The sequence below is a fragment of the Balaenoptera physalus genome (assembly GCF_965194825.1).
Source record: "Balaenoptera physalus genome assembly, chromosome: 3".
Taxonomy (NCBI): Eukaryota; Metazoa; Chordata; class Mammalia; order Artiodactyla; family Balaenopteridae; genus Balaenoptera; species Balaenoptera physalus.
The window spans coordinates 177,137,935-177,273,462 of NC_138890.1; the positions used below are offsets into that span (position 1 = coordinate 177,137,935).

Genomic DNA, 135,528 nt, shown 5'->3' on the forward strand with positions numbered 1-135,528 from the left:
GGGCGTCCCAGGGACCCGTACTCGCCGGCTGGAGTCTGGGGCACACGGTGTACCAGGGGAGCCCGCCTTGCCACTCAGAGCTGCACGCCCGCTGGGAAGGAGGGCCCTCCGACCCAGCCCCCCATGTTTTCGTAAACCACCATCTCTCAAATTCCAGAGCATTCCATCACCCCGAAAGAAAACCTGCACCAATTGGCAGCCCCCACCCCCCAGGTCCCCCTCCTCCCGCCCCTGGAAACCACTCTGCTTTCAGTCTCCGCGGACGTCCCTGCCCTGGACTTCGTGTTCAAGGGGAATCATGCGCTCTGCGGCCTTTTGGGTCTGGCTTCTCTCAGCACGGTTTTCAGGGGTCATCCATGTTGTAGCAGGTGTTAGTGGGGCCCTGCGGGTGACCGGCCCTCACCCCAGGCCCTGCCGGGGCTCAGGCTACTCCTGGGGGTGTCGCAGCCGTGAAGCCGGGGGACCTGGGGCCTCCGTGCCAGGCCTTCTGCCTAAGGAAGCCGGCAGGATCCAGCCGAGACCCACAGGCACTCTTGGCCAGAGTAACTGCCCAGGTGGCTGGGGTGGAGGGGGCGACCCTCAGGGCAACACGGGCCAGATGCTGGCTGCAGGCCTCACAGGGGACTGTTGACTCCCCGGAGAGAGAAAACAAAAGGCTGCTTCCGGGAGGCCGCCTGGGCGGACAGTGCGGCACGGCCAGCGTCCGTCCGTCTTACAGCGCTTTTCTGCTGGAAGCTTCCCTCAGAACAAGACCTGTGAGGGGCGCGTGCGTGTGTGCCGGCGGGCACTGTGCCAGCGCCCGCGCCTGCCCCACGCCGACTCCGGCGTGGCCACTCCCCCTCTGCGCCCACCTGGTCCCCCACCTGGGCTGGAGACCCTCCCAGTGAGGGCCGCCTTCCTGGTCCAGGTGCGCACGGGCAGGCTTACAGAGCGCTACTTACCACGAGAGGCGTGAGCGCCCCGAACTCCAGGCCTGTTGATCCGTCCCTCCGTGAAGACCAGGTGGGGAGTCTGGGTCGGGGAGGGGACGACGCAGCAGTTCGGGGACGGGAGCCGGCCGAGGTGGGTGTGATGATCCCGGTTCACACGTTTAGGTGTGGAGAGGCCTGGCTGCCCCGGGCGGGGATCGTGGCTGTGCGTGTTTACGAGAATTTGTAGCAGACCCTGAATTCGTAGCTTTTAATGGTGTTCCGTGGAGCAGCGATGCCCCTGAACGGGGGTCGTTTCTCCAAAGTGTGAGCAGCTGAGTTCTCCGGGCCCCGGGCCAGTCGGGAGCCTTCACGACTGCAGACTCGGGGTGCCCTGGGAGGTGAGTGCCTGCCCCGCAGTCCCCGGTGCCCTCCTTCAGAGTCACGGGCGATGCCCTGGGGCCGGCTGGACTTGGGGGGCACTTGGTGTTGAGGTCATCAGCCCCCCAACCCCCGAGGGTGCGGGCTCCCGTGCACCGGTCACTGCCCTCACACGTGTTTCCGGAGAAGCGTGTTCCGTGCAGGAGGCTGTGGGGACGCTCATCTGCACTTTGAAGAACTGTGAGGACACACTGAGCAGCAGCGTGGGCGACGCCTGCTTCAGGCAGGAGCTGTGGCTGCCCCCGGGCTCCCAGGGCCCGGGCCCTGGGGGAGGGAGTGCACGGAGCAAGGGCCACGCTCTCTGCGGGGCTGAGCTGTGCTTTCAGTCACCAGAGCTCACGGCCCAGACGCTCCCTGCAGCCCGCGGCCTCTGCTGCACGGCGGGCTGGACTCTCGCGGTCACACCCTGCTCGGGCGGCCTGATGGTCTGCCCTGGGGCTCGGGAGGCGTCTGTGGGCCCCTGGCAGTACTGTGGACGGCGGCGGCAGCGTGGCGCCGCCTGGTCCCGTCCTGGGCGCCGGCCTCCCTGGGAAGTGCTTTCTGGGTGGAGGTGCCAGCCCGGGCCTGCTCGCGGTGGGCGCCGCGTGCAGGGGCCCTGCAAGCAGCCCGCAGCCCCTCATTCCCTGGGGCCCGAGGTGGGCGATCCTGGGAGGCCCCTGGGTCCCCACGCCCCTGCCGGCTGTGGTCAGCCGGGATTTCCCGGATGAGCGTCGTCGTGCCGGTGGTGCTTTGCTCCCAGGACCGTGCCGTCGGGCCAAAGGCAGCGCTGCCGTTTGAGGGAACGGACACCAGGTGAGCGGGGAGGGGCCGGTCAGGCTGGGGTGCAGGGCCCAGCAGAGGGGCCCCGACCGCGGAGGAGCCCCCCTCTCCTAACCGGCCCCCAGCCCCACCCAGGGGGCCTCGTAACCTGCCGGCTCCTCCACTCGTGCCTCTGTCCATCTGGGCCAGACCCAGCCGTCCCTGCAGGCGCCGGGAGCAGGGCCGCCACACTGCTTGGAGGAGGCCAGCCTTCCGCCGCCCAGCCTGCCGGCGCCGTGGCTCCCCAGGAAGGTGCGTGGGGCGCGGGCAGCCGGAGCCTGCGAGAGGCCGCCTCTGTGGACGGAGAGGGGACGTGTCCCTGTCCCCCTCCCTGTCCCCCCCGAGGAAGGATCGCGATTGGCGATTGGCCGCACTTGGGGCCTTCAGATAGGAGTCCTTGGACGCCACACTCAGGCACCGGGACTTTCTGGAGCTTAGGAATCGAGACGATGTAGTGAGAGGCGGGGGGGAGGAGGCCCTGAGCCAGTGGGCTGGCCATCCTTGTGGCGCGAGCTGCCCGCTCGGCACTGTGTCCACGTGCCCCGTGCTCCCCTACTCGCCCCTGCCGTGGCCCTTCCGTGGCCTTCAAGGGGGCAACCGGGGCGTCAGGCTGGGGGAGCGCAGCCCAGACAGAGGCACCCACACCCTGGACAGAGCCTGGAGTCTCGGCTCCTGGGTCAAGTGTGAGGACGAGGTTGGTATGGACGCCCTGGCCTCCCCCGGCGTGAGCTGCTGAAGCAGCGGGTCGGGGGCACGAGCCCACCGCCTTTTCACCGAGGGCTGAAGTTCTCCAGGCTCAGGCACGGGTGGTGAGGGTCCCTCCTGAGGGTCTCTTGGGCCCGCCCCTGTGCCACCCTGCCCGTGCGCTAGAACTGGTGATGCGTCCCGGGGGCGGGGCCCGCCTTTGTGACACGTCTTGGGTGTCCATTTATTGTTGCCATGAGACCCGGCTCCCCTCACTTGGGCTTGGGCTGAGCTTGAGGCACCTCGAGACCCAGCTCCCCTCACTTGGGCTTGGGCTGAGCTTGAGGCACCTCGAGACCCGGCTCCCCTCACCTGGGCTTGGGCTGAGCTTGAGGCACCTCGAGACCCGGCTCCCCTCCCTCACCTGGGCTTGGGCTGAGCGAGAGGCGCCTTGCGTTCCCGCGCATCGAGGACCTGGGGTCGTGAGGCGAGTGCGTTCCGGCTGCGCGTCTGGCTGCGGGGAAGGTGCGTGCTCCGCCCCTCGAGTCCAGGACCACGTGAGACACGGGGAGACACGGGTCCAGAAGCTGCCAGGATCTGTGCTGGGGGACGGCCAGAAAACGTGCTCGCAGAGGTCGTGGTTGGCTCAGGACGCAGCGTGCAGCCAGCTCGATGCCCTGTTCCGGGGAGGATGGGGACAGAGTGGGGACGGGGTGGGGACAGTGTGGGTGGGGTGGGAACACATTGGGGACGAGGTGGGGAGGGGCTCTGTCTGTACTGCGGACAAGTTAGTCAGGAGACCTGGGACCCCCCTGCTTCCATGGTGACCACAGCCTGTGAATCTTGACCATGGTCGTGTCGGGGGCCTGGAGGTGACAATGACCTTACGGGTCATCCCAGCACCAAGCACAGACTGGAGCCCCAGGGATGATGGAAAACAAGATGCAGGAACCAAAATGGGGCAAAAAGTGGACCCAGGCACCATCATGCCCCAAACAGGGCTAATTTCCTGAGCCCAACACCAGCGGTCTGCCCCATAGTGAAGTCAGAATGTCCCAGAGGAGGTGGCACCAGGACAGGGCACAGAGGGAGAAAGCGGCTGTTACCAGGGTGGGCAGGGGCAGAAGATGGCGCCAGGGTCCCAGCCCAGGAAATAGCCTGGAAAACACTGAGCAGTGAGAAACGAGCCCAGAAACCTGAGAGTGTGTGCAGCTGTGGTGAGTGGTGTGTGTGCTGTGTGCTGTGTGTGTGTGTCTCTGTGTGGCGTGTGTGGTGTGTGTATGTATGTGTGTTGTACGTGTGTGTGTGTGTGGTGTGTGTGTGTGTGGTGTGTGTGTGTGTGTCATGCGCGTGTGTGTCGTGTGCGTGCGTGTGTGCGTGTCTGTGGCGTGTGCTGTGTGTCCGCGTGCAGCAGCAGTGTGGAGCCGTGTCGCAGGACGGGTGGGGCAGGAGAGCCTGTCACCGCGCCGGTCGCTGGGCCTGGGGGGTTCCAGTTCCGCCGTGCAGCGGTGGCCATGGCGGCAGGGGACCTGGCGCCTGGCGGGGTGCTGAGTGGAGAGGAGCCGGCAGGACGCGAGCCAAGGCCGCGGTGGGAGGTGGAGCCGGATGGCAAGGCGGGGACAGTCCCGTCTCGGGGCAGAAGGCCCGGCCCCGCGCGAACGTTCCACGGCTGCCGAGCGCTCGCGGCCCTGCGTGGCTCTCGTCACCCCGCGTGTCCCCTCGTCCACGCGGGGAGGCGGGGCTCAGGCCGCAGGGCGCGGCTCACGAGGAGAGGCGCGGGATGAGCGTGGGCCGCAGCCCCTCCACCCCGTCTGCTCTCTTCTCCCCCAGGTCCCCTTGGTCGGAACACCCCAGCTGATCCCGACATCCCAGCGCGGGGCCTGGAGAGGAAGGACTTCGGCCACAGTTGCCAGGTCTGCGTGCGGGGGCCCTAGGTCAGGGTTGGGGGGCCCGGGCGCCACCTCTCACCACCACATGGCGGGCCTGCTGACGGGCTGGCGGGTGTCCGCGCGGCCAGCACCGTGGGCTCCGGCTTTCACTGAAGACCCACCCGCTCGGCCCTGCATTCTGAACTTGAAGTGCCCGGGGTATCAGGGTGACTCTCAGATCTGAGGGAGTAAATCTTTTCAGAAGATCTCTGGGAAAAGGTGAGTGGGTGCACTTGAGTCTCCACGCCTCCCGAGGGCGTGCCCTGTGTCCCCTTCAGGGAGAGGCCGGCTGGTCCGTCTCAGCACAGAAGACTCAGCACTTGGACTTTATAAATGCCAGTTACATCGTGTCATAGGTAATCTCACTGTTTCTTCTTCCGGGACACTTGTAAGATTCTGCGTCCTCGAAGTTCGCATTTTCACCACCGTAGATGTATTCTTTTTTCCACTGTCTGGTTCTTGGAGTATAATTTAGGGCTAAAGTCTTAAATCTTCTTGCAGTACGGACATTGCTTCACTTTTTTTCTTTGTTTCTTCTCTTACGCCCTCTTCCTTTTCCTCTTCTGGAAACCCTAACAGACAGACATTGTGTCTGTGTCACTTAAATTTGCTCTCACAATTATCCCTTCCACACGTCTCTGTTTCAAGATCTGCAGTAATCCCTTGATGTGACCTTCCGCGTGACTGGAGTTTGATTTTTGGCAACACCTTTTCTGTTAGTTGGCCCTTCCATCTGAATGCTTTCATCTGGGAATCACGTTTCAATACCAAGCCTGCCTTGCTGGGTTCTGAATCCCTGCTGCCTTGGTCGTGTTGTACAAATGTGCCATTAGATGCTCACGAACCCCACGCAGACTCAGGGCTGCTGCGTCCCGATGCCCACGTGGCGTCACATCCAGAGGACCACAGCAGATGACCAAAAGCTGTGGCCAGCAGCTGAAACCTGCTCTTAGGACAATCCCCAAGGGGAAGTCACAGCTCACAGAAAAAAAGAGTCTTAGAATATTTTTCAATATTTCTGTCTCTTCCCAAAGTAACATATTAATATCAACTATATTTTCTGTGCATTTCTTTCTGAAGAGACAGTGAAGGCTGTGCACAGGGCCTTCTAACCTCAAAGTTCCACCTGTAACAGCTGTTAACATCCTTAACCCCTCCAACACCCTCAAACACCCGACAGCCTTCCTGGCCACGTCCCTCCCTTTCCCAGTGGCCCTGCCCACCTGACTGACCGGAAGGGCCACGGTTCCCTCCTACCCCCGGAGGGCCTGTCCCTGTGGAAGGAAAAACACAGGACTCTGGAAATGTGGCCTCTCCTGCCACAGGGGAAACTTGCAGGATTTCTGGTGGATGAAAGTGTCACATGATCACACCAGCTAAAGTTGGCTTTTCCTGCCCCCCTCTCGGCTTCCCCAGGGATGAGGACCTTTTCCTCACTGGGTCCCCCATATCCCATGAGTCTTCTGATGAGGTGTGTGCATCATAAACCAGCCCCCGGACTCATCGCTGCAAGTGAGGGGCTGGTAGCTGCCCGCCCTGAGGTCATGGTGGGGGGTAGGGGGGTGCCCTTCGTTCCTCACCCACGGGGCCACACCACCCCAAGAGCTGTTTTCCGCAGCTGTGATGTCACCGGGGCCCCGGGCAATGCTGGGCCGTGGGTCCCGCCCCCAGAGCCCCCGCGCCACGAGGGCAGGAGCCCATGGCCTGCCATGCCCCATCCTGTCTTGCAGATGGCGCTCTGTGCCAGGATCTCGAGGCTTATCCTGCCAGGAACCGTGTCCAGGAAGAGGCCGAAGACTGTGCCGCCCAGGCGGCCCAGGGTGAATGGCTGGTCGCAGCCTGTCCACTACTTGCAGGTCGTGGCCTGGGTCACGTTCCTGGTCCTGGCCTTCACCACCTTTGGCATCTTTATTCCCTTCCTGCCACCCGAGTGGAGATACATTGCCTACAGTGTATCCTTTTACTGGGGGCGTTGCTGTCGTCTGAGGGGGGGAGGTGCTCCCGGAGGGGCCTCCAGCAGGCCTGGCTCCGGGCTGCCCGCGGAGGTGGTCAGACCTGCCCTCCGCCCCTGCTACCACTGTCAGTGCTGGAGACCCCACAGCTGTCCTCCAGGCAGCCGCTGGCTCGGGGTCTGGGCTGCAAGTGCCCACCAGTGCTGGGGCAGGGAGAGGGTGCCCAGCTGGCAGCAGGGGTGGGAGGGTCCTGGCTGGACAGAGACCCCAGGAGGGGAGGAGCCGCAGACGGGCCACGCACGTTCCCAACCATGGCTAAGCGGTCGGTCTGTGTTGTCCAAGAGGAATGGTGGGTTTTAATAGGGACTTGAAGAGCTCGCATGCCCCCGCGAGTGTCAAGTATGTGGAGCCGAGGCGCTGACGTCTGTGATAACCCGGCGTGGCTGTGTTCTGGGCGACAGACGTCTGCTCTGAATGCTGGGGTGTGCGTCAGGGTGGGCGTCAGGGTGGGCGTCAGGGTGGCGCGGGACTCCACCAGGAGCCCCGGCCCTCACGCTGAGGGTCGCCGCCCGTTACAGCCAGTGGACCGGCTGGGCTGCTGCAGAGTGGGCATTGGAACCAGCTTCTAAGAGCGGGGTGTTTGCGCCTGCGGCTACACTGCCTGCCTCTTCTCCTAGGCTGCCCCATGCCCCTGGCCAGGTGTGTGTAAGTGGTGGGGCTCGGGCGCGAGGGAGGTGGCAGGACCAAGAAGGGCCCTCTGTCTCTTGGCCCCTCTGTCTCCCGGGGCCTCCCAACCCCTTATCATGGCGTCTTTCAGCTTTGAAGAAGCGGAAAGAACAGTGTGGTGGACCCCAGCTACCAGGTACTCAGCTTCAACAGTTAAGATTTTGCCAGTGTTGTCTCACATCTCACACACATACACTGAGTACCTTTAAAAATCCCAGACATCATGCAATTTCACTGGAATGCCCCAGTTTGCATCTGACAAAGACTTCTGTCTCCACACCACCATTCTTCTTATCTCACCTAAAAAATCCCATGGCAAGTTACCAAGATTGACACTTGTCATTTTGCAGAGGTGGGGCCCCCCCTGAGCCCCAAAGGCCCCCCTGAGCCTCAATCAGTCAGAAAAACCAGGGCATCTGCCTGGAGTGCCTCTCCCTCAGATGAGGCCCATTTTTTCCCCTCGAGGTCACAGGGATAGATTTCTTTGTGATAAGGTTTGCAATGATCAATTTCCTTAATAGGAAAAGAGCTCTTCAGCTTTTCTGTTTCATCTTCTGCCTGTTTTGGCAAGTCATCTTTTTCAAGAAATTTTAGTATTTTGTCTAAATGGTCACATTTCTTGGAATACAATTATTCGCACTATTTCCTGTTATCTGTAGGATCTGTCGTGATGCCACTGCTGATCAGTCTTCGTAGGGTTTATCGCTTTTATCGATTATTCAAAGAATCAGCTTTTGGACTTACTGATTTTCCCTGTTTTCTTCTTTTGAATTTCTGCTTTTATTTTTACTATTTATTTTCAATGTATTGTGGCTTTAGTTTCCTCTTCTTCTACCTTCTTTTTTTCTTTTAAGATTTATTTTTATCTATTTATTTATTTATTTTGGCTGTGCCAGGTCTTTGCTGTGGCACGTGGGATCGTCACTGTGGCACATGGGATCTTTTAGTTGCAACGAGTGAACTCTTAGTTGCGGCATGCGGGATCTAGCTCTCCGACCAGGGATCAAACGCAGAGCCTTACCCACTGGACCACCAGGGAAGTTCTGTTCTTTCTACCTTCTTAAGGTGGAAACTTAGGCCATTGATTTTAGACCTTTTTTCTTTCTGTCGTATCTGAAGCTATAAGTTTCCCCTTAGGTGCAAGCACACACAGACCTACAAACACACAGATACACACACACTAATATACATACAATGCACAAGTCACAAACCAGCCACACATATGGGCACCCGCTCTGTCACACACACGGAGGCACAGAGGCACAAAGATGGTGGCCAGAGGTCCAAGCTGGTTTGGCAGGGCCGTGCTCCCTCTGAAGTTCCCAGGACCTGTCCCAGCTCTGGTGGCCTCAGGCATCCCTTGGCTTTAGATGCCACCACCTCTGCGTCCTCACAGGGTTGTCCCGCTGTGCGTGTCTGAGTCCTGATCTTCTCCTCTTGTAAGGACACCAGTCCTATGAGATCAGGACCCACCATAAGGACCTCATCTTACCTTGATCATCTGCAAAGACCCCATTTTCAAGTAAAATCATTCACAGTTCCTGGGGTTAGGACTTCAACATCTTTTGGGGACACAGTTCAGCCTCACCTGTGGGTCTTTGCTTATGTGCTGGGCTATGATGCTGTACCTTAATTCTCTTTTGACCCAAAACTTAGCTGAGTTTTGGCCGTTGGAGCCTTTTTGAGCGTCCCCGTGTGCTTTGTCCAGTAGCCACTGTGAGCGCTTACCTGCTTTGTGCACAGCAAGGAGCCCCGGGGTCAAGTGCACCCAACCCCACGTGGACGGCCATTTCTTCCCAGAGTCCTGGCCCCCTGGGGGCCCCTGCCTGTGGGGGCCCGGCACCCAGTCTGTGTGGCCCCCGCCTGCCTGTCCCAAGCGGTGGATGCAGGGTGGCGTCCCTGGCTGTTCAGAGCTCAGACGGCCTTCAGGACATGATTTCTGGTCCAGTTTCCTGCCACCCAGACCCGCCACTGCCCCAGCGATGTTCCTCAGGCCCCGGCAGCCGCACTTGGGCGCCATGCTCTGGCCACTAGTGGGCGCCAGCATCACTCGGCGCCTGCAGGGACCCAGGAGCAGGGAGGGCAGGGTCCCGGGTCAGGGCTGCGGGATTTCAGGAAGCCGTGTGGCATTCCGTGGGCCCGGCGGAGACAGGGAAGCGTCAGCAAGGCTGCACGTGCAGTGTGGGGGTCACCGCGCAGGAGCCTGGCCGCCCTCGGCGTGCGGAAGGCACTGGGCGGGGTGGGGCTCCTCTGGGACCCAGGCAGCGGTGGGGCAGCTCCGCGGGGGCCCCGCCCTCCCGCTGCAGGACTGGCGAGGCAGCCGTGTGACAGGGCGGGCATCCTGGGCTGGCGCCCGGTGCTGTTTGTTTACTGAACAAAGATAGTTGCTAGGGGACCGCCGCGTCCTCAGAACAGCTCGGGGCCCTGCTTTGCAGGGGAAGTGAGACGGCAGACCGGGTTCTTTTTATTATTTACTTGAACCTAAGACGCTCCTGAGATAAAATTACTTCGAAAGTGAAAGCGGGCAGCTTGAGGGCGCAACACCCCGCCTGTGGCACCTTCTATTCTGGGGGCTCAGAGACGGCCACTGAGTGTGTGACCGACAGCGGGAATGGCCGGGCCGTCTCTGGCAAACGCAGACGCAGGCAGGCAGGTGGGCAGACGCGTGACGTCTGAGGGGCCGTGGCAGCTTGGCCCAGCGCAGCTGGGTCTCGGGATCCCCCGGGCACCTGCAGGTTTAGGGGCTCTGCAGGGCTGCCCGTCAGGCTAGGGTTGGGCCCCCGGCGTCTGATGGGGACAGTCCTACTCTAGCTCCGCAGAGCAGGGCCGCACCTGGGCTGCAGTGCCACTTCCTGCCACATCTCCTGTCCCGGGCTGTGCCCCCGCCTGTGTCCTGCGCTCAGGACACGCTCCTGTTGCCACAGCAACCACACAAACAGTGCTGCGTCAGCTGTGCCTCAGGCCTCGGGAAGTGGGCGTAGGGGCACCAGCGTGCCCGGACCTTGTTGGCATCTCCAGATGGGACAGTGCTGGCTGGCCGCTGACCACCTGCCCACTGCCCCACACCCTGCACGGGAGCGTGGCTCAGCCTGCTGGACAGCAGGGGCAGGGAGGTCCAGGCCACAGGAAGGGCGTCCCTGTGTGGCACTGAGGGATCCGGTCAGTCCCGTTCCCTGTGTAGGTCCCCTGGCCTGGCTGGTCCTCGGCTCTCTCTCGCCCTCACCGTGGTCTTTGTGCCCCCTGGCTGGGCCGGGCTTCTGTTGCCCCACGCCTGGCACCCAGGGCCCTGGGTCTGCGCTGGAGGCTGGAGGACAAGGGAGGCCAAGCAGCTTTGGCCAGACCAGTCCCCCACTGAGGCTCGCCGTGCACCAGGGGTGCTTGGTCCAGGCAGCACCGTGCCTGTGAGCGCGAGCCCCAGAGCCCCAGGGTGGCTCCACTGAGGCTGAGCAGTACAGGCAGGGCCGGCAGGCCCTGGACCCCGACGGCGGTGCAGCCTGAGAAGAACCCCAGAAGAGGGGCCTCCCTGCTCAGAGTCTGCACTGCCAGTGGGCCTCTGTACAGTCACCGTAGACCCTGTGCACATGCGGCTTTGCCACTAGACCCTGTGGGCGGGCGGAGAGAGGCATTTCCCCACCACGCCCAGGCCACCCTCGCAGGAGCTGGACCTGTGAACCCGAACCCTCCCGGCTCAGAACTGTCCTGGGAAGCAGGGCAGGGCTGATGGGGAGGCCAGGCCGACACTTCCTCCCCTTCTGTTTGGTTTCCATGGGGACAGTGTGTCAGTCCCTGAAGAAGAGGTGGAGAGGGTGGGATGTGAGGAATTGATTTTACCCTGGGAGCCCTGGAGGGAGTGGGAGCTGGAGTGGGCCTGAGGGGTCCTGGGCTGGGAGGAAGACAGCGAGAGACAGAGAGACAGAGACAGATAGACAGAGACAGAGACAAAGACAGAGAGAGACAGACGGTCCCGGCCCACTCACCACAAAGGCTCACTGGGGGTATTTGAACCCTCCCTCCCTCCCTCCCTCCTTCTCCTGTTGACACATGTGCTCAGCGCGGCCTCCCTGCCCCAAGGACCTCCACAACCCGGCTTCGGCGCCAGGCTTGGTGCCCGCGGACGCACACAGGCCTCTCCCGCTGTCCCAGTGAAGCTCAGCTGGGGTTGCAGGGCCACGGCCTCCAGCGGGCCCTGCTGTGTCCCTCAAGGACAAAGGAGTCAGGTGGGTTCTGCTGGGCACGCAGGTGCCAGAGGGGCCGTTCCCATTGCCGGCCAGGCACAGGCTCCCGTGGCTGCCTGGGGCCTGGACCCCTGGCCGCCCGGAGCGGGCCCCTCACACGTGCTGCCCAGGCCGAGATGTTCCTTGACGCCCCCCAGGTGACCTGCGGGATTTGCCTCTTCCACCTCTTAGTCCACTTGATTGTCGTTTCCATCGATCCGGCCGAAGCCAATGTCCGCTTAAAGAAGAACTACGCACGGGTTGTGCAGACCTTCGACCGTTCCAAACACGCGCACGTCATCGAGAGGCAGTACTGTCGCCTGTGCGAGGTCCCCGTGTGAGTGCCCGGCCGCGTGAGGGGCCCCCCCGGAGCCGTCCCGCGGGGGTGGGCTGGGCTCAGGCGCACCTGGTCCCCAGCAGCCGCCAGGCGCCGCCCCTTTTGCAGAGAAGCAGGGGCCCCGACACGCAGCCCCCCGCCCGTCCGGGGCAGGAGCGCCGTAGCCTCGGGTCTCCCACAAGCCTCTGCCCCCGACGGGATCACCGCCCGGGGCTGCTCAGGGCCCCAGGGGTGTCAGTAGGCGGCCAGGAGGGATCTGACTCAGCCTCCGGGCCTCAGGCCCTGGCGCCTTGTGGCCGCCGCGCCCGCCCGGGCAGGCACCCACGGCGTGGGGTTGGCCCTGCAGGCAGACAGGGGCTCTGACAGGCTGCCCTTCCCAACCTTCCTTCCAGGACCATGAAAGCCAAGCACTGTAGCGCCTGCAACAAGTGTGTCGCAGGCTTTGACCATCACTGCAAGTGGCTTAACAACTGCGTGGGGAGCAGGAATTACTGGTGAGGGTTCTGCCCACCCGGGGCTTCGGGCCTGGGACGGCACTCACCCCTCACGCGGCTCGCTCCCCCCTCCTCCGGGACGTGCCTCCTTAAGGGGCCTCCTAACTGGCTGAGCACCTCAAGGTCCACCTGCCGTGGGGACGGGTGAGGGGTGTGGCCCTGCCTCGAAGAGCACCGAGGGGGCCGGGCTCCGCGGGGCCCCTCGGGAGGTACCGACGGCGGCTCCAAGCACAGAGCTGGCTGAGAGGGGTCTCCTGGCGGGCGCCTCCCCGTGTCCACTGGGCAGGGTCGGCAGGACGGGGTTGGGGGGGGGCCTGGCACGCAACGGGGTCGGCCTGTGCGGGGTTATCCGGGCCGTTAGGGGAGGACCTCAGGGCAGGTGTAAGGCGACTTCAGGTGAACTACAGACACTGTTTAACACTGAAAATGTTAAAGGTATAACAGCAGAAAGACTAAAGGAAGGCGTTTTAGTGGAACCGTAGTCCAGGAATTGCCACCCAGGGTTTATTTGTTCTGACGGGGAGACCGTTCTCCGTGTTTTTTGTGCGCGGAGTGCAGCAGTGATTTGGGTCTGAAACCGAAGCACGCAGCCCTGACGGGTGTGCCTTTCGAAGGCAGTGTCGCCCCCGCTCCTCGGCGCCGGCATCAACACCCCGGCCGGCCGTGCCCTTGGTGGTGGCTGGGAGGGAGCCGGGTCTGAACCAGCAGGAGAGGGGGGCCCGGGAGGGGCCGGCTTGGACCAGTCGCACCCCGTGTCTGAGCCTCCGTCTCCCTCCTGTGAGCTGGGGCGGGTAGCGCTAGGGTTCGGGCCCTCCTCGGGCCTCCTGGAGGACCGAGTGAGACCTCAGGTTGCAGGCCGTGGAGCAACAGAAAGTGCAGGGAGGCCCCAGGGCCGTGCGTCTGTGCGGCCACCCCGAGAGCAGGAGAGAGAAGCCCGAAGGTCGGGAGCCAGAGGCGGAAGGGCTGCGGGGCGGCGGCCGGGGCATGCCCTCGGCAGGGACGACCCCGGGTCCCCCACGCTGCCCGGCCCCGGGCTGTGCAGCCGCCCTGAGCAGGCCCTGCCCCCGCAGGTACTTCCTCACCACAGTGGCCTCCGCTTCGGCCGGACTGCTGTACACGATCGTCATCCTGCTGTACACCCTCATCCAGTACTTCATCAACCCCGCCAGCCTGCGCACCGACCCACACTACAGGAGTACGCGCTCCCCGCGCCCGGGCCTGGGCCTCCCCTCGCGCCACCTTCCCTCTGGGGGGCCACGTAGGGCGGCCCGGGGTCGAGCACCTGTCCAGACTGAGTTGTGGGGTGAAGACGCCTGAGCTGGAATTCGGTCTTCACTGGCCAGCACACGACCCTCCTCTGTTTTTCTTCACTTAATTGTTGGAGGCCGCGTGGCTGTGGTGTCAGGTCCCCTTGGGTCACAGAGGACTGTATCCTGGAAATGCCCCAGGTGGTGGCTCTGACCTTCCAGCTCTAGTTAGAGTGGGGAGGGCCCAGCGGGGCAGCACAGTGGACGCCAGGGTCAGGCTCTGTGACCTGGGCACCTAGTTACCGTCTCCCAGCCTTACCCTCCAGATCCGTGAAGTGGGTCATGAGACCCACCGCAGTCAGAAGGGGCTGCAAGGGTACTTAGGTCAGGCAGGGCACACCTGGGCGAGGAGGAAGGGCTCACCTGGGCAGGGAGGAGCTCACCTGGGCAGGGAAGAGCTCACCTGGGCAGGGAGGTGCTCACCTGGGTGAGGAGGAAGGGCTCACCTGGGCAGGGAGGAGCTCACCTGGGCAGGGAAGAGCTCACCTGTGCAGGGAGGAGCTCACCTGGGCAGGGAAGAGCTCACCTGGGCAGGGAGGAGCTCACCTGGGCAGGGAAGAGCTCACCTGGGCAGGGAGGAGCTCACCTGGGCAAGGAGGAAGGGCTCACCTGGGCGAGGAGGAAGGGCTCACCTGGGCAGGGAGGAGCTCACCTGGGCAGGGAGGTGCTCACCTGGGCAGGGAGGAGCTCACCTGGGCAGGGAGGTGCTCACCTGGGCAGGGAAGAGCTCACCTGGGCAGGGAAGAGCTCATCTGGGCAGGGAAGAGCTCACCTGGGCAGGGAGTCGCTCCCTCAGGCTGGTGTTCCCTCCCCCAGTGCCAAGCTCTGTCCCCAGGTACTCACCTGATGAGGGGTGCTGCCTTGTCAGCAGGAGCTGGGTGCATGTGTCTCCGCCTCTCCACAGGTATCTCCGATCAGAACACGTGGCTGCTGTTCCTTCCGCTCTTCCCTGTGAGGACGAGCGCCCCGGTCTTCCTGGGCATCGGGGTGCTGGTGCTGCTGCTTGAGCTCATCAGCCTCCTGCTGCTTGGTCACCTGCTCTTCTTCCACCTCTACTTGAGTACGTGCCCCCTGGGCTGCCCTGTGTTGGCCAGCCTTTGCCCCTATGTTCACGTGGGTCCCCGGGCAGGCAGCCTCCGCCAGAAACAAGCTCAAAGCACAAAGGACAAGTCACGGGAAGAGAAGAAACACCCCATGAGGGGCAGAAAGGCTGAGTTCTATTCCAAGACCTGCAGAAAACATAAAGGAGGTTCAGAAAGTGGTCAGTTAAGGTGTTCAGAGATAGAAAGGAATAGAATCTATGAGGCACGAACAGGACGCTGTGGAAAAGAACAGGGAGATTTAGAAAAGCAACAACCATTAATCCTACCAATGAAGAGCATTGAACTCAGCGATGGGGTCTCCACTAACCAAACTCGCTTGAGGGAGAACCGGTGGTTTTCTCGTGTCCACACGGCAGCTGCCCGGGGCAGGCTCCATCTGCCTTTAAAATGAGGGGAGGAGGCCCGTCCCTCACCCTGTGAAGACTTTGTTTGGAAGTCACAACCGTCACCAACCTCTGCGGCCCCGAAGGGAAGGCGAGGGGCCTGTGGTGGCCGTGCCGGGTGCTCCAGCGCCCACCATCCCCCGCTGAGCCAGAGACGAGCGCAGAACCCGCCCTGGAAGCCCCAGACGGCTCCGCCAGCTCCTGCGTGCACGGCGGGGCCAGCAGGGCCCTGGGCTCGGGGCCGGGGTGCGTGTCGGGGGCCGTCTGCGCCTGTCCAGGCGGAGCGCGCCCAAGCGCTGCTCTCTGCGCTTCTGTAGCTGATAGGGGCGCGGTGAGTCCGCAGGAGTGAGGAGGGGCCTGGAGAAGTCAAGCCCCCAGGACTCGGTGGCCGGCTGGACGTGTAAGGACAGGAGCGTCCAGGGGGTAGTGGTGCCACTGTCACCGAGGGTGAGGACACACAGGAGGCCTGTACAGGGGGAGATGTGCTGGATTCAGGACCGCGTGGGTTTATTTTAGGGTCTTTGAACCTCCAAGAATGGATTTCCAGGAAAACGTTGGGATTTAGCTATTGTTAGTTACAGTAAAAGTACCCTAGAACGTATCTACTTAACATCCTCGCGACCCCTCAGTTTCTGCGGGGTCAGACTCAGCGCAGTGGCGAGCACTGAGCATGCGATCGGAGTGAAACCCTCGGGTCGGAGGCTCAAGGAAGAGCCGGGCACGGCAAGTGGGAGAGAAAGCGCCGTGCAAGATGCCGAGGAAGAAGAGGACCCTCCAGCGGCCCGAGCTGGCGGGTGGACACAGGCGGACCCTCCTCAGTGCGGCCGGGCTCCGGCCACAGCTCCCAGGCCGCGAGGCGTGTGAGGCTCTGCGTCTGTGTCCCCTCCTCTGCTTTATCACTGTGGTCCGATTAGCACACCTCACGCGAGGTGCACTCAGAAGGGGGTGAACGCCGGACTCACGCAGGGGCGGCTCACAGTCTGAATTTGGTGGGGTTTGTGCAAACCCGCACCGAAGAATGAATATTCTCATGAGATATAAACAGGGTCAAGTTTACATCCTCAAACTGTGACACAGGTTCTGAGGGAATGTGTGCAGTTAATCAAGAAAGATAAGGCAAACGAAGCAAAAGCCCTTGTAGGAACCCCCAGGGAAGGGGACGGGGAAGGGGTTCTGAGCCTCGGGCCCCCCGCGGGGAGCAGCCGAGCGGGCCTTGAGCTGTGAGGGCGGGCGGCCCTCCGTCTGCTCCCCAAGCGGCAAACAGGCTTCTGTGGGGGGCCCTTTTCGCTTTTCAGAAATGATGGTCAACCCTCTGTTCTCACGTTTGTTAGTTTTCAGGGAAGGTTCGGCCCCTCCGCGAAGGCACACGACTGAAATGGGCACAGGACGTGCTTTCGTTAATAGTGCTTTTCTATTGACAAACATGTTTGAGAGTTTCTTCTAACAACCTGGGGTCCTTCCGCCACATGTGAGAGCTGGTGTCTCACCTTAATTAAAACGGAGCTGGGATCAGCCCTCCCCCGTCCACCTTGGCTTTACGGGCCTGTGAGGGACGCAGGGCCATGGCTCCCCTGCCTGGGACGGGGCTGGTGGGCCCAGCAGGTGCGGGGAGCTGCTGGCCGCGGCCCGAGGCCAGCCGGGCTTGGAGTGGCCTGGGAACCAACCCCCGACGCCCCAGACCACGGAGGGCGGGCCGCTGTGCAGCTGATGGAGGGCGACTCTGCCCTTTGCCTCCTTCCTCCTTTCTAGGGGCCAAGAAGCTGAGCACATATGATTACATAAGGCAAAACTACCAGCAGCAGAGCTCGAAGCCCCCGGCAGTGAAGAGAGATGTGACCTCAGAAAGAGAAGAGTTGTCACAGGTACCGGACGTCTCTCTGCTTCACCATCCAGGTTCATGCAGGGCTGGGGCGAGACCCAAGGTCACCTTGCAGCTAGGAACACTTAGCCACCATCCTTCGCTTCTGTGTTGGCATGTGTGTGTGGTTGTATGCGTACGTGAGTATGTTTGGCATGTAGCGTGCGTGTGTGTGTGGTTTCATGTCCGAGCTCACTCTCCACAAGATCAAGCCCGCAGGGCTGACTCCTTTCAGGCCCACTCATTTCTGCAGCTGCTCCTCATCAAAGTTAACATTTACTCTTCAAAGGTCACCATTAAGAAAATGAAAATATAAGCCACAGACAAAAATAATTATTTGCAAATCATATACTTGTACCCAGAAAATGTATAGAACGTTCAAAACTCAATTATAAGAAAATCGACCCAACTTTTTAAATGGGCAAAAGATTTGAACACACTGCACCAAAGGGGATCTCTGGGTGGCAGATAGGCACATGAAAAGATGGTCAACATAATTCATCGTTAAGGAAGCACAAATTAAAACCACAATGAGACATCACACATGCCCATTAGAGTGGCCGTAATCAAAGAGACCAGCCCCAAGTGTCGGCGAGGCTGTAGATGGCGGGCTCACACGTTGCTGGTGGGGATGTGAAACTACATCACTTTGCAAAGAGATTTGGCATTTTCTTAAAAAGTGAAATATATACGTCTCAGTGACCCAGTCACCCCACTCCCTGTCTCTTGCCAAAGAGAAGTGGGAACGCGCACACATGTGTGAGGGTGCGGGGAAGGGTGCCCCCTCCCTTCTGTGAGGTCCCTTCCCAGGACCCAGGAGCCTCTGAGGTACCACTGCTCCAAATCAACTGAAAGTGTCAACAACTTGCTTTCATTTTATGACTTTCCTTTGTCTCCCACAGCAGCTGGATAACCACCTGAGACCATCCGTGCAGGGGTAAGTGGTCGTCTGCCTAGAGCAGCTATATTCTCCTCTTAACTGGCTTGCTTTAGAAAGTCTTTCTTAGCCCAAAGAACAGCCTCCATATTCTTTGCTAATATTTTCGTAATTTTTACTTGCTTTCTTTACGTTTGGTTTTTAAACCATCTTCTATTTATTTTTGTATTTACTGAAATAGGAGCCAAGGTTATTTGATTACAGCGTAACTGTTGGTTGCCACCTCATTAATTAAATGGTCCACTTTTCATCATCAAATCGAAAGGCCCTTTTCCTGATACCCCGAGCTTCCGTAGACGCTGGGCTTGTCTGCTTCTGGACACCAGTCTGTCCCTCTGCTGAGTGTACTAAGGACACTGTGCTGTTTTAATGATAGGACTTCATTTAGCTACCTTTTAATATCTAGTAGGTGAATGCCCCTCTTAAGATTTTTGTTTTTCATTACTTTTGACAATTCTTTCCTGTATTTATTTTTCCATATAAACTTGAAGATCATTTTGTGCAGTTCCAAGAAACCTGGAGTTTGAGCTGGAGTTACGTTAGGTGTGCACTTTACGTGGGGGGGGACAAAGGCTGCCTCCCCACCTTCACAGCTCAGCGTCTGTGTGGGGAACAAACCAGGAAGCCAGTCTCCGGGTGGGGAGGTGGGGAATCGAGGGGCTGGAAGTGCCGGGCACACCCTAGTGGGCTCCTTCTTCCCGGAAACCTACAGGGGAAGCTCCAGTGTTCCTGGCAGGGAAGACTGGCCCAGGGGTCCTGGAGGGCTTCACGTCTCCCGTGCCACAGCTCAACTGGCAGAGAGACTCAGAAAAGGAGAGGTGCACCATTAGTCAATTCCCCAAAAGCTGAGAATTGCTACAGATTTTTGCTTAGTTTAATAATCAGGGCATTTAGTGTGAAAGAGCATTCCTTTTCAAATAACCCACTATTTTTTTTCTTCTAAATTTATTAGAAACCTGATTGGCACTAGTATTGTGAAAATCTAAGTCATTTTGAATTTCACTTTCAAGTGTCTATGGTCCTTTAAATAAAATCTAAGAATATTTTTTCCTTTATCGCTTTCTGGCAAGAATGGTAGAAACCTAACTGGAATCAGCATGGTAAGTTTAACCCTAAAACCAAGCCTAAACAAGACAAAAACCTAGTTTTTTTCAGATTGCCTAATCAATGCATATTCATTATAGAACATTTGGAAACTGCAAAACTTCCCAGTGTAAATACAAACATCCCTTCTTGCCCCCCTCCACCAAGTGCCACTGCTGGCATTTTGATTAGTATCTTTTAGGTCTTCCTTTTAAATATTTTTTGTGTGCATTATATACATGATGGGTTTTTTTGTTTTGTTTTTTTTTTATCTATGGCTGTGTTGGGTCTTCGTTTCTGTGCGAGGGCTTTCTCTAGTTGTGGCAAGCGGGGGCCACTCTTCATCGCGGTGCGCGGGCCTCTCACTATCGCGGCCTCTCTTGTTGCGGAGCACAGGCTCCAGACGCGCAAGCTCAGTAATCGTGGCTCACGGGCCCAGTTGCTCCACGGCATGTGGGATCTTCCCAAACCAGGGCTCGAACCCGTGTCCCCTGCATTGGCAGGCAGATTCTCAACCACTGCGCCAGCAGGGAAGCCCATGATGGGTTTTTTTTCTAAAATTATAATCATATTGTAGAACTCTTTAGAAGTCTTTTTTAAAAACTCCATATATTGTGAACATTGTTAACAGAAAAAATAATGATTTTTGTGAATATAAATCATTCCATCTTTGGAATGTACCGTATTCCTCATTTTTGGAATACTATTCTTTATTTTCAATCTAGTTTTTACTTTTGCATCCCTTTATTGAAAAGGTTGATTGCGTGAGAAGTGTGATACAACAAAATACAAGTTTACAAGCCCTCCAGACCCAATGGGCAATAAAACACCAATGGCCTTTTCTTGCTGCAGAAATGTTCCTGGGGCGACCTGGGAGTCAACCTAACAGTTGATGAGTAGACACAGCCCGATTTGGGGGAAAGTTTGCTGGAGTAGGTCCTAGAAACCTGGGAATATGTTTAAATCACAGGACACTGAAGTGTCTCACAGGCGTGTTTTGGTGGAAAACACTGTGGGACTTTGTAAAAAGTGTGTCTCTAGTAGCGGTTATCAGACCAGTTTACTGGGAGTGTTTCTTCTGTTCTGGACTGTTTGCCTGCCGTGGAACAGTAAACAGAATGGATTATGTCGATAGAAATTGACCAGCTAGGATGAAAATACAAGTGGGGGGAGGACCACACACAGGCAGACACTTCCTGTCTGATTTTAGAGGCGTGGCCTGTGCCAGTTCCCATTGCTACACAGCAAATCCCCACAGACTTAGTGACAAAGACGACGCGTGGACTCTCGGTTCCCGCGGGCACACGCCTGCGGGCGCATCGGGCTCTGCCGGGCACTTCATACAGAGCCGTCAGGGCTCCTGGGGCGGCGCCCTCGGCAGACGGTGGGTGTGGAGTGTTGGCAGAGCCCGTCCCGTCCTCACGCTCCATCTCTAAGTCGGTAGCGGAGGGCCGAGTCCTCCTTGTGCTTTAAACCTCCCCGACTTCCCTCTTCCACGTTCCTCGGTTTGTGGAGGTCCGTGTGATGACACTGACATACCTGGGCATCAAAGACAAGCCCCCCGTATTCGTTTCCTGGAGCCTCTGCGGGAAAGTGCCACAAAGTGGCAATGTTGTGGCCCCGGGGCACGTCACTGTGCGCTTGTAAGGAGCCCCTGCGCCGCTGCTGCTCGCAAACTGGCAAGTGCAGTTGTCCGGGGGGGCTCAGTGGGGCGAAGCCCGTCTTCCTGGCGTCCCACTGGCAAGCAGTCATGGTCCTTTACATGCACAGCCCCTGTGGGCTGTTTCACATCGAGCGTTCAAACGGCCTCCCAGGGCTGCTGCTCTAAGGGGGAAACGGCAGCATTGGCGCTGGTGTGAGGCTTTGCAGCCTTACCAGCCCCGCATGCGCTCCTGCCCCCAGCCAGCTCCCTCCTCGCTGACCTCAGTCTTCCCTCCCCCCGCCCCATCCTAGCAGAAAGAAGCTGAAGGAGTTCCTGCCAACTTCCATGAACCTGAGGCTGTGCTCCACCACCGTAAAACCAGAGGACACCTCGCCATCGAAGGTAAGCCCACGGCCACCAGCATGAGACTCACCACGGGGGTCAGAGCCAAAGGTGGGTCTGAGGCCCTCCAAGAATGAGGGCAGAGCAGTATTTGGAATTGCTTGTTTGATGAATGGGAGCATTTATGTGGTTCCCAGGGATGCCCCTCACATGGGAACAAAGGTAGGTGGGGAATAGAAGAGAAAGTGAGGGACAGAACTGTTCTTAACTGTGGGGCTTGTATTGTGTGTGTGTGTGTGAGTGTGTGTGTGTGATGCATGTGTGTTCTGTGTGTGATGTGTGAGTATGATGTGTGATGTGTGAGTGTGCTATATCATTTCCATAACTTCACAGGATCAAGCCTGCAGGGCTGACTCATTGTAGGCCCTCCCAGAGGTCAGATGCTCCGGGGGTTTCTGGTGGGCTCCTTGTGAGCAGGCATTGCTACTGTGCCAATTTCTGAAGGTTGCTGGTGACTTTATTTTCTCTGTGGAGGAGCTTCATCTCACCACAAACCCTGAAGGGCATCAGAGAAGGGGGACCCTTGTAATAATTTAGAAATAGCAAGAGGGTCAGCACCCACCTTTAGCAGCAGTGAAGTTGTCAGCAGTCTTTTTCCTTGCTTGCACTTGCGCTAGCAACTTCTACTAGAAGTTCGGAAGCACATTTCATGGAAACTATCATCCTGCCCACCCCCCCAGACTCAACCACCAAAGGTGACCTTTACTGCAAGCCAGGAGCAGGCGTCCATGGGTTTTTCTTTGCTGTCATTAAAGCCAGGGTGACCCTATGTTCCAGTTTGCCTGAGACAGTCCCATTTGACACCTGCTGCCAGTCTTGACCATGTGGTCACCACTCTGACTTGTCATTGATCATATGTTAAATCTCACTAAGAGTCTCCTGGACACATTATTATATCCATTTGGTGGCCAACAGGAGAGAATGGGGCCAAGCTCACCTCCTAAGAGCAGGCAGGTCTTCTGAGACTCTGAGATTTGAAACCTTTCTCTCTCCTGCACTGGAGGACACATTACTTTTGGCATTTAAGAACATGAAACACCAAATTACCAATGCACAGGTGACTTTTTAATGCAAAAATATAACATTATGGGTTTGGGTCTCTTAAACTTTTCTATACTTAATTGTAAGTGTTCTAAGGTTGAAATATGCTTTATTACTTGAGAAAGGGATTTACCATTCTACTTAGTTGGTACAAATTACCAAAACCGATTCAAGAAGAAATGGAACATTCAAATGGTCATATAACAAGTAAAGACACTGAACTAGTCATTTAAAATTCTCCACAAAGAAAATCCTAGACCCTAATGGCCTCATTGGTGAATTCTAACTGTTATTTTAAGGGGAAAAAACCCCAAATCAATTATGCACAAACTTTCAGAAAATAGAGGAGGAAGAAATACTTCCCAACTCATTTCTGTGAGGCTAGTACATAATACTAAAGCCAGATAATGTCATCAAAAAAGAGTATCATAAGCCAATATCACTCATGAATACAGAGGCAAATATCATTAACAAAATATTAGCAAACCAAATGCAGTCACATATATACAGAACTATCCACTGTGACTAAGTGAGGTTTATTCCAGGAATGCAAGGTTGGTTTAACATCTGAAAATGTATTAATGTAGTAAACATATTAATAAAATAAAATACAGTAAACATACAAGCACATCAGTCAATCAGAAAAAGTATTTGCCAGTAACACATCTAGTTATGATAAAACAATTTCACAACCTAGGGGGGAAAACACCCTAAATCTGGTAAAGAACACTGGTGAAACTTACAACTAATTCATACTTAATTCATACTGAATGCTTTCCCCTTAAGATTGGGACCAAGGCAAGAATGTCCATTCCAAACTTCTATTTGACATTTTACTAAAGTTCCAACCAGTGCAGTAAAGCCAGAAATATAAGTTAAAGGCATATAGATTTGAAAATGAAATGGTGTTTATTTGCAGGAAACATGATCCTAACAAATCTGTAGAAATAATAAGATAGCTTAGCAAGGTGGTAGGATATAAAATCAATGTTAAAAACTGAATTACATTTCTGTATACTAGCAGTGAAAATTCTGAAAATGGTATTAAGAAAACTATTCCATTCACAGTAGAATCAAAAAATAATAAAATAATGAAACAAGCACAAAAATCTGTATATGTGAAGCTACAAACTATTGCTGAGAGAAATTAGACACACTCCAAATAAATGGAAAGATTTACAATATTTATGGATTGGAACACTCAATATTGTCATGATAGAAAATTTCCCCCAAATTGGTCTACAAACTTACATGATCCCCATTGAATTCCCAGCAAGATTTTTTCTTTAAGGAAATAGAAAGCTGTATGTGGAAATTCGGAGGACTTAGAGTGGCCAAAATCATTTAGAAAAAGGAGAACCAAATCGGAGAATTTAGACAATCTGACTTCAAATTTCACTACAAAGCTACTGTATGGTTGCCAGCATAAGGATAGACATAGAGATCAATGAAGCAGAATAGAAACTCCAGAAATAAAACCTTTACAATTATGGTAAATGGATTTTAAACAAATGTGCCAAGGCAATTCAATGGGGAGAAATGTATTTTCAGTAAATGATACTGGAACAATTGGATACCCACAAGGAAAAAAAAAAATTAACTTAATGTCCTACTTCACAGCATACAAAAAAATAACTCAAAATCAATCTTGGACCTAAATTTCAGGGCTAAACTACAACACTTTAGGAAGAAAATAGAGTAAAATCTTTGTGATCTTGAGTTAGGCAAAGTTTTCTTTAATATGACACCAAAGCACTATTAAAGAAAAATATGAAAAATTGGACTTCATCAAAATTTAAAATATTTGCCCTTCAGAGGTCACCACTACAAAAATAAAGATACAAGCCACAGACTGGAATAAATACTTCCAAACCATATACTTGTATCCAGAATATATAAAGAATTTTCAAAACTCAATTATAAGAAAAATGACCCAGTTTTTTAAATGGGCAAAAGACTTGAACAAACCGCCCCAAAAAAGATATATGGGTGGCAAATATGCACATGAAAAGATGATCAACACCATTAGGCATTAAGGGAATGAAAATTAAAACTAAAATAAGACCCCACTACACATGAATCAGAATGGCTAAAATTAAAAAGGCTAACAATACCAAGTGTTGGTGAACCTGTAGAGGAGTTGGGTGTCTTAATACATGGAAAGGAAAATGAAAATTTAAAGTGACACCACTTTGGAAAGTAGTTTGGCAGTTTCTTTAAAGCTTAAATATATTCTTATCATTTGACCCAGCAATCCCATTCCTGACTAGGAGAAATGAAGCCACCTCTGTACATGTAACATGGGTTGGGAGGAAAGATACTATCCCACCAGTGAGATCCTTTCCCAGGCCTCAGAAGCCCCTGAGACACCATTGCTTGAAATCAACTATAACAGACTTGAATTTTCTGAACAAATAACCTCAACATCGACAATTTCTTCCTTTACAATTTTATTGATTTTTATTTATTCTCACAGCAACCAGTTGCCAGCCTGAGTTCATCTGTACAGAGGTAGGTTAGATGCTTACTAGAGTTGTTGTATCTATCTGAAAAATAGCTGTATTCTCTTCTTAACTTAAATTACTTTGAAAAATAATTCATCTGTGATGGAATATTTTTAAATAATGTGTACCACAATGAAAACTAAAATTGTTTCACTTAAGATTACTAACAATTATAGCCATTCATGTATCTCATTTTTACTTATCTTACTTGCAAAAACTACAATAATTCTCCTCGCCCTTCTTTACAACTAACATCTGAACTAATACACAAAAATAAGACAAGTCTCTTTATTTTCCATGCCAGTTGGAGGACATGGGCTCCGTTGAGCCTGAATGTCCTTTTGACAGCCTCTACTAACATTAGGTTTCAATTAAGCTCCCGAAAGTCAGGCTGACTCATGTTGAGTCGGTGTTGAGTCAGTTAGATGCTAAGGTACGTGACACTCTGCCCCAGGAGCACTGCACACACGCACATGACCTTTTCACCTTCAAAATCACAAAAACAGAACATGGCCCATTATAAAGGTCATCATCCAGGGTAAGAACACATTTTAAGAGTACACTCTGTCTCCGTGATGAAATTGTATGCAGCCATGAAAAGTCATCTTCTCACAGAAGGTGGAGAAACAGGGAATTTACTTGCAATGTTATGGTGGGTGTTTTCATTTACTAGGACTGCCACAGCAAAGTACCACAAAACAAGCGGCTTAAGAATTAGAAACATGTCTCACTGTTCTGGAGGCTGGAAGTCTGAAATCAAGTGTTGGCAGGGTGGATTGGGATCTGAGGGTGGTGGGATCTGTTCCAGGCCTGGCTCCTTGGCTTGTAGATGGTGATCTTCTGCCTGTGTCTCTTCACATCGTCTTCCCTCTATGCCTGTCTCTGTGCACAAATTTCCCTTTTTACAAGGCCACCACGGGTATTGGATTAGTACCCACCCTAATCCAAAATTTTTAATTTAATTTTATTTATTTTTGGCTGCGTTGGGTCTTCATTGCTGCACACTGGTTTTCTCTAGTTGCAGTGAGCAGGGGCTACTCTTCATTGCTGTGCGCGGGCTTCTCACTGCGCTGGCTTCTCTTGTTGTGGAGCATGGGCTCTAGGTGCGCAGGCTTCAGTAGTTGTGGCACTTGGGCTTCAGTAGTTGTGGCTCACAGGACAGAGCACAGGCTCCGTAGTTGCGGCACATGGGCTTAGTTGCTCCACGACAGGTGGGATCTTCCTAAACCAGGGCTCGAACCCGTGTCCCTTGCATTGGCAGGCGGATTCTTAACCACTGTGCCACCAGGGAAGCCCCCATGACCTCACTTTAAGTTGATGGCTTCTGAAACACCCTGTCTCCAAATAAGGTCACATTCTGACGTCCTGGGAATTACGGCGCCAATGCAGTCGTCCCTCAGTATCCGTGGGGGATTTGTTCCAGGGGCCCCTGCGTTTACCAAAATCCATGGATGCTCAAGTGCCATAGGTAGCCATCCACATCTGTGGGCTCTGGATCCGAGGATTCAACAAACCACAGATAGAAATTTCAGTCCAAGTTTGGGTGAATTCTCGGATGTGAGACCCATAAATCTGGAGGGCCAACTGTATATTGGAAAAAATGCACGTATAAGTGAACCCGCACTGTTCAAAGCCATGTTGTTCAAGGGTCAACTGTTCATCTTTTTTAAAGGGACACAATTTAACCCACAACAGTGTGCCTTCTGGCCCTCCAAAATCCATGCTCTTCTGTCACCACATCACAACTTCCCCCAGTTCAAGCATCAGCTCTAAGTCCCAAATCTCACCACCTAAATCATCCAAATCAGTGATGGCTGAGACTCAGGGTATGATTGATTCATCCTGGACAAAATTCCACTCCATCTGTGAACCTGTGAAACCAGACAAGTTATTTGCTTCCAAAATACATTGACGGGACAGGCATATAGGCTAGACATACCCATTCCAGAAGGAAGAAATCAGAAGGAAAAAAGGGTCACCAGTCCCGAGCAAATCTGAAACCCAGCAGGGCAAATTCCTTAGATTTCAAGTGTTGAGAAAAATCCCCTTTGGCTTGGTCATCTGTGCTATCGCCAGGCCCACCAGGTGACGGCCCACCACGCCCTGCTCCATGCCAGGAAGCTGGGCTTGTTATCCATTTAAAGTTGAGAATTGGTTGAGATGAATACCTCACTGCTTCTTCATTCTTATATCTGTTAACACATGCTCTTGCATCAACATAGAGACCATGGAAAACCCCCAGCACCACCTCAAGGCTGATACCTGAGCAGCCGCCACCTTTGCTTTCTATCCATACACAAAAGCCTACAGGAAAAAGATCGGATCGCGCCATACCCGTCAGTCTGCAGCTCCCTCTTTTATACCCCCAATGGTATATCCTGGATGGCTTTTGTGATACTGCATGTAGACGTGATTCCTTCTCGTCAGGAAAGTCATCCTCTTCCGTGGATAGACCGTGAGTTCGTCAGCTATCCCCCGGCAGACCCTGAGGTTATGGCCAGCTTTGGCTTTTACGGACAGTTTACCGGAAGCGTCTTTGTGCCATTATTGTTAGGTACAGTTGGTTTTATTTCTGTAGGACATCCATAGGGCAAAGGGCTTGGCTGTGCACTTTAAATCTTCATAGATCTTCACGATTACTTTCCCCAAAGTTAGAGTAATTCACACTTCCATCAATTTCCTCAAAGTTTTCAATACAAGATACTAAGGGTATATTTAGTTTTATCCAAATAAAACAAGTAATTGTTTCTATGTGCATTCCTCTTAATACCAGTGGGAATGTACATCATTTCATCTGTTTTGACCATTATATAATTTCTCTTGTGTGCATTGTATTAGGTTTTCACATATTTTCCCCATTTTTATACTGGGGTATTTGTATATTTCTTAGCAATTTTAAGAGCTCTTTGCCTACTGAAGATATTGATTAATTCTTTGTTCTATGTGTTTCAAATATATTTCATCCAGTCTATCATTTAAAAAAATTTCTTTATTGTGTCTTTTGCAATGTAGAGGTCACAGATTTTTCTGAAGCTGAATTTGTCAAAATTTTCTTTTGTCTTGCTTTTAAAAGCCTTCCTTACTCTCAGTTTCTACAAATATCCTCCAATAGTCTTTCTAATATTTTCGTAGTTTTTATTTGCTTTCTTTACATTTTGATTCTCAGGCCATCTTGATGTTTGGATACAGTGAGACAGGTAACAAAGTCATTTTATCCCAACGATGTAACTACTGATTGCCAGCTCATTTATTAAGTAGTCCACCTTCCCCGTGGAAGTGAGAAGCTCTCTCTTTAGTGTTTGGACCCATCTGCACTCATCCTGGACGCCTGCTTCTGCCTCATTTATCTCTTTCTACTGCAGCATCCCGTTACTCCCTGTTAGACAAATTCCTATCAAGATGTTTTCATTTTTCAAAAATTTTGACAATTCTTACACATTTATTTTTCCAGATAAACTTTGAAATGATTTTGTCCAGTTCCAAGACACCTGGGTTTGGGGTTGGTGTTGCCTTCAATATGGCTTCACTTGGGAGGGACCATTGCTTCTTTCCCAGCATCACTGCTCCATGTGGAAGCACAGGGAAGCCTAGATTCATCTCTCCTCAGTGGAAAAGGGGCCAGAAGTGCAGCCCCCGCCCTTCTGGAGGGCCGTGCTGGGAGCTGGGGACGGGGAGCGCTGGGGCTGTGCCCCTGTGGGTCACTCTCTCTCCATCCTGCATCCAGCAGGGCAGAGAGGTTCCCTGGACCGGGAAAGGGGAGCTTAGAAGAAATGCACCACTAGGCAGTTTCTCAGATGCTGAGAGTCACTTAGATTTTTGCTTAGTCTAACAATCAGCCAGTAAATACAATTTAGTGTAAAAAGATCATTCTCTTTCAAACAACCCAATAAGTTTTCTTCTAAATTGACTTCCTGAGAAATCTGACCGGCAAGACTATCATGTGAATCCAAGTCATTATGAATTTCACTTCACAGCATCATCTAACCATGACCCTTTAAGTAAAATCTGAGAACGTTTCTCTTTTATCCTTTTCTGGTAAGAATGATAGAAACTTAACTGGAACCAGAATGGTAAACTTTCACCTCTAAAAAATTTTTTTTCAGATTTCCAAATCAATGCATATTTATTATAGAAAATTTGGAAATACAAAATTCCCAGTATAAAAATAAAAGACACTCAGAGTCCCCCACCCGCCAATAACTACTGCTGGAATTTTGATTTGTATCTTTTAAGTCTTCCCTTCTAATAATTTTTCTGTGCATTGTATACATAATGTTTTATGTTATAAAATAATGATCATATACAATTCCTTAGGAGCCTCATGTATTGTGAAGTTCATTCTATTAAAAGAAAAAAATCAAGACTTTTTCTTCTACCTTGGGCATGTATCATATTCATCTTTACCATATTCTTTTTCTTTTCCAATCCAGCCTCTACTCCTCCAATTGGAAAAGGAGCTAGCATTATTTAATGAAAGGGTTAATGATGGGTAAAATGTGATACAAGTACGATGTAAGTTACAAATCCTCTAGATGAGATGGGAAATAAATTACCAGTAGTCTTTTTTGTGGCAGAAAATGTTTCCAGGGTAACATAGTAGTTTGGATCCAGTTGAGGAAATCCGCACTCTTGATGGCCATTCCCAGCCTCACTCCGGCGGCTGACCCTGTTAGAGCAGGTCAGATCTCGGTTCACAGAGACCAGGGGAAATATCTAAGTCATGTGACACCTGCCAGAGGAAGAAATGCGCCCCATACGTGCCCATGGATGTGACGGTGTTCTGTGGGCAAGTTGTAACAGAAAACCTCACGGAGGACTTTACAAAGTGTCTCTTGCTCTAGCAGTGGTTATCATACCAATTTCTAAAGAGTATTTCTTCTGGACTGTTTATCTGTTATGGAATGTTAAATGGATGGGCTGAGAATATGAACAAGGAATAAGATCTTACACGTGAAGACACACGTCAACACTTACTATCTCATGGTTTCCTTGGGGCAGAAACCTGGTCGAATGAAACTGGGTCTCTTCTCTGCACCCCACAGACAGCAACCGTGTGTCCCCAGGTTTCGTTCATCCCTGGAGGTTCTGGGGGAGAATCCACTTCCAAGCCCACTGGGGACAGTGACAGAATTCACTTCTCACCGTTTCTCCTCCCCCTGAATCGCAAGTCAGCAATGGCAGTTTAAGTCCTTCTTACGTTCAAATCTCTCTGAATTATTCTTCCTGGGTTCTGCGTTTTTAGAGGCTCAGATGATTACACTGGGCCCACGTAGATAATTCAACGCAATAGTTTTGTGTTTGTTTTAGGTCTAGTGCAACAAATCCTCACAAACTAAGGGGCTTAAAAGAGGGGGCATTTGTTCTCTCTCAGTGTCAGAGGCCAGACTCCAGGGCTCGGCAGAGCTGCTCTCTCTCTGAGCCTTGTATGATCGCGCAGCCTCTCACAGCCCATTCTGAGCCCCCAAAAGTCCACATTTGCTGATATGTGTCCTTTCTTCCTTCTGTATGTCCCACCAGCATGAAGCTCACAGAACAGGACTCTACCATCAGCATCCTAGGCGAGAGCTCCTCGGGGCTGCAGGTAAGCGCGGCGCGGGGTCAGGGGCCAGACTCAGGGACCGGGGGGAGGACCGCACAGCGCAGGAGTTGCCTGTTTGACCCGGTGTTTCCGGGGCTGCTACTGTAACGGAATGTTCCTACGTCCATTCTTACATCCAGACGGGCATCCAGATCTTGTGTTAGGCAAAGTTTTCTTTTATACAATGCCAAAAGCACTGTCTATGAAAGAGGGCAATGGCATGCGTGTACATGGTGAGATGATCGCATCTCATGTCGTCACCTTGTGTGTGAGAGAGAGAACCTTGAGATCTACTCTCTCAGCAGATTCCAAGTACAGTCACCAGGATGCATGTTAGATCATAAGGTTTACTTTTAAAAGGTCTTCCCTTTGGGTAAACCTATTAATAAACTTTTGGGCCCAGGAATTGCACTCCTGAGAATGAAAATAGACTCTAAGGCTTCCTGGGTTCAACCCAGTTCTGCTGGTTACCTGGGCAGGGAGCCCTGTGCATGTCTACTCCTGTGCAAACCTCTAAGTTTGTTGGTGGTGATTGCAGAGTTGCTCCACTAGCACAGCACGCAGCACTTGGGAGCACGCAACTGTTTCTTACCGTTAACTTGAAGATCCAATCATAACTGTGGACAAAGCTCTATCGCAAAGATGTTCACCGTAACATTGTTTATAATAATGAAAAATCTGAAATAATCTAAAAATCCAAATTCAGGTGAATGATTAAGTAAAATGGGCTGAATATCCAGTCCTGACAGATGGTGGACCAATTGAAAATTCTGGCTTTGAAGATGAAATAACAAAGTTAAATGCTTCTGATGTAATAAGTGGGGGAAAGCAGTATATAAAATTACATATATGGCATGTTTGCAACTGTATAAAACAAAAACCAAATCCTATAAATAGGGAAAAAAAGATTGACAGAAAATTCATGAAAATGCATTAGAATGATTGAACTCTGGGTAACTTTTAGTTTTCTTTTTCTATTTTCCAAAGTGTTTTCTGTGGTTGCATGATTTTTGAGTAAAAATACATGAAATATTTAAATTTTTTTAGGTTAAAAAAGGAGGAAAAAGAAAAAAATGGTACATGGGGCAACATCAAAGTTTAGGGTTACGGTTAGGGTTAGATTTGAACAAACTCTTCACCAAAAGGGATCGAAGGACAGCAAGTAAGCACATGAAAAGGGGCTCGGTATCACTAGACTCTGAGGAGATACAGATGAGAACGGCAGGAAGGTGTCACCACACGCCCGCCAGCGCGGCTGTAATCAGAACGCTTACTGATACCAAGCGTGGTGAAGGGGCAGAGGAGGTGGAGGCCTGTGCCCTGCGGGTGAGATGCGGAAGGCAGACCAGCCAGCAGCACCTGGAGTCAGATACACGCTTTCATGCGACCCAGCCGCCCCACTCCCGTCCTCACCAAACAGGAGTGAAAACACGTGCACGTGTGACGGTGTATTTCTCCGCTGGGGCTGCAGAGGCCAGGCAGCCCAACTACACGTTTATTTTCTTACAGTTCTGGAGGCTAGACGTCTGCAGTCAGGGTGTAGTCAGGGTTGGTCATTCTGAGCATCTCTCCTCGGCCAGCACTCGGCCTTCGTCCGAACCGCCCTCACGTGAGGAAAGCAGGCACAGTGGGCGAGGACACACCCTAGTGACCTCATTCCACATTAACTGCCGCCCCCAAGGCCCTATTTCCAAGTACAGCCGCAAAGTCACGAGGGGCTAGGGCTTCAGCATAGAAATGGGGGGGGTGCAATTCAGGCCAGAACCTGAGGACTGGGGCTAGGGTACCACCCACCAGAGAGCCTTCCCTGGACCTGGGAGCCCCTGAGGTACCCTTACTGAAAGTGCACTGAGGATGGGCTTGATTTTGTGTAAGGTAAGCTCCGTGTCGAGGGCTTCTTTTGTAACTTGATGAGTCATCGTTTGCTCCTTTCCCCCCACAGGAACTGGGTGCCAACCTGAGTTCATCCACAGTGGGGTAAGTCTGTGAGCTTTTCTACCTGACAGAGGGCTGTATGCTCCTCTTAACACACATTCCTGAGGAGAGTGGTTCATCTGTGATGGGGTATTTGGGGGAAGACATAATAGAAAATACAGTTATCAGGTAACTCTCTGACACTGTCACTCACGGCTGTCCCCCAGCCTGGAAAGTCCTGAGTGCTCCCTGTCACCTTCTTTACAACTGACACCTGAGCTAATGGACACGTGTGAGTCATGCTCGTTTGATTTCTCTCTCTGTGAACATGTAGGACGCCCTTCCGATGGTTTCCAGTAGTGTCCTCCTGACGCAGGCCTGAGTCCAGTGGGCACTGAGTCTGTTCGCCTCCCAGGAACACGGGCCAGCCCGCTGCCCACCTTCCTGCCTCAAGGGCAGGAAGTGGCCCTTTACAAAGGCCCTGACCCAGTTTCAAGCACACGTGTTAAAGTGTATGCTCTGTCCCCTGGCAAAACTGTGTGTGGCCACGAGAGTCTTATATCTTAGAATAGCGTGTAACAATGAACACACTCACAACTTGACAGTAAGTGAATTACTCACTCTTTATTCACTTACTCAGCAACAGGGAGAGCTTTAAATAAAAAGCTACTTTTATAAAACATTTCCTATGCTGTAAGCATTTGGAGATTGCACCCTTACCCTCCAAGCTCAATCACTTTCATCTGGTGTCATTGAATACAATTTAAAATAAAAATTAAAAGGAACAAGTCATTTACTTGACTCTCACCCACCAAACACACACACACACACACGCACATGTTCACACACCTCTCCAGCCCTCAGACACTGCACGTGGCCTCCTTCCGTGTCCCGCACATGCCACCCCTCCGCCTCCCTGCTGACTCTGTTTCCCACGGCCCCAGCAGAGTGAAGTGGAAGGAGTTCTTGTCGCCACCATCCAGGTGCTCAAGTGAGACCTCCCTCAGGACCATCGGCTCAGAGAGCTCCCTGCAACTCCAGGTGAGCCCGGGGGACCGACCTCTGCCCCAAGTGCAGAGTGAGACTCTGTGTAGAAGCCAGGCTCCCCACACTGAGGTTAGGATGGCTGGTTTGCCTGTGACTCAGGAATGCTCCTCAGGGCAGCCCAGCTGAGTGCAGAGCAGCAGAGAAAGGAGGGCCAAGGCTGTTGGCCGCGGGATGGTGTGTGTGTGATAGAAGCAGACGGACCCCAAAACGGAGGCACCACCAGCAGCCCTTGTGGGAGTCCTGATGTCCACAAGCAGCTTTGAAAGACTGTCTAGTATCTTTTCATTTTAGCCTGAAGAATTTGGAGGGGCTGTGTAAACTGTGTTAAGTCTATTGGTGATAGATTCCCTCAGCATTTGTTTACCTGAAAATGTCTTAATTTCTCCATCATTCTTAAAAGATACTTTTGTTGTGTATAGAATTCTTGGTTGGCAGGGTTTTTTTTTCCTTCATGACATTATGTCACCCCAGTGACTCCTGGCCCCCATGGAATCTGATGAGAAATCACTGTTTATCACACTGAGGATCCCTTGTTTGTGATCAGTTGCTTCTCTCTTGCTGCTTTCAAAATTCTCTTTTTAGGTTCTGAGAATTTGGCTGTAATGTTTCAGTGTGGATTGTTTTAGTTTATCTTGCTTGAAGTTTGTTAAGCTTCTTGGATTTGTAGATGCATGTTTTTCATCTTTGGGAAGCTTTCAGTTATTATTTCTTCAGGTATTTTTCTGTTCTCTTCCCCTCTCCCCTCCTCCTGGGACTCCCACAACGCGTATGTTGATACCTTCGATGTGTCCCACAGGTCCACCAGCCTCTGTCCACTTTCCTTCATTCTTTTTTCTTTACGGTCCTGAGACTGGATAATTTCAGTTTCGTCAAGTTTTCTGATCCTTTTTCCTGCCTGCTCAAATATGCTGATCTCCTCCAGTGAATTTTTTTTTTTAATTTTTTTTTTATTTTTGGCTGTGTTGGGTCTTCATTTCCGTGCGAGGGCTTTCTCCAGTTGCGGCAAGCGGGGGCCACTCCTCATCATGGTGCGCGGGCCTCCCACCATCGCGGCCTCTCTTGTTGCGGAGCACAGGCTCCAGACACACAGGCTCAGCAGCTGTGGCCCACGGGCCCAGCCGCTCCGTGGCACGCGGGATCCCCCCAGACCAGGGCTCGAACCCGTGTCCCCTGCACTAGCAGGCAGACTCCCAACCACTGCGCCACCAGGGAAGCCCCCAGTGAATTTTTTATTTCAGTTTTCGTATTTTTCAGCTCCAGAATTCGTTTAGTTTCTTTTTCTAATTTCTGCCTCTTTACTGATATTCTTATCTGTTCATACACCATTTTCCTGATCTCCTTTAATTCTTTGTCCATGATGTCCTCTGCCTCACTGAGCATTTTTGAGACAGCCGATTTAATATCCTTGACTATTAATTTGAAAGTCTGGGCTTCCTGTTTCTTTGTATGCTTTATAATTTTTTGTTGAGAACTGGATATTCTGAGTATTATAATGTGGTAACTCTGGAAGTCAGATTCGCTCCTCAGGGATTATAGATTTTTGCCTGTGGAAGGCTGGAACTATGTGTTTGTGACTTTTCCAAACTATTTTTGCCAAGTGTGTATTTCTTGTCACTGAAATTTCTCTTCCATTATCTCTGTGGTCAGCTAGTGACCTGACAAAGACTTCCTTAAATGTCTGGCTGCAAATAGAGGGCAAAGGTTCTGTCTCTTTAAATCTTCCAGAAGGTGGCACGGACGGAAGCTCTTGCTGCCAAGGGGGCCAAAACCAAGGCAGGCACCTGTGCCTGCCCCTCAGGGCAAGGCCAGGCCAAGCAAAACACACAACCCCAAACTTGTGGGGTGCGTCAGCCAACTGCTCCGGGAATGAAGGCTGTTCTGCCCGGAGCCGCTCCCTCCCCCCAGGATGTTACAGCATCTGATCAGTCTCCAAGTGTGAGATGGGTGACTGACAGCTCCTTTCAGCATGAGGGTCGCCTCCGTGGAGGGCGAACCTCTAAAGCTTGCGGCTGCACCCCTTTTCCCTAGCAAACCTTTGCTGCGCTTCTGATCCACAGCCTTCTTCAACGTAGCCGTCAGCCACCTCCTTCCCCACAAATCTCCATTCCACAGTCCCCCACTGTTTCACCTACCTGCTTTGTCCGGTTTTTATTGTCATTCCAAAGTGATATTTTGTTTCCCCTTAGTTCCAGTAATTTTTAGATGGTTTGGCAACACCTCACCTCACCTTTGCTTCCTGGGCATCAGTTCCTCTGTGTATTTTTTCTCACACTGCCCTGTCTCTACCAAGATGACTGCTCCAGTGCTTTCATCTGGGGGCAGACACCCCGTTGTTGCCTGTGGACTCAGGAAGGTTTGTAGCAGCGATCGTTTGCCTGGCTGCTCGGCCTGCAGTGGTCCCAGCAAGTTATCCATTGGGGGTACCCCCCCAACCATAGCAGCACCCTGCCCCCCTCACGGCGGATTCCATGCGGGTCTCTCCCACCTTCCACAGCACACTCCTCTGACCATGTCCTTCTGTGCCCATTTGCTTCCTCCTCTTTGGGAGTTGTCTTTTCTGGCCCAGCAAGGGTTTCCCTTCTTGTTTTCCCCTGAAGTTATATCTTTACCCCTTTATGTATCTATTTATATATTGACTATAATTTTAAAGTATTGGATCAGGGAAGGGAGACTATAGCATATTTTAGACATGCTGTTTTGATTTAGAAGTCTCCTAGTGACACGTTTACTTGTAAGTCTTTCCAAATCTTCAAAGAACAATTTTGCATAGTCCCAGTCTCTGGTTCATGCCACATTCAGCACTGAAAGTTGAAATTATCACCATCCCTGACCCTTTGGCAAGTCTGGCAAGAACTGTGGTCACCCTTCCTGTTGGCTCGCTGGCAGACATGGGACAATAAAGTCATCAGTCTGCTGGGCCAGGTTAGCACCAGGGCAAGGAACAAAATGCCTGTATTCAGATGTGGGTGTAAAACACTAGGGGCTCCCTGGTCGCCAGACCCCAGCACCACAGAGCAGCGAGTTATATGGAGAAGTTGCCAGGTTTGCGATGACCTGTGTGTGCCCCAGGCACCCACCATTTCTCGTGCTGGGAACCCACACAGGTCTCCTCAGCTTCCGTGAGACCCTCACACACATTAGGCAAAGCACACTTGTCTTTATCCTGATGCACATGCGGGAGAAAAAGCCAACATTCTCCACCAGAAGCAGTGGTGGTTCTAGGCACACATAGAGATGAATGCTCTGAGGCTCTAGAGGTGACCGACTGCCCACATCTCAGAGCTCATCCGGGGGAGAGGCAGGCTTGTCTGTCTCTAAAACATCCTCTTGTCACTACATTTTGTCCCCTTTGGCAGTTTAACAAATACTGCATCACGCATTCCGTATTACTTCTCTTTCTGTAGGATGCAAATGATCAACAAGAAATAAGGCAGCATATGGAAGGAGACATGGCTGAAAACCAAGGCTCAGCTTCAGGTAAGCTATTTGGCAATTTGGGTCATGTTGAGATCTACCCAAGTGTGATTTTCTAGAGAGTTAAATATTTTCTAAAGAAAAAAAAAAAAAAAAAAAAAGGAGAGAGAAATCAGCATGGAAACTCAGGACTGGGACGCTTGTCTCTGTGATGTGTCCTCAGACAGCCCCCGACGTCCCGTGTGTTTGCCCTGCCCACCTCTCTGCCAAAGAGCAGTCCAAGAGGTGGAGCTGGACACCGGCCGAAGCACCAGCAGCGAACGTCTGCCCCTGACTGAGGGCTGGCTCTGGGCATCCTTCTGTGGCCACCAATCCGAGCTGTGGACCACAAGCAGTGATGGTGGCCGACCTCATGGTGGCCGCACAGGGCAGGGTCCCACCAGGGAGTCTGGGTGGCGACGGGAACAGAAGGTCCAGTGTGCTCCACGGACGCTGCAGCGTGGCTCCACCACATCCCGCCTGCCGGGGTCTCGAGTGATTTCACGCAGCGTCTTCACTGTCTGTGAGTCTTCATCCTTCCAGAGTTTAAAACAATATTCACCACTCAGCCTTTCACCAACTAACGTTCATGACGATATCGTCTCATGAGCGTGCATCCCAGTACAGCACACAGGGCACCTGCTTGAGCTGCTGACCCTTCAGCACGCTCGATGTAGGACTCGGAGACTCCGACTCCTGGAAGGGAGATGGAGGCTGGAAGGGTTAACTGATGTTACGTCATCCACGTCAGCTGGATTTGAAGGCTCACAAACACAAACATGGCATCCATGAAGCAGGGAGGGGAGAAGGGAGAGGCTGTTCCATGAGCCCGAGTATGCAGGTTGATTCTGAGGACAGAGCGTGCTCCCGACAAGCGAGCCCCGTAGGTGTGTGAGGGTGCGCCCACGCGTGGGTCCTCCTGAAGGTGATGACGGACCAGCCAGGCGGTGAGGGGTTCTCGGGCTGGGACTGAGGCAGGGAGAACCCCAGAGAGAAGCCCAGGGCACCTGCCAACCCTGGTGACCTTGATCTTCACAGACGTACAGGAGGTAGAAACAGAAGGCCAAGTTCAGAGCCAACTTAACTTTATGGGTTAAGTTGTCCCATAAAACTGGGACCCCAAAATGTGGAGGTGAGCCGGAGGACCCCAATTCTCTAGCCCCAAAGGACACAGGAATAATCAGCCTCAAACCTTGGGGGTGTGAGGAAAAGAGAAAAGTCACTGCTGACTATTCGGAACACCAGGCTGTCCCTAACTTTGTGAAAGGGGGCTGATCCCCTGAGCCCAAGCTGAGAAGTGACATAGAGGGTTAGGGTCGTCCTGGGTGCCAGGCGGAGACCCTCTGAGACTCGCCCCTCACTGCTTGCTGCTCCTTCATCAAAGGCGTCACGAAGAGAACTGCAAGAAAGTGAGCAGCTCTCAGTAAGAGTGACTGACTTCACGTGGGGACAAAGCGCTGGAGAGAGAATCCGCAGAACCTGTAGCGGAAACAGACACAGAGGCCTCGGGACTCAGCAGGCGAAAACACCAAATAACTATGAGGATTTATTTTGTTTAGAGAAATAAAAGGCAAAGTTCAAAATATCTGAAGAGAACAGAAAACTATTCTTTAATTACCAAACACATTTGAGGAAGAACGAAATAAAACTTACAGAAATGCAAAAGGGCAGGACAAGAGGTGCACAGAGCCGAGCCTGGTCTTTGCTGCAACGGCCGGCTCTGTGCCGTGTGGGGCGCCGTGCGCCGTGTGCGGGGCCGTGTGCCAGGGCTCGGTGCCCCCCACCCCTGCACACACCCCTCCGAGGTGCTCACGGGAATGTCTCCTTTTTCTGCAGGAGCCCAGGGACCTGCGCCGACTGAGAGCCCCTTCCAGGGCTCCTTCTCCGCCAGTATGCTGCCTGTGGAGTCAGTCCCTGAAAACTACTCTCTCCTGTCCTCTCTGCATGGCCACAGAAAGGACACGTGGTCCCAGAGGCACTGGGACACCCTCCCCGGCAGCCAGAAGCCCTGGAGCTTGGAGTCAACGGTCATCAACGTCTCCAGGAAGCCGAACAAGCAGCCGGCCATCCAGGAGGTGCCCCATGTGTGGGCAACGGTGCCGTACATGCAGATGCCCAAGGGCCTGCCCGTCATCGAGGAAGAAGAGTATGGGATGAAGGTGACCCCCGTCGTCAGCGTGGAGGAGGGCTGCAGCCCCGAGGAGGCCACTGGGTCCGACGACTCCCGCAGGGTCACCATGATCGTAACGCCTGAGGATCCGGAGCTCAAGGACCGGGCTCCTCAGCCTCTATAGAGCAAGCACATCCCCGAGGGCCCCAGGACGCCCTCTCCCTCCAGAGCTGCTCACACAGCCTGGCCTCATTTCCAACTCTAGGAGGAGACCTGGGCCCTGCCGTCCACCGTCAGACCCCGCCGTCCACCATCAGACCCCGCCGTCCACCTTCAGACCCCGCCGTCCACCTTCAGACCCCGCCGTCCACCATCAGACCCCGCTGTCACCATCAGACCCCACACCCTCCATGAGAGTCAGGAGGGAAGAGGGAGCATAAGCCCCTCTGCTTCTGGCTACGTGGGAAGAGTTTTATGACCTCTGCATTTCACTCACTCTGGAAGCCATATGTTAAAGACTTTCATATTTTTCTAAACACGTCTAAGTGTTATTCCAGAAAGAAAGATGATTCAAGATGGAGTGGGTGCCATGTTTTTACTTTGTTGACTATTAATGTTTTTAACTGCAGGAATTTAAGTAGCTTTTAAGAAAATTCTTCAGAATTCCTTAGTAAGTTTTATAGGAAAAAATGAAAATTAATTTTAATGGCAGTAACCTTGAAATCAGTCTTGGTAAAATTTAAGTCGCTGGGTTTCAAGCGGCTGCTTCTGTGGAGGGCTGGCAGCCAACCCCCGGCCTGCCCACCACACTAGTGCTGGGCTCTGAAGTCCAGTGTGAACCAGGCCTGGTCTGGGCCTCCAGAACTGGCTCCCAAGCCCATTCCCGGGGGCAGCCGCCCCAGCCTTGTCCCTGTCACTCCCCTGAATCAGGCCCACTGCAGGCGGTGACCATCCAGGGCATAGCCTGCCTCACCTGCACGGCCGTGGTCACACCTGTGCTGGCCGTGCTCATCCCCATCAACACGGTCAGAGGCCCTGGGAAGGCTACTGAAATCCCACTTCCTCTGCGTGAGCCGCACGGTGATGAGGTCCCTTCCTAGAGGGTTAGCCTCCAGGCCGCCTGTGTGTGTCGTACGTGACTTGGCCTCACCTGCTCATGCCCATGTTCTTCAGTCACAGAGTCTGTTTCCAGCCCCTTCCTCCTGATGGAACGTGTTCTCCCTTGGGGACCACCTAGAAGACCTCAACACGCCCTCGGGCCTCTCCAGGGTGGGCCAGCCCTCCTACAGTCCCCCCCACCCCGGCACACACTTCTCATCCCCATCAACACAGTCAGGGGGCCCTGCCTCCAAGCTGAAGACTGCTGCGCCCTCTCACCTGTGGGAAACCTGGAGCGACCCCTCCCTGTCCCTGTTTCCCTGCCACCTCCAGCCCTCTCTGCCCTCCTCCACAGGGTTTGGGTGTCCCTCTGGGCTGCCAGCAGCACTGTGGCTCCTGCCCCCAGCCCCCAAAGTCTGCAGAGACCTGGTCCCCACAGGACCTGCTAGTGGAACTGCTGTCACCCCAATTACTTGAAATTGGATTATGGCACCAGGTGGCAGCTCCCCTGCCCCATGGCATGGGGACCTCCAAGTCCACATGGGCTCATGGGACTGAAGGACCCAGCCGCTCATCTGACCTCAACCTTAAGAAAAGATGAGCCTCCGGCTTCCAGAGGGGAGGTGGCCTCTGCCTCCCAGCCAAGCTCACAAAGAAGATCCAGAAGATCCCCCAAATAGAGAACAGGTTCAGAAGCTGGGTGGATAGAAAGCACTGACAAAAAGCATGCAGGGACTACATGATGGGCGTTAGGGCTATGGCCCTCTGAGTCATGAATATGGACGGAGGACCTAGGACACAAGATATGAAGAAAGGGCTCCCAAGCTGTATGGTGACGTTTTTACTACAGAACAATAAGCACTTGCTTAAAAATGCATTTTTATTGCATCCTGCATTGAATAAAGTGAGAAAACCCTCAAGAAACTAGAGAAAGTGAGCTGGGAGATAAGTAGTAGATGAGTACACAGAAGGGTGGGCTTCTTTGAAAGAGCAGGGCTGGGTGCAAGATTCCAGGACTAAATCAGGGACTCCAGCAGAAATAAACTGAAATAAGGCGGCCGAAGTTGAGATCCTAGATTTCTTAGATTTCTAGATTTCAGGGTTTAAGATCAAGCAAAATAAGCTCACAATCAAAGATCAGAGAAAACACACCATTGTGAGTGGAAGTCAACAGAAACAGTAAAAGTGGATTTAGGCCCCAGGAACTTGAGATTTGGAATTAGAAATATGGACTATTCAATAGGGTGCATGAAATATTTAAATATATGAAAATCACAGAAATAAGCAAAAAGAAGATTTTCTACATGATCAGGAAGATATGTAAAAGATGCAAATAGACTTTTTAGAAATAAATATACTTGTTAAAATAAACGTTAACAGGTAAACAAAACATCAGATTAAACATAGTTGAAGAAAGAGTTATTAAACAGGAAAATCATCTGAAGAAATTACTCAGAATGCAGACGCAGCAGAGAGGATGAGAGATGGACAGAAAGAAGGGAAGGTTGGCAGAGACAGAGGAAAGATGGGGTCTCAGATGCTAGAGGCCAGGAAGACAAGAACGCAGGGAGGGAAGTGTTATAAGGAATGATATTAGGGTTCCCCCGAACTAACAAAGGACATGAAAGTACAGGTACAGGAGGCATAATGTATAACAAGCTGCATAAATAAAAAAGAAACCCACGCCTAGACATCTTGGAGAGAAAGGCAGAACACCAGACAATCTGACCTTAAAAACAACCAGAAGGAGAACGGACCACCTACAGAGAACAGCAGACTTCTGGATACTAACAGCAAAAGGAGGGAAGTGGTGTCCACAAAGCGTGACAGACATGGGTGTCAACCTAGAAGCATGTACCCGGCAATGCATACTTAGGAAAAAGAGCAGAAACACATTCTTAGATGAATAAAAGCTGAGTTTACCACCATCAAAGGAAAACGTGTAATGCAAACACTGGCAGAAGCCACGGGAAAAATGCAGAAGTGCTTCCAACACACCCCTCTCGGCTGTGTCAGGCCACCACATTGGAAAGGAAGTAAAAATACAGATTGGACAACACGACGAACAAGCCCGAATTAGGGGGCATCTTCAGGACCCTGGACTCGTTTTCTGGAACATGTGGGTTCTGCTCGGGCACACAGGGATTATCTCCCAAAACAAAGCCCGAGCAACCCTCTGGTCACGGGCGTGGGTGGGCGAGCGTCCTCACCTCTGTGCCCACCCCCGCCCGGTGTGGTGCCGTCTCCTGCTGCCTCAAGGGTTCCCCGTGACCACGGAGTTGAGCGGTGGGACTGCTGTACACGCTGAGCCTCCCTCTTGGGCTTCATGTTTGGGCTTCATCGAGCTTCTTGCACCTTTGGGTTGAGTTTACATCAAATTTGGAAACATTTTGGCATTCATTTTTTTTCTAACATCTTTTCTGCACTCCAACCCCAATATTTTCTCCCCTCCTTCAAGGGCTCCAACTAAACATACATTAGGCTCCTTCAAGCTGTCCCACAGGTCACTGATGATTTTTTTTTTTTTTGATGGTGCCACACAGCATGTGGGATCTTAGCTCCCCAGCCAGGGATCAAACCTGTGCCCCCTGCAATGGAAGCACAGAGTCCTAACTAGTAGACCGCCAGGGAAGTCCCTGTGATGATTTTTTTTTAATTCTCTTTTATCTCTGTTTCATTTTGGATAGTTGGCATTGCTACACTTCTCCACGGTCTAACCTGCCAGTAACGCCTTGGGTATTTTATCTCACGCATCGTAGTTTTTACCTCCATGAATTTAATCGGTAGTGTTGCTATAATCTTAGAACACGTGGAATAAGTTACAATACTGTTTTATTGCCCTGTGTCAGTTCTAGGTCCATTTCAATTGATCTATCTTCTCATTATGGGTCTTATTTTTGTTTGCTTCTTTGCACACCTAATAGTTCTCATTGAATGCCAGTGATTGTTAAGTGTACCTTTTGGGTGCTAGATATTTCTGTATTCTTATACAGTAAGTTTTCTTGAAGTTTGGTCTGAGATGCAGTTTGGTCTCTGTGCCTTGCTGCTAAGATTTGTAGGCAAGACCAGGGCAGAGCTCAGACTGCAGTCTACCATCCCCTCTCCAGAGCAATCCCTTTCTTTCCAGGCACCCCAGACGCCTGAGAATCGTGAAGTCTTCTTGTTGGCCGGTACCCGCATCGCTCATGACCTTGTGTGGGTGTCAGCTCTGCCCCCTCTGACGTTTGCAGTGGTCCACTCCCAGCCTTGCCGGTGCCCTCACCTATGGGAGGGCACCAGCGCTCAGCTGCACACTCTAGGGGGCTGCGCAGCTCTCTCTGTGCTACTCTGTCCACTTTGGACCCCCCCAGTCTCTCCGCTTTGTCCCCTCACCTGGGGAGGCTGCCGGCTCCTCCCGGGTCCTCTCCCTGCACCTGGACGCTATCTAGGACGTCAGCCGGGGCTCCTGTCACTCGGGGTCACTGTCCTTTGTCACCTGCTGTCCAGTGCCTTGCAAACCATTGCTTCATATATGTCATCCAGTTTGGGGTTGTTTCATGTGAGAAGGTAAACCTAGTTCCTGTTATTCCATCTTGCCTGGAAGCAGAAGTCTGTTCAGTGATAATTTGATGCATATTGGCTACTGCTGCACACACACCCGTTTTCCTTTGCAAACTCAGGAAATGCAATGACGGGAGCAGAGCCGACTGAACCCACACAGGCTCAGACAGCTGCTGTTGTCACTGGTGAAGACGCGCCAGGGCCGAGGGCTCGCAGACCCTAACCCCCAGCAGTGACGCTCCCTCTGAACAGCAGGAAATGGGGGTGGCGCTTCTCAAGAGCGCGTTCAGAGAACGCAGGGAGAGGGCAGCTGACCCAGTAGCTGCTACCTTAACACATTAGGACTTGTGCTGAGCTCTCCACGTGCTAAGAAGGCAGCACAGAAGAACAGATTATTAGTTTAAATAAGTGGGAAAAGCTAGGACTGGGCTGAAGGGCAGATTCTGCTCCCACGGGGCAGCTGACCCCGGCGTGGTTTCCGGGGAGGCGTGGTGCCTCTGTCCTGGGATCCTTTCCAGACGACGAGACACGGTGTCAGGCAGAGTCAGTGACTCCCCTGCAGTGGACGTCTTATGATGGATTTCCACAGATGCTGGAAGAACAAGCTTATCAAAATGGCTTTGATTTCTGTTAAACTGTTTCTATGTTTAGAACCTCTATGACGTGGATACACTTCCACATCCTCCTGAAGGGACCACAGAAAGCCGCCTCGTTCACACACCCACCTCAAGCCCTGCAGTTTGTAACGCCGTCCGCCGTGACTTCGGGGTGTCCGACTGTCCTACTGTCCTCCGGCCCTCAGGCCCGGAGTGCACAGGCGTTAAACGAACTTGATGGCACATTCAGGAAATCGTGTGCACGCCTGTGCTGGCACCATACGCCCTCAGCCTCATGCGACGTTGGGAAAAAGGAAAAGCCAAGGTAGGCTGCCTCGGATGGACACAGGGGCACCACCTCGGCCACTGTGATCACAGCAACGACGACCAACAGCCCGGGGAAGAACTCAGAGTCTGTCACTGTGCTCAGAGCCCACGCGCCATGCTGCCAGGGTTAGCACCGCAGGCTTGGCATGACCAGAGGTGGAGGAGGATGCGTGGGCAGGAGGGGTCCCCAAAGCCAAGGGGAAGCACCAGGCCTCCACCCCGAGTTGGTGAGCTGATGCCTCTCGAGACTGTCTTAGAAGCAAAGTTAATAACAGACCCCAGGTCCTGAAAGTCTTATTAGAATAAAAATTAAGGCATCATCTTAAACCATCAGAAGTTTTTCTGGCTTTCTGAAATAAGACTTTATGCCCACGTTTATGACCGCAAGGACACGTCTATGAGCCAAACGAGCAGGTTTCCAAGGTGAGTATCAAGCACACACTGGTGGGGGACGCCAGCCCTGCCCCAAGCCTGCCGTGTGTCCTGGGTCAGCTGTTCAACTTCTCTGAGTCCCAGGAGCATCGCCTGAAAATCGGGACGGCGATCAGGGCTGTGCACGCCTAGGGCCCCCAGGAGGATCCCGTGCTGGTCCAGGGCTCGGCCGCCACCATCGTGAGATTCTTCACAATCTGGAACGAGGGCCCCAAGTTTTCATTTTGACTGGATCCCGCACCTGACGTCGGCGGCCCCGATCGGACATCCACTCCAGGCGGGATGTGCAGCAGGGCAGGGCCAGCGTGGGCCAGAGCGGGCTCTGGGCGTCCACGGTCACCGAGCTGGGTTGTGGTGAGGACATTCCTCCCCAGGAGCCATCTGTCCGTCCATCCCGTGCATCTCACCCCGAGGAGGGGGCCCTGCTGGGCGCCGACCAGCGGCGAGCGGACAGAGCGGGCCCCAGCTGGCTGAGGCGCCCCTCCCCGGGCAGCAGCTCCCCAAGGGGCTCAGAGCTGGCTGGAGGTCGTCCCTCCTTCCTTGGCTGCCCGCGGTTATTTTGGCTCCATTGGGTCTAGGCTTCGATGAAGGGCAACTCTTCCCTGGTTGAGCAGCACCAAGGGGGAGTCGCCAAAGCTCCGTCCCCCCGGCGAGATGGACGGGCCGCCTCGTGCCCACCGGTGTCCCCCTGCCGCCTGGGTGAGAGCCTGCGTGTGCCGCGGCCCACGAGCAGCTTCCCACGTGGCGGAACACTGCGTGGCCGAGGATGGAAGCTGCCCGGGCCTCCGAGCATGTGGCCAGGAATGCATTTCAACCAAGAGGACGGACTTCAGGTTTTAAAATAAGGAACACTCTCATGCCTAGTATGTGGAGCTAGGTATAGCCTGAGGCCCCGGCCCTTTCCCACCCACAGGCGCCCTCTGCCTCCCGTCTGGGTGGTCCTCGGGGCGGGGGCCCAGGGTCCAGAGCCTGAGGTAGCCAGGTGGGAGCTAGGGTGGACGAGGCATGAGAAACAGAACGTGCCAGGAAGCCAGGCCAGTGAGCTGAGCGCCGTCCTGGGGGGGAGCACAGAAGGTGGTCTCTGTAGATATGACTAGGAGCCTCTACAGGAGGGGACCTCGCATTACCATCGTGGGCCCTAAATCCACGAGAGTGTCCTTAGGAGACACAGGGAGGAAACCGACACGGGGGAGGAGGCCACGTGAAGACATAGGCCGAGGTCAGGGTGATGGGGCCACAAGCCCAGGGATGCCTGGAGGCCCCCGAAGCTGGAGAGGCAAGAAGGGTCCCCAGACCCCTGCAGGGAGCATGGCTGCCGACACCTTGACTTTGGACTGTGAGGGCTTCTGTTGTTTAAGCCGCCAGCATGCGGTCCTTTGCCCCGTGGCCCTGAAAAACCAGCACAGTGTCTTACAAGTACAGATGATTCCGCTCACGGGCGGCCTCCGTGTGGCCACCGTGCAGACGAGCATGTGCCAACTCGAGTTGGGTTTTGATAACTGGAGTGTAGACGGAGGTCGTCCAGGTCTCGTCAGTGGACCAGGGGCCAGGGGGCAGTGTCATCCCCCACGAAGGGTGCGCTGGTCCAGCAGCCCGAGCTGGAAAAAGGGTCCTCTGACTCCCACACCAGGATGGAACCTGCCATCCCATCCCATCGCGAAGGGGACTCTCCCAGCTTGGTAAGAGCCGATGTCACTATTTCAGGCGATTTTCCGAGTGTGGCCAGGACTGACTCTATGCTGTGAACTCAAAACACAATCTCATTCACAGACGACCAGTGGTAGCCTCCAGAAATGGTACAGCCGGCAACCCCGCTGGCTGGCTTCTGGCCGCCTGCGCCGTGGGGCGTGGCTCTGTGGGCTGTGGCTCTAGCCACCCCATCGTGGGGGCGGGAGTGCTGGGAGCTCGCCCCATCCCCCAGGCCCCGCCTCTGCGGTGACTGTCCCTCACACGTCTCTGCCCCCGGAGTCTGGCACTCACCTCCCAGAGCAGTTCTGCCATCGGCAAACCCACATGTTTATGCCACAGCACTTGCACAGGTTTTGAAAAGTGGACTGAATGCTCGCCTTTTGGCTAATACGATACCGGGAACGTAATAATGAGTAGTGTTTTTCGTTCTTTCATTTGCATCGTTAATAGTAACTGCAGTGGTGCTCGGGGCTGTGTGGGACAGAGAAGGTGCAGCCCAGCTTCAACCTAAAGAGTCAGGACCGCAGGTCACAGGGAGCGGGCCTCAGGGGGACCTCCTGCTTTCCCTGTTCTTCCGACTCTAAGATTCTGGACTTACCTGGCGTCCAGAGCGTGAAACTTTTCAGGGAAACGAGAAATAGAAGCCCGTCTGCGGCCAGTTTTGAGCCGCAGAGGGGTTGAGAGAAAGGCACTTCGGCCCAGGCCCACGGTGGGGACGGGCGGGCTCAGCCTGCCGGTCCCTGGTTCCCGAAGGGTCGAGAAAACCACATCCTCTCTCCTGGGGGCGGGCGGCCTGTTGGACAGCAGCACCTGTCACCCCTTCTCTGGCTCAGCACCCCGGCTTCCTCTGTTGCCTGGCCCGGCTGGAATCCCAGGTGAAGTCGGAAGCTGCCGCCTGCAATTCCGATTCAGACGAGACCTGAGAGCTGGGCAGAGCCTGGGGTCAGGTGTGGGGTCTCTGCAGCCAGGACGGAGGACAGAGCCTCAGGTGGGGGAGGAGTGAGGTCTGTGGCCAGATGGGCCATGGAGGTGTGTATTGTGTAAGGCTCAGGATGGGGGGCTTTGCAGCCAAGAGGGGGGGACAGGGCCTGCGGTGGGCTCCCTGGCCAGCTCCAGGTACCACGGCAGTGAAGCTAAAGGCCACACTTCCCCCTGGAGCCCGGGCATCTCAACAGCCTGAGACGGCTTGCTCCACTGGAGGGGGTCCTGGAGGACAGAGAGGGAGACCCCTGCACCCCAAGTCTCAGTACTAGAACCTCCCTGTCACCCCGGCCCCAGAACCTTCGGCTGAGCAACCTCCTGGTGAAGGCGGGGACGCGCCCTGTCTCCGAACCCACCCCTCCCCACCCCTCCCGGCGCAGAGCCGGCCTGGTGGAGAGGGGGCAGCAGGTGTCCCGAGAAGAGAGAGGAGGAGACCCTGGAAGAGGCTCTGAGGTCTGCAGCTTTCACCCAGGTAACCCGCGGAGGCCCCGGTCGGACGCAGGAAGATGGCCCGCCTCCAGCTGGAGTGGGGACCCGGGTTGGGGCGCCGCCGCCTGCCCCCGGGAAGGCGTCCCAGCTGCGCACCGCGCCCAGGGCCCGGCACGCACCCGCCTCCCCGCCTCCCCGCCTCTGGCCCACCCCAGCCAGGCGCTCGCCTCACCCTCCCACTGTCCCCCAAACTCTCGCGGGGCGGCCCCACTCCCCGCCCCACCCTGCTCCCCTCCGTGGGGTCCGAGCCCGGCCACCCCGGACCCCAGCGTTGGCCCGAGCGTCTCCGCAGAGAGGCCAGCGCCCGGCCGCCCCAGCCGGGAGGCCCGTCCTCGCGCCCATCCGTCGACCCGCGTCCGGGGTCCCGGAGGGCCAGGTGGGACCGCAAGGGCGACACCCCGTCCCGCGGAGCCGTGTGGCCCTGGGGCCAGCGCCGACCCTCCTTGTAAGGAAGGGTCTGCGCTCGGACGGCCTCAGTGCGCCCTGCAGCCCGGGAGGGAGGGGTCGGGGCGGAGCCGCCAGGAGCGGGCGGGGCGGGCCTTGGGGGCGGGTCCGAGAGGGGGCCAGTGGGGGCTGGGGGGCGGGTCCTGGGACGGGTCCTCCAATGGGAGCGCGGGGAGGGCAGGGCGTGGGGCGGACCGGGCGCGGAAGCCGTGGGCCGGGGGGCGCGCCGGCGGGTCTGGGGGCGGGCCTGAGGCCGGGGGCGGAGCCGGCGGGGTAGGAGCTGCGGCGCGAGCGCAGGCTGGGTACCGGGTCGCTCGCGCGCGCGAGTCGCGGAGGCGCCGCCGCTGCAGTCGCCGCATCTCCGAGGTAAGGGGCAGCGGGGCTCCGTCCCGGGAAGCGACGCGCAGGGCCCCCTGCTCCTCCTGCCACCTGCGCCCGCAGGCCGGGGCGCGCCACCCATTCCCGGCGCCCGCCGCGCCCCTTCCCCGAGGCCCAATGCGTCCGTGCGCCCCGCGCCCCGGAGCTGCCGGCTATCCGCGCGGCGCTCGGGCCCCCGTGGCTGCGTCCGGGCGCGGGTTTGGGGACGCGGGGGCGCGGGCTGGAGCGACTGGCGATGCAAAGGTACAGGTTTATAATTGGGCCCTAAATGAGGCGCTTTGGCCTTTCTTCGCGTCGGTGCGTATCGCGACAGAGGACGCCCCTCGCAGCCCCTTCCCTCTCCGTGTCCTGCTACATAAACACCGTTCACATGCCCAGGCCTGGGGTGGCGGCTGCCGGCGAGACGGCGGGACATTAGGGCTTAGAGGGTTTAAAATGAAGCCGCTGTCATACAGCACGAATTTTAGACCCAGGGCCACAGAAAGGGCCGTTTGTGTCCACTGGCCGAGAATGTACGTGATCCTTTGGCGATAACTCGGCCGCCCCTCTCGGTCCGGCATTAACGTCGCCATATCGGTGCAGGTGAGAGGGTCAGGCCTACACTTTGCAAATCCAGAAGCATCCCCGGAGGGGTGTTCTGTTTTCTTATCGCATGTGGGCACATAACCCGGCAATCAAGATAAAGAGGTTGGCTGGCTGTGTATTTTTTCCGCACGCCCCTGGGGACCAGTGCCCCGCCCTTGAAGGAGGATCCAGAGAAACCCTTTATTCTGCGGTTTCAGTTATGTAAATGAAGCCTTGAAATGAGGTGGGAAGAAAACCCTCTCTGTGACTGCTGTTTTGATAGGCGTTTTGTGCTCTCTGATGATGGGACACCTTTTAGGCTAAGCCGGCTCTGCTGTCATCCGTCTGTGTATTTACTGGCTAGTTCATCTGACGTTTATAAACGATAAAAGACTTAGCTCCCATGGCCCCCACCACCACCTCCCAGGACTCCCCGTGGCCAGTCTCTCAGGGAGGGTGTGCTGGGGGGGGCCTCCCCAGGGCCTGAGCCAGCCCCTGCCGCCTAGGAGGTGATCAGTAAACCCTGACCTGAACTCCAAGTGCACTAGGACCACATCCGGGGATGGAGCAATGGGGCTGGGGAGGGAGAGCTTGGAGCAGGCAGGAAATGGGGGGAGGGGCGGGGGCCATGGGACAGGCGCCTTGCGAGTGCCTTAAACTGGACTCCATGATCCGTCCTCTGGTACCAGCCCCTGTTCCCACCACATGGTTGGGATCCCAGGGCTCAGTGATGAGTGATGGGGGAAGGGGGTGCTGGTGAATTTCCTGGGGGCATCTGCAAAATGCGTGCCACGCAAGGATATGTGTGTTTTCCTGGGGAAAGGGCCTTCATGATTTCCAGAAGGATCTGTGACTCAGAAAGGTACCCTAATTTATGTACTACATTAAAAAATTCTTCATCTTTTTGGAATGACGAAGTGATGGAGCCTAGAGGAAGCTGTGTTGGCCGAATTCTTATCTCCTCGGTGTTGTTTGGCTGATCTTCGTGAATCCTTTGAAGTTGCAATAAATAAGCTGTTTTAACTATATACAAGGTTATAGATGCTCATTGTGGAAAATGTGCAAATCACAGGAGAATTTCGTAAAGAAAATTAAAATGACTGGTCACTGATTGAGGATTAAGAGAAACCTTTGAGCAGCCAAACTGTCCTCCGGGGCTGCGTCCTCGTGGCTTCCCTCCCTGGTGGGCAGTGGAGCCGCTCCCTGCAGAAGAGGCTGAGAATTAGAAGCTTCCTCAGGGAGAGGCTTGCTGGCTTAGCGCCAGGGCTATTTATAGCTGGTGATGTTGCTGTGAGGCCAGAGGAGCACGTACAGGAGACGCCATCTGGGGCTACTGGGGCCACGAGGCACGGCCCCCTCTGCACCTTGAAGTATCAGGTCCTCCCTGGGTCGGGAGGTCCGTGCCCTGGGCCCAACCTGGCACCATCTGGAAACCACCCCAGACCGAGGGTGCTGGGCACTGTGCAGAGGCCACCTGAGCCCAAAACCCTGGACCAGGCAGATGCTGGGATTAGGCAGGAGAATCGACACACGCCCAACTCCTACTGCTTCAGCAGCAGGTGTTTCCTGGGAAGGAAGGTGGGCAGCTGCCTGGGGGGGGACCCAGCGGCATCTGGGGCTCAGACGTGGTCTCCGGCGCCCCGTGTGGGCTCGCCCCACTCTTCAGCCCCTCCTGGGGAGACCAGCCTCCTCTTTGGGTGGGGAGGTAACCGTGGTGTCACAACCCGTGGAATCCCCAAACTCGGCACCCCCAGGCCACAGCATCCGCGCCACGAGTCCCAGCTCAGCAGAGCCTCTTCAGAGGGGGAACGCCCTCAGCGGCATCCACATGGCACTTCCTGGAAATGGCTTTGATTGGCCCTGCTGGGGTGACAGGGGAGGGTGCGGGTTCTGTGATCTGCAGCCCCCAAGAAGGGCATATGGGAGAAGGGCAGCTCCCCACAGGGATGTGGCATGCTGTCTCCAAATCTCGTTTGCAGACAGGGAAGCAAGACTGTTCTCAGCTTGCAGATTTCCCCTTTAACTGTACAGGATGTGCAGTGACATGCAGTGAAGCTCAATTGTAATTTAATGTCTAAATGTCCAAATGTAGGACCTTCTTTGGTGAAGAAATGTAAAACGTCTTTCACGGGGTGTGAGGAAACGATGGTGTTCTGACTTTGGTACCAAACCCAAGTGTCTTCTGCGACCCCCACTAGCAGGGGGGTGTGAGCTCACCTCGGAAGAGCGCGTTCACGCCCACTTTTCCTTTTCGTAATTAGATTTGTGAAGAGGAAGGACTGGTCCTTACCTTTTTTCAAGTGTAAAAGTTAAGAACACCTGGAGCTCTTTCCTGCCCATCGCCTTGTGTCCCGCAGCACAGTGTCCCCCTGTCCCCAGCGTGTCCCATGTCCAATTGTCCCAGCACAATCTCCCCTCTTTGGGCCACATTCCCAAGGTCTCATCCTGTAACCCTGTTGCACCCATCTGTTCAACAGACAGCAGGTGCCAGGTGAGCCCGGCCAGGTCAGCCCTGGGAAGCTCTCGCTCCAGCGGGAATGTCACAAAAGCCAGAATCCTCCGGGGGCCTCGTTCACGCCTCCCACTCCCACTGCCTCTGGGTGCGGGGGTCCATGGGCCTCGGAGCCTGGGAGGAGCCGCCAGCACCAAGCTGCCTTCCTGGGAAGGCGGTTCCCGCAGCTCATCTGGGCCTGTCTCCCCCGCCCTGGCTCTGCTGGCTGTTCGGCCCCCAGGCCTCCAGATGTCCTGAGGCTGCTCCTTCGTCCTCCTGCCAGGGGTTGTGGCTGCCCCCCCAGCCCGTTCCTGGGGAGGGTCTCTGCTTTTGCTGTGGTTTTACTACCTGAGCCTGTTTCCCCACCTCTCCGGTTTAGTCTTCAACCTTCCTCCCTCAGAGCACGTGCCCTGCCACGCTGGCGCATTTCGGGCAGTGCCGTGTGGAGCCGGTGCACGCTCTGTTCCGTGAACCCGTCACCATCCGCTGATGTCTTGTGTGGGCCCCGGGCCTTGGGGTTATTTCCATGCTCTGGCGTGGCTGCCTGGAGCCCCCCTGCGTGTTCCTCGGAGAACACGTGCGAATGTTTCTGCTGGGCCCTCGGCGCCCCGTCCCCCTCCAGCCGTAGCCGATGGTACCGGCGGCTCCCCGGGGTCGAAGCCCCTTGGCGGCCGCGCTCCACAGCCGCCGGCAGCGGGCAGGGCGCGGTGGCCTCTTGGCGGGTGGCCGTCTGGAGGGTGCGTGCCAGAGCCTGCGTTTCCGGCCGAGGTAACGAAGCCCGGCGTCCCCGCCAGTCACTGGGAGTCTGGATGTGCTGGGCCTCCTCGAGTCCCTTGCCCATTTCTCTAGAGCTGTCTTTTTCTGGTTGATCCACAGGGTTCCTTCTAGATTCTGGAGACAGCAATGTGTGTTGCATGTAAGAGACACCTTCTCTACCCCGCAGCTGTCTTTTCACTCCTTAATGATATCTTTTGATGAATGGAAGTTCTGAGTTTTAATCTGGTGCCGTTTAAGAATCTTTTCCTTTAGGGGTAGTGGTTTTTGTGTCCTGTGTAGAGAGTCTTTCCCACCCAGGACATCAGATGCTCTCACGCATCCCCTTCCTGAGGCTTAGTGATTTTGCCTTTCCTGCTTCAATCTGTTCCTGAATTATTTTCCATTTTTCTCCGTGTGTCTGTTCAGTCAGCCCGTCTCCTTTTGTTGAAAAAGTTTTCTTCCCCGCTTTTTCTGCAGGACCACCTTTGTGGTCCACACTGTCTCTGCACATGTGCGGGTGGATTGGGGGCTCTCTTCTGCCCGGTGGTTTATTTTCTGTCCTTGTACCAGGACCACACACCACACCACACTGGCTTCATTTCCAGAACTTTCCATCAAGTCTCGAAACCGCTGGGCAAATCCTCCACCTGTTCTTCCTTCAAGATCGCTGGTTAATTCATGGTTCTTTGCCTTTTCGTGTATCTTTTACATTCAGCTTGTCTCACTACCCAGACATAAAAAGTGTTAGAATTTTTATTTGGATTAAATTAAAACTGTGGATGAATTTAGGTATAATTGACATCTTTGTATTTCAGACTTAATCCATGTTCATAATATCACTATTCTTTCAATAATGCTTCATAGTCTCTGTGTCGACGGTCTTGCACATCTTTTGTTAAATTTATTCCTAGGTAATTCATATTTCCTCACTTTTTTTAAAATGGCGTATTTCTAAATACCTTTTATTGTCTGGTTTTGCTGCTACATGGAAATAGAATAGATTTTTGTATGTTGACCATGTATCCAGAAACCTTGCTAAACTCACGCTGATTCTAGTAGTTTTCCTGGGATCCCTTTGGATTTTGTATGTACACAGTCATAGAAACTGCAAATAATGCCAGTTTTATTTCTTCCTTTCTATGTTTATATCATATTTATTTCCTTTCCTTATCTTACCACACTGACACAGTGAGTAGAAGTGTTGATAGCAGACAAGCGTCTTTCTCTTACTCCAGTTTGAAAAGAAAAATTTTCAATATTCAAAGTGTGATGATTTTGTAGCTTTTTGTAGGTACCCATTATCAAATTAAGGAACTTATTTCCTTTTCTAATTTGCTAAGAATTTTTACGGTGAATAAATGCTGAAATCCATCAAATGCTTTGGCTGCAAGATGATAATATGATTTTGGTTCTGTATTGTGTTATGTGATGAATTATATTAAGTTAATGTTAAATGAACCTTGCATTCCTGGCATAAACCAAACTTGATTGTAAGGTATTGATCCTTTTTATCTATTACTGGATTTAGTTTGTTAATATTTTGTTTAGGGTTTTTGTATCTGTGTTTGTAAGTGAGATTGGCATAAATTTTTCTTTTCTTGTAACGCCCTTATCAGGTTTTGGTACCAGGATTATTTTAGCCAGAATGAGTCGGGGTGGGGTGTTTCATCTTTTACTCTTCTCTGGAAGAATTTGTGTAAGACTGACATTATTTTTTCTTTCAATATAAGGAAGAATCTGCTGGTAAAGTCTTTCAGGCCTGGAGTTTTCTTTGTGAGAAGGGTTTTAAATAAGAATTCAAATCCTCAATGATTATAAGAATTAATAATAAATACAAGAGCAATTATAAGAATATATTTCTTCTTGTTACTGTTTGGTAAAATGGATTTTGTTTTGTTTTTAGGAATTTGTCTATTTCATTTAAATTATCAAACATGTTGGTCTAAAATTGTTTATAATATTCTCTTATTATATTTTAATCCCTTAATATCTGTAGAGCTTGTAGGGATGTCCTCATTTTCCATTCCGGTATTGGATATTTGGACCTTCTCTTTATTTTACTTGATTAACGTCCCCAGTATTTATCAATTTTATCAGTGTTTTCAAGGCATTAACTTTTGATGTCATTGGTCCTCTGTATTATAGATTTGTTTTCTAATTTATTAATTTTTACTTTTATCTTCATTGTTTCTAACGCCTTTGTCCTTAATTTGCTGAGGTTTTTTTCCTAACTTCTTAGATGGCAGCTTACCTCACATATGATGGTGTACCCACATTCGATTTTCCTATGTGTGTACACCATACACATGCACACATGTATGTACATGTGTGCACATACACACGTTGCCACCACATCTAGCTGTTTTCTTTTGGGTATTTCTGATCCACGAGTTCTTTAATCTGCTCTGCTGTGAAACCCATCCACTGAGTTCTGAATTTTAGTTATTGTGCTTTTTAGGGCTAGAATTTCTAAGGTGTTCTTTTTGCAGATCTGCTTCCTGCATTCTTACAGCTCCCGTTCTTTGCTGGAATTCCTCATCTTGTCCTTTTTCTTCTTTGCACACGGTTCACGTAGTTACTTCAAACTCAACGTCTGATCGAGCTCCAGGAACTGGAACCTCTAGTCGTTTCTGCTTCCTGTTGTTTCTGCAAGTTCTTGGCACTTGTTCCCCCTCTTGGGCCTGGTTTTTTTTTTTTATCATGTGTGGATATTGTGTTTTTCCCTCTCCAATGGTCGTCTCCTCCTCAGGAGTGCTTATGTGTGTCCTGCCGGTGTTTGGGGCGCCAGCGATCCAGATCCCCGCATCCACGCTGGGGGTTGAGAGGAGCTGACCTGAACGCCCCTGCCAGCGGCCCCCGCCCCTGACTCCCGGGCGCCGTCCGCCACCCCCAGGGCAGGGCTGGTCTGTTCAGGGTCCCCTGCCCTCCAGGGTGGGGGGCCTGGGGCTTTTCAGTCCCCGTGGTTGGTGGGAAGCCTCCCAGCTGTCTGGCGGAGGGGGAGTGAGGGCTGGGCTGCAAACCACTTCGGAGACCCTCGGGCTGCCTCTGGGTTTGCGCTTCACACCTGTGCCGGCTGCTTTGGGGCAGCAGAGGCTTTGCGGCCTGCAGGCGACACTGTCCCTCACCTGCCAGCCGTCAGACCCAGGCAGCGGCCCTTCCCCGCAGGCCCCTCTGCTCCTCCTGGCCCTGCGGTTGGCTTCCCCGCCCCGCCCGCCCTCCCCAGGCCCCGGCCTGCCCTCCACGCTGTGGGGTCCGTGGGGTCTCGGGCGGCCTGAGAGGCCTGGCCCCAGGACCTGCCGTGCGGGCACGTGGTGACCGCAGGGCGCCTGCCGTCGGGAAGAGGCCAGGCCATCTGCGGGCAGCTCCATGTTCCTGGAGCCAACAGACTTCCTGTTGAGGGTCTCACGTGCACGCCAACTCGAGGCCAGACCCTGTCTGCGGGGAGGGGCCTCTGCCCGCTCTTGCCTCTGGGTTCTGTGCCACCGCCCAGGCTTCACTCCTCTGGGCCTTTGCAGGCGCTTTTCTCTGGGGCAGGGACCCCTTTCTGGTGTCCCTGCTGTGTGCGGGTCCTGGGGCTGCTGTGACAAAGGACCACAGACTTTTGACTGAAAACTACAGAAATGTGTCCTCTCCCAGTTCTGAGGCCAGACTCCCAGTCCGAGATTGAGGTGTCGCAGGGCCGCGCTCCCTCCAGAGGCACCAGGGAGGGTCCCTCCTGCCTCTTCCAGCTCCCGGGGCTCCGGGCATCCCTGGGCTTGTGGCCACGTCCTTCCCGTCTTGGCCTCCGTCTTCACGTGGCTTCTCTGTGTCTGTGTGTCTCCTCTTCCGTCCCTTGTAAGGACACCTGTCAATGGACTTAGGGCCACCCTGGTCCGGAGTGTACCCATCTCGAGACCCTTAGCTTGACGACGTCTGCAGAGACCCTTCTTCCAAACAAGGTTCCTCCACCTTGCGAGGACGTGGACACACCTGGCTCGGGGCCACTGTTCACCCACTACACGTGCCCTGCACAGGGCCCGCCCGACCCCAGGTTGGCTGCAGATGCCGTGTTCTTGGATTTTGTAAGAAACACGCTGACAAACAGTAGAGGCCGGCTCTGGGACGGGGGGACTGGGGCCCAGGGTATGGTTCCTGGGAGGCCAAGGGGTCCCAACAGAGTGAGCCCCCCAAAGCCCCCAGCTTCGTGGTGACCCAGAGAAGTTCCTGCTGTCCACATCAGTTCTTCTGAGGGGCAGGGGTGGCAAACCTGTCCTGGCCCCTTCCTCCCGCCGTGCCCGTCCCCTCCCCCGCCTGCCCCACCAGCAGGAGCCCCCAGGCCCGAGGGTGTGGCTCCCACGGTGATCTCACTGCAGGGCAGCGCGGGACGCAGGACGGCCACGGCCCCCAGGAGGGCGCCCTCAGCTACCCACTTTCTTCTCTCTCGTCCCAGAGAAACCGCGTTTGACTTGGGCGTAGGGGACAGTGTGGCTGTGACTGGTTCCTAGGCTGCCCCGAGGGATGGCCTAGCCTCAGTGCAGGAGGTCCCAACCCCACGGGCCGTTCCGGGCCTACGGCCTGAAGCATGTGACCCGGGACCTGCGTGGCACCCTGCTCGGACGGTGCGGCCGCTCGTCGCGTCCCGTCGGGGCCCCTGCAGGGACGGGAAGGCGGCAGGGCTGCATCCACGCCCGACACTTCCGGGGCCGCCTGCTCTGCGGGGCTGGCGCTCAGAGGCCGCTCTGTGCCCGCCTGGGAGGCTGCCGCTGCCTGGGACGAGTGGTCATTCACATCGAGTGTCGGGCCGCTGAGGAGTGGTGGCCGTATTACGATTAAAATGTGAACAGTTGCCAAAGGGCTGTGTTGTGTTCAAATGGACGCTGAAGTAAGGAGCCAGAGCTGTGGGCCGGGGAGCGGGCCGGGCCAGAGGCTGTGCAGGCCCGGACGCCTCTGTTCCCCTCGGGCTGTTCACTCGGAGGCTGTGCCTTTTCCAGGGGCTGCGCCGAGGGCGAAGCTGGACCCCGACCCTGGGGGCCTGAGCCCTGGTGGACGGAGGGGAGGAGGGGGAGGCGACGGCGTCCATCCCCCCGGCTGCTGGCCGCTTGGTCTTCTGCACTTTCTGTCCTAACCCTCACCCCGCCCACCTCATCTTGGCTGCGAGGGTACAGCGTGCCCACCCGGCAGGGGTCAAGGAGGTTCTCCCCGGGCCCAGCTGACCAGGCGCCCTGGCCTCCTGTGCGGCCCCGGAGCAGCTGTGCTTGGGGCCTACTTGGGGCTGCTGCTGTTATTCCCCCGCCCCTCCGTCCGCATCAGTCCTGGGACTGGCCCTGGTGGGCTGAGCCGTCCAAAGGGGCTGGGCCGCCCTGGGAAGCGCCTGCTCCCCCTGCACTTCTCCCCTCCTTCCCGCGCTTGGCACAGAGCCTCTGGGCTGCCTCTGCGCGTCCAGCAGCATCCGGCGAGGGGCATTCTGTGGCCAGGCCCTACACGGCCGAGGTCAGGTGCGCTCAGCAGACTGTCAGCCCGGTCGGCCTCAGGCACTCCATCGAGGTCCAAGGAGGGCTAGTTTGTCAGATGCTTGGGAACCTGGCATTTCCAGGGCCCGTGTGGTTCTTGTGCAGAAGCGGGGTCTCAGCTGGACCCCGGGCCTTGGGGGCACATCCGCGGGCGCAGCCACGGCCCAGGGACTTGGGCTCTCGGCCCTGGTGGAGGGTGCCGCCCCTGGGCCCAGCTTGGTGTAGACATCTGGAGGGCGCTGGCACCACGCCGGCCCTGAGAGCGCAGGAGGGCGGCACGTGGGGTGGGCCGACGGGGCTGAGGACCAGGGACGCCTGAGCAGGAGCTCGAGAGCCCAGGGCTCCCACCCCGGCTCGCGGCTCCAGAAGATTCCTTCCGGCATCCGCTGTCCCGGGAGCCCTTTCCCACCTGCGGGCCGGTCTCCCGGTCCCGAGCAGCCTCTAGGACGAGGTCGGTGACAAGAACCCCAGTCGAGCTCTAGCGCGTCGTCAGCGACACCCCAGGGCGCCCTGGAGTCCACAGCGCGCTGAGGCCTCTGGATGCCCCAGCTCCCCGACCCTCCAAGTAGGGGGCTCGCCAGTGGGGCCGCTGTGTCGCGGGGAGGTTCCGGACTTGGGGTGCGATGCCCGGTGACCCGCAGAGCCCGTGCTAGGGTCCGGGCGCCGTGGCCGGGCCGTGACCCGCGTTGCCCCCGTACCCGTGCCGCCGGCCCAGCTCGCTCGGCGTGAGGTGGAGCCGGGTTCCGAGTTTCGGGAGGTTTGGCGTCAAGGAGGCCAGCGGGACGGGCCTGAGGCCTGAGCAGCGCCCCTTCAGGGCCTGGGAGGAGAGGGGTCAGGCCCAGTGTTTCCCAGACGGGCCCCAGGAGGCGGGGGTGGGGATGTCACACGGGCCCCAGGCGGGTGCTGGGAGCGCGTGGCGTGGCAGGGCTGGGGGTGGGGGGTCCCCTCTGCGGGTCCCAGCTCCCAGACATGCGCATCTTCTGGCCCCCATCCTGCCCCCCAAAGGCACGCCATCCCCGACCCCCCACCCCAGGGCCGGCAGCTTTCCCAGGCCGCCCTCCAGCGAGCCTTGGCCATCCTGGTGCACTCAGCACCCGCCCGGGGCTTCAGGCCCAGAGGACCCAGGAGGTGGAAGGGGCCCCGGGGGCTGGAAGGCACCTGGATCCCAAGGGGCAAGATGCTTGAGGCCTGGTCTGATCGCAGGAAGTGCCTGCAGCTAGGGTGTACATTATGGGCAGTATGAGGAGGGGCATTGGGAACGAGGGGCTGAGAGCTGGTTTGGGGGAGTCGGGGTGGAGGTGCGGTCATACCTGCGGAAGCAGGAACACACACTCCGCCTTTAGTCTCAGTGCAGACCTGTGTCCTGCTCGAGGAAGGGGAACCAGGAGAGGCAGGGTTGCTGTCGCCTTTGAAACAACACCTGGCCCAGCTCACATGCACACCTGGCTAAGCTCACATGCACACCTGGCTCAGCTCACATACACACCTGGCTCTGCTCACATACACATCTGGCCCAGCTCACATTTACACCTGGCCCAGCTCACATTTACACCTGGCTCAGCTCACATGCACACCTGGCTCAGCTCACATGCACACCTGGCTCAGCTCACATACACACCTGGCTCTGCTCACATACACACCTGGCCCAGCTCACATTTACACCTGGCCCAGCTCACATTTACACCTGGCCCAGCTCACATTTACACGTGGCTCAGCTCATATGCACACCTGGCTCAGCTCACATTTACACTTGGCTCAGCTCATATGCACACCTGGCCCAGCTCACATGCACACCTGGCCCAGCTCACATTTACACCTGGCTCAGCTCACATGCACACCTGGCTCTGCTCACATACACACCTGGCCCAGCTCACATTTACACCTGGCCCAGCTCACATTTACACCTGGCTCAGCTCATATGCACACCTGGCTCAGCTCACATTCACACCTGGCTCTGCTCACAGTCACACCTGGCCCAGCTCACATGCACACCTGGCCCAGCTCACATGCACACCTGGCTCTGCTCACATTCACACGTGGCTCAGCTCACAGACACACCTGGCCCAGCTCACATGCACACCTGGCTCTGCTCACATTCACACGTGGCCCAGCTCACAGACACACCTGGCCCAGCTCACATGCACACCTGGTCCAGCTCACATGCACACCTGGCCCAGCTCACATGCACACCTGGCTCTGCTCACATTCACACGTGGCCCAGCTCACATGCACACCTGGTCCAGCTCACATGCACACGTGGCCCAGCTCATAGACACACCTGGCCCAGCTCACATGCACACCTGGTCCAGCTCACATGCACACCTGGCCCAGCTCACAGACACACCTGGCCCAGCTCACATGCACACCTCACCTGGCCCAGCTCACATGCACACCTGGCTCAGCTTACATGCAAACCTGGCCCAGCTCACAGACACACCTGGCCCAGCTCACATGCACACCTGGCCCAGCTCACATGCACACCTGGCTCAGCTTACATGCAAACCTGGCCCAGCTCACAGACACACCTGGCTCAGCTCACAGGCACACCTGGCCCAGCTCACAGGCACACCTGGCCCAGTTCACAGAAACACCTGGCCCAGCTCACATAACACACGTGGCCCAGCTCACATGCACACGGGGCCCAGCTCACAGGCACACCTGGCCCAGCTCACATGCACACCTGGCCCAGCTCACAGGCACACCTCGCCCAGCTCACAGGCACACCTGGCTCAGCTCACAGACACACCTGGCCCAGCTCACATGCACACCTGGTCCAGCTCACATGCACACCTGGCCCAGCTCACATGCACACCTGGCTCTGCTCACATTCACACGTGGCCCAGCTCACATGCACACCTGGTCCAGCTCACATGCACACGTGGCCCAGCTCATAGACACACCTGGCCCAGCTCACATGCACACCTGGTCCAGCTCACATGCACACCTGGCCCAGCTCACAGACACACCTGGCCCAGCTCACATGCACACCTGGCCCAGCTCACATGCACACCTGGTCCAGCTCACATGCACACCTGGCCCAGCTCACAGACACACCTGGCCCAGCTCACATGCACACCTGGCCCAGCTCACATGCACACCTGGCTCAGCTTACATGCAAACCTGGCCCAGCTCACAGACACACCTGGCTCAGCTCACAGGCACACCTGGCCCAGCTCACAGGCACACCTGGCCCAGTTCACAGAAACACCTGGCCCAGCTCACATAACACACGTGGCCCAGCTCACATGCACACGGGGCCCAGCTCACAGGCACACCTGGCCCAGCTCACATGCACACCTGGCCCAGCTCACAGGCACACCTCGCCCAGCTCACAGGCACACCTGGCTCAGCTCACAGACACACCTGGCTCAGCTCACAGGCACACCTGGCCCAGTTCACAGGCACACCTGGCCCTGTTGCAGGCACATCACTAACACGGATTCCCAGCCCTCCTGGCTGGGGGCACTGTGTGCTGATGTCACGCAGAAGCTGTGACTGTGGCATATAATGGTCTGTCCTGTGTCACCTTTTCTATAGGTTTTGCTTCAGGTAGTCACGTCTTAAGGGCATTGCCAGGGAGAATCATTCTGGAGACACAGGCCTCGTGGCGCCTTTTTGGGGCATGGACAGCCTGTGAGGGGCTGGTGGACCAGGGGATCACGTGGTGTCTGAAGACAGCTGGGCCCCCGTGGTGGGGTGGTCCCTGGAGCCTGGTGGACACTCCGGGGCAGGTGTCCCCAGGTCCGCTCGTCCTGCATCTCCTTCCACTCTGGTCTGTGAGTCCACCTTGCAGCTGCCCTGCCCTCTCCAAACCCTCATTGGAAAATGCAAATCCGGTAATGCAGTCCATCCCCACACCCGCCGTGAATCCCTCATCAGTTCCCAACTCCGGAGCCCGCAGGGTCAGCCGTGCCTCAGCAGGGCCTGGCCAGGTGGCACTCACACAGTTCCCTCCACCTCACCTGCCCACCTGCTCCTCCTACCCCTGGCCCTGGCCCCACACCGGGACCAGCTGCTGACAAGCCTCACGTGGAGGGAGCAGGGATGGAGGCCGCCGGGCCTCCAGTCTGCCGCGTCCACAGCCAGCCACAGCGACACCTGGTCACGAGGTGCAGGCCCACACGTGGATGCTGTTCGTCCTCGATGGCTCCAACATCGGCTGTGTTATTTCTGCTCCCCCCACCGTCCTGCTTCTCCCCACAACAGGACGTCACCTTGGAGCGCTTCCCATCTGCATGTAGGGTCTCACTCCTGTTGCTTTTGTTAAAGTAATTTTCAGGTTAATTTATTAAGCTACAGACGTGGAGCCCAGGATGGAGAGCTGGGTCCTGGGGCTCATCACCACAGCCGCAGTCACGTCCACCCTGCCCTGAGCCCCCGGGTCCTGGACCATCCTCGCCAGGCACCGTGCCTTCTTGAGCTGCGCTGCCTTTTCTGTTTGGGGAGCTTGTAGGTCCTGAGTTCAGCAGGGCCCCGCTCGGGACCCCCACGATGCCGGGTTGCCTGCTTCCCCCCGCTGACCACGAGCCATGACTGGGGGTGGGCGTCGGTGCTCAGCTCCCGGCTCCCCCGAGCTGCTGGAGGTGGCGGTGTCTTCTCAGCCCCGTGGGGACCCGGGCCCAGCTTTGGGCATTCACTGGGCTCCTGACGCCATCAGCCACCCCCCCAACATGACCCCCCCTCACCCTGGGCCCGGGACGCAGCCCTGCTCGGCCCTCGGAGTCTCCACAGGCCCCGGCTCTCGCCTGGGGCTTCCCTCTCCTACTAGCAGTCTGTTCGGCCCCCTGGGTGGGGGGCACCCTGGTCAGCAGACTGGGCCCTGAGGCGGGCGCAGCAGCGTGACAGGTTCTGGATCCCTTCCCCGAGGATGGTGTCACCCCACTGACGCCCGGGAAGGGGTCACTCGGGGAGTCCCCCAGGAGGCTGGCCTCGTGCTCCCCCGCGCTCGAGGCTTTGACTGTCGGGGACTTGGCGGCCAGGGCGCCGGGGCTGGAGGCGCCCCGCCGTGTCCTGCAGCAGATGGACACTTTGTCCCGGGGTCGCACAGTCGCTGGCGGGCCACAGCCCCTGTCCGTGGGCAGCGGGGGCCTTGGGCAGCTGCCTGCAGAAGCAGGTGACCTCTTGTTGCTTCCTCCCAGTAGCATGGCTGACAGCAGGCCCAAGCCCCCCAAGCCCGCCAACAAGACGCCCCCCCAAGTCCCCAGGGGACCCCGCGAAGGACAAGGCAGCCAAGAGGCTGTCACTGGAGTCGGAGGGTGCCAGCGAGGGGGCGGCCGCCGCGGGCCCGGAGCTCAGCGCCCTGGAGGAGGCCTTCCGGAGGTTTGCGGTGCATGGGGACACCAGGGCCACCGGGAAGGAGATGCATGGCAAGAACTGGTCCAAGCTGTGCAGGGACTGCCAGGTGATCGACGGCAGGAACGTGACCGTCACCGACGTGGACATCGTCTTCAGCAAGATCAAGTACGTGTGCGCCTGGGACCAGGGGGCTGGGAGCGGGGCTCTGCGTTCTCTCGGGTGGCCAGGAGGCGATGCTTTGGGACGCTGTCCCCACCTGGAAGCCAATGCCCGGGAGTTTGAACCAGAACATGCCCCCGTGGGGCCGGGAGCCCAGGTCAGGGACGCTGCTGCAGCCGTCTGCCGCGGCCCGAGGGGTCTCAGGTGGCAGAGCCCGGCCCGTGGGGGGCTGCTGGGGGCAGGGGGCACGAGTCCAGGAGGTGGGCGTCTGTGGCGCCGCTCCCCTCAGCTCTGGGGGATGTTCACGTGTGAAGAAGAGCGGGGATGACGAACGGTGGCACCGTGTGCTTCTCCATGTGCGTGTCTGCACGCGTGTGCACACGGGCTCGGGCGTGTGGTCCGGGCATCGATATGCCCCCTCCCCCTTCTCCTGCCCTTCACACCCCGTGACCACACCTGAGAACAGCAACAGCGTCCCCGAGGCATCACACAGACACGCACACACGTGCACGTGCACGCACACACATGTAGAACTCAGGTCTCCACTCTGCTGGTCACGGCTCACCCGGAGCACGGATGCCCTGGACAGGCCTTGGAGACCCCGTGTGCAGGAAGCACGGGCAGTGGAGGCACACGGGCCCTTCTGCCCCCTGGGAAAGGGAGCCCCATCTGGTCCCGGTCCCGCTCTGGAGGGCAGGGCACTGCTCAGACACTCAGGGAGGAGGCTTGGCCCCTGGCGCCCAGGCACTACGGGGGCCCCACCTCAGAGCCCGGCTGCTCTGGGCCCCAGGGTCTCTGCCTCGGCTTGCTGGGCGCGGGCCGTCGCGGGAAGTGGGCGGCTGCAGCCCCGGCCCGGCGAGGGGTCGTGGTCAAGACACAGTCAAGACCAGCCTGTGGCTACCCCCCCTCTGCCTTCCTGGACCTGAACTCCCTGGGGGGTCCCTGTGACCTGTGTCCCACTTGGGAGAGCCTGTTCTGGGGGAGGGTCCCCCAGACCTCCCAGCTGTGCAGGGTGGGACCTTGCCTTGGGAACAGAGAGGAAGGCAGTGCTCCCTGGGGGGTCCTGGGGGGCTGGTGCCCTGAGTCGGGTCGTGGGGTCCTGCAGGACAGGCTGGGAGCCACCCCTGGGGGACCAGGTCTGAGGAGTGTGGGGCGCGGTGGGGACGTGTGCGGCCCGGTGTGCGGGTCGTGGGACCGCGGCTGCTCCAGGTGGCAGCCACGGCAGAAGCGCCTCAGCTCGTGGGAGCCGTGGGCGCGGAACCACACGGGTCGCTGACTGCCGACGGCTGTTTCTGTTTGGGGCGGTTGCCATGACTCTGCAGCCCTGCCGCCAGCCCCGTATCTGCAGCCTCTGTTTAGGCCCGTCGTCATGGCAGCGCTTGTTTGTTTGGATGTTACTATGTGTTAAGTTTTAAACAAGCTTCTTGCAGCTCTTCCCCAGGCCTTGATTGAAGACTGCTGTCTCTGGTACCCCCCCACCCCCCCCCCCGGCCCCAGGGCCGAAGGAATTAACTCAGGACCCCGTTCCCATAAGCAGGAGTGTCACCCCAACACTCCCGCCGGGGGTCTGTGGGCCGCAGGGTCCCTTGCGTGTGTGCCCAGGTGGGAAGGCTACGGAGGTGGAGGGGGGCTCTGCTGGCCCTTCCTGGCCCCCACTCGCTGGCTTTCTGGCCAATGGTGGCGTTTCCCGTGACTCTGGAGCCCTGTCTGGGCTGCAGGTTAGGAGGACGCAGGTTGGGCTGGGGACGTGGCCCATTTTTGCTGCACAGGCCGCAGAGGGAACTGTCTGAAGCACAGAGCTTGGCGCATCGGTGCAGAGACCCAGGCCGGGCGGGATGCCCGCGGGAGCGGCGGGCAACAGGCAAGGCCGGGTGCGCTGTGCAGTCCCGGACACGCCAGCGGCGCCCAGCCCTGCCCTGCCCTTCCCTGCAGGCTGGTGGGTGAGGCTGCGGCATTCGGGGCCCTGATCCCAGCATGTGCTTCCAGCTGTGGCGTCGGGGGTCTCACAGTGTCCTCCGCGGGGGCCTCTCCTGGCCGCCCGAGGCTGTGCAGGGCATCCAGCGGCTTCTGCCCTGGCCTCCTTGGGGCCTGCCTGGTGTGTCTGCAGAGGGCCAAGGCTTCGGGCGGGCAGGAATCGGGCAATTCCACCCATGCTGGCTCCTCATCCCATTGATATCGGTGTTGGGCGCCAGTGCACGCAGGTCTTTTGATGACCTCCCCCAAACACCCAGAAGTGGTTTCAGTGACCTCAGGTGCATCTGTCCCCAGAACCCATCCCTGAGCCTCCAGCCTGCGTTAGGCCCTCGCGAAGTCAGGAGGAACGTAGGGCGCTCTTTCCTGCCTGGGGAGTGGCTGACTGCTGGGGCCACAGCTGCCCTTCAGGCGGCCGGCCTGGAGGCCGCCAGACCTGGGTTTGAGCAGCCTCATTCCAGGTTGCCAGCAGCGTGGTCCCTGGGGCCCAGGAGCAGGGGGCTGGCGTCTGCCCGCTCCCGAGGCCTGGAACCAGACGTGTGGGCAGCTGCCACATCACACTGCATCCTCACACGGCATCCAGGTCCTCCAGACAGCGCTCCCGTGGCAGCCCGCACAGCCCTGCTGGCCCAGGGTCTGATGGGAATATCCCGGAGGCTCCCTCCTCTGACCCTCGTTGGTGCCTTAGTCTCCCCCTCCAGATCCCACTTCCTGCTCTCTGGACGGGTCACCCAGGTCCCAGCTTCTGCTGCTCAGGGGAGCCTGGGAGTCGGCTTTCTCCAGCCCCCAAGCGGCATGTTATCTGTGGTCCAGAGGGGGCCCCTTGCTCCGTCCTAGGACATGTTAGCCAAAGTCCAGCGGCCTTCATGACGCTGGCCCTGGAGACACAGACCTCTGTCCTTGGATGGCTGCGCTGGCCACCCCCGCCCCCGCCCAGATCCCTGGCCACCGAGTGTCCCTGGTGACCTTCGGGAGTGGCCGGGCTCAGCCCTCTGCCTGCCCTGCGTTGGGCCTGGAGGTCTGGGGACGCAGGGCCTGGGAAGCACAAGCCACGGGGCCGCGTGTGTGACCAGTGACCCCATTACTGCTGGACCAGCTTTCCAGCAGAACAACAGCCTTCTGAGCAGGGCGCTGGTTGGCCCCAGCGCTGAGCCGGGAGGAGGGGGGCTTGGCGGGGGGACCCCCTCCAGTTCTGTGCACTCCCGAGAACAGGCTCCCTGTGTGTGGGGAGCCGTGTAAAGTGATCACGTGTCTCCAGGGAAGAGGCTGGCAGTGTCATTCGAGAACTCCCCAGGCACTGCTCTCAGCGGGGACCGGGGGCCCCCTGGGGAAAGCTCCCTGCCAGCCCAGACCAGGCTCCGAGACCCTGCCTGGCGGTCACGGTGGGGACACGTGGGGACACCCGGCCCCGCCAGGTGGAGCAGGCCGGTCAGCGCCCTGGGCCTGCATGTCCACTCGATCTGAATGCAGCCTCTGACGGAGGCCCCGTCGGCCACGCCCCCGCCCCCAGCCCGAGTGACTCACGCTGGTGGCGCCTGGTGCCCCAGCGGCCGGTCACCAGGCTGGCAGTCAGGCCTGGCATCCGTGAATAGAGACGGGAGCGCCTTGGACAACCCAGGACAAACAAGTGGGGCCCCGCGGCCGTCGCGGGTCAGCAACCAACAGGGATGGCAGGTTCCCCGCCCCGACAAGGCCCGGAACACGCTGCCCGGGACAGCTGGGCCAAGGGATCCCCCCAGCCCGGCCCACAGACCTCAGAGCCGCTGTGGTGTCGCAGCCAGGCTTTGAGGGGTGGAACCCACCGCCGGACACGGGGGCTCTGATGAGGCCTGCGGTCCAGGTGCCCCCGCCCGACAGCCGTCCAGGCCTCTCGGGCTCCGCTCACCATCCGCCCACGTGGCCTCGCTGGCGGCACGACTCGGTCGTCCTCCCCATGGCCCCTGGGGCTGTGTCCTCCCTCCTCTGTCTCCCCGACCCCGGGGTGAGTGGTCAGTAGGTCCCGTGTCCTCAGACTCACGTGTCAAGTGCCTGTGAGTCCCGGCATGCGCAGGGGACGTCCTGAGGCGTGTTTATCGCTTACCGCTGGGCTGTCTGAGTTCTGGTGACTGAACAGAACCACGAATAGGAGAGCGACACACACGCACAGGTTTACGTGCGAGTGAGACCCAAGAGGGGTCGCAGGGCTGTGCGTGGGCTACCAGCCCACCTTCTGGGGGGTGCTGCCACGTGCACCCTGCCACACCGTGGTGTCCTTTTATCTGGTTTACTTACTTCCGCTGTCCCAGTGGGTGTGCGGCGGGGCCGCATCCCAGTTCAACCTGATTTCCCTGGTGCCCAGTGACGTGGAGCGTCCTTCACGGGCTGGTTTGCACTTGTAGATCTTTGACAAAGTGTCCAGTTCAAGTATTTTGCCCAACTTTTTACACTGGGTTTTTTCTTGCTGTTGAGGTGTAAGAGTTCTTTGCGTATTTCAGATACAAGTCCTTTATCAGATTTTCTCGTCTGTGGCTTGTCTTTTACTTCTCTTAACAGTATCTTTTGAAGAGCATGGTTTTAAAAATTTTGGTCAAGTCCAATTCATTGTTTTTCTTTTACGGACTGTTTGTGGGGGGTCGTTCCTGAGAACATCTTTGCCTAAGCCAAGGTCACGAAGAGTTTCGTCTGGATGCTCATCCGGAAGTTGGATGGTTTGGGGTCTATGATATCAACGTAGGACTGTGGTCTAGCTGAGTTCATCTTGTAGACGGCGTGGGGCACAGGCCAGGCCCTTTCCTCTGCGCACAGCCTCCGGCCGCTGAAAGGACAGTTCCACCTCCACTCACTGGCTTTTGCAACCTTGTCAAAAACCCTTACATGTGGCCTGTTTGACTGTCCTGTGGCCGCCCTGCGGCCGTCCCTGTGGCTTTGCGGCCGGTGCTGACGTGGGGGCAGCCCCCTCCCACTTTGCTCTCGCCTCTCCAGCCGGTCCCCTGGGTGCCGGCGGCCGCGCTGTCTCGAGCCCTTGGCTTCTGCAGGCAGCCTTTCTGTTGGTCCCCGGGGCACCTCCCCCCACCTCCTCTTACTGTAGAACATTGAAAACCTCACTGGATGGATTAGCTGGGGAAGATCCAAAGTGGCAAAAGTGTTTTTCAGTTAAAATTCGTAGAGACCAAGAGCCAGTCTAGAGCCATTTTGAAATTGCGAGAATGGACTTCCCTGGTGGCACAGTGGTTGAGAATCCGCCTGCCAATGCAGGGGACATGGGTTCGAGCCCTGGTCCGGGAAGATCCCACATGCCGCGGAGCAGCTGAGCCCGTGCGCCACAACTACAGAGCCCACGCGCCTGGAGCCCATGCTCCACAATGGGAGAGGCCACCGCAATGAGAAGCCCACACACCTCAACCAAGAGTAGCCCCCACTTGCCACCGCAACTAGAGAAAGCCACGCGAAGCAACGCAGCCAAAAAGGGAGGGAGGGAGGGAGGAGAAAGAAATTGCGAGAATGACCTACCAGGTCCCGGGCAGCTGTGGGATGCGTCTGGGTAAGGAGCTGCTCCTGGGTCCCGGCTGTGCCCCAGCCCGCCCGGTGCTGGTCAGGCCCTGGCTACGGGGAGGCGGCCCCCAATCCTGTCCCCGAGTGGGGACCGTGCCCCCCACCCCCTGGCGACCCCGCGCAGGCCGGTGGCCCCAGCCAGGACTGCAGCTGCCTCTGTGCCGTGGGATCCGACGTGCTTTTCACCCACTTTCCCTCTGACGGAGGCCACACACTCGCCCGCTTTAGAACCAGACAAGGATGTGTTTTGATGTCCAGTCGTTCACAAAGGACGTGCTTCCTTTCAGCTTTGTTCCAAGACGATTTATGTTTGCTGCCATTGCCGATGGCAACCGACCGTTGGGTGCAACGCTGCAGACCAGGGCGGGGCAGGGGCACGTTCTGGGTTTCAACGGCAGACTCGCTCTGGGCTGTGGGAAGGAGGTGGGGTGAGGGTCCCCCGATGACACCGGGGCCCAGCCCAGTGGCTGCTCGGCGCCCCCTCCCCGTGGGGGGTGCCTGGGCCCGGTGGGTGCCCCCTGAGCCCCCTCTCCCTGCAGGGGCAAGTCCTGCAGGACCATCTCATTCGAGCAGTTCAAGGAAGCGCTGGAGGAGCTGGCCAAGAAGCGATTCAAAGACAAGAGCGGTGAGGCGGCCGTCCGAGAGGTGCACAGGCTCGTCGAGGGCAAGGCCCCCATCATCTCAGGGGTGACGGTGAGTGCGGCGGGCGGGTCTCGGGAGGGAGGCAGAAGCGTGGCTCCCGGGCGCCGGCGGCCCCCGTCCGTGGTCCGGGCCCCTGGGATGGACTTCCCTAACTTCGTTCCCCGCTCTCTTGCAGAAAGCCATCTCCTCGCCCACCGTGTCGCGGCTCACGGACACCACCAAGTTCACGGGCTCCCACAAGGAGCGCTTCGACCCGTCGGGCAGGGGCAAGGGCAGGGCGGGCCGCGTGGACCTGGTGGACGAATCAGGCTACGTGCCGGGCTACAAGCATGCGGGCACCTACGACCAGAAGGTGCAGGGGGGCAAGTAGCCGGCGGGGCCTTCTCCCGTCGCCCTGTCCCCCCGCCGCCTCACACTTCGTTACATTCCTGTGCTTGCAGGCAGAACTCGGACCCGGGGCTGGGCGGCCGCGGAGGCTCCAGGCCTCCCTCCCGCCCGGGCCCGCACTCCCCTCCACCCCAGCTTTGGCCCCGACTCACCTTTCCTAACACACCTGCCTCGTCCCCGCCAGGAAGTGGGCAGATGGCCCTTTCCAAAGTGTCTCCCGGGGCCAGACCACACCGGCCACTGGTTTGCAGCATAGGGGGCATTTTAAAGGAGCTGGGGGGCAGACCCTGTCGGCGCGGTGCTGACCCGCAAGCGCCAAGGCACCAACCAGCAGCACCGATAAAGCAGAGGGAGCCCCGGACAGGGTGCCGCGGGGCCCGGAGAGCACCACGCAGGTGTGGGAGGCGGGGCGCACCGTGCACGCTTGCACACCCAGGCACACACGAACGCACGTACCCACACTACGCACGCGCACTACGCACCCACGCACGCACCCGCACGCACGCACACGCGCTCAGACACACAAACCGACCGCCAGGTCTGCGCTGAGGGCGGGCGCCGAGCTGAGGGCTGCTGTGCACAGGAAGACGCATCCTCTGTCGACCAAAGTGACTCGAAGCGTGACGTCACGAGATTTAAAAATGGAAACTAAGGGCAATTCATTTCGCTTCTCTGAGAAGAAATAGGAAACAGTGATGCACGTTTATTCTCAGAACGGCTCAGGGAAGACTCAGAATATCCCGTCTCTGTGACTCCCTCCCAGCGGCCCGTGTCCCCCCCGCCCCGAGCCGGGAAGACCCCGGGGGCCCTGGGCTAGAGGCTGCGGGTGGCCCGACGGCTCTCTCCTTGCTCCTCTGGCCGCTGTGGTTCCTCTGGCCTCTCTGGAGCCTCCGTGAGCGGCCTTCCCTGTCCTCCCCGCTCAGGAGTGCAGAAACCGCAGGGCAGGACCAGGCCAGGGGAGGGCCCGGGGCCGGCAGCATCTGCGGGGTTTGGTTTCTCTGAGACGCCAGAGGGGGGGGGGCCTCCTGCTGTCACAGTGGGCCCTTGGCAGTGTGTCCCTTTGCATGGGCATGGCCACAGCCTGGCGTGTAACCCTCTGGACCCTGTGGTCCTGGTTCCGGTCCCGGGGAAAGCCCATGGCAGCCCCTGGGGAATGCTTCCCGGGAACCCAACCGCCCTGCCGCTATCTGTCCTGTGTCCAGGGCAGCAGGCCGGTTAGGGGCACCCCTCCATGGACGCACAGCCTGGCCCGCGGCACAGGTGGCCGTGAGAAAGGCCAGCACTGCCACGGCAGGCACGTCGGACCCTGCCCACCCACACAGAGGGGCTCAGGCCAGCGCTCCCAGCCAACACAGCCCCTCGCACGGGGGGCTCCCCCTGGGATGGCGGTGGCCTCTGCGGGCAGCTTCGTCTTGAGGCCTGGCACCTCACCGCACGACCACCCAGGAAGTGATGGAGCACAGGCGTCCGGGCTCACTGCGAAGATGTGAATCACTGCCGTCTAGAAAGCGTCTAAAACTTGGGGCTCCGAAGCTGCCCGGCCAGGCCTCCAATCCACCACCAGGAAACAGGCCCGAGGGCTGGGGGAAGGCAGGCAGGAGGCCGACCCCGGCCCTGGGCTCCTCTCCTCCCTCCAGAGGCAAGAGTCAGCTGGGGAATCGCGCCTGCAGACAACTCTGAACGTGCAGAGTGTTTCTGGGCACTAAGCGGATCACAGATGGGAAAGCCCGTGCTCCAGGGCCGGCCGGTTCCTCTCCGCGGACTCGGGACAGGACTCCTCCCCAGACCCATCCTCTGCCCAGACGCTGCGGGTCTCCGCCTGCCCGACAGCCCGGCGCCCCACACGGCCGTCCCGCAGCAGGACGCGGGAGTCCAGCCCTCCCGGCCCGGCCAGGGGCTGGCCTGCCCGGGAGCACATGGGAGGCGGTCTGAGCAGCAGAAGCCACGCCAGTGGCGTCCTGGGACGCTTCCTCACGCTGCCCCCGGCCCCGGGGCCGGCCTGCGGGGCCAACACCACCCGCCACAGGAAACCCATCTTCCCGATGGTTACAGCAGCACCCCCTCCTGGGGTTGAGGGAAGTCTGGCGCACACAGCTGCCCCCGTGGCCATCCCTGCCCCGGCCCTGCGCTCGCGGGCTCCCGAGCTGCCGAGGCCAAGGCATCTGGGTGGGTCTCAGGTGTCCCCAGCCCGCCTGAGGCTTCCTTCCCAAAGGGTAGCTCTGGAAACACATCTCCCCGCTCAGGGCAGGAGGAAGCGGTGGCCCCCTCCCCGTCGGCTCCGTCACGGCATCTGTGTGTAGCCCAAACACAGCACGTGGCTCGGGCTCCAAGCTCTGCACAGACACACGTGCCTCCCTCAGGCTCTGGATGCCGTGGACACACAGGCAGGTGTGCGTCTTCGCTGCATGTTCTATGCAACACCCATTCGCTTCTACTAACTGTGGTTAACTAGAAACTACATGTCTCTCTGTGAATGAAGGAAACTGCACAGCAAGCCCGCCAGGAAGCAGGGACCCGTGGTCAGGGTGCACCATGTTGACAGCACCGAGTGCCAGGACAGCAGAGCGAGCGTTTGAGAACACTGATGGCGCCACAGTACTTATTTATTTCTATTTAATGCTCTAGGATAAGCAACTAGGCGGTGGTCAGTTCACCAAAATTGAAGTTCAAATTACGTTAAGTTTAAAATTATAGGAAGAGATCTATATTTATACTGGAGTATTTTTACACCTCGAATATCCTCAGTCTTAAGGTTCGAGGCCGATGAAAATTACAGTCAGGAAGAGGCACGTGGAGCTCCAGAGGCATCGCCTCCTGTCTACGCTGCGCTACGTCCACGCCCCAGTGGCCGAGAGCTCGGGGCAGGCCGCGGCGTCCCTCTGAAGCACCGAGCGGAAGAGGCTCACACACCCGAAGCCTGGGCCTGCTCACCACCGGCTGTCACGAATCAAGTTTTACCGGGACACAGCCCTGCGGCGCATCGCGCAACGCCCGTGGCTGCTTTTGCAGCCACGCCGGCGGCAGGGAGAAGACAAGTCACAGACGCCGTGGCCCACGGACCCTGCACCAGCCACCACCTGGGCCTTGAGGGGAGGCTGCTGGTGCTGCCCCCACCCCGAGGACCCAGCAGGCTCCCTCCTCTGGGAGTGTTCCCGCACGAGCTGGCACACCCCGTCCCACAGTGCACGCAGGTGGGGACACCACTGTCACCTGTTGCGTCCACTCAGGTTGACAGTTCAGCTGTACTGTGAAGTCACCACGAGGCTAGAATGTCCTTAGAACTCTGACCCTGAGTAGCTGCCCTCCGCTGACTGACTACTGAGTGCTCCGTGAAATCCCGTGGCTCGGGTGTGGCTTTCGTCCGTGGGAGTGGAGAGTGTGGCCAGTGGTGGCCCCGGGCACTCCCGGGAGGTGGTCGCCCTGCACTTTGAGATGCTTTAGTTAACTTTGTCTTCCCCAAACCAAGCCAAACAACAAAGGAAATGCACATAACTCAAACTTGAAAGGGATCATATGCTACTAGTTTGTACTAAGTTTTTTTCAGGAAAGGGAAATAAATGTATATATAGATGCGATCTATTTTTGCACTGTTTTCTTACTGTTAGGGAGTGATGAGGGCATCACTTTGCAGTGTGATGGGACAAGCAGTGTGGACGTCACGGGTGCTCTGACTCAGAACCACACTCACCAGGAACTCTGGGGGCGTCTGTAGGGCCGAGGCGTGGTGTCACCTGCCAGTGGCGGCCCAAGGCCTGGCTGGCAAACCTGTGGTGAAACAGCCCCTGTCTGTCTGCATACCTCCTCGTGTGTTCCGTTGTTAACACTGTGTCAGATTGGGAAAGTGACAAATAAAGGTGTTGAATCGTGGGTCTGTGGTCCTCAAAAGTGCGCTGTGTGCAAGGGCAGTCACGTGGGCACTACGGTAACACGGACGCGCCCGGGGGGGGCCGCAGCTTACGGGAGCGCCAGCCGCCCACCAGGTGCGAGGCCTGGAGCGGGATCTGGACACAAACCCCATCACGAACGCCCACAGCAGCCCTGAAAACGGGGATGACGCCATCAAAACTGACATAAAATAAGGACGTTTTTAGACCGTGATGGGGAGACTCGTGCCAGTAGGTGAGAAAGGAAATTGTAAACGCAGAGAGTGATTAGAGACGGAGAGTCTGAGATGTGACAGAGAAGTGGGCAAACAATAAATAACTACAGGTAGTGACTGTATTTCATTTAAACAAAATATTTCATTAAGGCACCTGAAAACCATGACATGTAAGCCAGAAGGGGTGCACAGGGAGTCACGTGCTCATGGCTCATGTACGATGTCAGGAGTGCTGATCAAATAAACACAAACTGTGCTGAGATACCACACCAGGAACAGGGCACATAGCCTCCAAACTTGTAGAAAATGTGAATGATAGAAAATTATCTAAAAACGGCAACACTAGACAGGAAAAAAAATTATACAAGTAGAACAAATAGCACAAAATGAGATGGCAGATTTAAACTAAAATGTATCAATTACATTAGCTGATAAAGCAAGAGAAACACAGAAGAATCGGTAACAGCTTCACCACCAGGATGAGGAATGACCAAGGAGAGCGAGTGGGGCCGGGCAGCAGCGTGGAGGCGATCAGCCGTCCACGGTGGGTACCACCCCGAGGCACCCAGGAGGAGGCAGGAGTGGAGGCCTCGGGGCCACCGCCAAGCTGGCCCAGGATCTCGGTCAGCGGCCTGTTGGGGGCACCCCCGGGCCCTGCTGGGGTCACCTGGTCACTGACTGGGGCCGCCTGGACGAGGGTCCTGAGCTCAGGAGCTGCAGCCCGTCCCCTGAACAGCAAGGTCTTGCGTGAAGGGACACACCCGCCCCTACATCTCTGCCACAGGGACACAACTTCAAATGTTGAAACTTAAAATGTCATTAAAAGATCGAGTGTCATGCCAAAACTCCTGAAAATTAGGCCATAAGAACAAATTCCTAGAGATAACGTAACTTATGAAAACTAACTCAAGAAGAACGGGGAAGCCTGCACAGTCCTGGCCAGGTGAGTACCAACGGCAGTGGAGAAGCCCAAAGTCCAGGGGCTGGGCAACGAGGCGTGCATCTCACTCACACGGAGCCCAGCTGGGGCCCGGGGGGAGGGGTGCCACTGGGGCGGCCACCAGCTCTTCTCTGCTGGGCCCTGAAGACACGCCTCCTTCACTTGCAGAGTTGGTCACATGGCCCCAAACCAGCTATAGGGGAGGCACATGGACAGCCCCTGAGAACCCGTTCTGCGGCATTGCCGAACCATAATTCAACTGAATCAAGTCAAAAGTCTCCCCACAAGATGTGAACTGGTACAGCCACTATGGAGAACAGTATGGAGGTTCCTTAAAAAACTAAAAATAGAACTACCTACCATATGACCCAGCAATCCCACTACTGGGCATATACCCTAAGAAAACCATAATTCAAAAAAAGTCATGTACCACAATGTTCACTGCAGCTCTATTTACAATAGCCAGGACATGGAAGCAACCTAAGTGTCCATCGACAGATGAATGGATAAAGAAGATGTGGCACATATACACAATGGAATATTCAGCCATGAAAAGAGATTGAAATAATGCCATTTGCAGCAACATGGATGGACCTAGAGATTGTCATACTAAGTGAAGTTAAGTCAGAGAAAGACAAATATGATATCACTTATATGTGGAATTTTAAAAAATGGTACAAATGAACTTTTTTGCAAAACAGAAACAGACTCACAGACACCAAAAACAAACTTGTGGTTACCAAAGGGGAATGGTAGAGGGGAGGGATAAATTTGGAGTTTGGGATTAACAGATAAACATTACCTATATATAAAATAAACAACAAGGTCCTATTGTGTAGCACAGGGAACTCTACTCAATATCCTGTGATAAACCATAATGGAAAAGAATATGAAAAAGTATATATATATATCTGAACCACTTTGCTGTACAGCAAAAACTAACATAACATTGTAAATCAACTAAATAAAAAACAAATAAAAATTTTAAAAAATCTCCCCACAAAGAACACTGCAGGCACAAATGACTCCATGGGCAAGTCCCACCAAACATTCAGGGAAGAAACAATCTTACACAAATTCTCCTGGGAACAGAGGACAGGTGGATGCAAATCCCAACAAGGACAGCATCACAAAGGCACATGTCACCCTGGAGACGGACGTACCACATCTTCTCAGAGCCACACTCACGCTGTGCTGGCTGCGTGGGGGGCCTGTCTGGGACCGCGCTCACAGGTCACTCGACCCTCACGGTGGCCTGCGAGGCAGGCCCTGCAAACCAGGACACCGAGGCCCAGAGAATCTCACTGCCCAGGGGGACATGAAGTGGCACACCTGGAACACAAACTCCTACACAAAACATCCACAAACCACGTACAACAACATGTCTGTAAGGAAAGCCCATCATCACTAAGTTGTGCTTATTCCAGAAATTTACTGTAGTTAACCATATTAATAGAACAAGGGAGAAAAATCATATGGTCATCTCAATAGTGGCAGAAAAGTGTCTTATTCATCCATTCATGATGACAAATTCTTAGCAAATTAACAACAGAAGGAGCAAGGCCACCTACCAAAAAACCGATTGCAAATTTAGTGGTGAAGTGGTAAAAGCTCCCCTTTGATTTAATACCCAGAACAAGACAGATGCCCGCTCTACTACCACGTATAATCCACAATTATATTAGACGTGCCAGCCAGCACAGAAGAGCAAAACTCAAAACAAAACCGAAAAGAAAACATAAAGTAAAAACCCAGAGTAAAGGAATGCAACGGAGAAAAGAAAAGCCATTACTCACAGAAGGCATGACTGTACTAGAAAGTCTAGCACAGCTACAGGCAAATTATTACGAGTTTAACAAGATCTCTGGATGTAAAATTAATGTACAAAAAATCAATTCTATTTCCATAAAATACAAACAAACACATTTCAAAAATACATCTTTTAGATATGGCATCACAAAATAAGGAAAACCTGGGAATAAACAACAAAAGATGCATAAGACCTCCATGGAGAAAATTATAGAACTATAATTAACATACATTAAAGGAGATCTATTAAGTGGACACAGATACTACAGTCACAGCTTGTAAGACCCAATATTACCTATGTCAACTCTTCCCAAACCGACCAACGCAACCCCAAACAAAATCCCAACTTAACCAGCTAATTCTAAAGCTCATGCAATTCAAAGGGTCAAAAGTAGCCCAAACATCCCGACATGGGGTGGGAGGTCTTGACCTACGGAGTGTGGTGCTGCACAGGGACAGACCGGACACCAGTGGGGGGAACAGACGCACGAATCACTTATGACCAACGAGTCTTGTGAATGGATGACGCTGGGCAACTGGACCTACATGTGAAAACCCCGGAACTGGGTCCTTAACCCTCACAACGTGCACAGAAGTCAATTCCAGGTAGAATATGTATCTAATACTCAAAACAGACAAAACTATACGCTCTTTTAGAAGATACATGGAATATTTTATGACCACAAACAGAAAAATCATCATGAAAAAGACTGATAAGTTGCATCCTGTTAAAGTTTAAATTGGGACTTCCCTGGCAGTCCAGCAGTTAAGACTTTGACTTCCAATGCAGGGGGTGTGGGTTCGATCCCTGGTCGGGGAGCTAAGATCCCACATGCCTCGCGGCCAAAAAACCAGAAACAATACTGTAACAAATTCAATAAAGACGTTAAAAATGGTCCACATCAAAAAACAAAAAAAAACACTTTAAAAAAAAGTTTAAAATTTCTCTTCATCAAAACACACCATTAAAATGTGGAAAGACAAGAAAAAGCTATTTTCAAACATAATCCACAAAGTACTAGCATCCAGAACTATAAATAACTTCTACAAGTTAAGAGACAGGCTATCCGGTAGGAGAATAGGGAAAATCCTTGACCCGCACCTTGGCAAGCCAGGTGCTCACCCTGGCCGACAGGGCAGCAGGTGCAGGACTCGCTAGGAGGCAGACTTCTAGAAGCCTGACTGAAAGTGTGGGGCACGAGGGCCAGCAGGTGTCCCCACATACCTGCCAGCGGCAGTGTTAGCTGGAGTCACCACTTTGCAAACAGTTCCAGATGATCTGTAGTAAAGCTACTCAGAATATGGTTAAGTAGTTAAATGAAACATGAACATAATGGGAAATAAAACCTTTATAAAAAAGGTTTTCTTTCCTTTTTGTAAAAAAGGACCAAATGGAATTTTAGAACGAAGAAACACACAATTTCTAAAATTAAAAATTCAGTCTACAAGCCCAACAGCAGATCAGGCGCATGGAGGAGAGAGCAGTGAACTCTGTGACGGGACGACAGAGACCACCCAACCGAAGCTCCTAGAGAACTAAGGAGGAAAAGACCCAAGCTTAGGGAAAGCGGGGGCCAGACCCAGGGGCTGACGTGGCGTCACTGGAGTGCCAGGGGGGAGAGGATGGGAGAGGCAGGTCAGGTCAAGGGAGAAATAACAGGAAATCGTGGCCCAAACTTTCCACATTTGACTAAAAATACAAACTCGGGTCCAACAAGCTCAACGTAACCCAAACGAGAAACATAAAGTAACAGCACGGCGACAATCTTCTACAAGCTGAAAACGGATTCATGAGAAAATCTTTAAATAAAAAAAAAAAATCTGATGATGAAACACCCACCCCCCCGTACCAACTTCCCTGTGAAGTTACAAAAACACAACGCGACCTGAAGGCAAGCCTCCTCCTGAGCCCCAGGACCCACGCCAGCCCCTGCTCTCCACCTGCAGCTCTGCTCCCTAAGTCCACCGCACGACACTCTGAACTGTCACTTCGCTTCACCAAAGAAAGCACGTATTACCTAAGATATAACGTTTCCAATCTAAAAATCTAATCTTATGCCCTGTTAGGACATAATTTTCAGAAATGAACTGCAAACCAAGGAGAGCGGGGCTTGGGCGGGTATTTCTCCTGTGGGTGTTAATGCCACAAACATTATTCTTCACAGCTCTAAGTGCTACTTGTATTTATTCTCAGATCTTGCAGTTCCTGCTCATCAACCGTGGTGCACAGCTTATTTCATAAAAGAACTCAACGTGAAGCTCAGTTATAATTAACAAGCCGCTTTTTAGAACAATGTATTAGTTTATTAAATAAGGGTTGCTTGTTACACAATAAATTATTTTCTTTAACCATCCTACAGAGCTGCTTTCTTGCACGTTAGGCAGAAAAATACAGCATCTTCTTTGTCTCAAGATATCTGATGAAAAAGTAATGACCTGTTTGTCTCGAGACACGTACAGGGCTTGGATGAGCCTGCCTCCTCAGGACACTTCGGAGCCCGCAGCGCAGGCCCTGAAGACAGGCGCCCGCAGAGAGGCGCGCTCAGGGCGCGGGCGGGCGGCTGGGCAACGGGGCCGTGGTCTTCTTGAGCTGCCTGTAGCTCCAGCGCAGCTGCTCCGCCTCGGCCTGGTGCTGCGCCCGCGCCCGGCCCAGCTCCCGAAGCAGGTGCTCGTTGGTGCTGACCAGGGACCTGGAGACGAGGAGGGGGACAGCGCTCAGCCCCGGGCCCCGTCCCCGCCCCGGGCCCCGTCCCCGCCCCGGGGGCCCTCCCGCTTGCCCTGCTGCTGCCCCTCGCCTGGCGGGGCTGCGTCTCCCCGGCCCCGGCCCCGGCCCGGCAGGCGCCCCGCTGGCGCGGGAGCTGAAGGGGCGGGGAGGCCCCTTGACGCTCTGACAAGAACACTCCATCTTCACGGCGAGAAAACAGTGTTCCAGTTCTAGAAAAGGTCCAAGGATGGAAACAGTTCTAACTCGCAGTCAAATGCACTTCTGACACAGACACAGCACAACGGGAAAGTCCTGGGTTTTTTACTGCTGTGACTGTTTTTAACTCTGGAGGAATCTCAGCAGGAAAGGGGGGCTGCACATTGCCGACCCCGTCTCCAAGCTGCCAGCTCACCAAGCTGGCACTGACTGAGGGACCTCCATGGCACCGCGAGCCACAGATAGCGCGGGGCCCCGTTCTCCACGACGCTGGCCACCCCAGCGACAAGCCCCGTGTGCCGGGACACCGGGAGAGCCACGGGCCAGGCGGAGGCTTGGCACCGACCCGCCTGCTGCTCCGAGAGGCGCCGCGGCCCTGCCACGCCCACACCGAGCCCACGGAGCCCACCCGCCCGCGGCCTGCCTGCCCTCCCCACGGGGCTTGTGCTGGGACAGGCCCAGGGGCCTGTGGCCTCCAATCGCCACCAGGTCACAGCTGGCTCTGGCTGTGGCAGGGCAGGTGTGGTGACCTCGCCCAACAGTGAGAAGGGGGCAGGGGGAGAGCAGAGGAAAAGGGAGGGTGGGGCGGGAGTGCTGCCCTCAGGCCTGCCCCCCACTGCCGCCGGCTTTCCCTCCGCAGCCCCACCCGCTTGCCAGCAGCAGGTCTCTTCACAAAATCCAAGCCAAGGGCAAAGGTGGAATCTTCACGTTTCTATAAGAACAGCCGAGAACCACGCCGAGGGGGCACGCGCAGGCCTCCAGGACACTGCACCACCTCTCCCTCGCCCCTCGTCCCCCCCTTAACACCTCCCAGGAAGCTGCAGCAGGAAGGACCTCGCTGCTCAGTAAGACGGGGACGCTCACACAAGCTCCAAGTCAACCCAGCGGCACACACGGGCTCAGGACCACCGGCCCGCTGCCCCGGGCAGGCACCTGTGGCTCTCCTGCAGCATCTGGGTGAGCTCGTGGATCCGGTCGTAGTGCTCCAGATGCTGCTTCAGTTCCACAATCTCACCAGAGAGCCGCTCCACACTTGTCTGAAGTCCTGATGGGAAAGAAGTAGCAATAGTCAGTGAAATGCGCTCCCACATTTTTAAAAAATTTTATTTATTTATTTATTTATTTAGTTTTGGTTGCGTTGGGTCTTTGCTGCTGTGCGCGGGCTTTTCTCTAGTTGCGGCGAGCAGGGGCGACTCTTCGTTGCGGTGCATGGGCTTCTCATTGCGGTGGCTTCTCTTGTTGCAGAGCACCGGCTCTAGGCGTGCGGGCTTCAGCAGTTGTGGCTCGCGGGCTCTAGAGCACAGGCTCAGTAGTTGTGGCGCACGGGCTTAGCTGCTCCGCGGCATGCGGGATCTTCCCAGACCAGGGATTGAACCCGTGTCCCCTGCATTGGCAGGCGGATTCTTAACCACTGCGCCACCAGGGAAGTCCCAACACTCCCACATCCTGGAAACTAAAATGATTCTAGAGTTTAAAGCGCACCTGGGAAACACGGGACAAGGTCATCAGGGTGAACAAAGCAGCCCCCTCTCCACCTGCAATCGTCCCACCCAGGGCCCAGCGCCGGCCCCTGCTGTTGGGAATGAAGCCCCGGGACTCTGCCCTCCGGGCACCCCTGAGGGGCGCGTGCGGCGTGGAGCAGAGACAGGTGGAGGTGGGCCTGGCGCCAGCCGGAGGTCCTAGGCTGGATCTGCTGCTGGACACTGGGCCTTCAGGAAGAAGACCCTGGCAGCCGACACGACTGGGGTGAAGGGCTGCGGGGACGGTTACCGAGCGGCGGGCCCCGGAGGGTCTCGGCTGTGACTGTGCTCACGCCCTGAGATACTTACCACCCCGTCCTTTAGGAAGAAGTTTCAGGCCCCTAAGAGGTCAGACTGGAGCAGACACTCAGGCTGAAGCCCCTGTGGGACCCCACGTCACCTCACATTACCCCAGAGCAGGCTGCACCCCACCTTGAAATCCCAAGGGCACTTTTGCAAAACTGGCAAAATAGAATCCAAGACAGTGAAGAGGGAAACAAAAATGACCTGGGTCTGGAAGGAGCCGTAACAACGAGAAGGACGCCCCGGGGAGGGCCCCATGGCCTTTCAGCAGCTCAGAGAGACAGTCCCGGGCACGCATGCCTGCCCTGGCAGGGCTGGGGGCTCTGACCCCGCTTCACTGCACTTGCTGAGTCTGAATCCTGTGAAATCCTGACTCTTACACATACAAGTAAACCATGAACTCACCAGTGATCTGCAAGTTCAGTGTGGATGGAGTGTCGGCGTTTCTCACTTCTTTTTTCACGCTGAACAGAAGAGACTTCAAGCTACTGCTTTCCTCCAGAGTTCTGTCCAGATGCTGCCTCAGGTGATCCTGCAGACACAGAGCAACGCATGCCAAACAGATGAGTCAAACTCTGTGCAGACTGCATCGCTACAAAGATGGCATCTGGGGCCCGTCTGTCTGGATCCAAATGGTCCCAAACTGCACACTGTAAGGGGAAGGGGTGCCACTACTCATCTGCCCAAACCCCCAAATCCACGGTCCTCTGTTTCCGGGTTGACAGGCCTGCTATGCCCATGGGGACGACGCACTGCCCAGTGACCAGGCAGGCTGGGGCTGCAGCCCTTCCTGGATGCGAGAGCCATTTGTGTGCAGACACCCAGAGGATGCCAGTACCACTTCACTATTTTTCATTTATGCCTCTAAAAATGAAGCTTTGTGTAGGATCTCTGTCTTGATAAGACGATACGCACCAGACACTTCAGACACTTGTCTCCCAGCAACCCCGTGGCTACTTTCACTCCCATTTTACAAAACGGGGGCACTGAGCACAGAGGGTGCTGACGCCCGGGCAGAAGACCCGTCCCCGCCACACGCAACACACAGAAGCCACCACGTGGCACCCTGCTCACCAGCTGCCGCATCGCGAGGACTTGCGGGGCTGCCTGGCATGGCCGTGGAGGGCCTGCACCCTGCTAAGCCTTCAGAGGAGACCACAGCCCCGAGTGACAGCCTGACAGCAACTTCAGGAGGCCCCAGGACACACGGCTCAGCTGCCCTGGGCTCTGACCACAGAGGCTGCACAGGGTGAGCGTGTGCTGTTTGAAGTGTGACTGGGGGTAACTTGTTATGCAGCAACAGACAACCTAACACAGGGGGTTCAGTACCTGCTGCATTCCCTACAGCCCACCCTCTTAACCACGGGACAGAAGCCAAAAAGCTTCTACACAGCAAAGGAAACCACAACAAAATGAAAAGGCAGCCTACGGATTGGGAGAAAATATTTGCAAACCATTTGTCTGATAAGGGGTTAATATCCAAAATACATAAAGAACTCACACAACAGTGAAAAAAACAATCTGATTTAAAAATGGGCAGAGGACCTGAACAGACATTTTTTCTAAGAAGACATACAGATGGCCAACAGGCGCATAAAAAGATGCTCAACATCACTAGTCATCAGGGAAATGCAGTTCAAAAGCACAGTGAGGTGTCACCACACCTGTCAGAATGGCTTCATCAAAAAGACAAGCGATAACAAGTGCTGCCACGGGTGTGGAGAAAAGGGAACCCTCGTGCGCTGTTGGTAGGAATGTAAATTGGTGCAGCCACTACGGAGAACAGTATGGAGGTTCCTCAGACAATTAAAAACAGAGCTACCAGATCCAGCAATTCCACTTCTGGGTATTTATCTGAAGAAAACAAAAACACTAATTTGAAAAGATATGTGCACCCCCCATGTTCATAGCAGCATTACTTACAATAGCCAAGATATGGAGCAACCTAAGTGCCCACCAATAGATGAATGGATAAAGAAGATGTGCTATATGTATACGATGAGAAAGACAAGTACCATATGATCTCAGTCATATGTGGAATCTAAAACAAACAAACAAAGTGAAGCTCACATACAGAGAACTTGGTGCCTGCCAGAAGCAGAGGTTAGGGGTGGGAGAAGTGGGTGAACCGTTCCTGCTTTTTAGTTTAAATCAATTGAATTTTTTAAAAAAGTCTACTGCAAATAAAAGGGAGAGGTTGTTAATTAGATAAAAAACACAAGACCCAAGTGTATGCTGCCTACAAGGAGCCCACTTTAAATACAAGCACACCAATAAATTAAAAGGACAGAAAAAGATACACTATAGCAACACTAATGGAAGAAAGCTGCGGTGGCTACGCTCACGTCAGACAAGGCAGAATAAGAGAGAGAAAGAGCAGGTACAAAGGGCAAAAGCACGAGAGGAAGCATCACACATTCAGGCGACTGACAGCGGTTAATGGCAGGCAGGGTGCCAGGTGACGGCAGTGCGTGGAGGGAAAGGCAGAGAACGGGCCAGGAGGCGCACCAACACGGGACGGCCGCAGCGGGAGGACCACCCCCTGGAGACGCCGACACCGCTGAGCACACAGGTGTCACCTGAGCCCCCCGAGATCAGGGCACAGGCGTGGGCCCGTCGCATGGCACAGGAGTGACCACGTTCACACCGGGCAGCCTAACTGCACGGCCCACACACTCAGCCCTGACGACGTACGAGCTTGACCAAAAAGAACAATTATACTATATGAATCAAATTTACTTATTTTGGCTATTAAATAGATAAATAAATAAATAAATAAAAATAAAATGAAAGGACACTCTATAAATAGTTTCCATACAATTAAACTGAACCATAATGATCAGTGAGGTAAAAACCTCAACATGCTGAATGCACGATGGTCTTTAAGTAAAAATTATACATGTTTAAGGTGCCCCTTCGATGGTCTGATGTGCGTGTACATAGTGATGATCACAGTCAAGGTAATACACACATCTTCTCTTCACAGAGTAACCATTTCTTTGGTGATGAGAACACGGGAAATCTGTTCTCTCAGCAGATTTCCAGATTCAGTGCGGTCTTATTAGCTGTGATCATCAGGCACACTTTAGAGCCCTAGACTTAGTCACCTGCAGAACTGCCACTCTGTGCCCTGGACCGCCATCTCCCCACACCCGCACCCCCCACCTCCCCACCGCTGGTGACCACCCTTCTACTCTCTGCTTCTATGAACTCAACTCTTAGATTCCATATATGAGATCATAGAGTTTGTTTTCTTTCCACATCTGACTTATTTCACTTAGCATAACGCCCTTGAGGTCTATGGGCGAGCAACGTTTGCCACATTGTTGCAAATGGCAGGATTTCCTTCTTTTGAAAGCTGTGTAATGTCCCACTGTACACATACACCGCGTCTTCTTTACCCACTCATCCGCTGAAGGACACTTAGGTTGCTTCCACATCTTGGTTCCTGTGAATAACACTGCAGTGAACATGGCAGTACATGTATCTCTTCCAGATCCTGATTTCACTTCCTTTGGATAAACAGGCAGAAGTGGGATTGCTGGATCATATGCTAGTTCTACTGTAGATTTTCTGAGGACCCTCCATACTGTTCTCCAGAGCGGCTGCACCAACTTACATTCCCGCCAACAGTGCACGAGGGTTCCCTTCTCTCCACACCCGCCACTTGTTATCTCTTGTCTTTTTGATGACAGCCATTCTGCAGGTGTGAAGTGATAGCTCACTCTGGTTTTGATTTGCATTTCCCTGATGATTAGTAATACTGAGCATCCTTTTCACATGTCTGTTGACCATCTGTATGTCGTCTTTTTAGGTCCTCTACCCATTTTTTAATTGGGTTTCTTTTTTTTTTTTCTATTGAGTTGTATGAATTTTTTATATATTCTGGATATTAACCCCTCATCGGATAAATGGTTTGCAAATATTTTCTCCCAATCCATAGGCTACCTTTTCATTTTGGTGATGGTTTCCTTTGCTCTGCAGAAACTTTTAGTTTGAGGTAGTCCCACTAGTTTATTTTTGCTTTTGTTGCCTTTGCTTTTGGTGTTACGTCCAAAAAATCACTGCCAAGGCCACGTCAAGGAGCTTTTTTCCCGTTTTCTTCTAGGAGGTTTTTTGTTTTTTGTTTTTTTTGGCCGCACCACGCAGCATGCGGGATCTTAGTTCCCCGACCAGGGATCAAACCCACACCCCCTGTAGTGGAAGCACAGAGTCCTAACCACTGGACCACCAGGGAAGCCCCTTCTAGGAGTTTTAGTTTCAAGTCTTATATTTAAATTTTTTATCCACTCTGAGTTGAATTTTGTGTGTGCTGTAAGATAAGGGTCCAAGTTCATTCTTTTGCCTGTGAACATCCAGTTTTCCCAACACCATTTACTGAAGAGATTATCCTTTCACCATGGTGTATTCTTGGTGCCCTTGTCAAAAATTAGTTGACCGGGCTTCCCTGGTGGCGCAGTGGTTGAGAGTCTGCCTGCCGATGCAGGGGACGCGGGTTCGAGCCCTGGTCTGGGAAGATACCACATGCCGCGGAGCAATTGGGCCCGTGAGCCACAACTACTGAGCCTGCGTATCTGGAGCTTGTGCTCCGCAACAAGAGAGGCCGCAACAGTGAGAGGCCCGCACACAGCGATGAAGAGTGGCCCCCGCTCGCCGCAACTGGAGAAAGCCCTCGCACAGAAACTAAGACTCAACACAGCCAAAAATAAATAAATAAATAAATTAAAAAAAAAATTAGTTGACCATATATGCGTGGGTTTATTTTTGGGTTCTCTATTCTGTTCCAGTAATCTATGTCTGTTTTTATGCCAGCACCATACTGTTATGATTACTATAGCTTTGTAATATAATTTTAAATCAGAAAGTGTGATGCCTGAAACTCTGTTCTTTCTCAAGATCACTTTGGTGATTTGGGGTCTTTTGTGGAACTACAAAAAGAAGAATACAAATTAAAAGAAAAATAATTATACAAATTTTAGAATTGTTTTTTCTATTTCTGTGAAAAATGCCATTGGAATTTTTATAGGGCTTACACTGCGACTGTAGATGTCTTTGGGCAGTATGGACATTTTAACACTAACAACCTTCCACCCATGAACATGGGATATCCTTCCGCTCATTTGTCTTCTTCAACTTCTTTTATCAATGTTTTATAGCTTTCAGTGTTAAGATCTTTAACCTTCTTGGTTAAATTTATTCCTAAGTATTTTATTCTTTTTGATGCTATAAATGGAATTGTTTTGGAACAATCATTGGTGTAAGAAATAAGAATGATTTTTGTTATGCTGACTTTGTATCCTGCAACTTCACTGAATTTATTTGTTCTAATTTTCTTTTGTAAAGTCTTTAATGTTTTCTACATGAATGATCACATCATCTACAAATAGAGGTAACTTTACTCCTTCCTTTCCAATCTGGAGGCCTTTTGTTTCTTTTTCTCACCTGCTTGCTCTTGCTAGTACAGTTGATCCCTGAACAACGGCAGGTCGGGGGGCTGGGGTGCCGACTCTCCTTGCAGCTGAAAATCTGCATATAATTTATAGTCAGCCCTCCAAATCTGCAGTTCCGTGTCTGTGGATTCAACCAACTTCCAATTGTGTAGTACCATAGTATTTACTATTAAAAAAATCCACATATAAATGAACCCATGTAGTTCAAACCCACGTGCTCAAGGGTCAGCTGTACTTCCAGTGGAAGAGAAGCTGCAGAGTGGACACCCTGGTCTCATACTGGGTCTTAGAGGAAAAGCATTCAGTCTCCCCCACTGATCGTGAGGCGAGCCAAGGGCTTCTCACAAATGGCCTTTACTGTGTTGAGGAAATTTTCTTTTACGAATGGATGTTGAACTTTTTCAGATGCTCTATCTCCATCACTTGGGATGACTGTGTGGTCTTTATCTTTCCATGAGTTAATGTAGCATATTAATTTGTGTAGGTTAAACCAACCTTGCATTCCAGGGGACAATCCCTCTTGGTGATGATGTGTTGCTGAATTTGGTATACCAGTCTTCTGTTGAGGATTTTTACATCTATGTGCATCAGATAGTACCCTGTAGTTTTCTTTTCTTGTGGTGTCTTTGGCTTTGGTATCTGGGCAATGCTGGCTTTATGAAATTAGTTTTAAAGTATTCCCTCTACTTCTATTTTTTTGTAAAAGTTTAAGAAGGATAAGTATTAATTCTTATTTGAATGTTTGATAGAATTCAGCCATGAAGCCATCTGGTCCTGGACTTTCCTTTATTAAGAGGTTGATTACTGTTCCATCTCATTTGTTATTGGTCTCTTAGGTTTTATTTCTTCTTGATACAGTCTTGGTAGGTTGTATGTTTCTAGGAATTTATCCATTTCTCCTAGGTTCTCCAATATGCTTGTATATAACCATTCCTTGACTCTTTTTATTTCTGAGGCATCCGTTGTAATGCATCCTCTTTCATTTTTGATTTTGAATCTCCTCTCTTTCTTAGTCTAGATAAGAGTTTATTGGTTTTGTATATTTTCAAAACCCAACTCAGTTTTGTTAATTTTTTTCCTGTTGTTTTTCCACTCTCTTATTTTTGCTATGATCTTTATTATTTCCTTCCTTCTGCTTACTTTGGATTCAGTTTGTTCTTTTCTCTAGTTCCTCTAGCTGTAAAGTTAGGTTGTTTGAGATTTTGAGATCTTTCTTCCTTTTTAGTGTAGGCATTTGTGAGTGATGGTCTCATGGTGAGGTTACAAAGGACGAGGGCAGCCTCAGCCAGGAAGTGGGCTCCACTGCCAGGTCCACACTGTGCTGGCTCTGGCTGCCCTTCAGTGCCACCTGGTGGCGGAATTCCCACAGGTCCAACAGGACACCTTGGTCTCATAGCTGGCTGGTGCAGACAGGACAGCAGCAGGGACCCCAGGTCACCCAGGTAACTGGAACCTCTCTCACCAGTGTTCTGGGGAGCCTGGGCCAGGGAACACTGGGGCCACAGAAACTCCACCTCCAGCCCAGCCTCACTCTCTCTTTTTCTCTCCCACTCGGCCTCTCTCAGGACAGAATGCAGCTGCCCAGGAGAGGCAGAGCTGGGACAAGTGGCAATGCTGCCATCTGCAATCACTGTCATGAGGGGTCCTGGAGTGACAGAGTCATGCTGCATCCCTGAAGGGCAGCTGGAGTCCCTGGGGGTGAGGAGAGCCTGGTGGGGGAGGGGGTTTGTGTCCTGTAAGGGCAGGAAGGGGCCCCAGTGTTGTGCCCGACAGCTGTAAGGGGAAGCAGTGTTGAGAAGCTACCCTCATTCTGTGACGTCAAAACTACATTTTGCTCCATCTGTGAACAAACGGAACTAACTCACCATCTCCCTCCGAGTGTCGCTGAGTTCCGACACCACCTCACTCATCTTCACGCTATACTGCTGCTGTAGCTCACCAAGGCGACTCTGCAAAGACTTATTTTCCATAGTCAGGGAGCTAATTTCTTCATTCACACGTTGTTGAACTGTCCTGAGTGGCTGTGAACTCTCGGACAGATGACAAAATGTGTCTTGCCTGAGCTAGAAGTAAGAATCAAACATTATTACAACATTTATGTTGAAAGGATGAGTGTAAACAAAACATGTTCAATGTATTTTGAATAACACGGGCTACATGGCTCAAAAACACTGACTGGCATGGAGACTGGAAAAGGGACAAGTACACCATTGAAATGACCTCATCAGGCCTCTTTATCCCCAGCCGTGGAAGAGGAGCAACAGGCAAAGAGCAACAGTTTTAGAGACCTAGAGAAAAGGGCCCTCAGGGAAAGGCCACCGTTAGGAAGGTCTGCTTGAACGCTCTCTTACACAGCACCGAGCTCCTGCTCCAGGCCTGGCCCTGCAGTGCGAACAGTCTGGCAGCTCCACGCCTGGGAAAGCACACAGTCCTGCTGCTAGCCCTGAGAGGGTGTAGGTTTATGAGGTCAGAATCCAGGGGCGCCAGCTTCTCAGAGCATCCTGATTCCAGAAGGAGAAGCTGAGGGGCCAAGACACTGAGTGGAAGGCCTCTGGTGCAGCTAAGCTGGGAGATCCAGGCAGAGCTCAGGGTCTGCTGGAAGGAGAGAGCTGGCAGGTCCCTGCTGCCCCTGGGACACGTGAGGCTGCAATCAGGCTGAGGGGAAAGAGAAGGTGGCCCTGGGGACACAGCATGTCCCCATCTCACACCCCGACTCTGGATGTGGGGTCCCCTGTGTGCCCCTGTACCCAGGCACCAGGCAGAAGAAAACCCAAGTCCTCTCTGGGGAGGGGCCATCTTCCTGGGCCTCAAGTCATTTCCACCAAAAGGTCAGCAAATCCAGGGCCCTGCATTCAGTCAAATGCTCAGAGGGTTCGGAGAAGACAGCAGCAGCATTTTAGTCTCTCCAAATCCCCACATAAAAACAGAACAAGGAGAAGCAAACACCCAGGAAGAGCAATGCCAACACCACTGGCTGATGACACACCTCCAGGAAGCCCGGAGCGCCAGCAGGTGGGAAACGACAGCCACAGGCCGCGCGGAGTCCTCCGTGTCTGCCACCTCCCAAGAACCCAGACTCTGTGGACAGGACCATCAGGACAGTCCCCGCAGCGCAGCTAGGCAGTGAGGCCGGTGAGGCGGTCCAGCGAGACGCAGGGACCAGCGCCCAGCAGTGGGGCGCAAGCACCTGCCCGCAGAGCCCTGGGCCGGCTCACGAGGAACGCTTCACTGCTACGCCGGGGCCTGCAGCCACCCCAGTGCCTGTCCTCCACCAGGCCGAGGAGCGCCACCTCCAGGGCGGCCTTCTTCCCGGGCGGCACGGCCAAGTGCAATTTGGGACACACCTGCACGGAAACAAACCACGACCTTAGCTTTTTCCACGCCTGAAACCAGTGGGCGTGATGCAGCAGTAGGCGTGCGCGTCACACTGACGCCTCATCCCGCCACCTGCGAGCACAATGAACGCTTCACACACCGCAAACCCACAGGGGCGGCGCATGGGACTCACCTCCCCGCCCCCCGCACGTGTGTCCACATCCGTGGGGTGGGGACAACATCTCACACCGGGAGGAGCGGCGAAACTGTCACCCAAGTGTAACAGTCAGGAGACCAGTCGGTTCCCAGGGGCAGCTGTCCTGGGCCCTCCTGAACCAGCCCCAGCGACTCTGGGAGGGAGGAGACTAGTCTCGGCCTGAACGGTCACTGGAGCCCAGCGGGCCCCCAGTGCAGCGCAGCGACACAGGACTAGCGGGAGGGCTGGCCGGGACGGTGCAGGCACAAGCTGCTGAGCAGAGCCACCCCGGCTCCACCCCGGCCCAACCACGCCAGCACCACAGAGTCCCCGGCACTCACGGCGATGCTCTCGTTTCTTCCGTTCAGAAATTATTTCACCAATTTTAAGGGGTTAGTGCAGAAAGGGGGACGGCTCCTGCCCACTTTCTGACTGTCTAGGGAACAACTCCTGGGTCCGGGATTTAGGGAGTAAATGCCAGCAGTGCCAGAGCTGGGGACGAGGCCCCGCCGCCCTTCGCAGACCGGGGCTCCCCACTGTTACACAAATAAAGGGCTTTTCTCCTAAAGACCGTCTGGAACAGCCAGCGAGACCCTGAAGGGAGTGTGGGAGCAACCTGGGCCACTTGAGCCGGGACAGACCTCACTCCTGGCATCACTGCCCACCCACGTGAGCCCCCGGAGCACCGGGAAACACATGCCCGCAGAGGGGACACTGCTCTGCCCGAGGTCACACCAAGGGCGGGGCAGCCGTCTCCTGGGAGCGGTGAGCGTGGGAACCCTGAGGCCGGCCGCTGGCCCCCAAGAGTCGAGGCTGAGAGCCGCCATCAGCACAAACACCTCCGTCAGAAGCTGCACCTGCACCAGGCGCGGGGGACAGAGCCGAGGTCCCCAGGGTGGTCAGGCTTCTGCCTTCCACCCGGCAGAAGGGTCGTGCCCTCTCCAAGAGGACGACCACCACAGGGTCACAGTACTCAGAGAAGGGGGCACCACAGGCAGCGCCCCTCCTGCAAAGCCCCAACCCCACAGCAAGGGCCAGTCCCTCAGGCGCGGCGCCGCCCGGGGTGACATCCGTCTGGGGACAGGGAAGGCCCAGGCACATTCCCAACTCAAGAAATCCTCATTTTCCGTCCTTCACTCAATCCAGTGAGAGACTAAAGAGGCAAACAGACAGCGGCCAGACCAGTCGTGAAAGCAGAGCTCGGCCCCGCGGCCTGCGGCGGCCACCCTGGAAGCCACCCACCACCTACGATGAGCCCAGCGTCCCTGATTCTACTGTCTCCAGCTCAGGACCAACCACAGGGGGCCAGGCGCTCCCCTCACCAACCTCGTGGGACGCCCCCTTCCAGCCCCACCCCCCGGCCTCCCCGGGCCGCAGCCCCCGTCAGGGCACCCGCGCCCCTCTCTGCTGGGACGCTCTCCCCCACCGCCCACCTGGGAGTGACGTGGCAGGGCCAACCCCCTGCCCCGCGAGCTCGGAGGGCAAGCCGCCCACTGTCTGCTGGGTGGGCTTCACTCGTGTCCCAAACTTTGAGAATGTCTCAGTCTCCAACTGGGCCAGTGACAAGGGCGACGAAGCACCGTCCACAACCGCTCTGGGTGACTCTGGGGGAGAACTTCCACTCCCGAACGAGGACGTGTCCTTCGAGAACCAAAGGATGCACGCCCAAGACTCCCGCTCCCGAGAGCGCCGTGGATGGCTCCAGCCGGCGGGGCGAGGAGGCCGCGTAGGCCGGCAGCCCCCCTGGGGTGACACTTCCACCTCGAGGCCCTTCGCACTGCGGGAGAGGCGCGGAGCCCGGAAGCGCGCTTCTAACAAAACGGAGCGGTGACAGCGCTGCGGAGCAGTTCACCTAAGAGCTACGTTCACCGCGGGGTCGTGGTTAGCACCGAGGATGGAAGACGCGGCCTGACAGAGGACGGCGGCCCCTCGGCCTCCACACCTGGCTCACCTCACTCACGCTGCACGGCCTCCGCTGCTCGGGCCCCAAGGCCGCCGCGTGGGAACAGGGCCCCGCGCTCCAGCCCTCCGAACCGCTCTGCCTGCTCAGACTCTCCTCCAGGCAGCGCAGACGCTCCTGGTCCGCAGGTGCCTGGAACCTCCCGCCAGGCACCCTTCGCTTCCTGTACTTTTCCGGAGCAGGCAAGGGATTTGACCCCTTTTGCGTCAATAAACTTGACTTCTGAGAAGAGGGGGCTGAGTCCTCAGTGTCCATGGAGTCTGCAACAGAGAAGGGGCAGAGCCCTCACCACCAGGCACCCTGGGCTCAGGGACCGGCACTGCAATTTAAACAGCTGTGTGCACATGCATGCGTGTGTGTGCACGTGAGCATATGTGCAGGCATGCGTGTGCCTGTGTACGGATGCACGTGCACACACAAATATGCAAAATCCACCGAAGAGTGACAAAACCGAGGCAGTAACTTTAACCAATGAATCGACTACTTACTGTATGTCCTCTCACCAAAACTATGTATAACAAAGATGAGTCAAGTGGGTGACAAGATCTGGAAGTTACAGTGGATTTAATAACTTGTTCCTACCGGAGACGCTGTCGACGCGTCGGATCTAAGACCCTCCCTGCCCAGCCGCTGAGCCACTTCCCGGGCACTGCGGGGCCCGGCACCCCACAGCCCAGGGCCCTCCTCCCAGGGCACGCTCTCCTCTTGAGGCCCCTCAGCCCGAGCCCTGGACCCTCCTGCACGTGGACTCTGCAGGCACGCGGGCTCAAATCTACCCCAAAAGGCTGCCCTCTGGCCAGGCCTCCCCTCAGGGCTCCGTGAACAGAGCCACACCCAGGGCGTCCCCAGCAAACTCGGGCCGCGAGTGCTCGTGACCTGAGCAGACGGACACCACTGTCATGTGGCTGCCCAAGTCAGAGACCACCCGGACAGCCCTCCCCCCAGTTCCCTGTCCATCACCATACGTCACCAAGTCCACCCAACCGGCGCCAGCAGGCCACCTCTGCCCCTTGCCGGGACGGGTCTGCCGCACCCACTCAGACGGACCCACCGCCCGCCCTCCACAACTCAAATGCCCACCGGCCACTCCATGCCGTCCCCTGCCCCCAGCCCGGGGACCTGGCCCCCACCCACGCAGCACCGCGCTCCCTCACCTTGACCTGCGACCTGTGCCCTTCCTGCCCCCACCTCCAGCCCAGGGCCTCCACACGAGCCCACCCCCCAGACGACACACAGCTGAGCCTGGCCACCAGGACCCAGCAGAGCAAGCCACACTGGGACTGGGGGCCGGCCCACAGCAGCACAGTCTGAATGCTTCAAAACCCTCCAGGACGCAGACGACGGGAGGACCCAGAAACAGTTCCAGCTCACAGGCGCCTGAGACACGACGCTAAGATACACCACGTGCACCGGACAGGATCCGGGACACGAACACGCATCCCCATGCACACATACACGTGTAGATCCGTGTGTAGGGACACGCGCGTGCGGTCTCAGGCCACGGAGCAAGTGTGGCTGGTGCCTCAATGCCACGGCCTGCTCTGCAGTGGCCACGGGGCACTGGGCAGCCACCACCACGCCCCACCAAAGTCCCCACGGGCTCACCTGCACGAGCCTCAGGCAGCGGCTAGGTTCGCTCACGCTGGGAGGCTTCTGACGCCTTTTCCATGTTCGTGCAAACAACACTCTCATTTAACTTATTTAATTTCCCTTGTCTTTCATTTTTTAAACTGTAACAGTAGCCACTGTCATAACCTGGGCCCATGTATGTATCCAGAAGAAACTGTGTGTGAGCGAGAGTGTATACTCACAGACCAGGAACCTAAACCACAGATGTTCTACAAATGTCAACTTCCATTTATAGGGAAGATTCTTTCCTAAGACATCTTGGAGAGCTACGCGCACACACACTTTGAAGAAAAGAGGAGAGAAGATGGCGAGGCTGGGCTCACCTGGACACGGGGCCAAGTGCCGCGGGGGGAGCTCGCCGCAGCGCTGGTCCTGCGTCCTCGGCCCCACACGGCCCCCGCTGGAGCCGCTCCTCCGCATCTCAGGGCCCTTCCTCAGGGCGTCCCCGCACTGGTGCCATGCTGACTCAGGACTCGACAGGGGCTGCGACTCTGCTGCATTAAAAAACATTTTAGAAGCTTTGTTTCAGGCTTCCAACAGTGTACCGTATCTGTCAAGTATACTCCTTCCGTAGGGTAAATGGGAAAAGAAGGCTGAGCGGGTAACAAAGCACCAGCCCACCCTGGTGGGAACCTGCAGTGGTCACCGCCCGCAGCGCCCCAGGGGAGGGTGACCCAGCCCCACTCCGGAGAAACTGTTCGGCCGAGGAATCAAGGCAGACACGACGGTCAACAGAACCCAGAGACTCCAGCCCACTGAATTAACACGGGCGCCAAGGTTATTAAATGAAGAAAAAGACAGTCTTTTCAACAAATGGCACTGGCACAACTGGACATACGTGGGGGGACAGGCGGGCAACTTGACCCACTATCTCACACCACACCCAGAAGTTCACTCAAAAGAGTGGCTCTCAGACCTAAGCACTGACCCCCAGCACACGGACCGGTCCGTGGGAGAAACCCTCCACCAGCAGGGGCAGCACACCGAAAAGCACGACCGTGAAGGAGAACATGATGAACTGGATTTCACTGAAGTAACACTGCTCTTGGAAGCACTGTTTAGAAAACAAAAGGCAAGCCACAGCAGGGGCAGAAACTTGCAGTACGTATATCTGAGAAAGGGCTTGTGTTCAAACACCATGAAGAAGTCTTGTGCCTCAACACCAAGAAAAGAAAAGGAGAGGGGAACAGACAGGAACAGAAATGCCACAGAAGAAGATGTGAGCGCATGAAGAGGCTGTCGTGACTTGTTTTCAGGAAACACTAATTAAAACCATCAAGAGATACCACCACACACCCAGGACGGGAACCAGCGTTAGAGAGACTGACAGTCCCAGGAGCTGGCGGGGATGCCAAGGCAGAGGTGGTCCTGCAGCAGGGAAGCCCCAGCCCGCTGCATCTTCATGGAAAGCCCTCAGGAACCCACAACTCAGAAGCAGCAGCAATGGAGCTGAAGCTCACACACAAGTCCTGGCGGAAGAGCCCCAGCAAAGGGCGTGAAGTTCACGTGCACGTCCTCATCAAGGCTTATGTCCTGACCAACGTGCAGCTGGAGCCGGGAGTCCCCTCATGGCCGGCAGGGACTCACTCCCTCCAGCACAGGACGTTTCCTCCTTGTCTGCTTAGACATCTCACTTCTTCCCTATCCCTGTAACTGATCTGGGGAGGGACCTGATATAAACAGCCCTGCATCATGACTACATCCACCTCAAATACACTGACTTCTCCTTTTGTAATTCCATGATCCAAATTACTGACATTTACAAGTGCACAAGACTCCATGAAGATTCTGCATTTAAAGGTAAGCTCTCTAAAAAAGGCCGCCGTGGACTCTGAAGCCAGCAGGCATCAACCTCCCAGAAAGGCTGCAGGCGCTGGCCCTCTCCGTGTAGCAGCAGCCTACCTTGGGAGCTCTGGAAGCTGGCCTCTTGCTCCTGCTGGCTGGAACTCATGCTCCCAGGAGGGTTGCTCAAGTCCCACTCACACTCGGCAATGAGGTTCAGGACCGCCTCATCATCCGCGTCCATGACCAAGCCCTTCTTGGCCGAGGGGTCAGTGCACTTGGCTCTGGAGTGATGCGGTCTGCAAAGAAAAGCAAACCCAGTGCTGGCACTGCAGCCCACAGAGCACTCCAGCCCGTACAGACCCAGGGAGGGAGGCGCCTACACCGCGAGCACGGCCACAAGGTCTCCGAGGAGGAGGAGCTGGTGTCTCTACACAGTGAAGTTGGAGCGGACTCGGCCAGGACAACTGGTCACCACGCCAGGATTCATTCAAGGACAGAAGTCCCAAGAAGCTCCCCTGTGCTAGGATCTCCTAGCACATCCACAGTGCCATACGTGTGATCAAGAAAGCTCAAGGAGGACTTCTCTGGGGATCAGTGGCGAAGACTCCATGCTCCCAATGCAGGGGGTGAGGGTTCGATCCCTGGTCAGGGAACTAGATTCCCCCATGCCACATAGCGTGGCCAAAAAACAGAAAACAAACAAACAAAAAAGTAAGTTCAAGGATGTGGTGTTCCGAATTTCTATTTTCACATTAAGTGAAAATATTTCCCTACCAACTGAAATGTGAGGTTTTAGAATAGGACGTCCCTCCATACAGAGGTAAACACTCACAGGGAACCTCATTTCCAACAAAGGCAGCTTAAGAAATCACTCTTCAAGATAGAACTCAATCACATACTATGAATATTGATTTTATGACACCTTATCGTACTTTGAGAGATCAATGAATGATATTCCTTATTTTCTCATACTGAAAGTGTTCCAGATCCCTGTAGAAAGAAGGGGACTTGGTTCTCCTTCGGGGTCTGACCACAGAAACCTGACAGTGGACACATGCAGCCTCTCTGGGTATCCACTGTCACCTCTGGATAATAGGACACTGCACTAGATCACCTAAACTCTGTGGTAACTTAGTCTTCAGATAATCAAGCACAGGTAAACTGCAAAACACTGCTGAAAGAGATTAAAGATGATATAAATAAATGGAAACACACCGCACGTTCACTGATTGGAAGACTTAACACTGTTAAAATGTCAATACTACCCAAAGCAATCTACGGAATCAGTGCAATCCTATCAAAATCCCAAAGACGTTTTTTGCAGAAACAGAAAAACTCATCCTAAAATGCGTCTGGAATCTCAAGGGACTCCAAATAGCCAAAACAACATTGAAAAAGAGCAAGCATTAGAACTAGACTCAGATACGGCAAACATGCTGGATGAAATCAGACTCCGATTTAAAACAACTATGAGTAATAATGCTAAAAGATCTAATGGAAAAAAGAGACAACATGAAAGAACGGATGGGAATGTAAACAGAGAGATGGAAATTCTAAGAAAGAAGCAAACAGACGCGTTAGAGTCAAAAACACTGTAACAGAAAAGAACACCTCTGATGAGCTCGAGACTGGGCATGGCTGAGGAAGGGATCTCGGAACTCGAGAATATATCAACAGAAACCTCCAGAACTGAAAAGCGAAGATTAAAGAAGACTGAAAAAAACCAGAATAGAATACCCAAGAATCGTGGGACAACTACAAAAGGTGTAACATACACATTTGAGAATACCAGAAGGAGAAGAGAGAGGGGAACCAAAAAAATATTTGAAGATGACTTAAAATTTCCTTAAATTAATGTCAGACACCAAATCACAGAACCAGGAAGCTCAGAGAACAGTGGCAGAGTAAATGCCCAAAAAATTACAGCAAGGAATATATTCTACTGGAGAAAACCTAAGACAAAGAAAAACATCTTGAAATAGGCCAGAGGGGAAAACCATGCAAGCAAAAATAAGAGTAGAGTGAAATACTCAGTATGGAGACAAAAAAACTACCAACCTAGAATTCTGTACCCTGCAAAATTATCCTTCAAAAGTGAAGGAGAAATAAAGACTTTCTCAGATAAACAAAAACTGAGGGAATTTGTTGCCAGTAGACCTGCCTGGTAAGAAACATTAAAAGAAGTTCTTTAGAGAGAAAGAGAATGACACAGGTCAGAAACTCAAATCAGAGATGGAATAAGTGAAGGCAGAATAAAAACTTCTATTTTTCTTACAATCTAACAGGCAACAATTTGTTTGAAATAATAGCAACAATGTACTCAATACATTATGTTCATGTATTACATGCAGGGCTATAGTTTGGGTATAAATGAAATGAATGACAGCAATGATACAAGGGACAGGAGGGAGGAATTAGGAATATTTTGTTATTATAAGGTACTTGCACGATCTGTGAAGTGGTATAGTGTCTGAAAGTGGTCTTGGATTACTTGTAAATGTATATAGGCAGACCTTGAAGATACTGAGGGTTCAGCTCTAGACCACCACAATAAAGCAAATATTGCAATACAGCAAGTCACACCATTTTCTTGGTTTCCCAGTGTATCTAAAAGTTATGTTTACACTGTAGTGTAGTCTATTAAGCGAGCAATAGCATTATGTTAAAAACAATGTACTTACCTCAATTTAAAAATGCTTTATTGCTAAAAAATGCTAACCATCATCTGAGCCTTCAGCAAGTCATACGAGCAACATCAGAGATCACTGATCACAGATCACCACAATATAAAAAGATAAAAAAGTGCGAAATAGTGCAAGAATTACCATGTGACACAGAGACATGAAGTGAGCAAATACCATTGGAAGAACAGCACCAACAGATTTGCTTGACGTAGGGTTGCCACAAACCTGCCACCTGTAAAAACACAATATCCGCAAATCACAATAAAGCAAAGCACAAAAAACGAGGTCTGCCTGTCCTGTGTACTCCAGAGCAACCACTAAAAGTGAAAATATAAGTATAACTGATATGCTAAGGAAAGAAAATGGAATCATAAAATGATCATTTAAAATCACAAAAGGAAGGAAAAGATCAGAAGACAAAAATAGGAACAAAGAACAAGGGCAACAAGTAGAAACAGCGAACATGGCAGCTATTAATCCAACTGTATCAATAACCACTTTAAACATCAATGGTCTGAATGTACCAAGTGAAAGGCAGAGATTGTCAGCGTGGATCAAAATAAAAGGCCCAACTACATGTTACCTAAAGAAACCCACTTTAAATATAAAGACACATAGATTAAAAGTAAATGGATAGAGAAAAACAGACCATGCTGACACCAATCAAAAAAAAGCAGAAGTAGCTACATTACTTTCAGACAGAGCTGACTTCAGAGCAGGGAGAGTGATCTGGGATAAAGAGGGGCATGACGTGAGGACAAGTGGCCAGTTCTCCAAGAAGACATAACAGCCCCTGACGTGTCTCCGCCTAATAAGACAGCATCAGACTACACGGTGCAAAAACTGATAGAACTCAAGGAGAAATGGATGGATCCACTTCAACACCTCTCCTTCAGAAAGGGGTAGATCCAGCAGTCAGAAAGTCACTAAGGACATAGCTGAACTCAGCACCACCCATCATCTGGATGTAGTGACATCTACCTCATCCAAACAACAGGATACACATTCCTCCCAAGCTCACATGGAACATTCACCAAGATAGAGTCATTCTGGGCCATAAAACACACTTTTACACATTTAAAAGAAAACAAATCATGTGATATTTGTTCTCCGGACACAGTGGAATTAAACTAGTAATAAATAACAGAAAGATAACTGGGAAATCTCAAAAAACTTGGCGATTAAACAACATATTTCCAAATAACACGAGTCAAAGAAATCTCAGAAGAAGTGTTTTGAACTAAAATATTTCAAAATAAAAATATTTTGAACTAAATTAAAAAGAAAATACATCTTATCAAAATTTGTGGGATGCAGTGAAAGCAATGCGTAGAAGGAAATTTGTAACACTGAATGTATATATTAGAATGCAGTAAGCTCCGAAATCAATAATCTAAGCTTCTAGCTTAGGAAACTAAGAAAATAACAAATTAAATCCAAAGCAGGAGGAAGAAAAGAAATAATAAAAATTAGAGCAAAAATCAATGAAACTGAAAACGGGGAAAAAAAAAAAAATCAACAAATCCAAAAGCTAGTTCTTTAAAAAGATCAACAAAATGGAAAAACCTCTATGCCACCAGGTTACCTAAGAAAAAAAAGCCACAAATTACTAATATCAGAATTAAAAGAAGGAACACAGCAGGAACTGTTCCGTGGACATCAAGAAGATAACAGAGGAACACTATGACACTCTATGCCCACAAATGTGATAACCTAGATGAAATGGAATGGTTCCTGGAAAGACACAATCTACCAAAACCGACACCAGGAAAAATGGATAATCTGAACAGACGGGTATTTATTACAGACCTTGAATCAATAATTGATAGCCTCCTAAAACACCAGGTCCAGATGGATTCATTGGTGAATTCTACTGAACATTTAAGGAAGAAATTATACCAATTCTCTACAATCTTTTCCATAAGACAGAAGCAGAAACAGAGGGAATACACCCTAACTCATTCTATGAGGGCAGCATTATCTTAATACCAGAACCAGCAAAGACAATACAAGGAAACTATAGACCAGTTATCGCCCATGAACACGGATGCAAAAATCCCCAACAAAGTATCAGCAAATTGAGTCCAACAATGTATAAAAAGAAGTCTACACCACAGCCAAGTGGGATTTATTCCAGGTTTGCATAGCTGGCTCAATATTTGAAAAAAATCAATGTAATCCATCACATCAACAGGCTCAAGAAGAAAAGTCATATGACCATATCAATAGACGCAGAAAAAGCATTTGACAAAATCCAATACCCATTCATGATAAAAGTGGTCAGTAAACTAGGAATCAAAGGGAACCTCCTCGACTTGATAAAGAACACCTATGAAAGCCCACAGCTAACATCACACCTGGTGGTGAGAAACCAGCTGCTATCCTGCTGAGATCAGGAACAAGGCAAGGATGTCCCCTCTACCCACTGCTTTTTAACATTGTACCGGAAGTCCAAGCTTACACAATAAGACAAGAAAAGGAAATAAAAGGTATACGGATTGGGAAGGAAGATATAAAACTATCTTTGTTCACAGATGACATACCAACCATCTATGTAGAAAATCTCAAAGAATCGACCAAAAAACAAACAAAAACTCCAGGAACTAATAAGTGACTATAGCAAGATTGTAAAATTCAAGATGTATGGGTCACATTGTGTCCCCTAAAAAAGAGATGCCAAAGTCCCAACACCCCATACTTAAGAACAAGACCTTATTTGGAAATAGGGTCTTCACAGAGGTAATCGAGTTAAAAGGAGGAAATTATGGGGAGCCCTAACCAATACGACTGGTGTCCTTATAAAAAGGGGAAATGTGGACACCGGACAGGCACGCACAATGCGGAGTTCTGTGAAAAGACACAGAGAGAAGACAGCCATATGAAGAAAAGGATTGGAGGGAGGCATCTACACGCCAAGGAACACCGAAGATTGCCAGCAAAGTACCAGGAGCTGGAGTCACAGAATGGATTCTCTCCCAGAGCCTCCAGAAGGAAGCAACCCTGCCAACACCTTGATTTCAGACTTGTAGCCTAAGAACTGTAAGACAGTAAGTTTCTGTTATTTTAAGCCACCCTGTTTGTGGTACTTTGTCACCATCAGCTGTACACAAGTCAAATACCAGCAATGAACAACTGGAATTTGAAATTAAAAAACCTAAATTAGCCTCAAAAGAACATACTAAGGTATAAATCTAACAAAATATGTACAACATCTATATCAGGAAAATCACCAACCTCTGATAAGTGAAATCAAAGAAGAACTGAATAAATGGAGAGATATTCCATGTTCGTGGATATGAAGACTCAATAGTGTCAAGATGTCAGTTTCTTCCCAACTCAATCTGTAATTCAATGCAATCCCAATCAAAATCCCAGCAAGGTAGTTTGTGGATATTGACAAACTAATTCTAAAATTTATACGGAAAGGAAAAAGACCCAGAATTGGCAACTCAGTATTAAAGGAGGACAAAGTCAGAAGACTGACACAACGTGACTCACAAAACTCACGCAAATGCGGAAGGGGCTAGAAAGCTCTGTGGGGTCTCTTTCATAAGAGAACACCAATTCCATTCATGAGAACTCCACCTTCAGGACCTAATCACCTCTCATGGGCCCTATCTCCTAAACCCATCATGCCGGGGGTTAGGATTTCAGCATATGAATCTGGGGTACACAATACACAGACCATTCCGCAGGGTACCACGTGCAGCTGTCTACCCAGAAATTAGTCTGGTTTGAAATAGGGAAGTGAGGGGAGGGGAGCTCCAAGGGAGGCATCTGAGGGAAGAGGAGATTCTAGAGATTTGAAACTGATCTTAGAACAGAAGTTGGCAAAGTATGGCCCACAGGTCAAATCTGAGCCACTGCCTGTGTTTGTAAGTAAAGTTTTATTGGAACACAATCATTAGTTTATGTATCGCCTGTAGCTGCTTTCATACTACAAAGGCAGGGTTTAGAAATTGAAGCACAGATCATATGGTCCACAGAGCTGAAAATATTCTCTCCAGCCCTTTACAAAAAAAAGTCGGTCGACGTCTACATTAGAGAAATTTACAGATGAGCTAAGGCATACAATGCAAGAGAAAGAAAACTATTAAAAGCCTCAAACAAATCAAAATGGTGTACAAGAAGGAGTATATACTCCTCGTACATCACAAGCAAGGTAAACACCATTGACTGACTTCTACCCTTTAGAATCAACCACACACATGAAGACTATATGCTTTCAGAACACATTTAAACACTACCCACCCCGACAATCTAAAGTTAGACATAAAGATGCAGACGGCAGGAGCTGGGAGGTGGTGAGAAGCCGGGCACTGGCTCCCACAGCCCAGCCAAAGCAGAGCGGGAGCCCTGGTCACAGAGCACTGAAAGAGAACAGGGGAAGGAGCAGAGCCCAAGCGCTAACACCGCCAGGGTGGGGAAGAGGCGGCTCCGGCAGCTGTCAGATCTGCTCACAGTGCTCACATCCAGAAACAGCAAAGGGTCTGCACTGTTTAGAGATCAGAAAGTAACTGAAACAGAACCTGGAAGCAGAAACAATTACAGAAGGGAAAGAGGCTGCCTCTGGGAGTGGGCCAGGAGTAGAGAGAAAGGACTGTTGCTTCTCACCACAGGCCTTTTGTGCCACATATTTTACATCCATTACTTTAATAAACATTTTAAATATTTTTAAAAATACCATATAGAAAATGTGGACGACAGGAAGAGAGGCTGTCCCACAGTCTCCTTGATCGCCAGCTGGTATCCAGCGTTTCTCCCCACGCTCCCCTGGATGTCTGTCCTCTAAGTGGCAATCAGCACTTTAGTTAATACCACTCCTGTTCATACCTTTCGACTCTGAAAACAGCTGCGAAGCTCTGCGTTGAGTCCAGCGACTCCTCCGAAGCGAAATGCAGCCGGGATGCTTCCCGCTCACGCTCCCTCACAGGGCGGTCATCTAGGGAGAAGATGCCGCAGAGTATCTAGCAGAGCACGAGGCAGGTGGCAGGGCCCCAAACCAAACCCCGCGGTGTGCCCGCCGGCCTCCCCTCAGGACTAAAGGTGCCCCCTCGCCCAGCCAGCCACACATGGCGTGTGACCAGGACTGCCACCCCTTGCTCTGGGGACCTTCCCTCCCCTCAGGGCTGACCCCGCCACGGCATCCCCCAGATCACTGGGCAGACCCAGTAAAGCAAGGCTGGGCTCTGGGGGCTACATCTGGCTTCCCAGAAATGCTGAGCACTGATGCCCAGAGGGCCGGCAGCTCGCACCAGGCTTGCACCTCAGACGCCCCGGAGGCAGGAAAGGAAACACACCCGCAAGTTCTCACGCAGGCACGTCCTTCCCATCTCCTCTTAACGCACATCTGGGCGCGGGCGAGCTTCCCAAACCACACTGCGCACCCCTAGCAAGCGTCTGTGGGCGAGGAGCCTGAACGCACTGGAGAGAAGACGCCCCGGCCGTGTGTTGGCGCCCAGGGTTTACATCCTCAGATCCTCAGGACCAGACCAGCAGACAGAGCCAAGTTTAAACTGTCGCCGTGTGTGCCCTGGGCCCAAGAAGACCCCACTCGTCCACAACTGCACCTCCTCAGAAGCACCTGAGGGGGGCTCCCCTCCCAAACGCCGGAGCTCGGCCCTCGGGAACTTGCCATGGCTGCCACAGAGCTCCTAGGAAGCACTTAGCCCACGGCACCCCGGGAGATGCACCAACTCAGTGAGAAACCAGGGAACGAGGAGGTGCCCAGTACCCACTTCCACAGGTGTGGCCAGCGCACAGCAGCCCCGCCCCGCACGTGGGACGCCCCCAGCGGCCCCTCTGTCCTCTCAGGGACGCCATCCACCACACACCAGCCTGGGGCCTCCCATCTCATGGCCTGGACGCTGCCTTCGTGCCGACAACACGTGATTCTACTTGCCCAGCCTGAACTTTGCTTCTGCAGTTCCACATCCCTTACTCTGAGCATCTTTCTCTGGACGGTTCCACTCTAAATTCAAACTCAATATGACTAAAATCAGATGCAAGCCCACCTTCTCCGCCAGACCACATGCTCTCCTTGCTGCGGCACTCTCCCAGACCCCGGCCCAGGGCGCACCCAGATTGCTCTCGCGGCACCCTGCTGGGAGGGAGGGCCTTCCGAGAGCTCCGCACTCCCGCACTGACTGACTCCAATTCTGCTCCTTCCTCACGTCTGAAAGCACCTTTCACGTGTGGGAAGGCTCTCACAACCCCTTCTCTACACGAGCAGTCTAAGGCTGAATTGAAAACTTTCATCACAAACGGAAACAAATGATTTACGGCTGAAGACTGCAAAACTTTCCATAAGGATTGTCATGCTTCTGAAAAAGAGTCAAATTCAATTGTTTATAGGATACTTAACAGTCAAATAAAAGTTAGAACACAAGCACTTAATCCTCCCAAATATCTAAAAATCAACATTAAATGTTGAAATTCTAAGTAGGTTTGAAACTAAACAGCGTGCCCCTGGGGGTCGGTGCCCCTAGGCCCAGGCAGGCACAGCCGAACGGTGCGGCCAGGCTCCCCAGAGCTCACGGCCCGCCAGGACCGGGGTCCAGGAGGTAAGCCAACGCACACGCGCAGCTGGGGTGTTCATGAGAGAAGCTGTGTGCGGCTGAGAGGTGCTGCCAGTGGGGTGTCTACAGGCCCTGGTAGACCCTGAAAGGACAAGAGCCATGGTCTGCCCACCACGGAGCCCAGCATTTACCTGACAGGTGCTGCCATGATGTGGGTCTCATTTTGGTTTGGTAGCTCAGTGCCTGAGAGGTGGAGACGCCCCGAAAGCCCCCCAGCCTCCCCAGGCAGTCAAGGGCCCTCAGGATGGAGAACGCGCCATGATCACTGGGGGCACAGAAGGACCACCCTCCTCCAATCAGACACCGCTGCACCACTAATCAGCACTTCACACTCCGAGACTCTGAGCCCCTCCTTCCCCAGGGTTTCCAAGGCCAGCATGCCCTCGGGCTCACGCTCCAGCTCTCTCCCCGGGAAGTGCGACATGGGGGCAGGGCGGGGGGGGCATTAGCAGTGCCCTGGCCACAGTGCTCACAGCAAAGTGGCTCCCGAGAGCCGGGACAGTGGGTGGGAAGACGCTGTGGCTTCCCCCAGCACAACCCTCCTGACTGGGCACGGCTGGTGGGCACCCTGGCCGCCCGGCCTGCGAGCCTGAGCCATCCGCTTCTTTTATGGCTACGGGCCACTGAGCCAAGGTGGCGGCTGCGCCTGCCGACAGGACCTCGCACCCTCGTGCCTGTCACCTGGGGAGGGCGTGGCACAGCGAACTTCTCGCCCGTGTCCTCCCAGGTGGACGTAAGACCAGGTTGAACCCAGCTGTCCAGCTGAGCCTGAGACGATGCCCAGCAGCCCATGCTAGGAAACAGGGCACCAGCTGGAAAGCAGAGCCAGCCCATGCCTGTGCCCCTGGCCCAGCAGCCATCTGTGGCCGCAAGGAAGGGGCTCCCTGCCACCTTCCAGGCAGCTCTCCTGTGAGAGGAGGCAATGAGCCTCCCTTTCCAGAAGGGTCAACAGCGCCATCACCCCAAGAACACGAGACACCCATCGGGCAGCACCAAGCGAGGCCAGGGGTGCGGCTGGCCTACCCAGCTGCCGGAGGCGCGGGAGCGTGTGCACCACGGAGAGGCGGTAGTCGGGCTTGCTCTCCACCACAGGGTTCAGCCGGAAGTCCACCTCCGCGAGCTCCGTTAAGGAGCGGAGCCGGAAGACTTCCGCCAGCGAGGAGATGCGGTTGCGGTAGACGTTGAGGCGCTCCAGCGCCGCCAGGTACTCGATGCCCTGCCAGGACAAACGCGCCAAGACAGCCATTAACAGGAACCAGCCCCCAACCTAACAAGCGCGCACACGCGCCGTCCCCAGGAGAGCGAGGGGGAAAGGTCCGCTCAGCCACGGGGCGATGGCCACGCGCGACCGCGGGGAGAGGACGGCCGAGGCCTGCGAGGCCGCAGCCCTCGCCGAGCTGAGCGACCCGCACTAACCTCACCGCCTCCGCATGCAGCCCTGGCAGCGCAAGTGCCGCTGCGCCCGTCTCACAGATGAGAGGACGGGGCCGAGCCATGAGCCAGCACCCGGGCAGCCTGGACCGGCCGGAACTCGCACGGGCTCTGAGCGGGCTCCCAAGCCCCGGGTCGGGGGCACTGAGAGGTCCTGCTCCAGGGCAGTGACGGCCCGCCTTCCTTCTCCCCACCCGAAGCCCCGGCAGTGTCGCAGGGCGGTCCCACTCGCCATCGCCTGGGTGACTTCCTACTCCCTCACGGGGACCAGCGCCTGCCGCGTCAGGCACGCAAGCCATTCGAGGGCCCGAGGCCGCCAAGAGTCAGATGTAAACAGATGTGAAGCCCAGTGTGGATGAAGAAAACGACAGCCGATACAGGATGAAGGGTGACTGGCACGCACACATTCGTCTTTCGGGCCTTATCTTATTTCCTTTACAGATACAACCATCTTCATCAGAGAGCTGTGACTTCTTGTTAAAGTAGTTCGAAGACATAATGTGATGCGTAAGAAATCCAGCTCACAGCAAACACAAGAAAATCAGCACAAAACTTACAATCACTGTTAAGTGTATGGCTTACAAGTATTATAAGCATAGTCATAAAACAGACTGCCTTTTTTACCATAAATGTACTACCCACTGCTATTGAAAGCAATAAATTTTCTTTCAAGAAACAAACCTAAAACTTACCTCTAGACTAACCAAGGAGTTTCGTGAGAGATCTAGAGATTTTAGACCTGTTAAATTCATCAAAGAATTTCCTAGGTGAGTAATCTTTTCTTGGTAAGTTCCAGGAATAGATAATGACCGAAGTTCAGCTAAGAATAGAAAATTAAGAGATTTTAACGTTATTATGTTTTTGAAAATAAATTATTGCAATAATTTATTCTCCCTCCAAAACCCTCTCACCAGGAAACCCTCCTAAGGGGGTTCCCACTTCCACACCTGACTGCTCAGCCCCATTACCTGTGGGCCTCTGTGCAGGGATCGCCATCTGAAACCCATTCGGTAGCTGACCTGACCACCCGTGCTGTTACAGCTGAGGGCCAGCTGCACACGAGGTGCACTGAACACCTCTACGTGGCACACCCAGTAAGCAGCCGTTAGACAAACATCACTACAAAAGTAAGCTTCTGTAATGAAAAAGACACTGTGTCTGGATACACCAGTATCTTCCCAGGAACTTTTGTTTTAAAACACATCTTGATTACATATGAAACTGGTTTTTGGGCTTCCAGTTCCAGACAAGACAGAGGAGACACATTTCACCCTATTCCTCCCCACTTATTAGACCTAAAAACCCTGGACAAGAACACGGGAAGCAGCTCTGAAGCATGGCGACTCTGAAGCGTGGGGACTGTCTAGGGACCTGAAGAAAGTGGTCAAGCACTGAGGGCTGGTTTTGTTCTGTCTCCTATACATCCCAATCTGAGTGCAAGAGAAGCTGGCCACCCAGAAACACCCATGGACATCTACCAAAAGATACAGGTAAGCCTGCTGTCCGTGGTCAAAGTACCAGGAGGGGTGGCCTTGCAGGACAGACTCCTGACAACCTCAGCCCCACTCCAGCCCAACGCCAAGAAAAAAAAAAAAAAAAATGTACCTCGTACACCTGGCCTCGCACAGTGGCCAGCACCAGGACAGTGTGAGCGGACATGACTACTGCCCTGGACTGGCTGTAACGAGGCATCTGCAGATGCTATGTGTGTGACAGGGGCCTGGCCACCACCTCAGCAACAAGGCAGCACGCAGGCAGTGCCCGTACTGAGTAAAGAGATTTAAATAGGAAGCAGAGTCCCAATCAAAATGACCAATCAAAAATGATCAAGAACTAGGAAAATCTCAATCTGAATGAGAGAAAACAATCAATAGATACCAATAATGAGATGACAGAAATTAGAATTATCTAACAAGGATTTTAAAGCAACTGATATACAAATACTTCAATGAGCAATTATGAACATGATTGAAACAAATAAGAAAATAGGGATTCTTGACAAAGAAACAGACGATGTAAAGAAGAAACAAATAGAAATTTCAGAAATGAAAAATACAATAACTGAAAGAAACAAACAAAAAACCATGGGAGCAGCTCAATAACAGAATGGAGATGACAGAGGAAAAAATTCAAAGAGAGAAAATGCAAAGATAAACTGAACAAAATTGTCCTATCTGACTACCAGAGAGAAAACAGACTTTAAAAACATGAACAGAGCCTCAGGGGCCTGTGGAAGAAGAAAAAGCAATCTAACATTCATGTCATTGGGGTCCCAGTGGAGATCCAATATGAGTTTCAAGAAGAAGAGAAAAACAGTATGGCTAAAAATAAAAAATTTTAAGTTAAAGAAATAATGGCTGAAAACTTCCCAAATTTGGCAAAACACATAAACCTGCACGTTCAAGAAGTTGAGAAAACCCCAAACAGAATAAAGGCAAAAACTGACACATCAGAATCAAACTTCTGAACACTAAAGACAATGAAAGAATCTTGAGAGCAACCAGAGAGAGAGGCATTACCCAGAAGGAGAAACAACTCCCATGGCAGGGAGTTACTCCTCAGAAACCATGGTGCTGAAACAAAAGAAGTGCTCTCACATTTTTCCATTGCTGAAAGAAAAGAACTTTAAACTCAGAAATCTATATCCACCAAAAACAGCCTTCAGGACTAAAGGTGAAATATAGATATTCTCAAATGAAGAAACACTAAGAGAATCTGTCACCTGCACACCTCCCTAAGATAAATGCTAAAGAAAGATCTTCAAACATTAAGGAAAGATAAAAGAAGGAAACCTGGGACATCAGGAATGAAGAAAGAATAATGAAACAGGTAAACATGTGGGTCAATGTTTCCTCCTAAGCTATTTAAACTGTTGGATGATTATAAAAAGAAAAAGTCATATCATTACTGTGGCTCTCAGGTATGCAGGGGAAATGTCTAGACAACTAAATTATAAAGTGGGAAGATAATGAAACCTAAATGGTGGTAAAATTTCTATATTCACCTGACGTGGTAAACCGTTCACACAAGTAGACTGTGTTAAATCACATACTATATACTGTAATTTGTAGAGCAACCACTAAAAAAGCTATACAAAGAGATATGTTCAGAAATATAATAGATAAATCAAAATTGAATACAAAAAAATACTCAAGTAAACCACAGGAAGGCAGGAAATCGGAAACAAAAGAAGAAAAAACAAAGGAAACAAACAGAAAAAAAAATAAATGGCTCGCTTAAGCTCTGCTGTATTAACACATTAAATGTAAATTGTCTAAATACACTATAAAAGATAGAGATTGGCACTGTAGATTAAAAATGATATACAGTATACACTGTCTACAAGAAACTCATTTCAAATATTATGATATAGGTAGGTTTCAAGGTGAAATAGCACATATATGGGTAAAGACATACCCTGCAAACACCAAACCAAAGAAAGCTGGAGTGGCTACACTAATATCAGATAAAGTGGATATCTCACTGTAGAAAATTATCAGGGATAAGGAGGAATAATACTACATATGTTTCAAGGGTCACCCCCAACAAGAACACATAAAAATTCTAAATATGTATGCACCAAATAGCACAGCTTTGGTGCACACATATTTAGGATCTTTAAGTGAAAAGAGAAACAGACACATCCACAATTAGAGTCAGGGGTCTCAATACCCCCCTTCTGATAATTAAGAGAATCACTAGACAGAAAATCAGCAAGGATACAAAAGAACTGAACAACGTCACAAGTCAACAAGATCAAACTGACATTTGAATAACACTCCAGTCGATGACAGAGTACACATTCTTTCCAAGTGCACTTGGAACATTATAGACCAGATCTTGGGCCATAAAACAAACTTCAAATTTAAAACAATTAAGATCATACAGAGTATGTTTTCTGACCATAATGGAATCACACCAGAATCAATAACAAAAAGAAAAAAAATACCAAACAAACTAGGAAAACCTCCAATCACACAGAAATGAAAAGAACACACTTCTGAACAAGCCACAGGTCAAAGAGGAAGTCAAGGGAAATAAACAAACACGGTGAACTAAATGAAAATGAAAATACAACATAACAAAACTTGTGGATTCAGCTAAAGTTGTGCTTCGAGGGAAACTTATAGCACTAAAATGTTTATTTTATATTAAAAAAGGTCTCAAATCAGAAATCTAAACTTGCATCTCAAGAATCAAGAAAAAGAAGAGCAAAATAAATGCAAAGCAGCAGAAAGAAGAAAATTATACAGAATACAGAATCAATGAAATTTGAAACCAGAAAACCAATGGAGAAAAAACAAAAATGTTGGCTCATTGAAAAGATTAATGAAATTCATAAACCTCCAGAAAGACCAAGAAAGAGAAGACAGAGATGACCAATAACATGGACCGGAAGAAGGGTATCACTACAGACCCCAGAGACATTAATAGGCTAATATGGAAATACCACAAACTCTACACACATAAATCTAACAACTTAGATGAAATGAACCAGTTTCGCAAAACCCCAGACAACTATAACTCACCTAAGATGAAGGTGATGATACAAACAGTTCTATAACGACTAGAGAAACTGAATTTGTAATTTAAAAGCTTCAAATACAGAAATTTCCAGGCCCATAAGGTTTCACTGGAAAACTCCATCAAACAAAGAAGAATCGGCACCAGTTTCACACAATCTCTTCTGGAAAACAGAAGGGGCAATTTACCAACTATTTCATGAGCTGGGCATTACGTGGATGACAAAACTAGACAAAAACAGGAAAACAGAAAACTAGCGACCCGTATCGCTCAGGACATGGGCCCACAGCTGCCCAGCACAGGAGGAGCAGGGCCCGGGACACCCTGGAGTCCTACAAAAGGAGGGCGCGCTCCTGCTCCAGACACGAAGGCGCTCCAAGCTCTTTCAGGAAATCAGCCTAACGCACCTTTTTATCGGGGAAAGAAAGCCCAAGTGACCTTATCAGTCAAGGCGGAAAGCACTGCCGCAAGGGCTCAGCAAACCCGGCCCGGAAGAGCTCCCCGCGGGCAGTCTGCGAGCGCGAGCTTGGCCCCCACCTCGCCGGGGACTCAGCTCGGAACCCCAGCCCTTCCCCCAGCCTCCCCGACTTCGGGCCCCCCCAGGCCTGCCCCCTCACACCCCACCGCTGCTCCGGGCTCCCCACCCGCTCCCGGCCTGCTCGCAGCCCACCCCTCACCCTCGGCCCCCCAGGCCTGCGACCGTTCGGGAACCGCGGTCGCGCTTCGGCACCTCTGGCCCGACCGGTCCGCCGACACCTCGGCGTGAAGCTCGCGCCCCCGGCCAGCGCCGCCCGCCCGTCCGCCGCCCGCCGCCCGCCGCCCGCCGCCCGCCGCGCACCCAGGCCGCGGTGAGGCGCCAGCCCGGTCTTCCCCCTGATCTTCTCTTCACACAGAACCAGCCGCCCCGCCGGCGCCATTCTTTCAAACGGCGCACACCTGTCCGCGCCTGCGCGCTGTGGCTGCCGACGGCCGAGGCGCGGGGCCGGGATCCAGGGTGGGACGGGGGGGCGGGGGTCGGGGGGCGGGGTCAGGGGGCGGGACGAGGCCGAGGGGGCGGGGCGGGACGAGGCCAAGGGGGCGGGGCGGGGCCAGGGACCTCTGCGGGGTGCGGGGTGTGGGGTGTGAGGACGTGGACGAAGCTGCCGGGAGGAAGCGTTAGGGGAAGTCGGTGCCCGCCCCAGGGCTTACCTGGGGACTCGCCCCACTTGGAGACCTCGCCTCACCTGGGCACCTGCCCCACCTGGGGACGCTCCCCACCCCCAGATTCGCCTGCGTCCTGGGCTGCGGGCGCCCCAGGTTCTGCGCGAGGGCTCTTCACGTGGGGTCGCAATGCTGTCCCGCCACGGTCAGGTGACTCAGCGGCAGCGGGTCCTGCTCTGCCCCCATCCTCAACTTCTAGGTGATGGAGTCTGGGGTCTGGCCTTGAGACTCATCAGCTGACCGAGGGGTTCACGGCGTGTCCGGCTCACTGGGCCCTTTGTGGAGCACCTTTAGGGAAGACTTCCCTTACGGTCTGGATCTGCCCCAGCCAGCTCGAGCCCTGGGGGTGCCCCCTCCCTCCCGGGTCACCCCAGAGGGTGCCCCTACTGCCTCTCACCCCAGATCTGACTGGCCTGTTGGCAACATCCCCTGGCATGTCACAGCCTGGGTGGTGGCATAGGGGGGTGTAGGTGGGCTTGTAGGGCCAGGGGTGAAGGGCAAGTATAGACACTCAGGGGTGAGGGGCAGTGGTGTAGACAAGGGAAGTATGGCAGAGGGTGTAGGGCAGGGGCGAAGACGGGGGTGTAGGGGAGAGGTACGGGATGTGCTCAGGAGCTGGGGTAGGGGGGCATCAGGGTGCCCGAGTCTCTCCTGATCGGGGCGGGGCTTCAAGCCTGCCGCACCAGGCCTGTGGGGCTGTGCCATTTACTGAGGCCGGCAAACACTCGGCGATATTTTGACTCCGATTGCCAAGTGATTGCCCACAGTTCCAGGCCGCATATTGCCATCATCTCACTTGCTACGAGACCGCGGATGGACTCGGGCACCCGAGGCCCGGCATGTGGTCACCAACCAGGGGCCCCCCGAGTGGAGCTGGTGCAGCCAGGAGGCTAGAAACTGAGCAAATATCCCGGCTCTCAGAAGCGAACGGAAGCAAACAAAAGGCTTCTGTCGCTGTCCCCCGCACCCCCCCCCCCCCGAGAAAATCGGCTTGTCAGCCAGGGCACAGCCCACACACCAAACACCACTGCTTCCTCCTGCCGCCGGTCACTTCAGGCCGGGCAGCCCAGGCTCAAGTCCTCTACAGCTTTCTAGAACATTCCAGGGAGGCTTCCAGGCCCCTCAGCCTTGAGCCAGAGTCGGTCAGTCCATCCCAGGGAGAAGGCTGGCGACAGAGATGGAGACCCAAGGACAGGCCCACGTCGGTCCTGCGGACTGGGCAGCCAGAGGGGTCCTCCAGGGGCTGGCGGCCTGGAGCACCTTGGACTTTCCCTACTCTTTGACTGGCCTCGGCTGGGAGGGGGCAGGGGCGGGAGGAGGAGGGGCAATCTCCCACCTTCCCCCAGAGAGCGAGCTGTCCAGGCCCCAGAAGCAGAGAGGCTGTGGCGCCGGCCACGCGCTCCGGGAACTGTGTGAGCTCTCGTGTCACCACCTCTGCACCCTGGGCTGAGCGCCAGCACGGTCACTTCACCCACGAGGCAACATCAGCCAGCTGGGTGCGACCGGACCGAGGATCAGTGTCAGACCCGAGCACAGCCCTGGGTTGCTTCTGCACCAGGCCCTCCAAACGGGAGGCAGGGAGCCTCTGTGAGCCCGAAGACAGACCCACACAGCCACGGCTCCAGACACCGCTGAACTCACGCGCGCCCCCGTTCACACTCTCACACCCTCACACTCACATACCCTCGCAAACCTCCGACAGTCGAGCTCCAGCTCGGACGGCCACTCCCTGGCCAGATGGCAGGAACCCACCCTGGTCACACGCGAGGCGCTGCCCAGAAGCCGGTGCTCTGCGGCCTCACCCTCCGCCCTGGACCAAGTGAGAAGCCTCTGATCAAGGGCAGCTGCTCGCTGGTTCTGATGCTTATTCGTTCATAAATGTTGAACGAAAGAGCCTTTTCCCAGCTTTTTTCTGCACAAGGTCAGTACCGACATGTGTGACTTGTCAATGCCTCATTTTGCCGACTAAGCTCTATCCAAAGTGTGACGTGAGATGGAGCGTGAGGACCTTCCTGCGGCTGTTGGAAGGTAAACAGGAGCAAGAGTGGGTGCGGGCTCATGTAAACGTCTTACCGTCGTGACTCGCTCATCTGAACACAGAGGACGGGGTTTGTGTTCACCTGCGAGTGTAAACACTTGGATCTAGCTGAGCTGTCAGCTAAGATGCAAGTAAAACCCAGCTGGGGTGGACCTGACGTAAGGACACCCGGCTAGAGTCCCCAAGGTGGGCTGGGCTCAGCTTGGCTGGCTGGCAGCCAAACCTCTGTCCTGGACACTCGGCCACGCAGCTCACTTCCCAAGAGGCAGGATCCTTCCCGGCTGCTTCCAGCGAAGACTCCTGTTTCCACGCCCTGCCTGCAGAGCCCGTAGCCCCAAGGGTCCCCCGTCCTGCTGGCCTGGGCCATCCCCAGAGCTCGTGAGCCGCCTCCGTGCCCAGCGGGGCTTCAGCCGGGAGGAGGAAGCAGGGGCCAGCTCTCCCTACAACTGCTGACCCTGAAAACCTGAGACTTCTCAGGAAAATGGAAACTTCCCACTCGTTCTGAGAGTAGGGAGACAGGACCACCGGGCCTGACTTTCTGCACTGCAGCGGCGTGGGGCGAGCGACAGCCACTCACAGGCAGGCCCCGGCTCCATCTGGACAGCCCCTCAGGCACCTCACCCCGGAGAAGCAGCACAGGTGGCGCTGGGTGCACCTAGCATCTTCCAGGTGGGAGCTGCCCCTGTGCACACACCCTGCCCCCGCCCCTCGCACAACTGCTCACCGACGGGGGGAGATACAGGGATGAGGGGCACACCTCAGCCATGATCCCAGGGTCCCCAGCCCTCCTGAGGATGAGGCCACCTCCGTCAGGTCTGGGGACCTGCGGCCTTCTCCCCACCTCTGAGGGTCTAGTGAGTGCAGGGCTCAGGGGCCCTTTGGACCAGGCAGATTATGGCCAGGGTAACCAGGCCTCAGAGGCCTGCTCCCCACCCTGGTCCTTCGCCCTCCAGCCTAGGTCAGCTGCCCTAACTGCTTCCCGAGAGCTCGCCTGCACTGACCCTGTAGATCCCAGCATCGCCCTGCCTGTGGCCAGGACACCAGTTCCTGTTGGGCTCGGAACCCTCACCTGGGAGAGGCTGGCAAGCACACGGCAAGAGGTCAGGCACTGCCATGCTTTTGTGGGTCATTGGTTACATCTGCTTTATGGTGGGCAGCGTGGAGGGCAGCAAGTGGGGCTGAGACCCAGACGCTCAGGTTGAACAGTGCAGCTGGAGGCGGGGCCTGTCTTGAGGGGGGCCAGCCCACCCGTGATCACTCTGAGGGGCCGTGGGCAGGCTCCCTGGCTCTTGTGTCCGGGGCAAGCTGCTCTCCGAACCAAGTCTTCTCAGCTCTAGAAAAAAATTAACAGGGCTCTCAAGGGGATGGGTGGTTCCCAGCCCTCTTCAACCTTGTCTAGTTCCAATGTAGAGGGTGGAGAACCTCTTATATCTCTTACAGCTATGGTTGGCCACTTCTGGCTGATAAGAAGTAAGCATGAGGCTACAGTGGCATTTTGGGGTAAAGTTCTGATATTCTGGGAAAAGAGATAAGTGTAGGTGACACATGCCAGGCCCCCCTTCTTCTTGCCTTGACACAGTTGTGATGGCTGGAGCTGCAGCAGCCATCCTGGGACAATGAGGGGGTAAGAAATTGGCATCGCAGAGGTGCCCAACCTGGGCTCCAAACCAGTGCCAATCCCTGAACCTCCAGCCTCCTGGCTCAGTGAGAAGAGACTAGTGAGAGTGACCATTGCTGCAGCTGAATGCATTCCCACCTGATCCTGGGGTCTGCCGAGGTAGCAGATGAAAAGTGTGTGGCATAGACTGGACCAGTCAAGAATATTTGTAGGACATGGGCTGTAAGGCAGAAGCATAGAGGCGACTGTGCCAAAGGAGGACTCCCTTTCCACTTGGGGGAGACAAGACATGGTCCCAGAGGAAGAAGGGGAGGGGGCGTGGAGGTGTGTGTTTCTAGCAGAGGAGTGGGGAGTGAGAGACCCCCACGTGGCCCCAGGCTCAGTCAGAGAGGAGGGCGGGGCGGACCTGTCACTCCCTCTGCCCAGGGGTCCAAGTGTGGCTCCGAGTGGGGGTCCAGCCTGGCTGAGTCCAGGTGTTTCATGTAGATGATGGAGCAGATCAGGGCGAAGTACAAACAGAACTTGAAACCTAACTAACTGGTTTCCCAACTACAAAGTGAGTGAGAAATCTGAAGCTACCCTCCTGCCCTTTGTCATTTGTAATGATCAACAGTTGAAATAAATAGTCAGGGATGCGACCCCCAGAGCGCAGACTGAACCCAGGTAGTATCAGAAAAACAAAGTGGAAGGAAATCTTTGCCTTCAGGAAGCTTACAGTTTACTGGATAGTGTGTACTTGAAAAGGCTATTTTTGGAAAATTTTTGTGAAACTGAAAAATGCCCCCTTCCCCCCAAAGAATCCATGCAAAACCCTTGGGACCTCTGAATGTTACCTTATATGGCAAGAGATGAGATTAATTTAAGGATCTTGGGAGGATTTTATCCTGGATTATCTGGATGGGCCCTAACGCAATCACAAGAGACGGAAAAGAAGACACAGATGCCACACGCGCTCGGGACCCTGTGAGGCAGAGGTTGGCAGGATGAGGCCACGAGCCCAGGGACGCCTGGAGCCCCCAGCACCTGGAAGAGGCAGGAAGGACCCTCCCTAAGACCCTGCGGAGGGAGCGTGGCCCTGTGACACAGGTGCCCGTCTGCGTGGTCATGGCGAGCCTGCACGTGAGCCGCTGAGAAGAGGCTCCACAGGGTCCTGAGTCCTCTCACATCTCAGGGGCTCCTGGAGGGACCGGGAGGCCCCAGGCAGGCCCTGGCCCGCTCTGCCCGCCGGCGGGAGGGGCTTTGTCAGCCACGGAGTCTTGGGGGGGCGTTTTCTGGACCAGCGGCCACGGAGCTCCACGGGGTGAGGGGGCATCGCTCCTCACTCGCCTGGTTCCCGACCTCAGCTCCTCACACTGAGGGAGACCAGCTCCCAGGAGACCCTGGACCCTGGAACACCGGAATGGAGGGGAGGGTCACTTTGTCACTGGCCTGCTGCAGAGGGGCCCAGGAGCACGCTTCCGGGGGCTGGGTCCCCTGCTGGAATCGTATCACCTGAAGTGTGCACCTTCCTCGGGACCCCAAGGAAAAGGCTGAGTTGTCTCCTGTGGATTATGCGCTGTTGTCTGTACTTATTTAACCTCAAATAACCATTTTCAGAACTCAGTCTCTGCTCCCGATTTCGTTCAAAGGCCTCTTTTCAGTCTCAAGAAGCAGGAAGCAATACCCTTTCAGAAACCAACTCGCCACATATTTTGGCTCATTAAATAAATAGTTTTACTCTGGACCCAGCTGATGTTTGAGGGAGTACACAAGGGGTTGACTGCCCTGTTTGCAGCCCCTGTCCTCCCGGACCTCTGAAGTCCCTGGGAGGCACCTCTGCCCGGCACGCGAGTGGGGTCCGGCCGACCCCCACATACACACCTGAATCCTCACCGATTTCGCAGAGGGTTAGAGATGGGCTTTTAATTTGCTGACATACCCTCTGCTCGGAGCCCCAAGCGGGGTGCACGGCATGACACGCCCTGCAGAGAAACTGCCAGAAGGATGAAAAGTGCCACGGAAACCCCTGAGGGGGCAGGACGGGACGCGACGCTGGGCAGGTCCCGACTTTCACTGTGGACGTTTGAGCAAAGCGCTGACGAGCTGAGGTTCGCTGTCCACACCGTGGGCCCCGCAGGAAGGTGTGGGGCAGAGAAGAGCCGGGCGAGGTCACTGTGGCGGGCACAGGTGGGTGATCTCATCCGGGTGAGGTCACGGTGGCCGGCACAGGCGGCGGGATCTCGTCCGGGCGAGGTCACTGTGGCCGGCACAGGCGGGGGATCTCGTCCGCCCCAGGGCTGCACTGCACCGCCGGCGCCAGCCCCTCTCGAAGCCAGAAGGCCAAATCAGTACTTGTCTCCCCTTCTACCATTTGCTTCTCCTCACCCGAGTGACTTTTCTGCTGACCCTCATTGACCCTCCACTGCCCCACTTAACCTTCTGGTGCCTTTGGTCTTTCTGCATGTTTGGACAGACCCACAGGGTACGAAGCCAAATGGCAGGTGTTACACAGAAACGTATTTCATTTAGTTTTTTAAAATAAACGTCAGATCAGTTATTTAAGTAGTCAAATGGTTGGTTTCATACCCTTGAGTAGAAATAGCTGTAGGTATTGGAAGAATAAATAATTAAATTGGAAGTAGGAATCCAAAGAAGCAGAATAGACAAATAGTTGAAACATGTAAACAGATATCTCTCAATTTTTAGTAGTTTTTGATTTTGTTGTTTACACATTGATAAGTTGATTTATTATTTTTGGTGAATATTAACGGGATTCTTCAAGTGGTTCATTTTCTAATTCTTGAAGTGAACATGGAACTGGTTTATGGGATAATTTCTAACCCACACGAAAAGTTGTGTGTCATTAAATTCAGCTAACACACCAGAAGGACATAGTAGAAAGCAGATGAAGACCATAACCTAACATTCAAAAGGAGCTAAAAAGAAACAAAATGATAGGGCTTCCCTGGTGGCACAGTGGTTAAAAATCTGCCTGCCAATGCAGGGGACACAGCTTCGAGCCCTGGTCTGGGAAGATCCCACATGCGGCGGAGCAACTAAGCCCATGCGCCAAAACTACTGAGCCTGTGCTCTAGAGCCCGCGAGCCACAACTACTGAAGCCCACGTGTCACAACTACTGAAGCCTGCACGCCTAAAGCCTGTGCTCCACAACAAGAGAAGCCACTGCAATGAGAAGCCTGCACACCGCAACAAAGAGTAGCCCCTGCTTGCCGCAACTAGAGAAAGCCCGCATGCAGCAACGGAGATCCAACGCAGCCAAAAACAAATAAATTTATTAAAAAAAAAAGAAAGAAACAAAGTGATAGAAACCATGAAAGAACAACATAATTTAGAATTAGGACAACTTAGAAGTAAAGTGATTGGAGAAAGTGAATATTTGAAAACAGATGACCAAACTCAGGAAAGAATTTAATATATTTTTAAAATTTAAAGAAGACTAAACCAGAAGCAACACAACTGTGAAAAATCACAACAGATATTGCCTTAAGAGAGATAAAAGAAACAAAGAATGTTTTTTAAACTAAAAAGTGCAGGAAGAGGAGGAAAGGATTGAAGAGGAAGGAATTGCAGAGAAAATGAGCAGAGACCCAGGGACACACGCCCCTGAGGAAGAAATTGAGGCCACACACGAGAACCAATAGCACAAAGAAAACTTCCAGGAAGAAGAAAAGTCACTTGAAAACATGTATTGAAAGAGTTCATCGAGCCCTGGAAAAACAGCCCAGAGTGACCAGCCCTGAGGCACCCATCAACGGAATTAGTGAACTTTGCGAAGAAGGGAAATTACTTGGCCATCAAGACAAAAGGACCAAGTCACTGGTAAAGGAAAGAAAATCAGTGTCATCTTTCTGCCAGATAATCAAGGAAAGAGAATAGAGGCCGGGACTTAAATCCAGCCAGACTGACCTCAAGTGTTAACAGAAGGGCCAAAGACTAGCAGTGTGACCCCCAGCCCTCAGGGGATGATTTTTGTGTCAGGAGTCCGTCCTGAGGAATCCGCTGCAGCCGTGGTCAGCAACCATTCTCCTACAGGGATAGATGGTAAATGTTTTGGGCTCTGTGGACCAAGAGGCAAATTGAGTCTATTGTGTGCGTTCTTATGTGACCACTTAAAATATAAAAACCATTCTTACTGGGGGTCTCATAAAAATAGGCACTGGGCTGGATGCCGCCCGTGAGTGGGTTCGCTGGTCTCTGTACTGGAAAGCTGGCCTCAGACAACCAGAAAGACCGGGGCGGGGCACCCATATCAGGCTGGTGATCCAAATCAGAATTAAGATTTAGAATTTGGAATCTGGTTTTGGACTCAAGATTCTAGGCACAGAACTTGGAATCCAGAATCTGAACGCAGAACTTAAACCAATGAATTAAAAGCAGGATCCAGAATAAGGATTTGGAAATGTAGGCTGAACAGTTAGTGCCCATATTGACAGTATTTCTTTTCTTTAAATAAATTTATTTATTTTAATTATTTATCTTTGGCTGCGTTGGGTCTTTGTTGCGGTGCGTGGGCTTCTCATTGCGGTGGCTTCTCTTGTTGCAGAGCACAAGCTCTAGGCACCCGGGATTCAGTAGTTGTGGCACACAGGCTTCAGTAGTTGTGGCTTGCGGGCTCTAGAGCGCAGGCTCAGTAGTTGTGGCGCACGGGCTTAGTTGCTCCGCGGCATGTGGGATCTTCCCGGACCAGGGCTCGAACCCGTGTCCCCTGCACTGGCAGGTGGATTCTTAACCACTGCGCCACCAGGGAAGTCCTGACAGTATTTCTTAAACTTGTGAAACTTAATACTCTTTCCTTTTCATTTTAATATGGTTAATGAATTAACTTACTTGCACACCATAGTCTACTTTTTTCTTATAATGGCACCTTGATGAGGACACAAGACAGCTCCATCACCCCAAAAGCTTCCTTTGGGCTTCCCTTTTGTAGTCAAACCCCTCCTCCACCCCAAACTCCTTTCCGTTTCCCCATCTCTAAAGTTTTGTCTTTTGCAGAAGGTCATATAAATTTACCTTTTGAGACTGGTGTCTTCACCCAGCGGGATGTCTTTGGAGTCACCCAAGTTGTCATATGTATCAGTAGTTTTTTCCTTTTAATTGCTGAGTGGTATTCCATCCGTGGACGTCCATTCGCCTGCTGAGAGATACGAAGTTGTTTCCAGTTTTTGGTGATTATGGATAAAAAGCTACTATAAAGAGTCAGGTATAGATTCTTCTATGAAACAGGATTTCATTTCTCCAGGGTAAATGTCTAGGGATAGATAGCTGAATCATATGGTAAAAGAATGTTGAACTTTAAAAGAAACCGTTTTAAAATGCCGTTTTCTGGAGCGGCTGCACCACGTACTCTCTCGCCAGCAACGGAGGGCGTTCCAGTTGCTCTAAATCCTCACCAGCACTTGATCCTGTCACGTGTTCTGTTCTTCTTCCTTTCTTCTCTTTTTCCTTTTGTGCTGTACTAATACATGCAGAGTAGAATCACACTGTGGCTTGAATTTGCACTTCCCTCGTGACTAACAATGTTGAACATCTTTCTATGTTCTTCATTGCCATCTACAATTCATTGGTGAAATGTCTGTTCAAATCTTTTGCCTTTATTAACTGGTTTGTCTGAGAGTTCTTTATACGGTCTAGATACAAGTGCTTTGTCAGATAAGTGCCTCACAAACATTTTCTTTTAGTCTGTAGCTTGTCTTTTCATTCTCTTAACAGTGCATTTTGCAAAGCAAAGGTTTTGGTTTTCATGAAGTCTAATTTATCCTTTTTTCTCTTTTATAATTTGTGCTTTTGGTGTTAGATCTATGAATTCAGATTCTAACCCAAAGTCAAAAACATTTTCTCCTATGTTTCCTTCTAAAAGTTTTATAGCTTTACATTTTGCATTTAGATGTATGATCCATTTTAGTTAATTTTTATAGATCAACATAGATGTGTATATAAATGTTCACTTTTTTGCATATGGATGCCCAATTGTTTCAACATCATTTGTTGAAAAGACAACCCTTTCTCTGTTGAGTTACCTTTGCATCCATTATAAAAATCAATTGACCGTATTTGTGTGGGTCTATTTCTGGACCCTCTGTTTTTTCCCATTGATTCGTGCCTATCTTTTTGCCAGTACCACACTGTCTTTGTCACAGCAACTTTACGGTGAGTCTTAAATCAGGTTACATAAATCCTCCAACCTTGCTCTTCTTTTTCAAGACTGATTTGGCTAATCTAGTCCTTTGCCTTTCCATATAAACTTTAGAACATGCTTCTCTTTATCTAGAAAGATCTTGCTGATGTTTCTATTGGAATTGCATTAAACACATAGATCGACTGGGGGAGAGCTGACCTTTTTACTGTGTTGAGTCTTCCAGGCCATGAACACATTATGTCTTCTTTGATTTCTTTCATCAGCATATTGTAATTTTCATCATATGGACCCTGTCCATATGCTTTATTAAGTGTATGTGTATTTTATTTTCTTTGGAACAATTATGAATGGCACTGAGGTGTAAATTTTGGTCTCCATGTGTCTGTTGTTAGGGTATAAAAATGTGATTGATTTTTGTGTGTTGAGCTTGTATCCTGTGACATTGCCGAATTTGTTAGCCCTAGGTGTTTTGTTTTGTAAATTCATTGATTTTTTTAATATAAACAATTATAACACCTACAAATAGATATGGTTTATTCCTTCCTTTCCAATCTGTAAGTCTTTATGCCTTTATCTTCTTTTGCACTAGGACGTCTAGTATGATGTTGAAAGGAGTGGTGAGAGAAGCCATCCTTTCCTTAATCCAGATTTTGGGGAGAAAGTATTCAGTTTTCTTGCCATCAAGTGTGATGTTAGGTGTACATTAAGGAAGCTCCCTTCTAGTCCCAGTTTGCTGAGAGTTTTTGTCATGGATGGATCTTAAATTTTGTCTTTTTTTCTGCATCATTTGAAATGATCATGTAGTTTTTCTTCTTCGTCTGTTAATATGGTAGATTGTACTGGTTGAATTTCAAGTGTTTATCCAGCCTTACATCCCACTTGGTCACAATGCATTATCATTTTTACATGGTGTTTAGTTCGATTTGCTAATATATTGTTGAGTATTTTTGCATCTTGGTTTATGAGGTATATTTCCATGCAGTTTTATTTTTCTACTGTCATTTACTTGATTTTGCTATCAGGATGATGCTGGCCTCAGAACATCAGATGGGAAGTGTTTTTTTTCCTTCTGTCTTCTGGAGGAGATTGTATAGAGTTAGTTGTATTTCTTCTTTAAATATTCATAAAATTCACTAATGGAACTGTCTGTATCTGGAATTTTCATTTTTGGTTTTTTCACTATGAATTCAATTACTTTAATACGAAAAGGATTATTCGGGCTATTTAGTTCTTCTTGGATGAGTTTTGGTAGTTTGTGTTTCAAATAATTGGTCCACTGCATCTAAGTTGTCGAGTGTATGTGCTGGAGCAGTTCATGATGGTCCCTACAATCCTTTAATGTCTGTGGAGTCAACAGGGCACCTCCTCTTTCACTTAATTTATGTCTCCTCTCTCCCTCTCTCATCGGTCTGGTTAAAGGTTTGTCAGTTTTATTGATCTTTTCAAAGAACCAGCTTTTAGTTTCATTGATTTTTTTTTCTTTATTGTCTTTGTGTTTTTAATTTCATTGATTCCTCTTATCTTTATTATTTCTTTCCTTCTGCTTGCTTTCAGTTTAACTTGGTCTTCATTTTCTAATTTCTTAAGGTGGAAGCTTACATTGTTCATTTCTAATTTTTTTCTGTTTTAAATATTTCTTTATTCTTTCTAGTTAAATGCTTCTAATATAAGCAGTTAATTCTATAAATTTCCCTCTAAACACTCTTCAGTTTTGATATGTTACATCTTTATTTTCACTCAGTTCAAATAATTTCCAGTTTTGCTGAGATATCCTCCTTGACACATGGATTATCCAGAAGTGTGTTGTTTACTTTCCACATATTTGGGGAATTTTCCAGAAGTTTTTCTGTTATTGATTTCTAGTTTAACTCTATTGTGGATTTTTTCTTCATTTTAAGTTTATTAAGGTGTGTTTTATGACCCAAGATATGTCTATCTTGGTGAATGTTCCACTGGTGCTTAAAAAGAATGTGTATTTTGATGTTGTTTGATGTAGTAGTCTATAAATGTCAATTAGATCCAGTTGGTTCATGGTCTTGGTCAGTTCTTCTATATCCTTGCTAATTTTCTGCCAACTTTTTTGTCAATTACTGAGAGGGGAGTTGTTACAGACTGAATTGTGTTTTCCCAGAATTTGTATTTTGAAGCCCCAGCCTCCAACATGACTGTATTTGGAGAGAGGATCTCTAAGAAGTAATTAAGGTTAAACGAGGTCATAAGGATGGGGCCCTAAGCCCACAGGACAGAAGAGAAAGACAGCAGATATCTCTGTCTCTGTCTCTCTGTGTCTGTCTCTCTGTCTCTCTCTCCACACAAGCACAGAGGAAGGTCATGTGGGGACACAGCAAGAAGGTGACTGTCTATAAGCCAAGGAGAGAACCTTCTCTGTAACCAGCCCTTCCAGCACCTTCATCCTGGACCCCCGGCCTCCAGGCTGTGGGAAGGTAAATGTAGTTCAAGCCGCCCCGGCCGTGGTGCTGTGACAGCGGCAGGCTGGCTGAGATGGGAGGGTGGGGTCTCCAGCTACAGTGATGGGGTCATCTATTCCCTTTCAAGTCTACAAGGTCTAGCTCGTATATTTTGAAGCTCTGCTGTCAGATGCACATGCATTTAGGATTATTATGTCTTGGTGACTTGACTGTTCTGTCATTACATAATATTCCTCTTTATTTCCAGTAATTTCTTTATTCTAAGGCATACTTTGTAACTTCATGTTTTAAAATTGGTGTTTGCTTGGTGTCTTTTTCTATCATTTTACTCTCAGAGTCTCTGTATCTTTATATCTGCAGCGGGTTTCTGTAGACGGCGTGTAGAGAGCTCTTGTTGCTTTTTTCCAGGCTGACCGTTTCTGTCTTCATTGGATTCTTAGAACATTTGCCTTTATTTTCATCGTTGACACGTTTGAATTTAGAGCCACCATTCTATTACGTGATCCCTAATTGTCTCCTCCTCTTCTCCCCCGTTTCCTGTCTTCTTTTGGATTACTGGAATAATTTTTAGTATTTCATTTTAATTTACCTGCTTGTTTAACTAAATCTGTTTGTATAGTTTCTTCAGGGGTAACTCTAGGGGTTACTGTATCCACATTAACTTCTCACTCTACTTATCAATCTAGTAGAATTAACATTTTACCATTTAAAGTGGGATGTGAAAAGCTTATTGCCTCTCTACCTTTTATGTTGTGGTTGTCACATGTATTACACCCATATCCACTTAACCCCTGACCCTAACCCTAACCCTAACCCTAACCCCTAACCCTAACCCTAACCACTAACCCTGACCCCAACCCCTAACCCTAACCCTAACCCTAACCCCTAACCCTAACCCTAACTGAAATTCTACCACTTCACGTTATAATTGCTGCTTTCAACTGTCATACGTATTTTAAAGACACATCTACAAGCTGTCTACAATTTAAAATATAATGGTGTAGGTAGGTTATAAATGCAGGAATGGAAGAAGGTATATCGGACAAACATCGATTAAATAAAAACCCTCCAATGGCCCTATCAACGTTAGACAAATTGACTTCAGGGCCAGGAACACCCATAGGAGTGACGAGGAGAAACCAACCGCTGAGCTTGCCCAGGATCTGCCCCTTCGCCTGCCCGCCCTCCCTCCCTTCCTCCCTCTCTCCCTCCCTTCCATCTTTCCTTCCTTTAGCTCGAGTTCCCTCTGGGGACATGCCCTCTGCCTGAAGGATTCCTTGGTATACCTGTCAAAGCAGGTGTGCTGGCCACAGGCTGTCTTGGTGCTCCTCCAGAGAATGTGTTCATTTCCCTCATTTTTTTTTTTAAAGGCTTTTTTTTTTTTTAATTAATTAATTTATTTTTGGCTGTGTTGGGTCTTCGTTTCTGTACAAGGGCTTCCTCTAGTTGCGTTGAGCGGCGGCCACTCTTCATCGCGGTGCGCGGGCCTCTCACTATCGCGGCCTCTCTTGTTGCGGAGCACAGGCTCCAGACGTGCAGGCTCAGTAATTGTGGCTCACGGGCCGAGTTGCTCCGCGGCATGTGGGATCTTCCCAGACCAGGGCTCGAACCCGTGTCCCCTGCATTGGCAGGCGGATTCTGAACCGCTACACCACCAGGGAAGCCCCATTTCCCTCATTTTGATGATGCTTTTGTGGGACACACAACTCTGACTTGATGGCCTTTCAGGTTTGGCTTTTTTTTTGTAAATAAAGTTTTTTTTTTTTTGAAGTATAGCTGATTTACAATGTTGTGTTAGTTTCAGGTGTACAGCAAAGTGATTCAGTTACACACACACACACACACACACATATTCTTTTTCAGATTATTTTCCCTTATAGATTATTACAAAATATTGAGTATAGTTCCCTGTGCTATACAGTAGGTCCTTGTTGTTTATCTATTTGATATATAGTAGTGTGTATATGTTAATCCCAAAGTCCTAATTTATCCCTCCCCTGCTTCCCCTTTGGTAACCATAAGTTTGTTTTCTGTGTCTAGGGTTTGGCACTTTAAACATGTTCTTCAACATCTTCTGGTCTCCATGATGTCTGATGAGAAACCTCAACCGTTTGAATTAATGTTCCCCTATGGGGAGTGGGTCATTTCTCTCCGAGTGCTTCCCAGCACTAACTTAATGAATTTAAATAAACACTATTTTCCCAGCAAACACTTCATGGAACACCTGTCACCTGTCACGGGGCAGGGGGGGAGACAGAGCTCCCGGTCTAGGGGTACAGCAAATGTGTAACAGATGATTGAAAATCAATTGCCCGCTCTGATCAATACGAGCCATCAATTCATCCTGCGGAAATTTGGGGAAAGCACAGTGTCAGGTCCAAGGACACCAGGTCCAGGTAGGAGAACCATCCCAGGTTTAAGCAGAAGAGGAAGCCCACTATTGTGGGTTGACATGTCTCACAAAGACATGTTCAGATCCTGAGCCCTGGCTCCGTGAAGGTGACCTCATTTGGAAGTGGGGTCTTTGCAGGTGCAACTTAGTCAAGATGAGGTCCTACTGCATTAGGGTGGCCTGATAAGAAGGGGGAAACTTGGACCAGACACGCACAGAAGGAGGACAACCAGGTGAAGGCAGAGGCGGTGATCAGAGTGGTGCTGCCACAAGGAGCACCACGGGCTCCAGCACCACTGGGACTGAAGGAGGCAGGACGGCTCCTCCCCCGGAGCCTTGGGGGTAGCCTCTGGCCTCCAGCCTGCAAGAGAACAGACTTCTGTTGTTCAAGCCACCGGGTTTGTGGTAATAAGTTACGGTAGCCGTGGGAAACTCACACACATCTTTCCTTTGTGTGTGTAGCCTCTCCTCCCTCAAGTCCCACGGGTCTGCTCCGGCCAAAGATGCAGGGTCCCGCTGCTTGGTAACGAAGAGAAAGTTCCCCGTATGGGCCGTGTTGCTGTTTGGCAGGGCCTCATTGCTGCCTTGGGGAGGGTGGCTCTCCTGTCAGCAGGCACTCACCTCCAAGGAGCCAGAGAGTTTCTTGAGCACTGGACCGAATTGGATGGATAAGTGATCTGCCCGTGATGTCTGCTGCCTGTGATGAGGGGCCGCAGGAATGCAGCCAGACCCTGTGACATAGACGGTACATTAATGAGGACGGTGTTCTCTGTCACGGGAACCCGGGAAAGCCATGTTCCTACGGCCACAAGGAACAGGTCTGGGACACCTCACAAGGAAGAACATACAATGGCAACAGGCCAGCTGCACCTTTGACCACATACCCAGTGCAGGCAGAAGAGTTGGGATATGCACAACGTCCTTTAAAAATTGCCCTGGAAAAAATCAACCAAGGGAATTCAACTTCCAGGAATGGAAGACAAGTTAACTTAAACCAACCCTGCTGCTAAGGACAACTGGAGAAGATAGACAAAATACAACCTATTTGCCTGAAGGCACTGGAGGCTAATACAACAGTGCAAAGATGACGAGCTGATAGCTGAGAGAAAATAAATCTGGGTAGGTGATCCTGCAATTTGAGGGCATGACTTCTGGGGCCATACCAAGTCCAGAAAGAGTGGCTAATAGTCACAGCCATCCTTTTGAAAGCCCTCTGGGACCAGGGAGCAAATGTTGGCATCAGGACCCAGGGAATGAAGGCTCTGGTGTACAAGCTGTGCTTGGATTAAGAACCTGCACGGCAGCTCTTGAGGAGGAAGGTGGTCTGAGGAAAACAGCCCAGCTCTGAGTCATCTGTGTGGCCTAGAAAATCTCTCCTTGATGCTGAATCAAAGTGATCCCACATTGTTGGTGGCTCCAGCCTCTGTGAAGGAGCAAACAAAACTCTTCACTAGAGCAAGAAAACTTCTGCAAATGTCAGACAAGGTGCCTGCACACAATAAACATTAAGCAAGTACATGAAGAGATCATCTGCAATGAGCACAAACAAGCAGAAACAACTCACAGTAAGAAATCAACCCCCCACAGAGGTCCCAGGTATTGGAATGGTCGTGCAAAGCCTTTAGATAGTGGTGCTTACTATATTCAAGGAGACAGATATAAGATTGAAAATTTCAACAGAGAACTGGAAACTATCAAAAAATGACATAGCAGATTTGAATAAGAACCAAATAGAAATTCTAGAGCTTTACTACAATAACTAAAAATTAAGAGCACACAAAAAATAAGTTTAACAGAAGATTAGCAACAATGAAAGAGAGATTCAGTAACTTGGAAGGTAGTTCAGAAGAAATAATTCAGAGTGAAGTCAGGTGAGACCAAGAGGGGGAATACGAAGAAGAGAGGGTAAGTCACAGTGAGATGGTCTAAGATATGTATAATTAGAGCTGTACAAGAAAAGAGGAAAGGAACAGATCAGAATCAACATGGAAAGAGATAACAGCTGAGATATTTCCAAAAGTAGGTGAAGACACCAATCTACAAATTCAGGAATTCCAAAGAACTCCAAACAAAATGAATTAAAAACAAATCCAGGAATTCCCTGGTGGTCCAGTATTTAGGACTCCGCATTTCCACCGCAGGGGGCCCAGCTGCGATCCCTGGTCAGGGAACTAAGATCCCACAAGCCACGTGGCACAGCCAAAAGAAATTTAAAAATAAATTAATGAATAAAAATTTTTTAAAATCCACAGCTTAGGCACATTATAAGAAAGCTGCAGAAAATAAAGAGGAAAATCATAAAAGCAGCTGGAGGACAGAGTAAGCTTACTTTAAAAGGAGCGGCACTTTGATAGACATCTAACTTCTCGACAAAAAGAACGAAAGCCAAGGGCAATGAAATAATGTCTTTAATGCTGTAAGAAAGAAAAAATAACTCCCAACCTAGAATACTGTATTCGGTAAAAAAGTTATTCAAGAATGAAGTTAAATAAAAATATTTTTATACTAAAGATAAAAGAAAACAAAACTCCTGGGAGAACAACAAAGGTTCTGCAAAGCAGTCAGGAAAACATGATCTTTTCAATAAATAGTGCTGGATCAATCTCATGTCTACATGGAAAACACCAAAACCCACCTGACACAGGGCCTCCCCTCTGAGCCCCAAGATGCCAGCCCTGGCAGCAGGTGCCCCTCCTCAAAAGTCTGAGCTTTAAAATTTTAACAATTCCAATCTTTTCCCTTTGTTCCCTCACCCACAGACATAGTAGCTGCTTCTGGCAGCTTCTTTCTACAAGATAGCTTTCAGTTACCTGGTAAACTTCGTACCCAGTTAACAATGCTTTACATTCAGTCGTCTGTGTTCAAATATTGTGTGGTCGCTGTTTCCTGACTCTGTCCTCACTCACTGACACACAAGGTTTATGACTAGTTATCATTGACTGAAAAGGTAACGTATATTTTCAAATATAAAGTGAAATTTCATTATAACCCATCATTAAAAGTGAATATTCTTAATAAGAAAATTATTCTTTTAGGATGTGAAGGGAACACATCTAATTATACCTAATACTTTCCTTCTGGGGACAAGAGACTCTGACGTGAGGTGGTCCTTTCTCCAATCCTCGGGCTGCCTTTTTTTCCTTTATTCATCTCTCATACCCTGACTCGGCTTCCTTCTTGATTGTTCCAAATTTTGCCCTCACAGGCTAAGATCCCCACTGCTTTCCTCTTACTTTCACTGTGGAACGATAAATTCATCTATAGTTTTTGGAAAATACTAGGTCTATGGTTCTTCATTCACTCATTAAAAAAGCATTTATCTTCCCAAGAAATTTTTCTAGATTCTTCTTAAAAGCAAAGTTTGGGCTTTTTTCTTAGAAATTGTGTGGAGTGAAACAGAAATGGGAGTTACTTCTATCACCAGATAGTTATGTCTTTGTATCTGGGCAAGTTTCTGCCTCTCTCTGCAAGGTGGGTTCCTTCTGCAGAAAAAGACAAAAATTAAACAGTGTAACTGTTAAGATCTTGCCAGATGTATGATCTTTTGCTCTAAAACTTAGCACAACATTAGAGACACATCAGGCAGCCAATAAAAGTTAATTTGAAATAAAGGAAATGCACTTGAATGTGCTCGCTGTGCTGTGGCAGCCCCCTCGGCGACCCGCGATGCCCCCGCCCAAGCTTCACACCTTGCGCAGTCACCTCCCTCACACACCGGGTGGGCCGTGTGGCCCAGGAAACAGCAGGTGTGAAGGGGCGTCACTCTGAGCTGGGCTGCGGAAGCCCGTGTTCCTACCTGAGCGCCCCCCCTGGGGTCTCGGCTCTGGGTGGTGCCCCACAGCCTCCGGGGCAGAGCTGGCGCCTCCTGCCAACCTGTGTGCGGGAGCTGGGGGGCGGATCCACCAGCCCCCCAGTGAGCCTCCAGGTGAGGCCGAAGCCCCCGCCGGGAGCCCCCGAGGCAGAGCATCCAGCCAACCCCCAAGTCCTCACCCAGGAGCCGGGGGATCACAGTGTCTGTTGTTTCCAGCTGCTAAAGTTTGGGGGCAATTAGTTATGGGACAGGTAACTGACACTCTTCTCCGCAGGCGGTTTGGGTGGAGCCGCGGAGCTCAGGGGTTTGAACCCTGGACAGTGTTCCCCCTCGAGTATGAGTGGTGACTTGGGAGTCGTCTTTCTTCAGAGAAAAAACGTGTTCCCAATCGCATTATTTATGACTTAGCAAAGCAGTGGCATGTCTGTAAAACAAGGATATAGATCACAGTGTCCTAAGGAGTAGCTGTCAAAGTGCCTGGATCAGGGCTCAGCCCCGGTTCTGGAGACGCTTCCTGAAGGCCCAGGACCAGGTGGCACAGAATGACACCTCTCCGAAGGTGAGAACCTTCCGAGCCATGAACAGCAAGGTGGCCTCCACACCCCTGGCGTGTTGACTTGTGCACCCAGAACAATGCAGGCCTCCGCCTTCCGACCTGGAAGGGCTCTGGGTCTGCAGCCGCTCCCGTGGGTGTTGCTGAGAGATGAGCCCCGGCACCTCCCCGCGAAGAGGATGGGCACGGCGTGGTGTCTCACGCATTTTTATTGCAGGGATATAGACCGAAAACCTCTCCACTATTTAAGAACCTAATATCCACAAACGTTTCATAGCATTTCTAAAGTTAATAGGTCACAGAGCAGTGGTAACGTTTCCCACTCTTTGTCCACAGAAATGACGGGGGTGACAATGGGGACCCTTCAAGACACCGAGACAGGCGGGGAGGGGTCTGAGGCTGCGCACGGGGCCCCTCCTGGGGCGATGCAGGTTGCACGTCCGAGAAGCCCTGCGGCGGAGAAGCTTGCTAACTTCGCTCAGTGCCACCTCGCTGGTCGGGGTTCTCGCCCCATGCCTGAGACCACACATTCCCGGGGAAACAGAATAACCACTGCACGGAACGGTTGCCATAGAAACGATTCTGTGCCCATCTTTTCCTGACACCTAGTTAAGCAGGTTAGAGAAGGAAACTTGAAGTGTTTCCCTGGGTGGAAAAACATGAAGACAGAGGAGGATGGAAAGGCCCTAATGGGACGAAGAGAGTCCGCCCTGCAGCATCTAACTCTGTCCTTTTCTTCCAGCCTTTACTCCAGGGGGTCACAGGACATCAAGGCCGTTGGAACCTCAGGTTACCCTGGGAACGTTCCAACCCTCCGTTGCCGTCCAGGGCGAGTTTCAGGGTTCAAGGCTTTGGGGCTGGGAGGTCAGGCTGGTCAGATCAGGCAGCACCAGCTGGGAGGACAGCATCTGGTCATAGCACAGCGTGGCCCCTGCCGCCCCGTGTCACACGCAGTGGCCTGTCCCCCGTGGCCTGTCTCGCGTGGCCTGTCTGTACTGGTAGAGCTTTGCAGGGAGCAGCTGAGTCAGGGCAGGCACAGCACTGGAGACAGCCCGGCACAGAGCAAGTGTGTGTGAGCTGTCCCGTGTGTTTCTCGTTCTGCTTCAATTTGCACCTTCTTTCCAAAAGCGACACTGAAGCACACATGCTAAAATCGGGGTCCCACGAAGGTTAGCGAGCCCCACGCAAGGTGGCGGGCACACCTCCTCTCAGCCACCTCTAGCTCATGCCTGTGGGATGGCACCCGCTCCAAGGGGGTGGCTGAGGCCGGGCACCCCGGCTCCCCTTGGAAGTCACCCCCTTCTCACCTGTTCCCTGTGCACTTGCCAAAGCAGCTCCGGGAAACCGAGGTCACCTCCAGAAAGCAAGCTGAGGGATCAAAACAAAGGTGTCAGAGCAGGTCTGTCCCAGGTGGGAACAGTCTCACAAGCAGGACAAGAGTGTTCATACACACAGATGTGTGCTTGCACTCACGTGTGTGTGTGTGTGTGTGTGCAAGTGAGCTTTGAAAATAGAAGACAGCCAGGTAGGGTCAAGGTGGTGGGGCAGGAAGACCCTGCGTTTGCCTCCGGCTAGCACGCCAAGACTCCCGCCATTTACAGGGCAACTGTTGTTAAGAAAGACAAGAGTCCAGCAGAAAAGATCTTCTACAACTAAAGGTATAAAGGAGGAGCCACGCGGGATGGGTAGGAAGGGTGTGGATGTGGTACAGGCACGCCGCCCTCCCCACGTGGGCGACCCACAAACAGGAGAATAATTACATTGCAGAGGTTCTCCCAAAGGAGCGAGGGGTCTGAGCCCCACCTCAGGCTCCCCAGCCAGGGCGTTCTGCGCTGGGAAGATGAGCCCCAGAACTTTCTGGAGACCCAGAGGGCTGGGGAGTATAGGGACTTCACTCTTAAAACACACAAAATCTCACAGGGCCCAGGGCAGAAGCCGGAATTTGAAAGGAGCCTGGGTCAGACCCACCTGCTGAACTTGGAGAGCCTCCCGGATAGGCAGGAGGCCACTGGCACTTGCCCTGGGGACACAGACACTGGAGGCAGCCATCTGGGGAGCTCCTTCTACCACATGGACTCTGCTGCCGGCAAACTCCATTGTGGAATCCTCTAGCTCATTAGCCTCAGGACCCAGCCCGCCCCGCCCACCAGCCTGTAGGCACCAGTACTGGGATCCCTCAGGCCAAGCAACTAACTGGGTATGGACAGAGCCCCACCCACCAGCAGACAGGCTGCCTTGAGACCCCCTGAGCCTACAGCCGCCCCTGGACACAGCCCTGTCCACCAGAGGGCCCAGGACCTGCCCACACACCAGTGCACAGACACTAGAGCAGGAACCCCAGGCCCTGCAGCCAGAGGCCCCAGGACACAGCTCCACCCACCAGTGGGCAGGCCCCAGCCCCAGGACAACTGCAGCCCTGCAGCCTGCTATGGCAGGACGTAGCCCACCCACCAGCAGGCCAGCACCAGCCCTGGGACCAACTGGGCCCCAGCCCCGCCCACCAGCAGGCTAACACAAGCTTCAGGACACCCTGGACCCTGCAGCCAGCCACGTCAGGAACTTACCCACCGGCAGGCTGACACTAGATCTGGAAACCCCGGGCCTGCAACCAGCCCTCCCAGAATCCAGCTCCCCCCACCAGTGGGCAGCACTAGTCCTGCACCCTGTGACCTGGCCTTGCAATCAGTGGCCAGCAGCCTCTGCACAAGGCAGAGCCCGGCAACCAGCCAGACCGGGGGCCAACCAAGCCTACAAACCACCCACATAGTCAGCCTATCACGACAGGACCCATGCAGCCACACAGGAGGCATCCCTAGAGGATACGGCTCTGGTGACCGGAGGGGCGTGGGCTGCTGGGACACTTAGGACATCTCCTACAGAAGGCCACTTCTCCAAGGTCAGGAAACATAAGCAACCTACCAGATACACAGAAACAAAAACAGCAAATTAGTCAAAATGAGGTGACAGAGGAACATGTTCCAAAGGAAGGAACAAGATAAAACCCCAGAAGAAGAACTAGGTGAAGGGGAGATAAGCAATCTATCCAAGAAATAGATCAAGGTAATGATCATAAAGATGATCAAATAACTTGGGAGAAGAATGGATGCACAGAGTGAGAAGTTAAAAGTTTTTAACAAAAAGTTAGAAAATATAAAGAACAACCAAACAGAGATGTAGAATACAATAACTGAAATGAAAAATACACTAGAAGGAATCAAGAGTAGACTAAATGATACAGAGGAACAGATCAGTGAGCTGGAAGACAGAGTAGTGGAAATCACTGAAGCTGAACAGAAAGAAGAATGAAAAGAAATGAGGACAGTTTAAGAGACCCCTGGGACACCATCAAGCACACTAATGTTCTCATTGTAGAGGTCCTGGAAGGAGAAGAAAGAGAGAAAGGGCCAGAGAACGTATCTGAAGACATAATCACTGAAAAGTTCCCCAATCTGGGAACGGAAACAGATCTCCTAGTCCATTCCTGTGCAGAGAGTCCCATACAGGATTAATCCAAAGAGGAACATGCCAAGACACATAGTAATAAAAATGGCAAAAGTTAAAGGTAAAGAGAGACTATTAAAAGCAGCAAGGGAAAATCAACAAACTATATACGAGGGAATAAATTATATGCAGAAACTCTGCAGGCCAGAAAGGAGTGACGTGACATATTTAAAATGATGAAAGGGAAAAACCTACAACTAAGAATACCCTACCTGGCAAGTCTTTCATTCAGATTTGATGGAGAGATCAAAAGTTTTACAGACAAGCAAAAGCTAAAAGAATTCAGCATCATCAAACCAGCTTTACAAGAAATGTTAAAGAAACATCTCTAAGTGAAAAAGAAAAGGCCACAACTAGAAACATGAAAATTATGAAAGGAAAAATCTCATTGATAAAGGCAAATATACAGTAAAGGTAGTAAATCAACCACATATACAGCTAGTAGGAAGGTTAAAAGACAAAAGTAGTAAAATTATCTATATCCACAATAAGTAGTTAAGGGATACCACAAAACAAAAAGATTCAAAATATAATGTCAAAACAGTAATCATGAAGGGGGCAGAAAATTGTAGGGTTGTTAAAATGCATTTGAACTTAAGAGAT

At 53.1% G+C, this 135,528-nt stretch overlaps 3 protein-coding genes and 1 long non-coding RNA gene across 13 annotated transcripts; 2 read left to right on the forward strand and 2 right to left on the reverse strand.

Moving 5' to 3' along the window:
- The first annotated feature begins 3,023 nt into the window (after positions 1–3,023).
- LOC309658449 (uncharacterized protein) lies at positions 3,024–39,924 on the forward strand. The gene is made up of 16 exons (XM_082457008.1): positions 3,024–3,356; positions 4,662–4,744; positions 6,490–6,711; positions 11,810–11,988; positions 12,381–12,482; positions 13,553–13,677; positions 14,694–14,849; positions 17,025–17,137; positions 18,036–18,070; positions 21,107–21,197; positions 24,715–24,749; positions 30,260–30,323; positions 32,263–32,297; positions 33,179–33,275; positions 36,686–36,758; positions 38,571–39,924. The coding sequence occupies exons 1-16, from the start codon at positions 3,026–3,028 to the stop codon at positions 39,026–39,028; spliced, it is 2,199 nt and encodes a 732-aa protein (XP_082313134.1). The 5' UTR covers positions 3,024–3,025; the 3' UTR covers positions 39,029–39,924.
- A 2,833-nt stretch (positions 39,925–42,757) lies between these two features.
- LOC309657542 lies at positions 42,758–48,155 on the reverse strand. Of its 2 annotated transcripts, none has more exons than XR_014261843.1 (2): positions 47,125–48,155; positions 42,758–46,997 (listed from the first exon to the last, which is right to left on the reverse strand). It is a non-coding gene; the product is annotated as an uncharacterized lncRNA (long non-coding RNA). The 2 variants fall into 2 exon arrangements; XR_014261844.1 differs by having other exon boundaries at positions 42,758–47,033.
- A 569-nt stretch (positions 48,156–48,724) lies between these two features.
- TPPP (tubulin polymerization promoting protein) lies at positions 48,725–73,970 on the forward strand. Its single transcript, XM_082456769.1, is given in 5 exon segments — positions 48,725–48,806; positions 63,260–63,305; positions 63,307–63,578; positions 69,614–69,767; positions 69,892–73,970. Coding segments are annotated over 4 exon segments (666 nt in total). The 5' UTR covers positions 48,725–48,806; position 63,260; the 3' UTR covers positions 70,087–73,970.
- Positions 73,971–79,233: 5,263 nt separating this feature from the next.
- On the reverse strand, positions 79,234–112,163 carry CEP72 (centrosomal protein 72; the record flags this gene model as incomplete). 9 transcript variants are annotated; one of them, XM_082456758.1, is made up of 11 exons in its annotated part: positions 79,234–79,885; positions 80,805–80,916; positions 82,100–82,226; positions 89,010–89,207; positions 92,607–92,875; positions 94,568–94,738; positions 96,147–96,325; positions 103,547–103,655; positions 106,315–106,507; positions 107,415–107,542; positions 112,085–112,163. In XM_082456758.1, 11 exons carry the CDS (start codon positions 112,161–112,163, stop codon positions 79,360–79,362), a joined length of 2,091 nt encoding a protein of 696 aa, XP_082312884.1. In that variant the 3' UTR covers positions 79,234–79,359. The 9 variants fall into 9 exon arrangements, with proteins under 9 accessions (XP_082312884.1, XP_082312886.1, XP_082312885.1 ...); XM_082456760.1 differs by lacking the exon at positions 112,085–112,163 and adding an exon at positions 108,201–111,789; XM_082456759.1 differs by lacking the exon at positions 112,085–112,163 and adding an exon at positions 107,691–111,789.
- Positions 112,164–135,528: the final 23,365 nt, after the last annotated feature.

Excerpts from the sequence above, each read along its gene's own strand:
- LOC309658449 (XM_082457008.1), top strand. The coding sequence starts at position 3,026 with ATGCGTCCCGGGGGCGGGGCCCGCCTTTGTGACACGTCTTGGGTGTCC. Across the intron at positions 13,678-14,693 it reads CACCGACCCACACTACAGGA|GTATCTCCGATCAGAACACG; the intron begins GTACGCGCTCCC and ends GCCTCTCCACAG. Across the intron at positions 14,850-17,024 it reads CTTCTTCCACCTCTACTTGA|GGGCCAAGAAGCTGAGCACA; the intron begins GTACGTGCCCCC and ends CCTCCTTTCTAG.